The sequence below is a fragment of the Bos indicus genome, chromosome 10 (genome assembly GCF_029378745.1).
Source record: "Bos indicus isolate NIAB-ARS_2022 breed Sahiwal x Tharparkar chromosome 10, NIAB-ARS_B.indTharparkar_mat_pri_1.0, whole genome shotgun sequence".
NCBI lineage: Eukaryota > Metazoa > Chordata > Mammalia > Artiodactyla > Bovidae > Bos > Bos indicus.
The window spans coordinates 94199972-94344150 of NC_091769.1; positions in this window are offsets into that span (position 1 = coordinate 94199972).

The window sequence follows — 144179 nt, forward strand, 5'->3', positions numbered from 1 at the left end:
AATATTCCCTTCTTTTGCATGAGTATACCTTTCACTCTCCCTGAAAGGAATAGCAATGGTAGTTATAACATAGGTAAGACAACTGTACATTTTCAAGGTCAAAACAAGTAACTAATTTAAATAGAGGGAGGTGAGAAATGACGTGTGCAGTTTAGCTCAAACATAAGATTCTTGCTGACCACTCCTGTTTTTCACCATGCCTCATTACCCATGTAATAGGACTATTCTCTGGTTCATCACTCCAACTTGGATTTTCGGGACCTGTTTCACTGCCAACTCCTCTGATACTGAATCTGAAGGACTACTGAAGCCAAGTCTTTCACTTTCCACAAATACAGGAATTTCACATATTTTAAAAGTACAAGTATGTTGAGCCAGGGCCATAAATATTTTTTAATTAATATATAACTAAAGAAGCTGAGTCTGAAATATGACAAGTTTGGTGCAAGGTCATATAGCCAGCAAGAGACAGAGTTGGCACTTTCTCTTAAGATGTAGTCAGAGCCTTCTGTATCTTCCTGAATATCAACATTTAATCAAGTCAAACTACACATTTGGCCAGAGAAAATAAATGCATTCAGGGAAGTTCATTCTGTGTCCTATTTAGTCATTTCATTAAGGAATTTTTATTACCAATCAATGCAGATTATACCCCTAAGAGCTTCCTGACTTAGATCCCTACCCTTTTTCTACAATTCAAGTCTAGGAAATGTGCCATGGCTGCCTAATTCTTTCTATACATAGAAAAGTTAGCATTCTTATTCAAACTTTGTTCACTATTTTGTGTTTGTAAAGTGCAAGCTCGTTATTTTCCTGGAGAATGTTGTAATGTTCACTAGCTGAGAAACAAGGCATTAATGGTGATGATCTTTCAGTGGCTCAGTAGGGTCAATAAGAGCCCTTTATGAAGCAAAAAGATTTACAATAGTCTGTATTATTTGTTTTGTTTTAAATAGTCGTCAGTTTGTACAGAGAGAGGTTATTAAAAAGTATAGTAAATGAATTGATAGTTAGCATTCCCAAAATCCATTGCCACTTCGTCTAGCAAGAACCTCAATTTTCACTTGAGAAATCTCCCCTATTTAACTCTTAACTCATGCTGTCTAAATTGACTTCATTCCCACATGACCTCAGTCAAGTCAGGAAGTGCATTGCATTTTCCTGGCCAGTGTCTGGGGTTTAGGGATGGTGGGGAAATATCCAACTTCTATGAGAATGACTAGGAATTCTGTAGGCTTATCTTGAAAACAGAAATATATTTTACTTATGGTACTAAACATGAAAGGGTATGAGACTGAGGTTATTATAGACACATGGTCATCAGGAAGCAGTAGTCGATGGCACTGGGGAACCACCAAGTGAAGCCTGAGAATGAAGTCAGTAGTGAGAAGGCAGACTCAGGAGAACCTAAGTCCCACTGGCTTTGTTTGAGCCCTGACCGAGACCCTTTGATTTTCACTTATTTGAATTAGGATTTTTTTCTTTCCCCTAAATCATCAAGAGTTTGCAGTGTGTGTGTATTCTGGTTAGAAATAAGTAACCATAACTCATAAAATAAGGAAGCTAAAGTTGCTTACAGGTTGGATAAATGTGTGTTTATCCATCAAGGCAAATTTCATCCTACCTGATGATTCTTCCTTGTCTAAAAAAAAGTAATTGTTGAATATTTTAGATAAGTGGTTGTCATTCTGAGATACTCTAATCTTGTTATTCCATTTCTTTTAGACTGTCTGTTTGGAACCAACAAATTATAGTTTTTTTTTAATTTTATTTCTCAGTTCTATTATCACTGGAACTATTTATTAAAGATTTCACCATCACTTTGGAGAACATTCAAAGATATAATTTATTTTTTTATTGAGTTCTACATCAAAAGAGTAGCGTAACTTACATTTGCAAACAGGAACTCTCATGAGAAAACATTTCTCCCCATTCAAAGAAAGAAACGACAATAAGTAGGCGATTTTAGAATCTGCCAAACTAGATATGTAGTAGGTGTTGCTTATATTTATAAATTCACAGAATATATTTGGTTGAAGAGACTATTTCTAGGTGAATATGAGGAAAGGCAAGAGAATTTAATATGTGCATACGTGCTGCTGCTGCTAAGTCACTTCAGTCGTGTCCGACTCTGTGCGACCCCATAGACAGCAACCCACCAGGCTCTGCCATCCCTGGGATTCTCCAGACAAGAACACTGGAGTGGGTTGCCATTTCCTTCTCCAGTGCATGAAAGTGAAAAGTGAAAGTGAAGTCGCTCAGTCGTGTCAGACTCTTCGCGACCCCATGGACTGCAGCCTACCAGGCTCCTCCGTCCATGGGATTTTCCAGGCAAGAGTACTGGAGTGGGGTGCCATTGCCTTCTCCGGCATACATGCTAAGTCACTTCAATAGTGTCTGAGTCTTTGCAACTCCATGGACCATAACCCACCAGGCTCCTCTGTCCATGGGATTCTCCAGGCAAGAATACTGGAATGGGTTGCCATGCCTTCCTCCCCAGGTCTATGGAGTCACAAAGAGTCAGACACAATTGAAGTGACTTAGCATGCATGCACATATTAAATCCTCTTGTCTTTCCTTATATTCACGTAGAATTCCCAAAACTCTTAATAGTGACATCTGTGCCTAAGTGGAAAAGGATTGAATCATACACTTATTGCCGGGTTCAATCCTAGTAACCACAGTCTCATTAGAGCTCAACAGTCTCTGCAAAAGGTAGCCTTGAAATTCATTTGCCCATATCTCCTATGCTTGAAATTGAAGTGTGATGGGATTCCAAAGGAAAAAAAGTTAGTTCTATACACAAACATGCTTCAGGTGAAATGCACCCAAGGATAATCTGTATAGATCTAAAAGAAACAGGAATCTTAAGGTAATGCTCCTAAAAAGAAAAGAAAAATCTCTACTTGCCCTTTGGAAGTTATCCCATTTCTGTGACTCAGGTTAAACATTTGATGCCTTAGCAGCTTCAATAATCCCGAAAGCTCTTCTTAATACAAAGTACAAGAACCACAGGTAAGGCAGTACATTGCAAGTGCCAGCCTGTACCTGAGATGCTTCAGCTCTGTCATCATGTTAGCTGTTTGATAGAAAATTTCTGAATTTAATGGCGTGTGGGAACATCCTTTAAAAGCCTTCAAGTGTAATTGCTAAAGTGTTCATGGATCCAAGATAAATTAATGCCCTTGGAAATGAGAACAATACTTATGACTTGAAATATATTTTTGCCATTACTATAAAAACATAAGTTATTTCTTACATGCACTTTCTTAATTTCTAAAACAGTAAATAATCTCTGAAAATGCTGAAAAGCTCCAAATGAAAAAAAAAAGTTTATAATCTCATCACCTAGAGGGACCTATTTATAATATTTTCTAGTTTGGCTTTAGTCTTTTACCTGTTGTACTTCCACGTAAAGGAGTTTCACTGTCTGATGGCTTGTACGTAAAAAAAAAAAAAAAATCTAAGGTGCTTATTGTTTGTATTGTGTTTTTCTTATTTCCATGAGAAGGCCCAACTTCATGAATACCAGTTGATCACATGGTTTTTAATGAATACTTATAACACACACACACACACACACACACACAGCTTCCCAGGTAGCTCTAGTGGTAAAGAATCCACCAGTTAATGCAGGAGATGAAAGAGATTTGGGTTCAATCCCTGGGCTGGGAAGATTGCTTGGAGAAGGAAATGGCAGCCCACCCCTGTATTCTTGTCTGGGAATTCCCATGGACAGAGGAGCCTGGTGGGCAATAGTCCATGGGGTTGCAAAGAGCTGGACATGGCAGCACAAACATGCATAGAGCACACACACACATATTTAAACAATCATATGTTGTTATATGCTTAGATTTTTCCAGAGTTCTCCATAATGAGGTAACTCATGTCAAGCATCCTTTATTTCTCTGATACTGAAATTCTTTTTATAAATTTAAAATTTGAATCTTACAGCAAATCAGAAGATATCAGTGGTATTGACTTTCAGTAGGAATATCCCAAGAATATTTTCACTGTTTCTTTGTTGATCAATTTGCTTCTCCTATTAGTATATAGTAATTGGTTGATTATATGCTTATGTCCTGCACTAGACTCTAAGCTCCTTGAAAGCAAGAACTATTTTTTTTTCCAGCTCACCATTACATCAGTAGCATCCCTCATAATATAGCACATTGCAAGGATTCAATACTTATTATTGAGAAAGTGGGAAAAACACAGACTAAGTTTTCTTAGACAATAAGGACTATGATAATAAGAATGTTTCAATGGTAAAATCATGTGTTAAACCCTATTTTTTAGACACTACCATGTTTTAAGTACATTACTCTATTTAATACACGTGACTGATATATTACAGTTTATTTTACAGATGAAGAACTACAATCAAGCCCATTAACTAACAAGTTTACAGAGATACTAAGTGGAAGATTCATGATGCAGCATACGGTTATCTAGTTCAAAGTCCATGTTCTCAATGACCATTTGGTACTGGTGGCTTTTTATTGTATTAGCATCTCTATTCCCAAGCTACCTCAAGAGATTTAAATTGATATAACTTACTAAATGTTTGTATATGTAAATAAGTTTCATAACAAATAATTAAATGAAATTAGATGCATTTTCTCTTGGCAAATACTGAAAGCGTGTCCTACACTATTGTGCATAGTAAGCCATTGTCCCTGCTCTTTCTGCGCCTACCCCCTGGTCCCTCAGTTTCCTCCTTTCAAGATGTGCTACATGGGTACTGTTATATATCATACTGAATCTACATTCTTTCAGATATATGTTCCTGTTTATGTAAGGCTGGAATGTAACTGAAATGAAATGCCATTTTTTGTTGCAATTTTTTTTCTCTCTCTTTCAATCAGTTCAGTTAAGTTGCTCAGTCATGTCTGACTCTTTGTGAACCCATGAATTGCAGCATGCCAGGCCTAACCCTGTCCATCACCAGCTCCCGGAGTTCACTCAAACTCATGTCCATCGAGTCAGTGATGCCATCCAGCCATCTCATCCTCTGTCGTCCCCTTCTCCTCCTGCCCCCAATCCCTCCCAGCATCAGAGTCTTTTCCAGTGATTCAACTCTTCCATGAGGTGGCCAAAGTATTGGAGTTTCAGCTTTAGCATCAGTTCTTCCAATGAACACCTAGGACTGATCTCCTTTAGAATGGACTGGTTGGATCTCCTTGCAGTCCATGAGACTCTCAAGAGTCTTCTCCGACACCACAGTTCAAAAGCATCAACTCTTCAGCACTCAGCTTTCTTCACAGCTCAACTGTCACATCCATACATGACCACAGGAAAAACCATAGCCTTGACTAGACAGACCTTTGTTGGAAAAGTAATATGCTATCTAGGTTGGTCATAACTTTCCTTCCAAGGAGGAAGTGTCTTTTAATTTCATGGCTGCAATTACCATCTGCAGTGATTTTGGAGCCCCCCCCCCCCCAAAAAAAAAAAAAAAAAAAAGTCTGACACTCTTTCCCCATCTATTTCCCATGAAGTGATGGGACCAGATGCCGTGATCTTTGTTTTCTGAATGTTGAGCTTTAGGTCAACTATTTCTCTCTCCTCTTTCACTTTCATCAAGAGGCTTTTTAGTTCCTCTTCACTTTCTGCCATAAGGGTGGTGTCATCTGCATATCTGAGGTTATTGATATTTCTCCTGGCAATCTTGATTCCAGCTTGTGCTTCTTCCAGCCCAGCGTTTCTCATGATGTACTCTGCATAGAAGTTAAATAAGCAGGGTGGCAATACACAGCCTTGAAGTACTCCTTTTCCTATTTGGAACCAGTCTGTTGTTCCATGTGCAATTCTAACTGTTGCTTCCTGACCTGCATACAGGTTTCTCAAGAGGCAGGTCAGGTGGTCTGGTATACCCATCTCTTGAAGAATTTCCACAGTTTATTGTGATCCACACAGTCAAAGGCTTTGGCATAGTCAATAAAGCAGAAATACATGTTTTTCTGGAACTCTCTTGCTTTTTCCATGATCCAGCTGCTGTTGGCAATTTGATCTCTGGTTCCCCTGCTTTTTCTAAAACCAGCTTGAATATCTGGAAGTTCACCTTTCATGTATTGCCGAAGCCTGGCTTGGAGAATTTTGAGCATTACTTTACTAGCATGTGAGATGAGTGCAATTGTGCGGTAGTTTGAGCGTTCTTTGGCATTGGCTTTCTTTGGGATTGGAATGAAAACTGACCTTAAAACTTCTCACATTAGAGCATAAGGGTATATAATTTAAGACTAATTTCAATTCTGAGCACACATGAAGTCTGCTTTGAATCCCACTGATAGTCTCTACAATTTTTCATTTAGCATTAATGTATTAGTGTTGTCACATTTATATAACCATAAAATTTACAGTCAAATCGGTAGAATTAGCAGAAACAGCAAACACATGATTCATATCAAATCAACATATTTGGATTTGTTTATTATTTGCATGCAGAGGGAGAATATCAACATTTCTAGAAAAACTAGTCACAGAAAATAATTTCCCATTGTGCAATATACGAGAGCCATTAGCTTTTGATGTCTTGTGTTACTGTCCCCATTGCAGGATTTTAAGTTGCTTCTGTACTTTCTTAAAATTTCAAGATTTAATCTAATGAATCGTCTGGATTTTTCTCTTTTGGCCAAAGATCCAGTCAACTATATTTTTCTAGGAGGTTTCTTGGTAAAGAAAAGTCATCCACAAATACAAGGTCTTCAGTGGACCTACCAAGGCAGTTGATGGGTCATTGTGTGGCCATAGCTCAAGATTAAAGTTTTGTAGCCATTTATCCTTACTGCTATCCCCAAATAAGGTGTTTTTGAGGGGTTATTCATAGAAGGATTAATCAAGATTTATTAAATATAATAAATAGAATCTTATAAAATGTTATTTGAGCAAGTTGCCTGTGATTAGTTTCCACATATTACTTCAAAGCTAGTAGAGCGAATGTAACACAATTCACTCTTGGTTCCTAGGTCTCTATGGTTTCACTTTATTATGTCTACTGGTCTAAGAAGGCCTGGTAAAGGCAGCTCTGTGACTGAAGTAACCCCTCTCTAGAGAGCCTCATTATTTTGTAAGTGTACTGGGCATGTTTGGGAGCTATTTCCACCTCCCCTGGGAGGAAGGCTTCAGGTGGGTGACTTCCAACCAGCCCCTCTAGACAAGCAGGTAAGAGGTCTGTTACTGGGAATTATACTTGTCTCGTCCTATAGACTAGCAAGATCGAGACCGGACTTATGTTGGAAAGTTAAGAACTATGTTGGTGGTGGTTTCAGGGTTGTGTGAAACACTGTATTGTAACACTCAGAATCTCATTTTGGGACTGAAGCAGTAGTTTTTGCAGCTGCTGAGGGGGTTGGGGCCCTCAAGCTGGGGTCTAGCCCCAGAGGGTCTCCTTCTGGAGATTATCTGAGTTTGAGAGAGACATTTTGCCTAAGGTCAGGCCTCATCCAGTGACTGGTTGACATGGGGATGGAGGCCTAGTATTTCACACCAACTGAGGCCACTCTGCCATGCCATCCCAAATCCAGCATTCTATCCAATCACTTTCTCGGAGTCTGTTTCCTGGGGAACCAAACATGCCTCAAAGACACCGGAGAAAAAAGAAGATGATAGGTTGCCTTTAATTCTGCAGAACAAGCTATCTCTCAGTCAGAAAGACTTCTCTAAGTTGGTCAAACTGCATGAGAAGGGACTTCTATTAGGATTTGGGTCCAAAGTCTTCAGAGTCACAGACAGAATTCATTTACTAGTCAATATTCACTGCACAAATAGTTTCCCAGTAGATATCACGAGACAAAAAAAAGTATCTAAAAAAGGAGAATTACAAAAAAAAAAAAAAACATCTTTCAGATGTCATAGCAATGATGAGAAATTTTAATGTTACTTTTAGCACTTACAATCACCACCCCCACCTCCCACACACCTCATTACAGTAAAAGGTATTATTTGCAGATATCCATTTTTTTTTATCTTCAACTTCATACATTCTGTTTCTTCTGCATGGGACATCTTCCACCTCTCACCTCCATCTGTCTCTCCTTTAAAATCTGTCTTGTTGTGACCCCCTTTCTAAGATGGGTTTGATGCCCTGTCCCTGCATTTCCAGAGTGTCATATACTCCAAAGCCTCAATGTGAGCCTGTTGTTACATATGTCTACTGTGACTCCTCCACTAGACTTCTAGTGCCCAACAGCATAGAGTAGTAAGCATGCAATCTTTTGAGATAGATTCTTTGTCAGATTACTGTTTGCAGCTCCTTATATATTCCCTGTAGATACTATGAATTCTACAGATGATGCTTATTGAGTAGTATTAGAGAGCCCTAAATATCTAAAAATATGATACTGTTATGGTATATTCTCCAGTGAAACTTTCTGAACATCAGTTACTTACTATTAAAATATTGTTATGCTTTTCTACCCTTGTGTTCTCAACTATATCATTGAACTCTCAATTATAAAATGTTGTTGCCTTGGTGCACTTTATTCTGCAAAATAGACTGTAAGCTTTCTATGGACAAAGTCAGAAATTGACATTCCACTGTTTTCCTGCACTCGACTAGTACCCCATTAAATCCACAGCAAAATTTTCATTTTGTAATTTATTCTTTGAGCAGATGTAATGGAATATCTTTATTTTCTTTCATAAATATAAATATTATCCAAAATATCTCTACTTAGGATAAACTAAGAACTTTATTCCTGTTGTTAACAAAGGGAAAGTTGCTTTGGTATAAGCATTTTTCTTAAGTTTCTACAATCTCCATTTATTTCACTGAGACAAAATAGTCACAGATAAAAGCTATTTTTTTTCCCCCAAAATGTACCTAATGATTGCATACACAAAAATATTGCTGAATGTATTAGTTTTTTTTTGTGAAAAAGTTCATTAGTGACAATTTTATTTTGTAATTTACCTAGAAGTCTATCTATGGATACTGCAATAGGAAGGCTTTAATACTCTTCAAATTTGCTTCCCTAATTATGGTAAATATCATTAGCTGTGATTTCACATGTTCAGGGCTTCAAGATAATTATATGTGAGCTAGTCTGATCTTTATTTTGGCATTTCTTATAAGGAACCGATGTGGTAAGAAAGTGCAGTTTGTAAATGCAACTATATATACTGTATTTATGTTATGAAAGAACACGTGTTTGAAGGGTCTTAAAGCTTTCAGTTACTCTTTCCTTATATGGAAGAGATATTACCCAAATAAAGACCCTGAGGGATGGGATGGGAGGGAGGTAGGAGGGGGGTTCAGAATGGGGGACACATGTACACCCATGGCTGATTCATGTCAATGTATTGCAAAACCCACTACAATATTATAAAGTAATTAGCCTCAAATTAAAATAAATTAAAAAAAAAACAGGAATCTGAATAAAAGTAAAAACATATTCTGAGCAGTCAGATTAGAAGTCACATACTTTCACATTCAGGTCACTCCTGAAGACAGTCATTGCAAGTCCATTCATGCAATTTAAAAGGCTCCATTGCTTAGGGTCCCAGTTACACAACATAGAGAATATCACAGCAGAAGGAATAGGAGTACCAGTAGAAGAAGCTGAATAGCAGACAATAAAAAACCCACATGGCAGGCAGACACCAAGTTGGGTACTTGTAAATAAGAAAAGGATATATATACATACCTATATATATATAGGTACATGGATCCCAGAGGAGTCACTTAGTGCTATAAATGGGAAAGAAAGAAAAGGAAAGGGAAAATCATTCAGTCATGTCTGATTCTTTGTGATCCCATGGGCTATAACCTGCCAGGCTTCTCTCTCCATGATATTCTCCAGACCAGAATAATTGAGTGGGTAGCTGTTCCTTTCTCCAGGGGATCTTCACAACCCAAGGATCAAACCCAGGTCTCCTGCGTTACAGATGGGTTTTTTATGATTAAATACCATATATATGTCTAATGATCAGTACAGTTCAGTTCAGTTGCTCAGTCATGTACGACTCTTTGCAACCCCATGGGCTGCAGCACACTAGGCCTTCTTGTCCATCATCAACTCCTGGAGCTTACTCAAACTCATGTCCATTGAGTCGATGATGCCATCCAACCATCTCATCCTCTGTCATCCCCTTCTCCTCCTGCCTTCAAGCTTTCCCAGCATCAGGGTCTTTTCAAATGAGTCAGTTCTTCGTATCAGATGGCCAAAATATTGGAGTTTCAGCTTCAGCATCAGTTCTTCCAATGAATATTCAGAACTGATTTCCTTTAGGATGGACTAGTTGCATCTCCTTGCAGTCCAAGGGACTCTCAAGAGTCTTCTCTAACACCACAGTTCAAAAGCATCAATTCTTCAGCACTCAGCTTTCCTTTTAGTCCAACTCTCACAGCCATACATGACTACTGGAAAAAACCATAGCTTTGAGTAGAAGGACTTTTGTTAGCAAAGTAATGTCTCTGCTTTTTAATATGCTGTCTAGTTTGGTCATAACTTTTCTTCCAAGGAGCAAGTGTCTTTTAATTTCATGGCTGTAGTCACCATCTGCAGTGATTTTGGAGCTCCCCAAAATAAAGTCTGTCACTGTTTCCATTGTTTCCCCATCTATTTGCCTTGAAGTGATGGGACCGGATGTCATGATCTTAGTTTTCTGAATACTGAGTTTTAAGCCAACTTTTTCACTCTCTTCTTTCACTTTCATCAAGAAGCTCTTTAGTTCTTCTTCATTCACAAACAGTTAATAATAATATAATTTTCATTCAAAAAGTGATTTTAATAGATGCTCAGAGCTGATGGTCAGCGTCCATTTTGTCCTTATCAGATTTTGAAGTCTTTAGTGTTATCACTGCTTGTGTTACCTCTTTTAACCTTTAATTAAGGCTCTCCCAAGTTGCTCTCTGTTGCAATTGGAATTATATAATAATCAGGTTATCTTTGTCCCTATGCTTTTTATTTTAACTACCTTGTAGGGTGAAGGATAAGTTTACACCCAATAAAAAGTAGTATGTCTCACAAGTGTAGTGGGCGAGGTAGGTTGATGTTCTCCAAAAGCTTGTTCTCCTGGTCCGTCAACAGAATATTTGCTAGGGAATGGCTGCTCAGCCAACGACTCAGTCTCTTCTCCCTGCTTTCAATAGTTTCCTCGTCCCTGCCTGACCCCCTCATGTCTTGCTCCCTCATTTGTGTTACTTCCAGGCTGAAGTGTTGCAAGTGTGCCTGCTCCATATCGCTGTACTCTTATTTCCTAGTCTCAACCCTAGATGACATAACACACAGAGGGAGCGTCCTTAGTGGCTCAGATGGTAAAGAATCCGCCTGCAGTGCAGGAGACCCAGGCTCGACCCCTGGGTCAGGAAGATCATCTGGAGAAGGGGATGGCTACCCACTCCAGTATTCTTGCATGGAGAATCCCATGGGCAGAGGAATCTGGCGGGCCTACAATCTAATCGGTTCCAAAAAGTCAGACACAACAGAGTGGCTAACACTTTCATTTTTTTTTTCCCACTGTAGAAGCATTAGTGAATACTTGACATGCAGGTGGAGAGTCTGAATATTTGAAATTCCAGGTGGAAAACCAATTGAAACCCAGAAATAGCAGTACTGTACTGTGTGAGCAAGGAATTTGTTCTAGTGTATCAACATTGTAAGTTTGGAATTTACACCATATTGTTTGGGATTTATTGCTTAAAATAGCTGGTTTTTAACTAATACTCATTCTGTTTAATTAGATAGCAAATCTTTTTTCAGAAGCTTCTAGCAGACTTCTTGTAAGCAATTTGCAAAGACAAGGATATATGTCCAAAGCCATAGGAAGATAAATAGGTTTATAGATTTAAAACTCATTTATTTAACACCAGGAAAAAGGCTAGAGATAACACATTTCTAACATGCAGTACAGCTTCTAAACCTTCCAATATTAAGTTCAGTCTACTCTTGTCTTTGTGGATAGAACAACTAACCCAGTAGAGTTCAAACCCCATGTTAGAGCCTGTTCTCGATTTTAAGTATCCTGCAAAGCTTTTCCCCAGTTCCAATCTCCAAAAACATGAGAATTAGATACATATAAACCTTACTTTTCCCTACAGACCTTATAAAAGGTTCTCTGAGTTTTCTGACTTTTACAAGTTCAATTTTTTTTTCTTGAATCTGATAATTTGGGATATTATTCCAACTCTGGCATTCTCTAGCTATGACGTTATGGACATATTACTAGGGTTCTCAGGCTTTTGTCCCTACCTGTAAAATAACTTGATCCAACTATCTCTAAATTGTCTTTCAGCAATAGAGGATATGTTTTAAAATCTGCAGATATATGTATATAGCAAGTTTATAAAACATCATCCTTTCCATCCTAGTCATTTTCATAAATGCCATCTAGCTCTTTAGTTGGGATCCTTTCTGCACAAAGTATTGTGTAGTTGGCTCTTAGTTCCTGTTCCTTTTCTCCTTCACTGTACTCCAAATTTAACTGAAGGTAACTGTTAAACTTTCATGACATTCCCATGTATTTCCAACAATATAAAATGCTGATTGAGGTTAAGATCACACATACCTGTATGCCTCCATCCTCAATACACACACATTGGAAGTATGTGCTCTTTTCACAAATTTTTTTCAGTTTTTTAAAACTTTTAATTTTATATTGAAGTACATTCGTTTAACAATGTTGTGACAGTTTCAGGTGGGCAGCAAAGGGACTCAGCCATACATATATATGAGCACGGATATATTTGCTCTTTCTCTTCTGCTTTAGAGTAGAAAATTTTAAGGAGTTTATAAAGTCATTCAACTTTTTTTGTCATAAAAATATTAAACTTGGTTAAACCTTACACAGAAAATTAAATTAAACAAAAATACTCTGTTCCCAAAGCAACAAAATGTTTAAAAAAATTTATAGATGATTTTCAGTGTGTAATACTCAGACCTGCTTATGGAGGTCTCTCCAGGAACATGTTGCATCGTTTAAGTGGCTCATTCCTGTGAAGTTCTGCCTTTGAGGTCTTGAGAAAATAAAATGCTTAGTACTTAGACCATGGAAATGAGTGTACAATTGTTTATTAAGAATGAAAACTTTTGAGCTTCTGAGACGAGCACAGTTAAGCATTGTGTGTGTGCTCAGTCCTGTCTGACTCTTTAGGATCCCATGGACTGTTGTCTACTGGCTCTTCTGTCCATGGAATTTTCCAGGCAAGAATACTGGAGTGTTTCCAGCTCCTACTCCAGGGAATCTTCCTGATCCAAGGATCGAACCCACGCCTCCAGGGTCTCCTGCATTGGCAGACTTATTTTTTACCACTGCGTCACATGGCAAGCCCTGTATTAGCATTGTATCTAACAGATAACTCACTGGAAACTGAAGTGAAGTAACCACCCCAGGGAAACCATCGTTAAGGCATCAAGAAATAGCACAAGGTGCTTCCAGTAAGGGGCTTCCCAGATGGCACTAGTGGTAAAGACACTGCCTGCCAATCAAGAGACATAAGAGATGTGGGTTCAGTCCCTGGGTTTCGGAAGATCCCCTAGAGGAGGGCATGGTGATCCACTATAGTATTCCTGCCTGGAGAATTCCGTGAATAGAGGATCCTGGTTGGGTACAGTGCATAGGGTTGCAAAGAACTGGACATGGCTGAAGCATCTGAGCAAGCATGTAGTTTCAGTCAACAGTCTTCCAGTGAAAACTGAGTATGGAGAAAAAGAAGCATGGAACAGTGTGAATTATTGAGTATTTTCTTTTGGCTGTTAAAAATGCTGCATTATTTGATGACTTCCCTTAGGTAGTTGATTGAAATGACTTTGTAACATTCTATGAGCTGTTATGCCACAAGTGAAGTTTGAAGACATTAACTTTGAGATTCATAAAAATGGCTATCTATTTGTGAAAACTTTGTATAAATCGCTCCCATTTTATGAATGGCATTGGACTTTGCTGAATAGAATGTATTAATTATAGAAAAAGACATGTAATATGCCAGCTGTTTTAGAAAGTGAACATCATGGCTATTCCTTGATGGTTTTTAAATCCCTATCATCTCACAGCAAACAGTAACAATATCATTAGCAAGTTAAACTATTGAGGGTGAACTTTATGCAATGAAAAATAGATAGCAAAACATAACATGTTATGACTTATCATCTGGTAATTTCAATGCTTAAGCATGTACAAGTCAATCAGTTTTTGGTTATACTTGTCTTGGATCAACTGAGATTTTAAATTTTAATTAGTGGTTTTAATATTTGGAGACAGCAAGAGAAGGTGAGAGCTGCCTTGGGATCTCATGTCTACCTACTCTAAGATATTGGGTCATGATAACAAAGTCTGTTTTTACCTTAAATATTCACCATGACCCAGACACTAATCTAATCACTGTCATTGGGTTTTTTTTATGTACAACTGCTTATTAAAGGGGCTTCTCAAGTGATGCAGTGGCAAAGAGTCTGTCTGCCAATGCAGGAGTTCCAGGTTCGATCCCTGGGCCAGGAATTTCCCCTGGAGAAAGAAATGGCAACCACTCCAGTATTCTTGCCTGGGGAATCCCACAGACAGAGGAGCCTGGTGGGCTACAGTCCATGGGGGTTGCAAAAGAGTCAGACACAACTTAGCAACTAAACAACAACAATTTTATGATTACTACTATTGGACACATTTTAAAGGTTACAAAGCCTAGGGAGTTGGTTGTTAGTTTCTCTGAAATAAAAAGTTGATGAAAAGAAAAAATTGTGGAGCAGGTGAGGGCAGTAGAGAAGAGGGTATCAAGTATTTGACATCACTCTGACAAAAGGGTTTCTGCCGATATAATATGTAAATAAACCTCTCTCCTTCTACAGTTGTTTATATTCTTTTATCCTGCTTTATTTTCCTTTATTGCACACATCTTGTTAATGGCTGGCTCATCTCACTATAAAAATATAAACTAAATGAAGGCAGCTGTCTTATTTTTCTTCCTGTTGTGTTCTCTAAGCCTAGAATAGTGTTTTTATAGTAAGAGCTCGGTAAATATTTATCGAGCAAAGTAGTATATTTTCTGGTTTGCCAAGTAATCAAAAATAAAAATATTCAAACTACATAAGTCTTCACTATAAAATAGCAGTGTTGATCATAAATGTTAGTAATGACGGATTCTGAAAGGCATGAGGAGACTTTTGAGGTTTATGGAAATGTTAACCATCTCTTTTGGGGGGATGATGATGGTCAATATTAATAAAACATAGATTGTTATACTGTACACTTCAAATATGTGTCATCATATGTCAGTTATTCTTCAACAAAACCGTTAAAAATAAGGGTAGAGAGTATCATAGAACAACAACAAAAAAAGAATGAATGAATTTGATTTAGGAAAATATCAGCAAATGTTTCCTATTTTAAGCTTCTCTCATTTACTGATCAAACTTTTCTAACAAACTGACATTTAGAATCCAGTGGATAAATAACAGAGGTCCTATAATAGTGATTCCAACACAGGGACTTTTGCTTCAAGGTCAGTGAGCAAATGGCATTGCTCAATGCTTAATGGCAAAACGTCTCACCTTACATGCCTCTATTTCACTTTATATAAAATGGGTTATACTAAAGAAAATGCAGTACATTGAAATTGCCCTAAGTAGCTCTCATCCATACTCTGAATTGTTAGAAATATGAACACGCCATGACACTGTTGTTTTAATGCATATATCTTAAAACAAATAACAGCACTTTGTAATAAAGTTGTAAACAAGATCTTATATATGAATTTGCACTTGCTATTCCCTGCTGTGTCTGAACATCAAGTTTACAACTCATCATTATCATTATTATTCATTATTGTAATTATACTAGTGCCAGGGAAAGATAATCCCAAACAGAATAATGTAAGAGCCACGCATATTTGATTGTAGATTATCATGGAAGCAAGGGAAATAAGTTTCGATTAAAAATGGAAATCCACATGCAGGCAATCACAATTAGCTGTGTGTCTAAGCTACCATAGAGTTCCTAACGTAATGTTGGGCTTATTGAGTTAACTAATGAAGCTGCAATGAGGGAATCTTATAATAGTATACCAAAAGCATATTTAAGACTTTATTTAATAGGTCCAAGAATGGAAAAAATGCACAGTTTCCATATTTCTAAACACTTTAAGTATATCTTTGATATGGCTAATGAAAATTACTTCAGTAAGTCAAATCATGCAGTAGGTTTCAAATAAGGACTAAATGATAGTTTTATTTTAAATGTTTAATCATTTCACATACATGTCATGTACATAATACTTCATAACATCAGGGCCTGGGGATACAAAGTTGAGTAATCATGTGCTTCCTGCCACCGTCTCTTAGTCGAGCATTGGTCGAGCTGACATTGAAGAGAAGATAATAATTAAATACAGTTTAAATTATCTTTGTATCATGAAAGGTAAGTTTCTATATAAGTAAGGATTTCTGTCTTTATTAGCAAGACATTTAACAGCTGCATAGCTGTGAACTTCCTAGCCTCTTAGGGTAAAATTCATTACCCTTAGTATTTGCTTATAATTGTTAGGGCAGCAAATTTTAATGTTACAAGACTCCTACTAAAGGTGAAACCCATATTTAATTTCATTGGCATGGCAGAATAGGAGAATTACAAAAGTACAATTGTTAGATATGCTGATAGATTTTCCTACCCTTTAAGTTCTTTGATTAGGTAAATGCCTGTTTCAAAAAGTGGACATGAGAGAAAGGCATAGAAATGGTAGGTTTTGCAGCAATCCTCCATATACTACTCCTGACCTAACCCAACATTCATCCTCTCTCTCTCTCTTTCCCTCTCTCTTTTTCTCCCTCTATGCAGCTATTCATTACTTGGGTAACAATCCAAAGATTGCTTATGACAATATCAGCAAGTAGCAAACATGTACTTATTTTACACAAAGGAAACTTGTTGTCTTTCTTCTTTTCACCTCATAACACACCTTTAAGATCTTTTTATACCACTGTATAGAGGAATCCCTCATTCCCCTTTTAATCTGAATGTTATTCAATGGTCTATACACATATGCAGTATGTCTATATATATATTTTGTGACATTGTACAGGAGATAGGGATCCAGATCATCCCCAGCAAAAAGAAATGCAAAAAAGCAAAATGGCTATCTGAGGAGACCTTACAAATAGCTGTGAAAAGAAGAGAAGTGAAAAGCAAAGGAGAAAAGGAAAGATTTACCCATTTGAATGCAGAATTCCAAAAAATAACAAGGAGAGAAAATAAAGCCTTCCTCAGTGATCAGTGCAAGAAATAGAGGAAAACAAGAGAATGGGAAAGACTAGAGATCTCTTCAAGAAAATTAGAGATACCAAGGGAACATTTCATGCAATGATGGGCACAATTAGGGACAGAATGGTATGCACCTAACAGAAGCAGAAGATATTAAGAAGAGGTGTCAAGAATACACAGAAGAACTGTACAAAAAAGATCTTCATGACCAAGATAATCACAATGGTGTGATCCCTCACCTAGAACCAGACATCTTGGAATGTGAAGTTATGTGGGTCTTAGGAAGTGTCGCTACAAACAAAGCTTGAGGAGGTAATGGAATTCCAGGTGAGCTATTTCAAATCCTAAAAGATGATGCTGTGAAAGTGCTGCACTCAATATGCCAGCAAATTTGGAAAACTCAGCAGTGGCCACAGAACTGGAAAAGGTCAGTTTTCATTCCAGTCCCTAAGAAAGGGAATGTCAAAGAATGCTCAAACTACTGCATAATTACACTCATCTCACATGCTATTAAAGTAATATTCAATATTCTCCAAACCAGGCTTCAACAGTACATGAACCGTGAACTTCCAGATGTTCAAGCTGGATTTAGAAAAGGCAGAGGAACCAAGGTCAAATTGCCAACATCCATTGTATCATTGAAAAATCAAGAGAGTTCCAAAAAAACATCTACTTCTGCTTTACTGACTATGCCAAATCCTTTCACTGTGTGGATCACAGCAAACTGGGGAAAATTCTTCAAGAGATGGGAATATCAGACCACCTGACCTGCGTCTTGAGAAATATGTATGCAGGTTAGGAAGCAACAGTTAGGACTGGACATGGAACAACAGACTGGTTCCAAATCGGGAAAAGAGTAGGTCAAGTGTGTATATTGTCACCTTGCTTATTTAATTTCTATGCAGAGCACATCATGAGAAACACTGGGCTGGATTAAGCACAAGCTGGAATCAAGATTGCTGGGAGAAATATCAGTAACCTCAGATATGCAGATGACACCACTCTTATGGCAGAAAGTAAAGAAGAACTAAAAAGCCTCTTGGTGAAAGTGAAAGAGGAGAGTGAAAAAGTTGGCTTAAAGTTCAATAATCAGAAAACTAAGATCATGGCATCTGGTCCCATCACTTAATGGCAAATAGATGGGAAAACAGTGGAAACAGTGACAGATTTTATTTTTTGTGGCTCCAAAATCACTGCAGATGGTGACTGCAGCCAAGAAATTAAAAGATCCTTACTCCTTGGAATAAAAGTCATGACCAAACTAGACAGCATATTAAAAAGCAGAAACACTACTTTGCCAAAAAAGGTCCATCTAGTCAAAGGTATGGTTTTTTCAGTAGTCATGTATGGATGTGAGAGTTGGACTCTAAAGAAAGCTGAGCGCCGAAGAATTGATGCTTTTGAACTGTGGTGTTGGAGAAGGCTCTTGAGTGTCCCTTGGACAGCAAGGAGATCCAACCAGTCCATCCAAAAGGAAATCAGTCCTGAATATTCACTGGAAAGACTGATGCTAAAGGTGAAACTCCAGTAATTTGGCCACCTGATTCGAATAACTGACTCATTTGAATAGACCCTGATGCTGGGAAAGATTGAAGGTGGGAGGAGAAGGGGACAACAGAGGATGAGATGGTTGGATGGAATTATGGACTCAATGGACATGAGTTTGAGTAAGCTCCAGGAGTAGGTGATAGACAGGGAGGCCTGGCGTGCCTAAGTCCATGGGGTCACAAAGAGTCGGACACGACTGAGTGACTGAACTGATACACATATGCAGTATGTGGCTGAGATGGTAAAGAATCTGCCTGCAATGCTGTAGACCAGGTTTAATCCCTGGGTTGGGAAGATCCCCAGGAGAAGGAAATGGCAACCCACTCCTGTATTCTTGCCTGGAGAATTCCATAGACAGAGGAGCCTGGCAGGCTACAGTCCATTGGGGCGCAAAGAGCTGATCACAGAGTGACTAACACATACACACACATGTATAAAAAGCATAAAGCTTTCAAATAATGACTTTTGGTGAGCATGTTGGTCATTTTAAACTCTTGTATTACAAACATGCATATTTTCTAAATATAAAATAACATATAGCTTTGTATATGGGCAGTTTCTTAAACATGAAGAAACATTTGTAGGATAAACACACCAAGGTGATAACTTTTTAAGTCGCCCTTTGTCAATATTGTGTGGATTTAAACTACCATCTGAAATACATAAACGCTGGTTCTTTCTAGCATTTATTTTTGAACAGAGTGTTTTTTTTCCCCCCAAATTTGGATCTTTGCAAATATCCTAGGTTAAACAGATATTTTAATAAGCTTTAATTTTCATTTTTTTCTCACAGTGGGAGGTGGAGCATCCCTTTCATAAGCTACCACATTTATTTTCCATTCTGTGAGTTCTCTGTTTAATAGTTATCATTATTTTTCATTTGAGTTATCTTTTTATTGCATATTTTTAAGATCACTTTATATACCTCCTACTGTGAAATGTGTGGCGAATACTTTTCACAAGCCAAATTTTTCTTTTGATTTTGCTTGTGGTATTATGCCATGTTATCACATATAATTGATACAGATTTTTATGTTATCATTTATACAATTACATGTCTTATCATTTTCATTTAGTTTTCTCAATATCGAGGTATAATAACAAAGGCATTATTATTTAAAACATATAAAGGAATTATTGCTAAGGTATTTTTTGTTGTTTATTAATATTACATTTTTTACATTTAAATTTTGTGATATTTGAAGTATTATAGAATTCATCCTGCTGTACTGTATAAGCCTTAATTTTCATTGTCAGATAACAATTCAGTTTTCCAACATTATTTAATAAGAAGTTCTTCCTGTTAACTGGTTTAACATCAACATTTATCATAAAGCAAATTTCCATATATATTTGGTCCACTTTGCATATTTTTATAGTTTTAAAATTTTTTGTGAGTTATTTTTTCCATCATTTTCTAACTTTTAATACTTGTAATACATTTAAATATATGATAGCTCTGGCCCCTCTGTATTGTTTTATTCTATTTTGGCTTTCATGCTGTTTACCTTATTAATTTACATGTAAACAAACTTGTTTAATTTGCTATTGATATTTACACTACTGTTTTTACTTGTTTGTCTACATTTGTCATGATATATACATGTACATGCAGAAGGAGAAGGGGACAACAGAGGATGAGATGTTTGCATGGCATCACGGACTCAATTCACGAGTTTGCAAGCTCCGGGAGCTGGTGATGGACAGGGAGGCCTGCTGCCATTCATGGGGTCACAGAGCCATACACGACTTAGCGACTGATCAACACCATATATGTATAAGACTCAAAACCGTGAAGAGACTTTTTCACAAACTTCTTCTGAACCACAAGTTTTCCTAAATTCTGTGGGCATTAATGACGTCTTTTAATAAACATACATTACCAGAGCACTCTTTGTCATAGGTTTTTTTTACTGGTCTTACATATGTGGAAGTAGCAATCATTCTTAGCATTTAGAATCATGGAATCAGGAATCAAATTACACCAGTTAAATTCCAGGGTTGTTTTCTACTTTTGTGACTGGGAAGAAGCAACTTTATCTTCCAGAGTCTCTGTTTTCCCTTAAGTAGAATCTTTCCTCTTTACAGAGTTGTAAGAAAAAGAAAACGGGATAAAACTTAGCTCTTCTAATGAACACTAGGTATTGGAGGTTCTAGTGGGTTAGCAGAGGAGGCACCCACTCTCTTTCCTCTTTTTAGCAGTATCCAGTTTCCTTTTGGGGAATCCTTTTTGTGGTAGGCTTATCACCAAATATCTGAAGGGACTCTGGTGACTTTTTTCAGCTGATATTGTTCTGACTGACACGCCAAGGAAAAGGTATGTCACATAAGCAAGTGAAACAGAATTTTCCAGCTTGCCAAAACTGCCAGGTAGAACCAGGGACTGGGGGAGTGGGCCAGAGGGAAAAAGATAATTGGAAAAATCATCTGGACAGAAATTGTGACTCAGTGTCAAGAACGTAGATCACTTCCTCTCTTCTGACTCTTCTAAACACATTTGTCTTCCTAACTTTTTATCCTATGAATTTTCTGTATCCTTCAAATAAAGTCTCTTTAGATTAATTTAGCCAGAGTTGGTTTCTTTACTGTGCAAAGATAAAATAATATTATCCAATTCACATAGTTAAGAAGTATTCTATGCTCTACCATTAAACAACAAAATCCAAACTGATGATTTGTAAGTCACTTCTTTAGAGGCCTTTTCCAGGAAACTTCTCCAAACTCAAGGTCTTGAATTCTGCTACAGGTTTGGCTTCAATTCTGTTTTACTGAATATTCTTGAAGGACGTCACCATAACTAATTTTGTTGAGAAATATTTATGTATTCCTTGTCAAGACTCCTAATTGTTGAGAAATGCTGTACTGAAAACCTCCCGAGCAAATTTCATCTATTTCTGTTGTTGTTATATTCCAGTAAAATCTTAAACATTTGACTGAAGTTGATCTTCATTAGTGGATGCAACTTTTTTTTTTACATCTTCATCTGCCATTTCCAGCATGACTGTTCAGTATGCCCAATTACAGGCACTCTATTTACAATGAAGTCAGAGTCCTATTAATTTGCTAATGAACTGATATTGACTTTATTTTCTGCAAGCTGGCAATGCTTCAAAAGGCAGTTACCTCATTTTCAAAATGAGCCCTGGTCAATTTTTTCACTGAAGAAATTGCAAAAAAAAAAAAAAAATCAATTAGAAATGCTAATTGGTTCAATAATACCTGTTTCTAAATTACTAGCCTGGCTTGAAGCCAAGTACTCTTGATCTTCAGGAGATCTGAGTGTATACTTCCATCCAGGTAGGGCTCCTCCTGATGCAGGTGAATAAGAGACCTGTGAGGAAACAGGACACCCTGTTTAAGGAGTGACAAGCAGTGGGTCCCCCACTCTGCATTACCAAGCACTGCCTGAGGTCACTGGGTGTTTTGTTGCATAAGTGAAAGTTTATTCACTCAGTCCTGACACTCTTTGCAACCCTTTGGATTATAGCCCACCAATCTTCTCTGACCATGGGATTTTTTTAGGCAAGAATAGTGGAGTGGGTTGCCATTTCCTCCTCAAGGGGATCTTTTCCACCCAGGGATCGAACCCTCATCTCCTGCGTTGCAGGTGGCTTCTTTACCATTGAGCCATTGAGGAAGCCCTTTGATTCTATAGTACAATTCAATTATGTAAATATTTTGGAAGGCCTGCTAGATAAGTGAGAAAATATATGGATGATTTTTTCCCTAAACATTGGCTGATTTCTCTTGTGGATAGTCCAATCATCTAGATAATTATGGCCCTGTTGACTTCTCTCAGAGGTGCCTTTTCTCAGCTGCCTAACATTTAATTGGGCTTCCATGATAGCTCAGTTGGTAAAGAATCGTTTGTAAAGAATCTGCCTACCATGCAGGAGACCCTGGTTCGATTCCTGGGCTGGGAAGATCCTCTGGAGAAGGGATAGGCTAACAACTCCAGCATTCTTGGGTTTCCCTGGTGGCTCAAATGGTAAAGAATCCTCCTGCAATGTGCAAGACCTGGCTTCAATCCCTGTGTTGGGAAGATCCCTCAAGAAGGGAAAGGCTACCTACTCCAGTGTTCTGGCCTGGAAAATTCCATGGACTGTATGTATAGTCCATGAGGTCACAGAGAGCAAGACACCACTGAGTGACTTTCACATCAACATTTAATTACTGTCAGGTGTGTTAAAACTGGTGCAGTGAGAACGTTAAAAAGGTAACAGAATAGAAAGAAGGCAAACATCAACCTATAGAAATGATTTAATTTTTATTTCTGGTACATGCACATTGGTGGATTCTACCTGGCAGTTTTTGAAGTCAGCACCTTTCCTTAAGTGGCACCTGGGGCTATGGTAGGTGATGCCCATGGCAAAAATCGGAATCATAAGGGGTTAAGTTTAATTCTGAACATAAATATACTATTTATGTTAGAATTAGCCTCATCCACTTTTGAAACCTTTCTGGGTGAATTCTCTGCCTAACTCTAATTGAAGAACTACCTGTTAGCAAAGAGAACAATTTAATAATAATTTGAGGGGAGGTGAAATGAAAACTCAGACATAAAATCCCAGGGAAGCCAAGTCAGTCACAGCTCTACAAATTAATAATTATTACTTAATCCCTGATGAGTCTCCATTTTCTCTTCTGTATAGTGGGAAGTAAAATCTACCTTAGAGGACATTGCTGAGAATTAAGTGAAACATTTGTGGCTTCAGTCGTGTCCAACTCTTTGTGACCCTATGGACTGTAGCCTGCCTGGCTCCTCTGTCCCTGAAATTTTCCAGGCAAGAATACTGGAGTGTTTGCCATTTCCTGCTCTAGGGTATCTTCCTGACCTGGGGTTCAAACTCATGTCTCTTACATCCCCTGCACTGGCAGTCAGGTTCTTTGCCACTGGTGCCTCTTGGAAAGGGAACCTGTAAAGCACCTAAAATTCTATCTGGTTCTTATATGTGTGTGTAAATATATTTTTTTTCCCACACAGTCTTATACTTTGTATTTAAAAAAGGAAATAGAAAATCTACCGTAAATATTCTAGGCATACTAAAATAGGTGTTGTTGTTAATATTCCTAAAATCTTAAGTATTTTACTGAGGATGACCTTTCTAAGTTCAAATTTTAAAAGACCCTCAATCTCAGCCACTTACAGAATTATAATGAAGTTTAGTCCTCTGAAGATTCACGGATGGATGAAAGTTCAGGTTAGGAGAATGTTAATAGAACCTGACAAGTAGATTATTAACCTGTCAGTGTTCCTTAAAAAGAATAATGCTTATATATTTTGTTGATCAGATACAACTTTTTCTGAGCAAATAATTCAAAATTTGGTCTTATAGAAATGAATCTGCACACTCCTATTTTGCTTTTCTACTAAAGCGAAGTTGGATTTAGAAAATATAATGATTTGAATTATTCAGTACTACAGATGTCCTCAGATTTTCACAATTGTTAGAACCCAAAGACCCAAACAGAGTGAAAATGAGACTTCAGGCTCCAAAGAAATTACAAAGATAAGTCACAAATATGTAATGGACAGATAAAAGGAAAAGAGTAGGATGAACTTGTGATAGCTGGCATGTGGCAAGACAGAATCTGAGAAATGAGTTCCATCAAAATGAAAGATGAAAAGTGTGATACATTTTACAGTTACCTATTTGTGCTTTGAAGATTGGATGAGCAAAGCTACCGTTTCTTGCTTATATTAGGATGCAGTAAGTGGATTTTCATGTATGAATTGGTTCAACCGTTCATTTAGCAATGATAATAAGAGGTGTTGCTGACTAGTAGTTAAGAATGTAAGATCTTGAATGAGACAAAAAAAAAAAGCTGTGTTTAAAAATACTTCTTCCATTTTTAGAGGAAAGCTTCCTTCTGGATGCTTGATGTTATGTCTTCATGACTATTCCTTTGTTTCTGTTTTCTAATCTATAAATTAAGGATGCCTATCTCATAGGGAACCACTCTCCAATAATTAAAAGGAAATGATAAATAAAGCATTTAAAGTGCTTTAAGTCCACTAACACAGTACGAATTCAATAAGTAATTAAATAATTGTTACTTTTTCTTGAGTTTCTACTATGTGTTAGGTACCATATATAACATTGTATGTGACTTATATACCATTTTCATCTTTGGTTTGGTAGAAAAGAGTTTTCTTTTGAAGATAAGGAATGCTGAGACTCAGAGAACTTACGTAATTTGTCCAAATTCACCCAAAAGTGATAAATCCTTGAACCTATAAATTTCTGAGCTTCAGGTTTTAGTACTAGCTTTCCTTTTCCTTATGATCTTGCTACTTTTCTATCCTGAATTACTCACTTTAAAGACTAATCACTTTATCTGCAACTGTATTAAAATTATTTAAAATTAATTTATGCTGTTGTTCTCTAGAGTTTCTACATGTTTGTCTTCTCCTACAGGCACTTCACTGATTTCCCTAAAGAAAGAAAATGGGTTATAAAGTATTTACATTACCATTTCACTGAGGACAGAATCAACAGGAGCATTATTATAGCTGCTGGATAAATAGCAAAGTAATCAGCGTGGTCTGTATTTTGCTGTGTTTTAATTCAAGTTAAGATTTACATTTCATGCACCTTTGACCTTCAGTTTTCTAGACTACCTAAATAAGTAAAAATAAAAAGAAAAGCCAATTTAACTAATTGAGCAATTAGTTCCAATTAATTATAAAAACTATTCCAATAGGCTTCCCAGTTGGCGCTAGTGATAAAAAGCCTGCCTGCCAATGAAGGAGACATAAGAGACCCCGATTCGACCCCTGAGTTGGGTAAAAGCCTGCCTGCCAATGAAGGAGACATAAGAGACCCCGATTCGACCCCTGAGTTGGGAAGAACCCTGGGATAAGGAAATGACAACCCACTCTAGTATATTGTCTGGAGAATTTCGTGGACAGAGGAGCCTGGCAGGCCTACAGTCTATAGGGTTTCTAAGAGTTGGACATGACTGAAGCAACTTAGCACTCCTGTGCTTTATTCCAAGACATTCTAATGAAAGAATTGTTTATGTCTTCCCCCATTTAAAATTTCCTCATTTCCCAATAATTGGTATGTAACTCTTTCTAAAATGAAACTTTTGGAAATGCACAAATCATCTTTGCATCAAATAATACTTGCTTTTGTTCAGGTGTAGTAACTCTGTCTTACAGTGAGATTGATTAATTTCTTATGTTGTAGTTTTCTCCAACATAGAAGTTGACTTATATGAAGTTCTTACAATGAAAACAGAGCAAGCAGTGTCTTTGACATACCCAACTCAGTTTCAGATGTGGGTTCTACAACTTATGTGACCCTGTCCTTTTCTTATTGAGAACTGTCATGATGACTGGACTCTCTTTTGGGGAGAGATAGATGCTTGGATCATCTATACTGGCAAAGAATCACAGTAGAAACTCACACATCCCTACTATGTATGTGTTTGGGTGTAATTATTTGTGTATTTGCATGTGTGTGAAAATTTCTTAGTTTCCCATTTACTGATAAATAATCATTTATTTAGTACATACTCTATAGAAAACATTATTAAATTCTATTGGCATACACAAAAATATAACATAGATCTTGCAATGTAAACTTATTCTAAAGATACTGAAGCTTAAGTAAAAATATATAAAACCTTGAAAAGTATGATTTTATCTTAAGGCTATGGCAATCTGCCTGCAATGTGGGAGACCTGGGTTTGATACCTGGGTTAGGAAGATCCCCTGGAGAAGGGAAAGCTATCCACTCCAGTATTCTATCCTGGAGAATTCCATGGACTGTTTAGTCCATGGAGTTGCAAGAGTTGGACACCACTGAGTGAGTTTCACTTTCATGGCATTTGAGTTCAATTCAGTTCAGTCACTCAATTGTGTCTGACTCTTTGCGACCCCAGAATTGCAGCATGCCAGGCCTCCCTGTCCATCACCAACTCCTGGAGTTTACCCAAACTCAAATCCATTGAGTCAGTGATGTCATCCAACCATCTCATCCTCTGTCGTCCCCTTCTCCTCCTGCCCCCAATCCCTCCCAGCATCAGAGTCTTTTCCAATGAGTCAACTCTACGCATGAGGTGGCCAAAGTATTGGAGTTTCAGCTTCAGCATCAGTCGTTCCAATGAACACCCAGGACTGATCTCCTTTAGAATGGACTGGTTGGATGTTCTTGCAGTCCAAGGGACTCTCAAGAGTCTTCTTCAATACCACAGTTCAAAAGCATCAATTCTTTGGCGCTCAGCTTTCTTCACAGTCCAACTCTCAGATCCATACATGACCACTGGAAAAACCATAGCCTTGACTAGACAGACCTTTGACAGCAAAGCAATGTCTCTGCTTTTGAATATGCTATCTAGGTTGGTCAGAACTTTCCTTCCAAGGAGGAAGTGTCTTTTAATTTCATGGCTGCAATCACCATCTGCAGTGATGTTGGAGGCCAAAAAAATAAAGTCTGACACTGTTTCCACTCTTTCCCCATCTATTTCCCATGAAGTCATAGGACCAGATGCCATAATCTTAGTTTTCTGAATGTTGAGCTTTAAGCCAACTTTTTCACTCTCCTCTTTCACTTTCATCAAGAGGCTTTTGAGTTCCTCTTCACTTTTTGCCATAAGGGTGGTGTCATCTGCATATCTGAGGTTATTGATGTTTCTCCTGGCAATCTTGATTCCAGCTTGTGCTTCTTCCAGCCCAGCATTTCTCATGATGTACTCTGCATATAAGTTAAATAAGCAGGGTGACAATATACAGCTTGAAGTACTCCTTTTCCTATTCAGAACCAATCTGTTGTTCCATGTCCAGTTCTAACTGTTGCTTCCTGACCTGCATACAGGTTTCTCAAGAGGCAGGTCAGGTGGTCTGGTATTCCCATGTCTGTCAGAATTTTCCACAGTTTATTGTGATCCACACAGTCTAAGGCTTTGGCATAGTCAATAAAGCAGACATACATGTTTTTCTGGAACTCTCTTGCTTTTTCCATGATCCAGTGGATATTGGCAATTTGATTTCTGGTTCCCCTGCCTTTTCTAAAACCAGCTTGAACATTTGGAAGTTCATGGTTCATGTATTGCTGAATCCCAGCTTGGAGAATTTTAAGCATTACTTTACTAGCATATGAGATGAGTGCAATTGTGTGGTAGTTTGAGCATTCTTTGGCATTGGCTTTCTTTGGGATTGGAATGAAAACTGACTTTTCCAATCCTGTGGCCACTGCTGAGTTTTCCAAATTTGCTGGCATATTGAGTGCAGCCCTTTCACAGCATCATCTTTCAGGATTTGAAACAGCTCAACTGGAATTCCATCACCTCCACTAGCTTTGTTCATAGTGATGCTTTCTAAGCCCACTTGACTTCACATTCCAGGATGTCTGGCTCTAGGTGAGTGATCACACCATAGTGATTATCTGGGTTGTGAAGCTCTTTTTTGTACAGTTCTTCTGTGTATTCTTGACACCTCTTCTTAATATATTTTGCTTCTGTTCAGTTCGGTTCAGTCGCTCAGTCGTGTCCAACTCTTTGCGACCCCATGAATCGCAGCATGTCAGGCCTCCCTGTCCATCACAAACTCCTGGAGTTCACTCAGACTTCCGTCCATCAAGTCAGTGATGCCATCCAGCCATCTCATCCTCTGTCATCCCCTTCTCCTCCTGCCCCCAATCCCTCCCAGCATCAGAGTCTTTTCCAAGGAGTCAACTCTTCGCATGAGGTGGCCAAGGTCCCTACAATTTCTGCCTGTTATTGAGCCTATCTTTGCATGAAATGTTCCCTTGGTATCTCTAATTTTCTTGAAGAGATCTCTAGTCTTTCCCATTCTATTGTTTTCCTCTATTTCTTTGCACTGATCGCTGAGGAAGGCTTTCTTATCTCTCCTTGCTATTCTTTGGAACTCTGCATTCAAAGGGGTATATCTTTCCTTTTCTCCTTTTCTTTTCACTTCTCTTCTTTTCACAGCTATTTGTAAGGCCTCCTCAGACAGCCATTTTGCTTTTTTGCATTTCTTTTTCTTGGGGATGGTCTTGACCCCTGTCTCCTGTACAATGTCACATACCTCCATCCATAGTTGATCAGGCACTCTGTCTATCATATCTAGTCCCTTAAATCTGTTTCTCACTTCCACTGTATAGTCAAAAGGGATTTGATTTAGGTCATACCTGAATGGTCTAATGGTTTTCTCCACTTTCTTCAATTTCAGTCTGAATTTGAAAATGATATGGAGATTCCTTAAAAAAAAAAAAAAACAAACTAGGAATAAAACTACCATTGCTAAGTCACTTCAGTTGTGTCTGACTCTTAGCGACCCCATAGACTGCAGCCCACGAGGCTCCTCTGTCTGTGGGATTTTCCAGGCAAGAGTACTGGAGTAGGGTGCCATCACTTTCTCTGAAAACTACCAATGACCCAGCAATTTCACTCCTAGGCATATACCGTGAGGAATCCAAAATTGAAAAGGACACATGTATCCCATTGTTCATTGCAGCACTATTTACAATATTTAGAACATGCAAGCAACCTAGCTGTCCATTGACAGATGAATGGATAAAGAAGATGTGGTACATATTCATGATGGAATATTACTCAGCCATAAAAAGGAACACATTTGAGTCAGTTTTAATGAGGTCGCTGAACTTAGGGCAGAGTGAAGTAAGTCAGAAACAGGAAGAAAATATTGTCTACTAATGCATATGTATGGAATCTAGAAAAATGGTACTATTTTTTTTTTTTTTTTTTGCAGGACAGCAATGGAGAAACAGACATAGAGAATAGAATTATGGATATGGGTAGAGGGGAGGAGAGGGTGAGATGTATGGAGAGAGTAACATGGGAACTTACATTACCATTTGTAAAATAGACAGTCAATTGTGATTTGCTGTATGTCTCAGGAAACTCAAACAGGGGCTCTGTATCAACCTAGAGGGGTGGGATGGGGAGGGAGATGGGAGGGAGATTCAAAACGGAAGGGATATATGTATACCTATGGTTCATTCATGTTGAGGTTTGACAGAGAACAACAAAAATCTTAATGCAATTATCCTTCAATTAAAAAAATGTTAATAAAAATTTTAAAAACAATTAGATATTTGGGCTTCTTTTCACTGAGCATGTGATCTTTTATTTCTGTACTGTTGATATAGGATATTATTTGCATGGTTACTTTTTACCTTTGAAGGTATGAAAAGATTTAATTGTTTTATGTCTAAGACAGGTGACCACTGTTCCTTCAAAAGTTAGGTGTTTTATTGTACTGAATGATGAATTCTCATTTATTATTTCTCAAGAGTCTATGTGAGTAGTATGGTATACAGTATTTTCTAAATAATGTCTTAATTCTAAGGGATTTTAAAATGTTTTATTATGAAAAATATATTATTAATAAAACTAGAATTATTTAACTTAAAACGTAAAAGAAACAAAAAAAATTTCAGCTTTTAAAGTAAATATAGAAGGAAAAATCATGAGGTATTTTAAAATTAATACAGTAATATGAGAAGCAGAATGTGAAAAGATTTATTTTGTATTATAATTCTAGGAAAGTTTTATTCACTCAGCTGTGTCTGACTCTTTGCTACCCCATGGATTGTTGCCCACTAGGCTCCTCTGTCCATGGAATTCTTCAGACAAGAATACCGAAGTGGATTGTCATTCTCTTCTCCAAGGGATCTTCTTGACCCAATGAATGAACCCAGGTCTCCTGCATTGCAGGCAGATTCTTTACCCTTTGAGTCACCAGAGAAGCCCCAGTTCTAGAGAAACCTCAAATTCTAGGAAAGAAGGTGAAATATCAAATTTAGAATTCTTACTTTTAGGAGAAATAAAAGAAAATTACTATGCTAAATTAAAAACGCATGCAGTGTTGGTGACCTAGCACCTAAAATATGTATGAGTTTGAGTAAGATTTATATAAATTTTAGGATCCTTTAGAAATAAAATGTAAATATGATTTGAGAAAATGTATTTAAAATAATTTTTGATAACATTAAGTAACATAACACTGTGAGAAGCCCTCATAATAGTACTTATTTAGCATTTAGAAATCAAACCCAGATTTCAAAGCCTCTTGTGCTGTTGATGGGAATGTAAACTGATACAGCCACTATGGAAGACAGTATGGAGATTTCTTTAAAAATTAGGAATAAAACCAGCATATGACCCAGCAGCCCCACCACAGGATATGTACCCTGAGGAAACAAAAATTGAAAATGACACATGTGCCCCAGTGCTCATTGCAGCACGGTTTACAAGAGCTAGAGCATGGAAGCAACCTAGACAGTCACTGACAGGTGAATGGATAAAGAAGCTGTGGTACATATACACAAGGGAATATTACTCGGCCATAAAAAGGAATGCATTTGAGTCAGTTCTGATGAAGTCGATGAACTTAGAACCTGTTATACAGGGTAAAGTAAGTCAGAGGAAAATAAATATCACATTCTAATGCATATGTGCATATGTATGGAATCTAGAAAGACGGTACTTTTGAAATTATTTGCAGGGCAGCAATGGAGACACCCACATAGAGAACAGACTTATGGAATGTGGGGGAAAGGAAGGGGAGGGTGAGATGTATGCAGAGAGTAACATGGAAACTTACATTACCGTATTTAAAATAAACAGCCAGTGCGAATGTGCTGTATGACTAAGGGAACTCAAACAGGGCCTTGTACAAACCTAGATGGGTGGGATGGGGCAGGAGATGGAAGGGAGGCTCAAGAGGGTGGGGACATATGCATACCTTTGACTGATTCACGTCGATGTTTGACAGAAACCAACAAAACTCTGTAAAGCAATTATCTTTCAGTTAAAAAATAAATTGAAAAAATAAATTGAACCCAAATTTCTGGTAATCCATATCATACATGGGGTAACTCCTAGGGATTCCAAAGCAATGGCAGCAGCATAAACCCATGTCTTCCAATATTCTTCAAAAATAAAACAGAATGTGAAGAAGGCCCCATAGAACTACCAACATAAAGCCGTAAGTAAAATGTATGTGTGTTAGTTGCTCAGTCATGTCTGACTGTGCAACCCCAACCTGCCATATTCCTATGTCCATGGACTCCTCAAGGCAAGAATACTAGAGTGGGTAGCCTTTCCCTTCTCTGGGGTATCTTCCCAACCTAGGGATCAAACTCAGGTCTCCCACATTGCCTGCAAAGTCTTTACCATCTAAGCTACTAGGGAATCCCCAAAACTGAAATGTAACTGGTAAATAAAAGATGCCCAAACTTTAAATTGCTTGCACATTAAAATACAAAACAGCAAATCCCAACAGGCAATCTTTCACACTCTTATCACAGCTTTTGTTGTGAACAAGGGTAATTCAAGAAAAGCTTCATGTAAAAGACAGAAGGGAACCTACATCATATCTCAAATGGCTTTATTACTTCTCCATAAAGGGTACCTCTACCCTATGTGTGAAAATACCAAAAGAGAAAAAAAAAGTTTTAGTAGATCAAAGCACTACTTACAGGATTTTAAACATGTGCAATGTGAGGTGGTCATCTTTGAAAAGTATGATTTTTTTGAGGGGAAGTGGAGAATGCTTAAGTAAGTGCCATTGGAAATTGAATGGTTAAAAGCAAAGGAAGAAAATATGCAGATTTTAGGGCACTGAAAAGTTCTTTCAGATTAATACAAAGAAATGGAGTAAAGGCAACTCTTCTCTCTAGTACTAATTACAATATTATAAAACTAAACAAATTGGACTTTCCTACACTGTCAGAAGAGAAAGTGTCAAGGAGACAAAGAAAATACTTTTGCTTCTGAGCAAACTGAAGTAACAGGCATCTGGATTTAACTTCCTACCATAAACAATAATAATTACAAAACAATCTGTGAAATCATGGTTCGAAGATGCTGGACATGGGGAAATGAATGACGCTGACTCCTGATGGATAGAAACACACGAGGTGAGTGCTGCATTTGCCCCAGCTTACTGCCTTAAGATAGTTTCCAGGCCATAGGAGAGAGGGGAAACCTAGATAGGGCTCACAAGCCTCTTAAGAACGTGCAGCCTAAAATCTATTTACAAAGCAAAATAGTGACGTATGGATACCAAGGGAAAAGGGGGAGGTGGGATGAACTGGGAGATTGGGATTGACATATACAGTATTGATATGTGTATAAAACAGATAACTAATGAGAACCTACTGTATCGCACAGGGAACTCTACTCAGTGCTCTGTGGGGACCTACATGGGAAGGAAATCCAAAAAAGAGGGGCTATATGTATACATAGGGCTTCCCTGGTGGCTCAGCTGGTAAAGAATCTGCCTGCAATGCTGGAGACCTGGGTTCGATCCCTGGGTTGGGAAGATCCCCTGGAGAAGGGAAAGGCTACCCACTCCAGTATTCTGGCCTGGAGAATTCCATGGATAGTCCATGGGATCGCAAAGAGTCAGACACGACTGGGCAACTTTATTTATTTATTTATTTAGGTATATGTATAACAGATTTACTTTGTTGTAGAGTAGAAACTAACACAGCATTATAAAGCAACTATACTCCAATAAAACTTTTTAAATACATAATAAATAAAAGAGATTTAGGTCCTTGTAAAAATAGACAAAAACATTTATTCTTTAAATACATTAGTGGATCATCTAAGAGTATTTAAGACCTGAAGCTGTGGCTCAGATCATGAGCTCCTTATTCCAAAATTCAGGCTTAAATTGAAGAAACTAGAGAAAACCATGAGGCCATCCAGATATGACCTAAGTTAAATCTCCGATGATTGTACAAAGGAGGTGACAAATAGATTTAAGGGATTATATCTGGTAGACAGAGTGCCTGAAGAACTACGGACAGAGGGTTGTAACATTGTACATGAGGCAGTGACTATAATAAACATCTATTTAAAACCAAAACAAATGAACAAACAAAAAGATGTTGCCTAGAGATCACAAATCAGGGTATAGCTGACACAGTATGCCTGGCTCACTGAATACCTTCATCAATGTCAGACTAGTCTTCCAGCTTCCATCTTTTCCAAGTCAAGTCTGCAGCCTGAACACAGGGGCAGCACTGGCTGCCTCCATTCATTTCCCATTGGTATTGCTATAGTTTCTAATACCCAGGGCATGCTGTCTCTCAGCTCCTCTCTAGTTTCAAACAGCTCTTTCCTACAGCAAACTCCTTGGTTTTCAATACTATCTGGCCTATGTGGAGGTTGATGGGGAGAGTGTAGGGAAAGTATGGAGTAGCTACAGGCTAAAAGTATACAGAATTGAATCATTCTTAACTGCACTTCAGTCATCTGTCTGGAATAAATGGCTCTCAATTTATTATTTGCTTCCAGACCTTTTTTTAAATTTTTTTAAATAATTGCATTTAGTTTTCCATTGATTTGTGAAGGAGGATTATTGGGTGCCTTCCTGTCTCTGCCATTCTGTAATCCTTTTTATCAAAATAGCTGTTATCTATTTCCAGACTGTTTGGTTGAGATGGTCACAGAGAGTCTCCCTGGCTGCCACTTTCTGTAAGCATTGATAATAATGGGAAACTTGAGATGTCCTCAATTAGGGGAAATCCAACCATCAAATTATTTATAATAAGGCTTTACATATGCAGTTTTAATGACATCATATTCATCTGTAGGTGCTTGTTTTTTTAGTTCCAGCTCAGCTCCAAACAATGTATGTGGCACGGGCCATTCAATTTTTGTCTCCAAATCTCAATTTCCTCATGTAGGCTAGAGGTATTTGCCTAGATTTTTAAAAAAGCTTGTTTCATCTCAGAAATTATATGGTCCTGTGAGAAAATAGCTAGGGTGTCAGTTTCACGAATAACACCTGGTAAGACTAAAGTCAATGTAGTTGATGAGGGAAGAGTCTCTCCCTGTTCCCTCATCAACCGAGAGAGAAAATGAGGTTGAATACCTACTATAATATGTGAATATTATTACTGTAATCAGTGTTGAACTTGTGACGTATGTTGTTATACATAACTATCCTTAGATGTCAATCATGAAAAAGGTTGTACTTGCCAGAAATCTTTTTACTGAAAACATTTTAAAAGATGTGGGAGACTGTGTAGAAAGGTACTGGGATTATATGTTAGATGTAATGATCCTGAACTGTCAGGACATAGGCTAATGTAACTTTTGGAAGTTGAAACTCAGTGCTTCCCAGGCTGGATCCTGTAAGGCTCGAACATCATTAAGTCGAACAATTTTCCTTCAAATATTATATTCATTAAGTGAATATAATCTTCTTCATTAATTAAATGTAAAATCATATGATGGCTAAAAGGTCAAATGCTTGCACCATTTTAAGACATGTAGAACAAACCAAATTGAATGATTTATTATAAAGAAAACTAAATTCATTTTTTCATTTGAGGAAACTACAAAAGATTATCTTTGGTAGTATTGGTAGGCATTCTGAAATACTGGCACTTGACTCAGAATTTGCCCTAGCATTGGTCTCTGGGCTGTGACACTGTGTGATACACGAGCAGAACTTTTATTCTAGATGTCCAAGACTGGAAAGGAGTCACAGTTTCCTAGATCAGACTCCAGAAGTGGTTAATATGAGGAATAAATAATATTTACATATATTTATATTCTGCATTAATTCTCTAAGCAGTACTTTCCACAATAAAGAGGAATAATATTACTATTTAAAAGTTATGTAAACATAAAATGCACAAGTCAATGGATAGTGTGAATAGATCATCTTGACAATCATTTTCAGTCAACTCTCAGCAGTTATTATTTGGGTTTCTTATACATATTTATCATTGGACATATTTCTACATATCATTGATAAGAAGTAAATTTTACAAGAGTTAAGCTATTTGTACTTTAATTAAAATCAAGTTATGATTGTTCAGTTTCTGTTTTCTATCTCCTGATTTAAAAAAAAAAAAAGTCAATTATCTGAGGATTTTTCCAGATGCAATTCTAATTGGTTTGTGTGTGATAGTCACTCAGTCATGTCCATCTCTTCATGACCCCATGGACTGAAGTCTGCCAGGGTCCTCTGTCCATGGGATTCTCCAGGCAAGAATACGGAAGTGGGTTGCCATTCCTTTCTCCAGGGGATCGTCCCAATCCAGGGATCGAAGCAGGTCTCCTGCATTGAAGGTAGATTTTTTTTTTTTTTTTTTTTTACTGTCCAGGGCTAATTCTAATTTAGTACATCTGAGGTAAGGTCTGAGGTTGAGCATTTCCCACAAACTTCCAGATGACACCAATGCTGTTGGTTCAAGAATTAGACTAAGAGTCACAACAGCTAAAGACAATTTTCAATGTTTTTACATTAAATTTCTCAGGTGGTCACTTAGATTACAAAAATTAATGATCATATTTATGTGGAAATTTTACTTTATAATATTTTTAATGAAAATGTTATAGTGAGATTAGAGAGGAAAAATTAGCAATATTCTTCTGTATACATTAATTTTGTATTGTTTAATGTTTATTTTTTGGTGGTCTTTCCAAGTTTGAAAATGCATTTTACTCAGTTATTATATTACAGCACATTGTTTTTTATTTCACAAAAAATTATCTCATTGTTTTATAACTAAGCATTGTTTCAAGAGGTAGAATTCCCACCAAATGCAGAGGAGTTCTCTTTACCAAAATAAGCATGAGGAAACTGACTTAGATCTAGAAAAGTTGGAAAGGACATTAAATAAGTCAGAACCAAAAAAAATTATATTTGTGCCCAAAATAAATCCACCTAGACATTAAGAATAGATCATTAAGAAAATGTAAATAATACAGTATTTTTTCCTGATTTGAACTTTAAAGTCTTGGACATGTATCCCCTTTAATGTTTGTCCCATTATTTTCTTATATTAAGGTTGGCGATTCTGTTGAGCAATACTTTCTTTGTCATTGCTTGGACTACTTTTTTAAAAAAATTCTATTCTTTCAGCAACATTTAGAAAATCATCTGAATGTAATCAGTATTGGCTGTCACCTTTATCTCCCACCTCTTTTCTTCCCTTCTTGCTGGCTTGGGCACTTGACTGTGTTATTCCAGATCTTAAATATCACCAGTCCATTCATAAAACTATTCTCCTTTTAAACTTCATCTTGGTATGAAATATTAGGATAGCAGAGACATTGGGAAAAAAAACAGGTAAGATGAAAATCAAAACTTCATTAGAATTAGTTTTTCTCTGGAGATTGGTAATCACTTCAACATTTGTAATCATTGCAAATCACTAAAAATGTTACTCTTAAACAAGCTGATTATAAGCAACAGGAAGTCATGGGGTGACTTCCCTAATGAAGGAGCTCACTTTACCTCCCAACCAACCATAAGCCAAAGGAGCTGTGAGTATAGTATCCCTTTCCTGGCTGATTAAAGGCTGATTTTTATTCGTAAGTCCCCCTGCAAAATCTCAGTAAAAGAAGTAGGTGGAAGACTCCCAAAATGCAAATATCACAATGTGGAGTGGAGTGAGGGTTACTGAGAGAAACAAATCTTCTTTGGGAAAAAGAAGACAGTTGTTTGTAAACAAGTAAATTTTTACAGTATATATTACTCAAATTACTTATGTTAAGTTTTTGATAGTTTTTATCTCAGATGCATGCAATAAAATTTTTTTTGTGTGCTTCAGTATCCAAGATGCAAGATACTTGAGGATAATGTTAAGCTGAAGGACGGTACAGCCAGGTCAGAAGGGAAGAAAACCTTATTTGGGTGTGGAAATTTGTTCCCCCAGGCATTTTTTTTTTTTTTTTTTGCTTGTAGAGATTTAATAAGACACTGATGGTTGCAATTGTGTGAAAAATCTTCTTGGCTTCATAAAATCCTAACACATACTATTAAAGAGGCATAAAAAGAGAGAAATTATTCTGTCAATTATCAAAAAACCATGATGTCATTATAATCTTTAAATGGAAAGAGAAGATCAAGAGGTGAGATCGGAGTGAGCAATTTGTGTTACTGTTTATGCAATAAATGGCAAGGGGTTATAAGAAAATGTAACTAGTATTTTAGGTGAAACTGATATGTTTTATTCCTCTGAGCCAAAAGTACACATGGAGCTTAGGCCAATCCGACAGAATTAGGAGGTCATCAACTAGTCTGAGTTTGTCCACAGGATCATTCATGTGACATTAAGTAGTAAAGCAGGTGAAATGCGTGAAGGCTTTATTCACATATGGAAATATTTATATGAATATGAATATTATTCACCTCCATGCTGTTCATTGTTTAAATGGGAGTCAGCAGAATTCTGAAATAGTCCACAAATTTCCCACCTTTGTAGAGGCTCTGTATAATGTCCTCCACTTAAGTGTGGACAGGGCTGTGAATAGGATGGACTACATGCACATAATTAGACTATGTTTGATGTCAAAGTGAAGAGATTTTACAAGTTTATGGTCCTGATTCAATTGATTTTACATTATTCAAAACTAAGATTATCAGGTGGGCCAGATCTAATGAGTTGATCCCTTCAAAAATATTGGCTTCTTCCTGAAGTCAGAGACATTTAAAGAATGAGAGAAATTCTCTGGCTGGCTTTGAAATAATACAAAATAGCTAGGTTGTGAAAGGGTCTATAGAGGAAGTCATTTGGCAGGTTACTTTTTTTTCCCTCTATCCCTTTATAGAAGTTGTTTTAAGCTTTTATTCCATGCCATTAATTTGATTTTTCATTGTATCTATTTCATTCTTTGTTTTTTCTTTTTTCCAGTGTATTTATTAGAATATTGTACGTCCAGTACATTTCTTTAGTTTGGCTTTCTAAATGTCTTTTTTTTTTCATAAAAAACATTCTGTACAAATATTTTAATGAATTCAAATTATCACCAAATCCTAATCAAGTTCTATTATCTCAGGGAGATTATCTCTTTTGCAGAATTATTTTCTACTCCTTTGGTTTGTCTACATCAGACAAAGTTTGAAGAGTTGCCAGCTTATTTATTTTTCATCTTGTACTTAATGTGGGCTGCTGAGTTCAGATTAACTACACGTTCTGAAATAATTTGGGCAATTGTTTTTGATGCCTCGTGTAGCTGATCTGGCTGAAACAATAGATATGGTTCCAGCTTTTCCAAGTTTGTGAGATAATATCACTCTCCTCACTCTCCTTTTTCGTATTAGATTGTTGCTGATGCAATTACCACTCTTTAAGTATTTAATTTTTTTCTCTACCTAATTATAGATTGAAGAAGGAACTACTTATGAGTGATTCAACTGTTTTCTTTTTTAAATCTTTTCCCAGCATCTACAAGATCATAGAATTAAAGGACAGTTGTCAGGATAATATTTCCCAATGTAAGACCCCAAGACAATAAAGAACAAGAAGATAACGTCTTATGTGTGAAGGTAAGTTAACTAAGCTTGAAAGAAAGACATAAAGCCAAGGTCTTTTTAAAGAACTTGGTAAGAATTTATGCAATGTGTTTGGATGTATTCTTTAGACTTAAAAAAATAATATAAAATGCCAGCTAAGTGAATTTCAGTTGTGATGATGAATACAGATGGATTATATTTCTGCTCATGAACACACAAGCATGGGTAAATGTGGAAGTAAATCTACATGTGGAAGATTCAAACATACTTTACACATGGAAGTGTGTATATCTTAATAATCCTAATAAGTTATGTGAGCAGTATTTTGAGGATATGGGCTTAATTATTAAAAAAGATAACATTCATGAACTATATAGATTGAGATCCAATTAACTTGCTGAAGCTATCTTATTAGATGCCAATTAAGTGTATTAATATTTTTATAATTTCATATATTAAAATGAATTTAACTGTGCCTTTATTGCCATTATAATGTTAATTGCATAGCTACACAATTCATCTTTGGCATAATTATTAAGGCTTACTCTCTGTTCCTCAAAAAAATAAAATTTATAGCTTTATAAACTCTGCAGATAAGTCCCCAAAGCATCACTAGTTTCCTGGCATTGTACAGGTCTTTGTTTTGAAGTGAAATGAAGATTTCCCATGGTTTGTACTAGCTAGATAGTGATTCAAAGTCTTTATTGGAAGGAAAATATGCAGCAGCTACCCAGTGTGCCTGAAAGACACTCTTAGGTCTTTCAATTTGTTTTCTTTTCTGTTATAGTTTTGGTTAATGTGTGTCTAGTTATAGAAAGGTTTTCTGACAACTGAGAGCATTTTAATGAAGTGGAATAAGAAGAAAACAGATCATGAAATCCTTATTGCCAAATTCAGACTTAAACTGAAGAAAGTAAGGAAGACCACTACACCATTCAGGTATGACCTAAATCAAATCCCTTATGATTATACAGTGGAAGTGAGAAAGAGATGCCAGGGATTAGAGACAAGAGACAGAGTGTCTGAAAAACTATGGACGGAGGTTTTTGACATTGCACAGGAAGCAGGGATCAAGACCATCCCCAAGAAAAAGAAATGCAAAAAGGCAGAATGTTTGTCTGAGGAGATCTTACAAATAGCTGTGAAAAGAAGAGAAGTGAAAGGCAAAGGAGAAAAGAAAGATATATCTTTTTGATTGCAGAGTTTCAAAGAATAGCAAGGACAGATAAAGCCTTCCTCAGTGACCAATGCAAAGAAATAGAGGAAAACAATAGAATGGGAAAGATTAGAGATCTCTTAAAGAAAATTAGAAATACCATGGGAACACTTCATGCAAAAATTGGCAAAATAAAGGACAGAAATGTTATGCACCTAACAGAAGCAGAAGATATTAAGAAGAGGTGGCAAGAATACACAGAAGAACTGTACAAAAAAGATTTTCATGACCCAGATAATCACGATGGTGTGATCACTCACCTAGAGACAGACAACCTGGAATGCGAAGTCAAGTGGGCTTTAGGAAGCAGTGAGCCGTGAACTTCCAGATGTTCAAGATGGATTTAGAAAAGGCAGAGGAACCAGAGATCAAATTGCCAGCATCCATTGGATCATTGAAAAAGCAAGAGAGTTCCAGACAAACATCTATTTCTGCTTTATTGACTATGCCACAGCCTTTGACTGTGTGTCACAATAAACTGTGGAAAATTCTTCAAGAGATGGGAATTCCAGACCACCTGACCTGCCTCTTGTGAAATCTGTATGCAGGTCAGGAAGCAACAATTAGAACTGGACATGGAACAACAGACCGGTTCCAAATAGGAAAAGGAGTACGTCAAGGCTGTATACTCTCACCCTGCTTATTTAACTTATTTGCAGTGTACATCATGAGAAACGCTGAGCTGGATGAAACACAAGCTGGAATCAAGATTGCTGGGAGAAATATCAATAACCTCAGATATGCAGATGACACCCTCCTTGTTGCAGAAAGCAGAGAAGAACAGAAGAGCCTCTTGATGAAAGCGAAAGAAAAGAGTGAAAACTGGCTCAAAACTCAACATTCAGAAAACTAAGATCATGACATCTGACTCAATGGACGTGAGTTTGGGGTAACTCCAGGATTTGGAGATGGACAGGGAAGCCTGGCGTGCTGCAGTCCACGGGGTCGCTGAAGGTCGGACAAGGCTGAGCAACTGAACTGAACTGAAGAAGGAACCTATGAGAACACAAATATTTTAGATCTTTTTGGTGAGATATGTTTTATTTTGCCTCAACAATCCTCTGAATATTTAGCAAAAGGGTCTTACCAAGTTTGAGGTAGTTAAAAAGATGGGCTTTCAGTCAGATAATCTGGGGCTCAGTGTCTCTCCCAATTTCTATTTCTTTGTGGTAGAAATTCATGACATTTATGGCATTTATCGTATTTACTCATTAGTAAAATGTTAATGGTAACAACTCTTACATTTGTTTATGTGAATATGAAATATACCTAAATGTGTATGTATATGAAGACATAATGTTAAAAATGTTTTACAAGGACATCTATACTCATCAAAAACTAGCTTTTATTCTTATAATTTCTATATTTTTGAAACAACTTCTTTGATTTGTATATAACCTACTGCCAAATAACTTTATTTATATATGATTTATGAATGAGATGGATCTCAGGGCCTCTGTAAGTCTTGAAAGAGAAGTATAAAAAATGTATTCACATGAAAGACAATTTGGATATTCAAGTCTGGATAGGCACAAAGTTATTGCCTTGTTTCATTTATGTCATTAAGATAAAATTTAAATGTTTAATGGTTAACTCTATATTTACACAAGGAGAACCTCTTTCACAGATATTTACTCATGGTTCAACGATCAATACACTGATGTATCTACATATGAATTATTGAGAGCCGGGATGCCAGAAAAATCTATCCTTATTCCATGCTAACAGGCGGCCGTTGCCTGGAGGCAGGCAATGAGTTTGGCTTGGTACATTTTGCTTTTTTCCTGGAGTTCCACATCATTCTCTCAGGAAAAGTGGCCTGCTCGTCACTGCATTGTTGTATAATATTCAGATATAAGTAAGCTTCAAGAGGGAAGAAATAGCCTTTCCTGTATACTATTCCCATGAACTCCACCCATCACCCCATCCCTGGGTTTTTTCAGCCCTCACATTTCCTGTGTGTGGGAAGACGGTAAGTGGAAGCTACTCCCTGCATCTTCTCCTTCTCTTGCCTAAGCAGTGACGGTCACTTCCCTGGTTGACACCATCACTTTTGTTTTGTTAATCCGTGCCTGTTTAAGTTGTCTATTCAACCTCCAATAAAATCACCTGTAAAGCCACCGTCAGGTACAATAACACATGTCTTGGAAGCAAAGTCACCCGATTGAAATGGAAGGAAACCTAAAATCCTCGTCCATGTGCTTCCCATTAGAAATGTTTCCTCTAGTTCGCCATTATTTATAGCACCGTTAATGATGGAATTCACACGGAAATAAATGTCTTTCTTGTTGGTGATTATTCATGAGGCCCGTGTGCCTATGAGTACGTCAGACAGTGTTCTGTATGGTAGATTGAGACTGAGGGTCACTGGGAATTGATGTAGAAGTCTGAGAAAGGGTTTTAACTATAGCTTCACAACAGTTCCATGGAGCGCTGGGTCTGACTGATAAGGATGAACAATTGTGACCGCCAGAGGAAATTTATGGAAATGGGCTGAACAATTCCAGTGTGGCTCTGGAATATCAAAATTGCAATTTGTACAGGTGGTGAACCTTTAGTCAAATAAGCAATGAAAATAAAGTGGCTGCCACTTGTCAGAGAGCCAGCACCTGGATTAAAAGTTCCTGACGCAGCCTTAGCCCAAACGGCAGGCGGGTTGCAGGCTCTCGCTGGAGTTGAAAGTTGCTAGGTTTTCTTTTCTAGGATTGGATAGCCTACTATCATATTTTATTTCTCTACAGAGTTCTTCATTTGTAGAGAAATTTCAAGGATCTGTCACCATTTCATAACCACAGAAGACACCCATGAAAAGAAAAGTCCTAATGATAGCTTTCATCCGTTGACTACACTTCAGGCAAATTTTACATACTCTGGTTCACCAAAAAGCTAGGTTTGTTTTTTTTCTTTACAATGATTTGACATGTGAGAAAACTAATGCATGAGAGACTCATCACTGGGTAAGCTATTATCCAAACAATCCAAACAGACTGATTTGTCCCCCGAGTTTGTATGTTCTTATTCCTTGAGCTACACCATTCTGCTTGTAGGAAAACTGAGCAACCTATGAGTTCATCATCACAGATCTCAATCCTAATAACATACACCCACAAGTCCCCATAATTTTCTTCATTAATTACTTTAGTACTGTCCTCTGGAGGAATCTATATAGGTTTAGTTGCTCAAAATTGTGTCCTCCTGTGTTGTCATGAGTATTTTTTTTTTATTTTTATAATCAGTGCGTCCTCTATCTGGTCTTGAAGCATTCTGCCTTGTAACTTAATTCTAGTAGAATCAATGTGGAATGCTGTGGTAATTCAACCTAATCCTCTGCATCTGACAGTGCATGCATGGTACGGCATGGTGAGGTAAGCATTCCCTGCCTCAAGCACTTAGTTTCTCTATCCCTGTGTTTGAAAATCTTTCATGAGTTGAAACTCCCATACATTCTGTACACTATTTTACATATTTTCTTTTGCACTTTTTCCCCATGGAGAGCACAGTAGTAGTAGTAGTGTTTGTCACTCAGTCGTGTCCACTTTGTGACACCATGGACTTTACCTGGCCATGCTCCTCTGTTCATGTAATTTTCCAGGCAAGAATACTGGATTGGGTAGCCATTCCCTTCTCCAGGCAATCTTCCCAACCCAGGGATTGAACCCAATTCTCTTGCATTGTAAACAGATTCTTTACAATCTGAGTCACCAGGGATAGATATATATGAATAACTGACCTTCTAAACTCTTGATATATTGAGGAAAAGATATAACAATGCTGATTGTGCCAGCAAGAAGTGTGAATTTAGATAAATATTATACTTGAATCTGCTTTCTTCATTCAAATATCCCTGAAAGCATTGTCGATTTATATATATAAACACAATATATATATATATATATATATATAGTGTTCCCTTAAAGTTTCAAAAACATGCTCAAGATTCAAAAACTTCAGGATTCATTCAAATTTTCAACATGGTCTCTAGTTTTTATTATTTTTGAGATTTTTGTACAGCATTTCAATTTGTAAACCCCTTAAAGATTTTTCTTAAACATAAATTTTCATTAATTAGCATTTAGTAGCATGTTCCAGATTTCCCAGCAATGCAAGCTGAGTCTACATAATAGAGGCCAGTATCCAGGGTTTCTTGTATTGCTGTGGTCTACCTACACTCCTGAGTATCAGATTCATTTCAATATTTGGCAAAACTAATACAATATTTTAAAGTTTAAAAATAAAATAAAATTAAAAAAAAAGAAAAACAAACAACTTGACTGTCATCAAAAAAAAACAAGTCATAAAAAATAATTTTCTTTGTATCTGTCCTATCAAAACATCTACTTACTGCAAGAAACCATTGTTGATCTTGTGGAATGGCTTATCTGATTTAAGACCACAATCTTTCTTTCTAAAAGTTATTTCCTGTCCCCACTGAATGATCCAATCACTCCTGTCCTTCTTAGTTTGCATTATGGCACATCCTGGAATCCAGTCTTCTTGTATTTACAAATGCATAATATAGAGGCAACAGATTAAGTCCAGGAGATTAATTTGTCATGTGAGTGGACATAACTGGCAAAATATCCTCACCCAATTTTCCTGTAGATGAAGGATAAGTTTTACAGTTTTAATCAGAGTCTTGTGTACTAAAATTGTGTACTAAAATCGTCTTTTATGCAGATATTTAGGTATATTATAAACAGATAGTCACAACATTTAATAGTGAAAATTTTAGTCACAATATTTAATAATGAAAATTAGAAATCTCTCAGAAGAGAGTATAGGAGAATATATTTATGATATGGCATGAGGAAATATTTCTTAAAGAGAGCACTATTCAAAAAAAGAAATGTTTATTAATTTCAATGTCATTGGTATTGAGAATTTGATTTCATCATGGAAAGACACCAGGAAAATACGGGAAACGTGAAACAGGGAAAAGTGATTGCAACACATACATCAGACAAAGGACTTGTATGTACAGAATCCCAGCAAAGAAAAAAAAAAAGACAAATACTTTGGAGGAAAAAGGTAAAAACAACAAAAATGCAAAAGGCAGTTCACAGAAGAATATATCTGAATGATCAGTTGTTAGGTCGCTCAGACTTGTCCAACTCTGCAACCCCATGGACGGCAGCAACCCAGACTTCCTGTCCTTCACTGTCTCCCGGAGTTTGTTCAAACTCATGTCCACTGCCATGAGTGGTGGTGTGCCATCCAACAGTCTCGTCCTCTGTCCTCCCCTTCTTCTCCTGCTCTCAGTAATTTCCAGAATTCGGGTCTTTTCTAATGAGTCAACTCTGCATCATGGGGACAAAATATTGGAGTTTCAGCTTCAGTAAAATCCTTCCAGGGGATATTCAGGGATAATTTCCTTTAGGATTGACTGGTTTAATCTCCTTGCTGTCCATGGGACTCTCAAGAGTCTTCTCCAACACCACAGTTCAAAAGCATCGATTCTTCGGCTATCGGCCTTCTTAATGGTCCAACTCTCATATCCATACATGACTACTGAAAAAAAAAACAAAACATAGATTTGACTATACAGATGTTTATCAGCAAATTGACATCTCTGCTTTTTAATATGCTGTCTACTTTTTTTTAATATATATATTTTATTTTTGCTATCTACTTTTGTCATAGTTTTTTTTTTCCTAAGGAGCAAGTGTCTTAATTTCATGACTGCAGTCACCGTCCACAGTGATTTTGGAGCCAAAGGAAATAAAATCTGTCACTGTTTCTATTCTTTCCCATCTATTTTTCATGGGTTAATGGAACCAGTTGCCATAATCTTAGTTTTTTGAATGTTGAGTTTTAAGCTAACTTTTTCTCTTTCCTCTTTCTCTTCATCAGTTCAGTACAGTTCAGTTCAGTCTCTCAGTCATGTCTGACTCTTTGTGACCCCATGAATCACAGCACGCCAGGCCTCCCTGTCCATCACCAACTACCAGAGTTTACACAAAATCATGTCCATTGAGATGGTGAGGCCATCCAACCATCTCATCCTCTGTCGTCCACTTCTCCTGTCTTTGTCTTTCCCAGGATCAAGGTCTTTTCCAATGAGACAGTTCTTCGCATCAGGTGGTCAAAGTATTAGAGTTTCAGCTTCAGCATCAGTCCTTCCAATGAATATTCAGGACTGATTTCCTTTAGGATGGACTGGTTGGATCTCCTTGCATACCAAAGGACCCTCAAGAGTCTTCTCCAACACCAGAGTTCAAAAGCATCAATTCTTCGGTGCTCAGCTTTATCTATAGTCCAAATCTCACATCCGTACATGACCATTGGGAAAACCATAGCTTTGACTAGTCGGACCTTTGTCGGCAAAGGAATGTCTCTGCTTTTTAATATGCTGTCTAGGTTGGCCATAACTTTTCTTCCAAAGAGCAAGCGTCTTTTAATTTCATGGCTGTGGTCACCATCTATCTGCAGTGATTTTGGAGCCCCAAAAATAGAGTCTGTCACTGTTTCCACTATTTCCTTATCTATTTGCCATTAAGTGATGGGACCAGATGCCATGATCTTAGTTTTCTGAATGTTGATCTTTAAGCCAACTTTCTCACTCTCCTCTTCACTTTTATTAAGAGGCTCTTTAGTTCTTCACTTTCTGCCATAAGGGTGGTATCATCTGCATATCTGAGGTTATTGATATTTCTCCTGGCAATCTTGATTCCAGCTTGTGCTTCATACAGCCCAGGGTTTCTCATGATGTACTCTGCATAGAAGTTAAATAAGCAGGGTGACAATATACAGCCTTGACATACTCCTTTCCCGATTTGGAACCAGTCTGTTGTTCCATGTCCAGTTCTAACAGTTGCTTCCTGACCTGCATACAGGTTTTCAAGAGGCAGGTCAGGTGGTCTGGTATTCCCATCTCTTTCAGATTTTGTCGTGATCCACACAATCAAAGGCTGTTAGAACTGGACATGAAACAACAGACTGGCTCCAAATCGGGAAAGGAGTATATCAAGGCTGTATATTGTCACCCTGCTTATTTAACTATCTATCTATCTATCTATCCATCTATAGTTCATCAGGCACTCTGTCTATCAGATCTATTTCCTTAAATCTATTTCTCACTTGCGCTGTATAATTTAAGGGAATTGATTTAGGTCATACTTGAATGGTTTAATGGTTTTCCCCACTTTCTTCAATTTAACTCTGAATTTGGCAATAAGGACTTTATGATCTGAGCCAGAGTCATCTCCCAGTCTTGTTTTTGCTGATTGTATAGAGCTTCTCCACCTTTGGCTCCAAAGAATATAATCAATCTGATTTCAGTGTTGACCATCTGGTGGTGTCCATGTGTAGAGTCTTCTCTTGTGTTGTTGGAAGAGGGTGTTTGCTATGATCAGGGCATTCTTCTCACAAAACTCTATTAGCCTTTGCCCTGCTTCATTCTGTACTCCAAGGCCTAATTTGCCCGTTCAGTTCAGTTCAGTTCAGTCGCTCAGTCATGTCCAACTCTTTGTGACACCATGAACTGCAGCACGCCAGGCCTCCCTGTCCATCACCAACTCCTGGAGCTCACTCAAACTCATGTCCATTGAGTCAGAGATGCCATCCAACCGTCTCATCCTCTGTCGTCCCCTTCTCCTCCTGCCCTCAATCTTTCCATTACCAGGGTCTTTTCAAATGAGTCAGCTCTTTGTATCAGTTGGCCAAAATATCGGGGTTTCAGCTTCAACATCAGTCCTTCCAATGAACATTTTGTCCGTTATTCCAGGTGTTGCTTGTCTTCCTACTGCTTCTGTTAGACCCTTGCCATTTCTGTCCTTTATTGAGCCTTCTGCCCTTTATCTTCGCATGAAATGTTCCCTTGGTATCTCTAATTTTCTTGAAGAGATCTCTAGTCTTTCCCATTCTACTGCTTTCCTTTATTTCTTTGCATTGTTCATTTAAGAAGGCTTTCATATCTCTTCCTGATATCTTTGGAACTCTGCATTCAGATGGGTATATCTTTCCTTTTCTCCTTTGCCTTTAGCTTCTCTTCTTTCCATAGCTGTTTGTAAGGCCTCTTCAGACAACCATTTTGCCTTTTTGCATTTCTTTTCTTGGGGATGATTTTAATCACTGCCTCCTGTAGAAAGTTACAAACCTCTGTCCATAGTTCTTCAGGCACTCTATGAAATCTGCCTTGAACCAATTTTTCATTTCCGCTGTATAATCATTAAGGAATTTGATTTAGGTCACAGCTAACTGGCCTGTTTGTTTTCCCTACTTTCTTCAGTTTAAGTCTGAATTTTGCAATAAGGAGTTCAAGATATGACTCACAGTCAGCTCATGGTGTTGCTTTCGCTGATTATATAGAGCTTCTCCATCTTTGGCTGCAAAGAATATAATCAGTGTGATTTAGATGTTGACTGTCTGGTGATGTCCATCTGTAGATTTGTCTTTTGCATTGTTGGAAAAGGGTATTTTCTATGAACAGCACATTCTTTTGACAAAACTCTGTTAACCTTTGCTCTGCTTCATTTTGTGCTCAGTAAGTACCTGTAAAGTTTGAAAAAATCATGCTTAATTTGGAAAGTGCAAGTTAAAATCTCAATGAGATCAGTAATATACCAATTAGACTCATCATAATGGCTGAAATTAAAAAAAAATCTGATAATGCCAAGTGCTGACTAGCATGTTGAATGATCCAAATTACACTGCTAATCGAAATATTGGGCTACCCTATTGGCTCAGATATTAAAGAAACTGTTCGCAATGAAGGAGACCCAGGTTTGATCCCTGTGTCAGGAGTATCTCCTAGAAAAGGGAATGTCTACTCACTCCAATATTCTTGTCTGGAGAATTTCATGGACCAAGGAGTCTGGCAAGCTACAGTCCACAGGGTAGCAAAGAGCTGAACACAGCTAACCAACTAGGACTAATGCAAATATTAATTTCCTGGTGCATTCTGTTATATATTTGCTGCTAAGTCGCTTCAGTCATGTCTGACTCTGTGCGACCCCATAGACGGCAGACCACCAGTCTCCCCCGTCCCTGGGATTCTCCAGGCAAGAACACTAGAGTGGGTTGCCATTTCCTTCTCCAATGCATGAAAGTGAAAAGTGAATGTGAAGTCACTCAGTCATGTCCAACCCTCAGCGACCCCATGGACTGCAGCCTTTCAGGCACCTCCGTCCATGGGATTTTCCAGGCAAGCATATTGAAGTGGGATGCCATTGCCTTCTCCTGTTATGTATTTACTTATGGCTTATTATCAGGTTTTCTGGTCAGTAAAGTTGCCTAATACTTTATTGCATTAATAAAATAATGCAATAAAAGTTCCTGCAGTGCATGGCACACAGCATTCACATATGATAGTATTTGTGTAGTTATTATCATTATCATTATTTTTGCTTACATTATTTTATAAGCACTCTGCTCATTTTGCCCACAATATATATTAAATGTCTATTTTTAATGTTAAAAAGTCATAAACTGTGCTACATTCTTGGGCTGTCCATATCTATTATCAATTTCCATAAATGGAAAAATGGGAGAAATGATTATAAAATTATCTTGTGCTCTGTAAAACATAATGAAAATATAACAATTTTTGTAAATTAAACACATACACACATTTCATATTAGCAAAACAGGTGTATTTATGTTATTAATTCTTCTTCAAATGTATGCACCCTTGGACCAATTGTTTAAAATAATCCAACAGTTGTAGTAATTTTACCTATACAGAGCATTTTTTTTAATGTCATGAAAACTAATTCATATGTATACTCTATGAGCCTATTTTACTCAACATTTTTGGTTATGTTAGCACTCATATTTAAGAGCAAAGGGAAACAATAACTCTTGTGTAGTAAAATAATCGTCTCTCACACCTGTATGTTTTGAAAACCATTTGTGTTTTATCGAGTGGTATGGTCTTTGTACTTCAAATTTGCATCTTTTTTTCTTAGAAGATGGATTTCTAGGATTGCAAGGACAGTGGAGATTTGTACTATAAGGGGAGTCCTCATCTCTCAGAGGAATAACTTGAGGTCTAGAGATGCCAAGAACCTTGTTTGGGATTCTTCGGCAGAGACAACTATAACCCAGGTCTCCTGGCTCATGCTGCCCGTGTGTACCCTCTCTGAGATGGCAATAACAAGAGAAATGTTCAAACAGTAAAGTGGGAAGGATCCATCTTCCATAAGTGGGTTGGTTTCTCATTATCAGAAGATTTTGCTGGTGATAATTTGGACAATGTTTTTCTTTTAAGGTATAAGTCAAAAGCATTGAAAGGGCGTATTTCATATCATTGACTCAGCTCTGTGTTGTTTGTGGTAGTTCTATGCTAGAAGAGGTAGAAAGGATTTTCAAAATAAATACATTATTCAGTAGGCAACGAAGGGGTAAAACCACTTTTTTCATAATCACAGTTCTTTCTAAAGTCATACAGTCCCTATAAATGAGATAATGAAGTAACTCCACATTGGTTCTTTCAGTTCCCTGGAGTTTAAAGTGTATTAATGGCTATTGGATTCTGAATAAATAAACTGGATGGAAAAATCATTATGTGAGTTTTATTTTCCAAATATCAATTTGGTTTCTAAGCACTCCAATAACTTACCCTTAATTTTCAGCTTGAAGCTTCTGAGAAAAAAATAGTTGAAATTTGGGGCATCATTTATTTTTTCCCCTCTTATAATAATGGGGATGTGAATTCAGCAGCTGAGTTTATTGAATTTGGCATTAGAAGCTGATTCATCCCTTAAAAAAAAACACATATTTTACACACTGAATTTCATCTTTTGGGGGATAGCAAACAATAAAAAATGCATTGGAAAAATTAGTTGAAATGGCTGGATGAATAAACCCTTTCTTCTGTTCATTAAATTCAGTAGAATCATGTGATCCTCAGTTCTCTCTACTAGAATTTAACTTGAAAATCAGTGAACAAAGCTGTTAAACAGAATTATATCTTTCCTGGGATAAACATTTAAATTTCCCTGTATGCAGTTTGCATACACCGGGGCCTTTATATTTCACATGTCACAAACAGGAAAGGTCAGAAATGTCAGATCCCAGTAGCAGGATAGCCAGTGCAGTGTGTGATCTATATGCATGCAAATACGTGGACCTTCCAGTGACCTGCTGACAATATATATATATATATATATATATATATATATATATATCACTAAATCTCCTTTTCTAGCAATGGAAGCAATTAATTGGCAAGAATGACAAAAAGATAAATTGCAACACACAACAGTAACAAGCCAATAACTCATAATCTCATTCCAAGGTCTTGTAGAGTGGTCAAAGTATTCACAAAAGTATGTTTCTACATTCAACAAACCATTGAAGGCCTACCACTTGGATATCTATCTCTTGATTATTTTCTTCCCCAAATCTCCTGCTTTTTCACTTGAAAAATCATGAAATAACTAAGTCTTTTGATTTCTTCTACTTTTTTTTTTCACTTCAGTCGATTTCAGTGGAAAATTATTATAGAGATTAAATAAACACACGATTGGAGTACAATTGCTTTACAATGTTGTATTAGTTTGTTAGTTTCTGCTCTACAGCAGTGTGAATCAGCTATTCCTATATATTTACCTGCTTCCTCTTGAGCTTCCCTCCCATCACCCTCCATCCTAAACTTCTAAGTCATCACAAAGCACTGAGCTGAGCTCCTTGTGCTATACAGCAGGTTCCCACTAGTGTTCCATTATACACATTGCAGTGTGTATATATCTGGCCTTCTAACTGGCAAACCCAATGTCTGTTTCCTTCTTCCTCTCCTCTCTGTCTACCTCCATCGGCTCTTTACTCCCTTTCCTTACTTCTGCAAATTTTGTAATTGCCTCAGTATAGAAAAACTAGAAGAACTGAATGAGTTCCCTTAACTTTACCTCCAGAAGACAATAACAGACAATATTTTGATGCAATTGCTTTTCAAATTTTCTATATATTTTAAATGTTTGCTGAATATATAAATATAAAGGTATGTATGTAATAGTCAAGATCATTTAAGGACATCTCATTCATTGACTACGCTAAAGCTTTTGACTGTGTAGATCAAAACAAACTGGAAAATTCTTAAAAAGATGGGAATACCAGACACCTTACCTGCTTACTGAGAAAGATACATGAAAGTCAAGAAGAAAAGGTTAGAACCAGACATGGAAAAACGGACTGGTTTTTGAGAAAGGATTATGTCAAGGTTGTATATTGTCACCATGCTTTTTTAACTTATATGCAGAATACATCACGCGAAATGCCAGACTGGATGAAGCACAAGCTGGAATTAAGATTGCCAGGAGAAATATCAATAACCTCAGATATGCAGAAGACACCACTGTTATGGCAGAAAGTGAAGAGGAACTAAAGAGCCTCTTGATAGAGATGAAAGAGGAGCGGGAAAAAGCTGGCTTAAAACTCAACATTCTGAAAACGAAAATCATGGCATCCAATCTCATTACTTAATGATAAATAGATGGGGAAATAATGGAAACAGTGAGAGACTTTAGTTTATTGGGCTTCAAAATCACTGCAGAAATTAAAAGACGCTTGCTGCTTAGAAGAAAAGCCATGACCGACCTAGACAGCATATTAAAAAGCAGAGACATTACTTTGCCAACAAAGGTCCTTCTAGCCAAGGATATGTGTTTTTTTTTTTTTTTTTTCCCCAGTAGTCATGTATGGATGTGAGAGTTGGACCATAAAGAAGGCTGAGCACCGAAGAATTGATTATTTTGATCTGTGGCATTGGAGAAGACTCTTGAGAGTCCCTTGAACTTCAAGGAGATCAAATCAGTCCATACTAAAGGAAATCTGTCCTGAATATTCATTGAAAGAACTGATGCTGAAGTTGAAGCTCCAGTATTTTGGCTTACCTGCTACGAAGACCCAACTCATTGGAAAAGACCCTGATTCTGGGAAAGATTGAAGGCAGGATGAGAAGGGGATGACAGAGGATAAGATGGTTGGATGGCATCACTGAATCACTGGACATGAGTTTGAGTAAACTCCAGGAGTTAGTGATGGAAAGGGAAGCCTGGCATGCTGCATCCATGGGGTCACAAAGAGTTGCACATGACTGAGTGACTGAACAACAACAAATGACTTATTTTTTCATAGTAAGTATGGTTTGGGGTTGTGAACTTATAAAAGATTTCTAGAAGTTAAATTACTTTGTCAGTTCAAAAAATTGAAATATTGACGTTCCATGTGATTCCACAAGTATTTGCCTGGTTTTAAATCTAAGGTGAAGATTGTAAACACATTACTTACATATATATATATATATATATATATATATATATATATATATATACACACACACACATAAATGCTGCACTTTGTTCTGTAAATGTTAATTTATCTCACCTGTAATATTGATAGCTTTGAGTGACTAAATTTTACAATGATTAGGTGGAATATATATATTTCTCACACTGCTACTTTCTTTACTGAGGCCAGTTTCTAAATGCTTTCTCTTTTCTACGCAGTCAGCAGACTTGTTATAACCCTACTGTAGTCCCTTGAGTTCTTTTCAAATTGAAGCATGTGTACATTATATTGTTTAATAAGACTTGTTTTCACAGTTTAAACTTTCTCTAATGTCTCTTTTAGGAGAAGGCAATAGCACCCCACTCCAGTACTCTTACCTGGAAAATCCCATGGGCAGAGGAGCCTGGTGGGCTGCAGTTCATGGGGTGGCTGAGGGTCGGACATGACTGAGTGACTTCACTTTCACTTTTCCCTTTCATGCATTGGAGAAGGAAATGGCAACCCACTCCAGTGTTCTTGCCTGGAGAATCCCAGGGACGGGGGAGCCTGGTGGGCTGCCGTCTATGGGGTCGCACAGAGTCGGACACGACTGAAGCGACTTACCAGCAGCAGCAGCAGCAGTGTCTCTTTCCTGCCTCTCAGATACTTCTTAAAGAAAAAGTATAGTGGCCTTTAACTTCCAGTTGTAGGAAACTTACTCAAGATTTCCTAAGCATGCCACGTATTTTCTTCATGGTTCTGGGCAGCTGTGTTGGTTTCTCTTTAGCTTTTCCTGAACTTTTTATACTTATGGCTATTTTTCTTCTCTAACCCTAATTCTGTGCTCTCCCCTAAATTTTTACCCCCTTTCTACATACCCACACTGACATACACACTTATTTTCCAATTTAGTGGGATGTATTCGATCATTCATCAGAGCCCAAACTCTGTATGACTAGATGAGAGATGGCTATCTTGCCACAAGCCCCAGACTATAGGGGTAGCTGCTGTCTTTAGGAACATGATTTTATATCACATTAATCATCACAGGTTTTGACACCTCATGATTTTTATGCTCTGGGAGGGCAAAATCTGTGCCTTATTTACTATGTATCAGGCATTGCAGTAGGACTTAGAGCTTCTACTGACTGAATGAGTAAATTATTGTGATCAATGTTCATATTTAAGACACAGAACAAAATCCTCTTATCTCTGTGTGAGGCAGGAGGATTGCTTTGGATGGATAAAATGATGAAAAGTCTCAAGATAGAGCAAGCTGAAAGTAAGGACAATTATTTAAATAATTTGAAAGCAGCTTAGCTTATTCATTGAAATCTATCAGAGAGCAATAAACAGTGACTTTCTTGTATAAGGGGAAGAATCAGGGCAATGGTGAATGTACTGATTATTAAGAGGTTAATGAAAAATCCTGACCTACAGTTAAGTGGCCACAGTCCAGCTATTGTCAGAATGTATCTAAACACCCCAAATTCTGCAGGCTTTACTACTAATTCTTTAAGGAAGTTGCATTCTTATTAACAAATAATGTTCATCAGAGCCCAGAAATTTAATGGCGATATCTGGTGTTTTTTAAAAATAAGTATTCACTTCAAAAAGTAAGACATTATAGAATATCTGCCTCCTAAGAACTGATATTCTTCAGTTTTTTTACAATGACTGATTACTTTCTCAAGGAAAAAAAAAAAGGTACATTTAGGCAGAAATGAATAAAACTGAAGAGAAGAAAAATAGCCACAAGGTTAAAAAGTTCAGGAAAAGCTGAAGAGAAACCAACACAGCTGCCCAGAACCATGGAGAAAAGCCTTCTGGGGATCCATAATAAATGAGCATAGGTGATTAAATTTAATTCAGTAGTTGATGGTTCCCAGGGGCCAAGCCTGCCTCTCCGTATATAAAATATATAACTCGATGTTGGCTTAAACATCCGCTGCCAGGCTGTAGGAAACGCACTTAATTCTACCTCTAACCGTCTTTCACACGAGAGGTAATTTATTAAAAACCTTGCCCTTCTCTTTGCTGTGTAGTTCAGATTACCTGTTTCTCTTCTATCATCATGGTATTTTTTCTCTCCCCGTGATGGTGGTTTTGTCAGGGAAATTTCTAAGGCTAGGGGATGAGGCAGACTGCTTCATCATTCTTTCATTATTGTGGCTCCTAGATGGACTGAAAAAGGTCTTTTGCCTCTAAGTTGAAGCTGCGTAAAAATAAGAAATGCTGTTCTTTCCTTCAGCCAACACTTTCTGAGGCCCTGCCATGTGCCATAGGGGTGTGTGACTAAATAAGGCAGCGATTGTACCCTAGGCAAGCTTACATTCCAGAGAGAAGAGTGACATTGGAAAAGAGGAAAGAAAAATGCAAAAACCATAATGTTAGGAGGAGAAGCTCTTTCTTCTGGGGCAGGATTCTGGGTGACCACCGCAAGAGTGCCCAGAGTTTGACTTCTTTGTTTGGTTTCATTTTGTATCTTTTTATGTTCATGATTTGTTTTTATGCAGATAAATGGTGAGAAACAGTTAAAAAGTTAACACTGCCTGTGTAGTTTGGGAACTTAAATCCAGAAAACATAGCCAGTTACTATCGGAACCCAAACTAGTGCTCTGTGACCACGTAGAGGGGTGGGATGAGCCGGGGGGTAGGGGAAGAGGCTCAAGAGGGAGGGAGATATATGTGTAATTATGGCTGATTCACGTTGTTGTATGGTAGAAACCAATACAACATAGTAAAATTTTAAAAGCCAAAAAATAATAGTAAATAAGTAAGTTTAAAAAACAAAACAAATAAACCACTACAATATTGCAAAATAATTAGCCTCCAGTTAAAATAAGTAAATTTAAAATAATTTTAATTAAAGAAAATGACACTGTAATCATGAAACAGAAAATAACCAATTGTCCATCTATAGAGTTTTGGAACCACAGTTTTCAGAGATTTTTAAAAGTCATTGGCAAAACTCAGATTTCAAATTACTATGAAATGTTATTAAAAGTGGAGGCAGGTTGAAAAGATATCTCAAGAATATCTTCTATCTTACTTGTGGTTTTTTTTCTGGGTTTCTGGTCATGGAAAATGTTGGCTTACGGAAGTTTTTCTTTTTTTGTTTTGTTTTCCTATTCTACCCTCATTTCAACAAACTGTAAAACAATGTAAGATAGTATAATATAGGAGAGATATTAAGAATAAAAAAAAATTTTGTTTTCAAAAAAGAAATAAGGACACTTTTAACAACCCACTGATTTTCATGTTTTGAGGACAGGGCAATGCTTCACCATAATGCAGTCACTGGAATCACACCTTCTTTCTTGAGATTTAAATAGTCTACATAGACGGCAGGGGATGATTAGCTACTCCTTGCAGAATATTTGACTGATAACTGCCCAAACCCTTGCCAATGTACCTCAATACTGAATCATCCTTTTATTTTGAAGACTTAGGGCCGGAATTTCCAAACCAAGTTGTTAACCCATAATTAATGTGTTAGTCCTGTCTGACTCTTTGGGACCCCATGGACTTTAGCCCACCAGGCTCCTCTGTCCATGGAATTCTCCAGGGGATCCTCACAACCCAGGGACTGAACTCAGGTCTCCTACATTGCAAGAGGAAGCTTTACCATCTGAGCCATCAGGGAAGCCACCTGATATGTAGAGTAGACTCATTGGAAAGATGGGAAATGCTGGGAAAGATTGAGGGTGGGAGGAGAAGGTGGCAACAGATGATGAGATGGTTGGATGGCATCACTGACTCAATTGACATGAGTTTGAATAAACATCAGGAGACAGTGAAGGACAAGGAAGACTGTCACGCTACAGTTCATGGAGTCCCAGAGTCAGACACGACTCAGCAACTGAACAACAATAGCAATGTGTTAGAATCATGAAAACTTCAATATATGATCACAGTTATCTGAATATAAAATGAATTTACTTCATCTGAATGTATCAGAATGACTGTGCATGTTTGAAATTTCCCTTAGATTAACTTGCCCTTCCCCTTGCCTTGTGGCCATTTGTTGTAGGTTGAGCCTAAATTTTTCCTGAATTTTACACATTTTGGCAATATTATATGTTCATGTCAGAAAAAAAAAATTGGCTCTAAGTATCCACATCAACCCTCACCTACAGTGCCTCTGTTTATATATCAAATATGATGCATTATTTTTAAAACATACTTTAACAGTGTAAATGTACATAGATTTAGTATTTTAAAATGTGATTATGTTAAACCCTCAAAATTATCTCAGGGTGTTAATTTTAAGCATTGCTATCACATCTTATTTAGTATCTCAACCCAAGAATCTCTAAGGGTGATAAGTCACATTTTTACATTTATTCATATAATTGCCCTTTCAGTCTAATTTTTAAGTTCAGTGCTATCTCATGTTCTTGTTGCTTGGCTTAGTTCTGTGTTTCATAAATCCTCTTCTGTTCTACCTTTACAACAGAATAAAGGATAGAATGTAAATGTCCTTCAGTACTGATTCAATATTTTATCTTATAATCTTTCCTGTCAACTCTTTCTCTTCTTGACACCTCTATTAATTCCATCACCCATTTTTGGATTCATAAAAAATACTGATACATTTTCTTTTGTCATAGAGAAAAAAATGAGGCTCACTATTGAGTGATGAGTGGAAAATTTTGCTGTCATGCAGTATGCCCAGTACAGAGGAGAGTTAAAGCTCTGGGGAATGAGGTGGAGAGGAAGAAAGACTTTGAACTGTCCCTGTCTTCTATTAGGAGAGCAAAGTCTCTGTTCTGATTGGCTGGTGATATCTGGGTTTGTCTATGGGGACGACAGAGGATGAGATGGCTGGATGGCATCACTGACTCGATGGACGTGAGTCTGAGTGAACTCCGGGAGTTGGTGATGGACAGGGAGGCCTGGCGTGCTGCGATTCATGGGGTCGCGAAGAAGAGTCGGACACGACGGAGCGACTGAACTGAACTGAACTGAAGCAATGAATGAGCTGTTTGGAGGTGGTCTGCTGCGTGTGTGATGGGCATATGCTGCATACATGGATTATGCCATTCAGCTGCCTAAATCAAGATTATGATGTTCAGATTGTTACATACTGCTGACAGACTAGATGATCAAGTTAAGCGTGGTCTGTGTCTTTCATATAAGTTGAATAAAATTGAACATTTAACTGACCATAATTTCCCTTGCTGCTCCCAACACCCTTGTTTCACATATTCATTCTATGAACAAATAGATTCATTACCACAATTATATACATTTGGGAAAAAAAATGATTGATTTTTAATACATGGCTCTCAGCTCAAATGTGTAACAATCAAATGTAAGTGTTTGTAAGCTACTCTAAAGTTGTCTTTTTACATCATCTTGAGTGAGAAGAAAATGAGATTTTTTTTTTAACATTTTTTTTTCATCTTACAGTACAATTCCTTGAAAAGCACAGTAGAACAGTACAACAGCTGGCATACGGGGGCTGGCCTTGAGTGAGCAGGCAAGAAGAGTTATGACTGGAGGAGGGAGGGCAGGTGGAAGATGGTAGAGCTGAAGGATCCTCAGCAACAGGAGACGGAAGGCAAGCTGCAATTGCACCCACTCATGTGTGACGTTGATGGTACAGGTTCTGGTTCCTTGCTAGATTCAATTCTATCTACCCTCTTGCGAAAATGATCCGGTGATGTCTGGGTCGTAGCTCTTTCCTCCTCTTCATAGATGACCTGGCAGCACTGCACTGCCTTTTGAATGACTGTCGCAACCTTCGTGTACCATTCTATGTTTGGGTCCTCTGCCGCAGAAACTAACAGTACCCCTCAAATAAAGAAAGTCAGCTTGCTGTTCCTGCACTGTGGATCTCAAATAAAGAAAGTCAGCTTGCCATTCCTGCACTGTGGATCTCTCTGGTTCTTCAGGAACTTCTTTTCAGTCTTGTCTCTCTTCATCCTTTCTTGGTGCTCGGTGCTTCTTAGCAGTACCAGCTACCTCACTCTGCTTTTATGCTTGCTTTCAGGCATCCTGGTCTGGAAATAAGGATACAAGTACCGTATTCTATAAATACAGTAAAGTACACAAAAGCACAACAGCTTGTAGAGGATGCTCACACGTGACAATATTTGCCAGATACTAACTTAATTGATTGGACATGTGAAGGCACATTTGCATCTTTGAAAGTTCACAACTTGAAGGTTCCTATGCAGGGGACTTACTTTGTTTCTATTCCTTTTAGTTGCTAACTTAAATAACGCATATTTAAACCTATCTTTATTTCTAATCCTAAGAATAAGACAGAAGTTGGTTGCTTTAGGATTCTGAGAGTTCAGTTCAGGTCAGTCGCTCAGTCGTGTCATACTCTGTGTGACCCCAAGGACTGCAGCACCCCGAGCAAGATTAAGTAGATGTATAGGCAGGCTTTTGGTTTGATTTTTTTTTAATTTTTTGAATTGAAAGATAATAGATTTACAATTTTTTCTACTTCTCCCCCTCTTTTGAAATGAAGTCAACCCTAATACCCTTCGCTACTAGGATACCAGGATTTCTCAAGATCAACACTATTGAAATTTGGGGACAATAAATTTCTTTTGTAATGGTGTCTGTCTTGTGCATTATAGGATATTTCACAGCATCCTTAGTCTTTATTTACCCACTAGGTGCTAGAAGCAACACTCTTTCCTAACTGGCATTAAAACAAAAAACAAAAAACTGTCTCCAGACATTGCCAAATGTACATAGTCAGCATAATCATTTTCATTTGAGGACTAGTGAGCAAGGCTGGTAGAAATACCAGTTCTCCATCACTGTTTGATTTCCCTTCTATTTCCTGTAGGGTTATGGAAAGATCTCAAAAACTTATGAGATGCATTCATTTGAAAAGACAGCCACAGGTTTGGCTGGTTATCATTCAAACCTTGTATGAGCCCTCTTAAAGTTCAGTGACTGCTTTGGATCATGCTGGGGATGGTGAAAGCCCTGCTGAAGCTGAGAGCCCCATGCCTAGGCTCACCCTCTCTAGTCCTGCTCCACAGCCATCACCCTCTGAGTCCTGTGCCCTCCCAGGTCCCTGCCACAAAGGAGGAAAGGGGTCTAGTAGGTAAGGAAACAGTCCACTCCCTCTTCTGTGAAAATTCTCTTTTCCCTCTTCTAGCTCTTCCAGATCTGACCTTCCTTCTTTCTTTCCTAGTCATACATTTAGAAATGAAGGATGAGGATGGTTGAAAATAAGCATTTTTCTCTTGCAAAGTGCTAAAGTTCAGAAAGCAGAAGATTATAAAGGGAGCGCTTTCAATTCTTTAGAATGGGAAGGAGGGAAAAAATATATAGAGAAAAATATATGTAACTTACAGAATTTGGTGCAGTAACAGAAATCTGTGGCTCAAGAAGTTGTATGTGTTCCCCAGGCAACTGAGTTTTTTATACTTAATATTGTCTTGGTCTCTATCCTTGAATACCAGCCTCTTTTTCTCCATACAGTCAGTGGGTTTTAAGAAATGCACTTATACCAGCCCGTTAAACAGTATGAAGGTAATGGATTCCTCAGTCTAGTCAGAAGGTGTTTCTTTGCTTGTTTGTTTATTTTTATGTGAAACTGATATTGAAAACCCTGGTGTTAATGAAACAAGAAAGCAACATGGTTGGTTATGTGCTTTGGAGCTAGCCTTGCTAGCTCCTTTCATTGTCCAGTTTGTCCATTCTTGAAACACTGTTAATTTCTCTGTGATTCAGTTTCCTCCCTTTAACTTACCTTCTTTTAAACGTGGTTGGACAAATAAGTTAATACGTGGAAAGTTTAGAATGGCTCCTGATCTGTAGTTAGTATTCCATAAACCTAAGTTATTAACTGTATTATTTTCTTGGTAAAAAGGATTATGACTTCCTAACATGAACCAGGCCATCAGGAAGGACTAGAAAAAAGCAACCCAGTAAAGATCATCCACAGTGACTTGGAAGATGTCCTCAGAGACTGTTTGGAATTTATCCATGCCTCTGCCCCAAATTTTCCCTGGCTCATGTAGTCAAAGCCTGGCTTTTGTCTGCATCTAATCCACTGTTCTGTCTGAACTGATAAGTCAGAAGCAAAATGTACCTAATATGCAACATTTAGGCAATGGCACCCCACTCCAGTACTCTTGCCTGGAAAATCCCTTGGATGGAGGAGCCTGGTGGGCTGCAGTCCATGGGGTCGCTGAGAGTCGGACACGACTGAGCGACTTCACTTTCACTTTTCACTTTCATGCATTGGAGAAGGAAATGGCAACCCACTCCAGTGTTCTTGCCTGGAGAATCCCAGGGACGGGGGAGCCTGGTGGGCTGCCGTCTCTGGGGTCGCACAGAGTTGGACACGACTGAAGCAACTTAGCAGCGGCAGCAATCCACTGTTCTGTCTGGGGACTGATATGTCAGAAGCGAAATGTACCTAATATGCAACATTTAGCTTAACTTTACTCTAGGCTGACCTCAGATGATCCTACTACCTATTTTTTCCTGATTTCAGCTCAATCAGATGTCAACACCAGCTGTTCCATGGGTCTCTTCAGGCTGGCAGCCAAGAAATTAGGAACAATAAATGCTTAGAACCTAGTTAGAGATGCTCGGGAATAAAGAACCCCTTTAAACTTTATTTCACTCAGATTTTTCAAATCTTATCTCACCAATGAGGGTGTTTTTTTTTTTTTTTTTTTTTCTTTTCTTGCATTTTTCACCAAGGGACTATCAATACCTTGTGTAACTGTGGTTCTAAGGACTATAGTTAGAGACAAGATGTTCTAATGTTACCAATTAACATTGATTCATACATGCTCTGTTCTCTGCTCACTTTGGTGAATCTGTGAGCTACTCTTGTGTTAGCTTTTGGCCAAACTGTGCTTATAATGGTTTTATCTCAATTCACATTCATTTAACTGTCTCTCTTGGCTCCATATATTATAATAATGTCCAGTCTTATTCCCTGCTTTTCTGGATAAGCCTACTAATTCAGAGCAGCTGCCACCTTACCTGCCACACACACACTTTCTTTCTTTAGCTAATTGCATGCCGTGCCCTCTGTCACTGGTAGCTACTCCTGAGACAGAGGCCATTCGGAGACAACTAGTGCTTCACTGCTTAGTCACTTTGCCTTTAATCAAGGTTGACCAGAAAAGGTTCATATTAAACTACAACAAAATACTAATGTGCTTCTCTGAAGCTAATGAGCCTCTTGTATCTCAAGAGAAGAAAGTGAAAATACTGCTGGTTTTGAGAAAGAAGGTTCAGCACTTTCAGCATTCAGTTATTTATGGATTGGATAGAAATAGCTCAAATGTACTCATTCTTGAGATATTTCAGGATGCAAGATTTTTAGTAGCTCTCTTCTGGCCTAAGTTCATTTGATTTGGATGAGATCAGCCATTTGGTCATATAACCATATAACCTGAACTGCCAAATTAGAGCACCAGACTCTCCTGATCACAATAGAGAGTATGGGGATGTTACATATGGTGGATGGTGGAAGACAAACCAATGGGAAGCCAACTCTGGGATTTTGCTGGGACCTATTTCAGAATAAATGGTTTATTTTCCTGGAGTTGCTCAGTTGACAGGAATAAGTAACAGACTTACAGCTTGAATTCATTTCTTGAGAGAGCCAGCATCAATGTGAAGCCAACCTTGGGTGGGAAGCATAGCTAAACTATGTAAAGGGACTGGGTTTAAAGACATTGCTTGAACTTCTGTAAGGAAGTCATGCCTCACAAGAACTACTGCCTGAACTGGTTCAGTAAGCTTCCATTTGGCTACATCAAGTTTAAGTCAAATTTCTCTCACTTGCAAATAAAAGTGCTTGGCTGTCCAGACTCTGTGCTTTCCAAGTGGCTCAGTGGTAAAGAATCGACCTGCCAAGCAAGAGATTCAGGTTCAATCTCTAGGTTGCAGAGGAAATGGCAACCCACCCCAGTATTCTTGCCTGGGAAATCCCATGGACAGAGGAGCCTGGTGGGCTACAATCCATGGAGTCACAAAAGAGTTGGATCCAACTTAGTGACTAAACAACGACAACGACAAAAGGAAGATAAACCCAAGTGAATGTATTGATTAAACAACAACAACAATCCAGACTCCAATGTACACAATTTATGATAAAGCCATGTCTTGAAATGCAAAGCTGCAGAACAATGAGGCAAAACTTATAAGAACAAATCTAGCAACATTTACATGTAAAAGTGCCTTCTAAAAGATTTTTCTGGGTCACGTATCTCAGTCTATATCACCCATCAGCATATCCATGTCATTAGATAATGGCTAAGGTTCTCATGTGAAGAGTTAACTCATTGGAAAAGACTCTGATGCTGGGAGGGACTGGGGGCAGGAAGAGAAGGGGATGACAGAGGATGAGATGGCTAGATGGCATCACTGACTCAATGGACATGAGTCTGAGTGAACTCCGGGAGTTGCTGATGGACAGTGAGGCCTGGCGTGCTGCGATTCATGGGGTCGCAAAGAGTCGGACACGACTGAGTGACTGAACTGAACTGAACCGAAGGTTTTGATAGGTGAGTTGTTTGTCTTTGAGCTCTTTTTTTTTTTAATATGAAAATTATTGTACTGACCATATAGGAGGAAAATGAAATTTTTGAATGAATAATATAATGCTATGATTAAATCAGGGAGATTTTTTGTTAAAATTATTATTTTGACTGAGTTTTAAAGAGGATAATATTCATATCATGGACAGTTGTTTTCCAAAAGTGAAAACATTAAAACTGGATATTTCTGAGATTTTATTCAAATTTAGGTTGATATATTTAATTTGCATTTTTCCTCTTTGCATTATTTTGCCATCAACTTACACATATTGTTAAATTATTTCATTTTTATATAAAATATCATTGTCAATCTTCCTATAAAACACTTTTTATTACCAGTCACATGACTCCATAGCTCTTAAATAGATTCTATTCCTGACAACATTAATTTACTGTAATTTACATTATTGTCTTCTGATCTTCTTTATCATTTTAGGCCAAACCCTCCAATTCTTTCTTACACACCGCCAGTACTGTTTATTCTTGTTCAGTCGCTTAGTCATGTCTGACTCTTTGCGACCTCATGGACTGCAGCATGCCAGGCTTCCATGCCCTTCACTATCTCCCAGAGTTTGCTCAAATTCATGTCCATTGAGCCAGTGATACTATATAATCATCTCATCCTCTGCCACACCCTTCTCCTTTTGCCACCAATCCTTCCTAGCATCAGGCTCTTTTCTAATGAGTTAGCTCTTTGCATCATGTGGCCAAATATTGGAACTTCAGTATCAGCATCAGTCCTTCCAACAAATATTCAGGATTGATCTCCTTTAGGATTGATTGGTTTAATCTCCTTGCAGTCCAAGGGATTCTCAAAAGTCTTCTCCAGCACCACGGTTCAAAAGCATTAGTTTTTCAGCTCTCAGCCTTCTTTATGGTCCAATTAGATACATTCTATAACTTTAATACAATTTGTATTATTCAGCTACCAGCAAGTTCAATGATACACATATAATAAAAAGTAATAGGTTAATATTGATAAGCCATCAAATTGCCAGTCACTCTGAGGGGTTTTTACATTACAATCCTAACTACAAGAACTTGCCTTTCATTTTAAGGTAATTTATTTTTTTTTAATTTTATTTTATTTTTAAACTTTACATAATTGTATTAGTTTTGCCAAATATCAAAATGAATCCATCACAGGTATACATGTGCTCCCCATCCTGAACCCTCCTCCCTCCTCCCTTAAACGAGATGCCAGTCCAGGTTCATTGCCTTTCATTTTAAACTTTTGTTTTTTATTATCATAATTACATGGTGACAACCAATAAGCTCAGTTCATTGTATCTTACAACTTTTTAAAAACATAAACAAGTTGAGATACTTGGAATTTTACTGAGCTTTATACCATGCTTCTATGTAACTGTGTGGGCCTATTAGCAATAATATGAGTATTAACTGATACAGAAAGTTTAAAAATTAAGTAAAACATGTAGAGATACCATCATATTACATTAGATTTAACAGTTTTCTGGCCATTAACATTTTTCTCTTTATGTTACAGAATATTATAAAGATAGATAACTTTTCTCTTTGTTGAATTGTATCATAGACCCAAAGTTCTTATAGATCATCCTTAAAGGAGGAGAGAGGGGGATGGAGGTGGAAGAGAAAGCTATAATTTTAGTTTCTCATTTCTCTGTCAGTTTTATTACATATCCATAATAGAAACCTGCGGCACAAGCAAAATATATTTCAATTGCTGGATCTAATGAGAAAGAGCTACTGGTGAAAAAAATAGAAATCTTAAATACAAGTGAGATTTGATGTATTCCTGACATATCTGACATATGCTTATTTATAGAATCAGAATGAAGTTTGAAAAACGTTTGAATTTGAAAGAACAAATTTTTTAGTACTTTTTATTATTCTTTTTTTTTTTTTAATAACCCTCTCTCCACATCACTCCCCAAATCCCTCTCTGTTTCTCCAAGAAACACACACACACACACACACATACATGCACACTACAGGATAATGTTCCTTAATGTCCTGTACTCAGTTTTCTATTAAGAAAACATCTATTGAGTGCCTCAAATGGGCTAGGTATTGGGCTAGTTCCCAGATCCCAGTGCACATAAAGTTTATGAACTTATGCTCAGCACAGGCATAAACAAAATGTAATCTTGTTCACTCATCATAGAAGTCCTCTCAGGTAGGATTTCCTCCTATGCCATGGATGAGTAACTTGCTCAATGTCACTTCAATAATTAAGTAAGAGAGGTCTTCCAACTCAAGTATTTCTAGAGATACAACAAGTTTTGAAGTGCATATCTTTTTTTTTTTCTTACCATATCACACATATAATTAACTTAGAGAGAAAACCATTTTTAAAACCCAAAGTTTGTTCTGTTGGTTCAGTTGTTTAGTACTTTGTATAGAAAATGTTTTGATCTGTATATCACAACATGGCATTTGCTTTTTTCATCCATGTGTTCGTTGACTTATTTATTCTAGTTTTATTAAGCGCTTATCTGGGACAGATTTTATAACAAGGTAAAACAGATTATAAGTTGCTAAAGTTCAGATGCTTACTATAAATAAAGTGGAGAAGTAAATGAAATATTCATAACCCAGATATCAATCACTGCCACTCTGTTCTTAAAATCTAAGCCAAATTAGACTCTGTTTAAACCTTATAATGGATAATTTCTGTTATTTTATTTTAGTTTAATTTGTATTTTTTGTTTGTTTGTTTAATCATCACGAAACACTGATAACCATTCCTTAGAAAATGGCATCTCAGTATCTTCTCAGACTTCACCTTTTGTCGGCTGTCTCCACGTCAGATGACTCTACCTCTGGCTCCAACTATGAGTATACAGTTCAGGTTGGGCCAATCGGAGCATTTCATTTCTGTATGTATCGTCTGGTTCAGGGTTTATAAAAATGTAATTCAACTAAAACCAAAACAGTTCAGTGAAACCTCTCTACAGCCAATGTAAGAGAACGGATAAGCTTTCCCGCTCGGTTTACGCATGAGAAGTGGAACAAAGAGACGCCCCAGCCATTTCGCCATTTGTAGAATGACCAAGTTCTAAAGAAATGGAGAGAGAAACGGCGTCCTAATGCTGCTTGCGTCCCCGTCGTATTGCATTCAGGACTGCACAGAAGTTTTAAATTATCACCTTAATCCAGTCTTTGCTTTTCTTTTCCTCCCCTATAATTTCCTTTATGTTAACCCTTCACCCCATCGAACCACTTCCATAAGCTTACATAATGGATGTTCAGTGAAGTATGGTGCGCTAACTTAAAGGGATATGGCACCATATGGCAATTAATTTAAAACTGTAAAGATTTCACTTAAAAAAAATGGTGATCAACATGGCCTACTACCATGCCGCATCTCCTTTCTGTCCTGTAGCCTACATCTAATTTTCTTTTTCCACCTTTCCACCTCAGTGGGATTCCTTACCCTTTTCTCTACTCCCCTCTGGTCCTCAGCTTACCCAGCCCCCCAACAAATAGCATAAAAATGAATTCTTCCATTCAGTTTCTGGGCTAAATACAAAACTTTTCTCAGAGGGAAGACATTTTTAAGCTCTCTTCAGTCAAAACGAAACCCTTTCGTTTCCATTCTTTTATATGAAGTTTCTCCAAAAAGGTAAACAAATCTTATAAAATCAGAGCATGCGTGCTTAGCTGAGTCCAACTGTTTGAGACCTTGTGGACTGTAGCCCAGCAGGCTCCTCTGTCCATGGGAATTTCCAGGCAAGAATACTGGAGTGGGTTGCCATTTCCTTCTCCAGGGGATCTTCCCAACCCAGGGACTGAGCCCGTGTCTCCCATGTCACCTGCAATTGCAGGTGGATCTTTTACCACTGGGGCTTCCCTGGAAGCTCAGCCAGTAAAGAATCCACCTGCAATGCAGGAAACCCCAGTTCAACTTCTGGGTCAGGAAGTACCCCTGGAGAAGGGATAGGCTACCCACTCCAGTACTCTCAGGCTTCCCTGGTGGCTCCAATAGTAAAGAATCTGCCTGCAGCGTGGAAGACCTGGGTTTGATCCCTGGGTTTGGAAGAACGCCTGGAGGAGGACATGGCAACCCACTCCAGTATTCTTGCCTGGAGAATTCCCATGGATAGAGGAGCCTGGCAGGCTACAGTCCACGGGGGTCACAAAAAGTCAGATGCAACTAACCATTGAGCCACTGGGGGAAGCTCAATAAAATTAGTGACTTTCCTCCAAACCTGAAGATTGCATCTACTATGTTTAATTGGTCCATAAGTCTGAACATTTTCTTTCAGGCTAGTTTGGATTGATGGTGAAGCAATCAGCAACTTTTTTTCACCTTCACCTTTTTTAGAGGTGGAATTTGCTGGTCTCCTCTCTCTACTATCTCACACATAGAGCATTGATTTGTTTATGTATGTTTAATACTCATTTCTAAATCTAGTCCTTCTCAGTAGCTAAACAAACAAACAAACACATAAGCAGTCAAATACAAACAGAAAAAACTTCTAATCAGTCATCTCTCAATTATTTCAATACTTTGTTTGTTTGTGCTCTTACTCTGTGATTGTCTGCATGCTACATTTTTAGCTGAGATTTAGATCCAGCACATTCCACCTGCACAGTGAGGAGCACTCTGTGAGATACCAGTGAAAATTCTCAGAAAACGATGTTTGCAGTCTCTCACACAGGGTGATTCCATGGACAGTATTTCATTTAAAGAGAGCGGCATTCATGCCTCACACTTGTCCAATATCTTTCTTTTGATGTGCTTGGAGTGATTTACAGGTTTATCTCTTAACAGCTAAATATCCCTAGGAGTCAGACAGGATACAGGTACTAAAGATCAATATCAGTCTTAAGGAAAGACTTTCAAATTTTTAACAGAGACACTTATTCAGTAATCTTTGCACAATTATATGTGTCTGGAGAATTAGTGACAACTGCAGAATCTTAGCTAATTCATTTCCTATGGACATTTTTCCCATGAACTTAAAAAAAAAAATTCCCCCTAAATCTCAAATTTGTCATGCTATTTGTTTTAAGGCTTTTACACTTTGTTCCTTTCTAATGATGTAAGACTGGAAGTGGACTTGGCAGGGTAACAATAACATCGTTTGGCTTGGCCCTCCAAGAATAAATGGCCACTGACTGTACAGAATTAAATCCTCTCCTGGAGACATTGTGGATGATGGTTCTCCATGTCAGAAACAAAGGCAGTTTGTTCTGCAAATGAGGAACTACCAATTCTGAGGACTTTGGATGGTCTGCTATTACAGAGCACCAGATGATTACTGGAAAAGACCCTGATCTGGGAAAAACTGAGGACGGGAGGAAAAGAGGGTGACAGAGGATGAGATGGTTGGATGGCATCACTGACTCAATGGACATGAGTTTGAGCAAACTCTGGGAGATAGTGAAGGACAGAGAAGCCCGACATGCTGCAATTCATGGGCCACAAAGAGTCAGACATGACTTAGAGATTGAACAAGTTATCTGAATTCCTTTAGAGTGTTCTGTTCTGAGAGCTCAAAAGTGGATGTCTCTGGGACTTGTGTATGCAAAAGTTTGTGGTGTCAAGGTGACTAAAGCCCTGATTCTAGGAAGTAGCTTTGATTGACAGCATTTTCATGATTCTTGCTGCTGCTGCTAAGTCGCTTCAGTCGTGTCCAACTCTGTGCGACCCCAGAGATAGCAGCCCACCAGGCTCCCCTGTCCCTGGGATTCTCCAGGCAAGAACACTGGAGTGGGTTGCCATTTCCTTCTCCAATGCATGAAAGTGAAAAGGGAAAGTGAAGTCACTCAGCCGTGTCCGACTCCTAGCGACCCCATGGACCGCAGCCCACCAGGCTCCTCCGTCCATGGGATTTTCCAGGCGAGAGTACAGGAGTGGGGTGCTAGTGACTTCTCAAGTAAATAAATGAACAGCATTTTGTTTCAACATGGCTTCCAGTGTTACAGTTGTTTCTTTTAAAACATCTTCACCCATAGTAAAATTGATGTGTTAAAAACCAATGCTGATCATCTGAGATTTGATTTTGTACACGTGTTCAGTGTCATTCCAAAGTAGGCAAGGCTAATTACAGAGACTCTTGCACAGAGAACCTTCTTTCTTCCCCTACCCTTACCATTTCACATTTCTTTGTCAGTTTTAGAAGTCCAAAGACTTTATACTGTCGCTGTTACAAAAAACTGTTCATTGAACAGCATTTTAGGAACTTGTATTTATCATCACCATAGACATTTATTGAGTGCCTATAATATGGGAGTGTGGGGGAAAATATGTCTTATATTTGAAAGGGTAGGACTTGAAAGGATAGGACTTCCAAGGTGGAACAGTTGGTAAAGAATCCACCTGCTATTGCTGATGCACAAGATGTGGGTTCACACCCTGGGTTGGGAAGATCCCCTGGAGAAGGAAATGGCAACCCACTCCAGTATTCTTGCCTGGAAAATTCCATAGACTGAGGAGCCTAGCATGCTGCAGTCCATGGGGTCTCAAAGAGTCAGATACAACTGAGCATGCAAGACTTAAAAAGTTGTATTTTCTGTGACAATGTGCACTTAAATTGGTTCAAAAAACTAATTTAATTTATGTCAAAGAGATGATGTTCAAATTGCTGCAATTTAGGCATTGGCAAAACATGTAAAAGATTAATTCATGTAACAAGGACATTTTTGCTGATGACTCAGAAATCACACCAACGGTGGGAGCATAAGAAGGTGGAAATGTCTATAAATGTAACTAGGACAGCATTAGAATCCACTCATTTAGGGTCAGCCCAGGGAAACTCAGGGCTTCCAAGACGGCACAGTGGTAAAGAATTTGCCTGCTAACACAAGAGACACAAGAGATGCCAGTTCAATCCTTGGGTTGGGAAGATCCTCTGGAATAGGAAATGACAACCCACTCCAGTATTCTTGGTTGGAAAATTCCGTGGACAGAGGAGCCTGGTGGGCTACAATTCATGGGTTGCAACAGGTTGGACACGGGTTGCAAAAAGTTGTGCCTCTGCATGGGGAAACAACACTTGTTCCCATATATGTGTACTTGTCCAAACACAAATGAAGAGATACATGGTTTTTCCCACATTCATTTTGCCCACCTATCCTCAGAAAAAAGCCTGTATTTTGACAATATTAACCACTACCCATTCTCTCCACATGGTTTAAGCTCTAATAAACATTCATATAGTTATCACTGAAAGAAATAGAATAAAAATGATAAATTTTCTTTGAATTCTCCTTTAGAACAAAAATTTTGTAGAAATTATTTTCTCACTTTTTACTTATTCATATGTTGAGTCAATGTTTGTTAACTTTGTCCTATGTGTCAGGTGTCAGACTCCTCCATTTCTTTTGAATATAAAGACATTTATGCCCTTTGGTAAACATTTTCTACAGGAGGAGTCAGACAGTAGAGTTATATAAACATATTTAGTTTTGCAATATAATAGGTTGTTGTTGTTGTTCAGTCGCTCAGTCATGTTCAACTCTTCTTGATCCCGTGGACTGTAGCACGCCAGGCCTACCTGTCCATCACCAACTCCCGGAGCTTGCTCAAATTCATGTCCATTGAATTGATGATGCCATCCTACCATCTCATCCTCTGTCATCCCCTTCTCCTGCCTTCAGTCCTTCCCAGCATCAGGGTCTTTTCCAATGAGTTGACTCTTCATGTCAGGTGGCCAAATTATTGGAGTTTCAGCTTCAGCATCAGTCCTTCCAGTGAAAACTTAGGACTGATTTCCTTTAGGTTTGACTGGTTGGATCTCCTTTGATTGGTTGGACTCTCAAGGGAGTTTTCTCCAACACCGCATTTCAAAAGCAACAGTTCTTCAGCACTAGTCTTATTTAAGATCCAACTCTCAGACCCATACATGACTACTGGAAAAGCCACAGTTTTGACTATATGGACCTTTGTTGGCAAAGTCATGTCTCTGCTTTTTAATATGCTGTCAAGGTTTGTCACAGCTTTCCTTCCAAGGAGCAAGCACATTTTAATTTCATGGCTGCAGTAATTCTTTACTGTCTGGGCCACCAGAGAAGCCCAATACAATAAGTACAAGAAGAAAAATAAATAGTTTATTATTTTATTTATAAAGCCCATATTATTAAGGATACATTATTTAGGTTCTGTTCCATACTAAAAGACTAAGAATAGCCTTTTAAAATATTTTATGTCCAGCATATGTACTAGAACTTATAGGCATCCAACTAATATCATATGAAATAAGTCTTCGTATGAGTTCACAAGAAAGGAAAGTGTTATTTTGCTTTGTTGGCTGAGAGATTGCTTCTTTTATCTAATACTTAGCACTGTGTATTCATTAAGTCATTCATTTAGAGAAATCAATGACTCGGTATCTAGGAAATAAGAAATAGCTAACTGTTTCAAATGCTACTGAAAGAGTTGAAAATTGAAAAAAAGATATTTTACACAGCAAAATATTCTTATGTTAGATAGCAGGGCCATCATCAAAAAATCTACAAACTATAAATGCTGAAGAGGGTGTGGATAAAGGGACCCTGTTTATGGGAATGTAAATTGGTACAGCCACTATGAAGAAGAGTATGGAGGTTCCTTAAAAAAAATGAAAGAAAGTTGAAAATAGAGCTATCATATGATTTAGCAATCCCATCCCTAGAAATATATCTGAAGAAAATCATGGTTCAAAAGTATCCATGCACCCCTGTGTTCATTGCATCAGTATTTATAATAGCCAAGACATGAAAGGAATCTAAAGGCCTATCCACAGATAAATGGATAAAGAAGATGTGGTATATATATTCAATGGAATATTATTCAGGCATAAAAAAAAATCATATAATGCCATTTGCAGCAACATGGAAAGACCTGGAAATTATATTGAATGAAGTAAGACAGAAAGAGGAAGACACATTTCATATGAAAATTGCTTGTATATAGAACTGAAAAAGAAATGGTGCAGATGAACTTATTTGAAAAATAAAAATAGGCTCAAAGATTTAGAAAGTGAACTTTTGGTTATCAGGGAGGATGAGCAGGGAGAGGGATAGATTGGGAGTTTGGAATTGACACACACATATTGCTTTACTTAGGATATATAACCAACAAAAACCGACTCTATAGCACAGAGAACTCAGTTCAATATTCTGTAATAACCTAAATGGGTAAAGAACTTGAAAAATAATAGATACTTGTGTAGGTATAACTGAATCACTTTGCTATATACATCTGAAATTAACACAAGAGCATTCATTAAAAAGAAAGTGTCCATTAGAAATGATGATTTAAGGACTTAGGATGATCTTAACTGAACAAATTCAGTGGTTCCTGTTGTGCAGACAAGAACCATGTTGGGATGAAACATGTTGTAGATAACAATAAGACATCACTACACATTCAGCAGATTGATAAAAGTACAGATACTGATGAGGATGTAGAGACCCTAGAATCTCCCTAGCCTGCTATTAGGAGTATAAACTGGTACAATGATTTCAGACAACCTAATATAGCTTAAACTATGTACACATTTCAAATCTAAATATTCTACCTCAGAATATATATCTTAGATACCTTTCAAACAAGTTCATAGGAAAAATATTATAAATATTTATTGAAGAATCATTAGTATAAAATGTTAACAAAAATACATCTCAAAATATGCTGTTTAGCAAAAAAAGGTAAGTTGAAGAGCCATATGAAGTGTTTTATTTCTAAAAATGGTAGGAAGCATGGAAGGATAAAAGGACAAAGGGAGCAAGTGAGGAAGGAAGGAAGGGAATTCAGAAAGAAAAGAAAAAAAAAAACAAAAAGAAGAAAAACAAATTATATTGATAAAACATTAAAATCTATTAAAACTAGTTAGGTACATGAGTTGGAGATACACATACACACACATATACGTGTGTATACATATATATATATATATATATATATATGTCATTCTATTATATATTCACATGTCATTCTAATATATATGGTATTCTATTATTCTCTATCTTTACTGTATATTTGAAATAACTTATTACCCAAAGAGGGCTTCCCAGATGGCGCTAGTGGTAAAGAACCCACCTGCCAATGCAGGAGATGTAAGAGACAGGTTTCGATCCCTGGGTCAGGAAGATGCCCTGGAGGAGGACATGGAAGCCCACTCCAGTATTCTTGCTTGGAAAATCCTATAGACAGAGAAGCCTAGTGGATTACAGTCTGTGGGGTCGCAAAGAGTCAGACAGAACTGAAATGACTTAGTTTTCAAGCATGCATTACAGAAAGAAGGAGATGAAAAGACAAAGACAGTATGTGAAGATAGTATCTTTTCAGCTTCTTTGACCTGGGACTCAGTGAGCAATAGTACAGAAAAGATGATAAAAGAGATACAGAATTAAAGGAACCAGACTTATATATCTAAAATGATGGGATTGATTTTCTGGAGTGGGTAATCTGTTTCTGGGAAAATATCTACTCTTTCTCCTGGTCATGAGGCAAGTAAAACCTAAGAACAAAATGTGGTCTGCACCACGAGGAAATGTCATTTTCAGGAGATGGCTGTTTCGGGTAAAAAGTCATAGATGAAGCATTTAGAGAAGATAGTGAGGATATGAGATAGGTGACCTGCAAAGGATTAAAATATTTTCTGAGAATTTAGCCATTGTAACCATTCAAGATAGATTGGTTCACAAAACACAACATTTGGCAGGAAAAACTGCCTTAGAAAAAGGGTGAAAGGTACAACAAGGCAAAACAGCATACAAAGTACACACGAGGCAGAAACTGTTATTTTTTTTATTTTTCTAACATAATTTTCAATAATAGAGTTAAAAATAAAAGTAAATGTTCTTAAGCAATACACACAGTCAGAAGACAGCAGGACCAGCTATTAGCATATCTGGCACTGATATAAGACCATTAGGTGGTCTTATATAAGACCCCTGATATAAGACCCTCACTATCTTCATCCTTGTTTCTCCTATTGGAAAGGGAAAATATACCAGATTAAGTTCAGTTTAAGTAAAAGCTGAAGCAACCTCAGTTCAGTTCAGTTCAGTCGCTCAGTCGTGTCCGACTCTTTGCAACCCCATGAATCGCAGCACGCCAGGCCTCCCTGTCCATCACCAACTCCCAGAGTTCACCCAGACTCATGTCCATGGAGTCAGTGATGCCATCCAACCATCTCATCCTCTGTCGTCCCCTTCTCCTCCTGCGCCCAATCCCTCCCAGCATGAGTCTTTTCCAGTGAGTCAACTCTTCGCATGTAAATATGTAACACTTTTCCATGACTAAAGTTAAACATAAACAATGAATGTGTAGATATTAAAGAAAATAATATGGCTGATGGCCTGTGAATAATGTGATCATTAAAAGTAATCTTGATTGAATTATTTTGATAGGGTCAGAAATTGTGGTAGCCTTTTGATCATAATTCTTTGCCTGCTAAACTCAATTGGGCTTCTAGGAAACTACTCTCAAAATAGTCATAAGCAGATAATAATGGAAATCTTTGTGTTCTGGAGAGCCACAGCCTAGAAGATGCTCCACAGTATCTCAAAACCTGGTAATTATTCCACAAATTAGGTGGAGATAAAGGTAACATGTCACTGAATATAATGTCTTGAATGCTATGCTAAGTGGATTACACATATCTGTTGAATCCTTATAACCTAACCTGGTATATACAATTCTTCCAATTCACAAAGAGAGCAAAAAGTAGGTATAAGCATAGTCTCAAAACGGCATAGCGAGCAAGACTTTGAGTTGGGATTTAAACCCACGAATTTTTGTTTGTTTTGAAGAATAGTTGATTTACAATGTTGTGTTAGTTTCTGGTGTGAAACAAAGTGATTCAGAAATACACACACACACACACAGAAACACACACACATTATTTTCCACGTTATTTTCCATTATGGTTTATTACAGGATATTAAATATATTGATAGTTCCATGTGCTGTACAGTAGGGTCTTGTTATTTATCTATTTTATATATAGTAATTTGTTTCAGCTAATCTGAATTTCTAATATTTTCCTCCCCCACTCCCCTTTACTTTGGTAACTATAAAGCCTATTTTCTAAGTCTATGGGTCTGTTTCTATTTTGATAAATGAGTTCATTTGTATCATATTTTAGATGCCATGTATAAGTGATGTATTTGTCTTTCTGACTTACTTCTATTAGTATTGCAATCTCTAGGTCCGCTGATGTTGTTGCAAATGACATTATTTCATTCTTTTTTCATGGCTGAGTAGTATTCCACTGAGAGAGAATGCGAGAGAGAGGGAGAGAGCATAGCACATCTTCTTTTCTTTATTTATTCATCTGTAAATGGACATTTAGGTTACTTCCAAGTCTTAGCTTTTGTAAATAGTTCTTCTATGAATATTGGGGTGCATGCATCTTTTCAAATTGGAATTTTCTCTGAGCATATGCCCAGGAGTTGGCTTGCAGGACTATATGGTAATTAGTTTTAGTTTTTTAAGAAACCTCCATTCCCACTAACAGCATAGGAGTATCCTTTTTCTCCACAAACCCTCTCCAACATTTATCATTTGTAGGCTTTTTAATCTTGGCCACTCTCACTGGTATGAGATGATACCTCATTGCAGTTTTGATTTGCAGTTCTCTGAAGGAGGCAAGAATGTACTATGGAGAAGAGGCAGTCTCTTCAGCAAGTGGTGTTGGGAAATCTGGATGGCTGCATGTAAATCAATGAAGCTAGAACACACCCTCACACCATACGCAAAAATAAACTCTAAGTGGTTTAAGAATTAAATATAAGATATGACACTATAAAACTCCTAGAAAAGAACATAGGCAAAACATTCTCTGGCAGAAATCCTAGCAATGTTTTCTTAGGTCAGTTTCCTAAGGCAATAGAAATAAGAGCAAAAATAAAGAAATAAGACCTAATCGACTTATAAGCTTTTGCACAGCAAAAGAAACCATAAACAAAATGAAAAAACTTGGAGAAAATATCTGCAAACCATATAACCTACAAAGAATAAATTTCCAAAATATACATACAGCTCATATAACTCAATAACAGAAAAACAAACAACCCAATCCAAAATTGGGCAGAAGCCCTAAATTTACATTTTTTCAAAGAATAACACTGTTGTTGTTGTTTAATCACTAAGTTGTGTCCGAGTCTTTGTGATCCCATGGACTGCAGTACGTCAGGTTTCCCTGTCCTTCCCTATCTCCCGGAGTTTGCTCAGATTCACGTCCATTGAGTCTGTGATGCCATCCAACCATCTCGTCCTCTCTTGTGCTCATCTCTTCCATCTTTCCCAGCATCAAGATCTTTTCCAATGAGTCAGCTTTCATATCAAGTGGCCAGTGACGAAACCCATGTCTTTCTGTTGCTAAACCCAAACTTGATGCCCTACTACACTCCTTTTTAATCTCTGAAGCAAGCTGGGTAAAGGAAAACTACTTAACATTTTATGTAGATAATTAAGTAATTTCTGGGAACTCTTTTCACTGACCATTTCAACAGTCAGAGGGAAAGTTATAGACATTGTTGGACATGATGAATAGTCTGGTAGCTCTGTAACGAAAATGAAATTACATAATCTCAACTGGAAATGCTCTCCTCGGTCTACTTTCCTCTTTGCAATTGATGTTGTCACCATTTTATAAGTTTCCCTTGTTTGATAAGGGGCTTCCTAGGTAACTCAGACAGTAACAGAATCCACCTACAATGCGGGTGACCTGGGATCAATCCCTGGGTCAGGAAGATCCCCTGGAGAAGGGAATGGCTAGCCACTCTAGTATTCTTGCCTGGAGAATCCCATGGACAGAGGAGCCTGATGCACCACAGTCCATGGGGTTGCAGAGTCGACATTACTGAGTGACTAACACCCTCACTTTCATTTGTTGTTGTTCTGTAAGTACTGCAACCAAAAGTAGTAGACTGGACCTCTGATTAGAAAATGCTAATTTTCCCAGTATTAAGGGAACCTATCCAGGGGCACTAACTAGCTATGAAGACAATCTCCCAATGGACATAGTTAAGGGCCAAGTCTCTCAGACAGTTAAAAACAGTCAGCAGATTTAATGATAATTTTCTATCCCAGTGTCTCTATGAATATGAATTGGTAGATGATTAAGTGATCACTTCTTTCCAATTTTTATACTTTGACAATGCAGGCACAGTCAGGGTATTACTAAAATAAATCTGATGGCAAACATACTGAGCTCCCCTACAAAACTACAGCAGGGTTTTCTCAGGACTTAATTTTTACATAACACTGCTTAACGTGTAATGTAAACTGTGCTCTTTATTTAGCAGGTAGAGTCTCTGTTAAGAAGGCGGAAGAGTTAAAAGCAGGACAGAAGGTGTGAATAGCTATATTTAGATTCATATCTTATATACAAACTCCCCAGAATGTGCAAATAAAACACTCACCTCTCAAGAAAAAACATTACATCTATGCTCAGATATTTCACTTATGGGAACCTAGAGAAAGAATACAATTTTCTTCAAAGTAGCAATGACTGCAAAAATAAGATCAAGAGCTTGAGCTACTGATAATAAACTCTCGTAAGTGGATTCCAGATGTCAGTCACTGTAGCTCAGCCATGGCCAAAGGCTATTAATCTCTTAAAAACAGTGAGTGCTGAACAGTTCTTCACACCTGAAAACAGATACAAGATATATCCTTTATAACAGCAGCAGCAGTTAGAATGGTCACAGCGCTGGTAATAATAATGACATCCACCCATGATGCTTTTAAGTGGAAAGTGAATATGTCAGGCCCCAAAATATTATCTTTAATAACTGTAATCTTCTGGGATTAAATAGGAATGCTCAAAAATGCGTGGCACTACATCCTGGGGATTTACCATTGATTATGCTTTTTAATCTTCTGTGACCCCATTTTCTTTGGAGTAGTCCATCTGTACCTAAACTTTAGGCCCCAGAGTGCTGTAAAGGCTGTGAAGGGAGTGCTTGATTTGACTTGGGAAAAATAGAAACCATTGCTCTTATGATTTGTGAGCATTCCTTTTTATTGCTTAGTCTGGAGAGTGATTCAGTTTTTGGTTTGATTTACTTATTTTATGGGCTGCTACAATGGGGAGCATGTTTTCTCATTAGAGATATCTGTATAGTGAGTTAACCTTCTTCTAAAATGTATCTTGAGATACTGTTCTGATCTTGAACTAATATCTGAGTCCACAAATTGGCTCAAGGAGATGAGATAACACTAAAGGAGGGCAATCAAATGGCAAAATTACAGCAAAAACTCTGCCTAAATAAAAATAATGGCTTGGAATAAACTTTAAAATGTATAGAAAGTATATAGTTCTATTTTTGCCTGATGATCAGTTTCCCAAGGACACAAATGTTGTGTTAAAGACAATGTTTATGTCTGACCTAAAATCTCTGTGTTGAAGCCCTAACTCTCAATGTGATGCCATTTAGAGATGTGGCCTTTGAGAAATAATATGTGTTGCATGAGGTCATGAGGATGGGGAACTTAGTGCAGGATTAGTGCCGTTTTGTTGTATATTAGTGCCATTTGTAAGTCAGGAAGAAAGCTCTCACCAGAACCTGACCATGCTGCATCCTGTCTCAGATTTCCACCTCTAAAGTTTTGAGAAAATGACTTTGTGTTTTAAGCCACCCACCTAGACTGTCTATGGTCTTTTGTGATGATAGCCTGAGCAGACTAAAGTATGTCCTTCAGTGGATAAAGGGAGTTAACTAATGAGCTATGTATTTGAATTTGTGACTGGCAGATCTTCTCACTGAGTGCACTTGCTGGTGTATACTCACAGTACACCTGTTGCCACCAAGACCTTCTTCCCTGCCGCAACCTATATCCTCATATATAACTGAAGTGTCTGGTTTCTAAAAATCTGTTTTCCAGGTCTCAGAGGTTTTAGCATATAATGTGTTTATGAACTTAAATAACCTTTGTATGTAGGTGGGCTTCCCTGATGGCTCAGAGAGTAAAGAATCTGCCTGCAGTGCAAGAGAGACAGGAGACATGGGTTCAATCCCTGGGTCAGGAAGATCCCCTGGAGAAGGAAATTGCAGAAGAGCCTGGTGGGCTACAATCCATGGGGTCGCAAAGAGTCAGACACGACTGAGCCTGAGCATGATGAGGATGCACTTAGATAATTAAGATGTGCTTTCTTAGAGTCAATATTTAATAGTTATGTAATCAGAGGAAATAGTCACATTGTACCCACCAGAAAGCTAGATACCTCGCTTAGTAAAAACTATATAGTATCTCTGAATGTATACTTACCCTGAAAATCGGAACTCTAAATCTGTGCCTCTCCTTGTTAAATATACCTCCGAGCTTCTCTGCTAATGGATCCTGAAAAATACATCTCAATAAAATAAAAGATGACATCACGGTACAGATTTAGAAGACATCTTAGCCACTGGATGAATTCAGTGAGTTGTCCTTAAGGAAAATAAGATCCTATCGCCAAAGTGGAAAGACGGCGATTTAAGAAACAGGAAACTGAAAGTCGCTCAGTTGTGTCTGACTCTTTGCGACCCCATGGACTATACAGTCCATGGAATTCTCCAGGCTGGAATACTGGAGTGGGTAAACTTTTGTGGGCAGAAAAATCTGTAGGAATAAGTATGGGAGTTGGGAATGGTTTCCTTTACCATGTTAAGAAAGAAGTACTGTTTCTGAATGTATGTGTCTGAGGTAAATGTATCCTTATTAAGAACATTTCAAAGAGTAATCATATTGAGGTACTTTGCCATGAGCCCAGTCAATTACTGATAGTAGAATTTATAAGCATTTGAGGAATTCATGATTAAAATAATATATTTGGATTGGATTCAAAGCAAAGGGTCAGAAAGTAATTATCCATTAGCAAACATAATCTTTGTTTCTGCCAAGCACCACAAAACAATGTTAATAATATTAATGAGTATTGAAAAGCATTCTTATTATAGTGAGAGGTTCAAATAATGCATTTACTAGAATAAAATTGATTTTAAACATTAATTTTACACTAGCCTAATCAATGGTCACAGAGTAGGCAACATAATTTTATTTAAACAAGGAGGAGCTGATCTATGGTACAATCAATAATGGTGAAATTGTGAACAATAATAGAATTTGTTGAAAAGTAACACTTAGATAACTGTTACAAACCAATGACATTAATAAAATAAATTAAGCCAATGGTGTTATCAGTGCTACTATCAATAGAAATTGTGTAGCTGTTGAATTATTTTTTTAATTTCATCTTATAAAGAACAGAGAAGATATTTTATTGGAGTTTTTATTTAAATAGAAGAATTTCCTATGACATTACAGGGAGCTGATTACATTTTGAAATGATCATACTAAATGAATGAATCATTTAATGATCATTTATTGTTTATTTATAAAACATTAAACTCCCAACGGAACATTAGATGATTTCTTTACAAACAAAAGTAACATTAAAATTGATGAATGGTTGCAGTAGAAAATGTTTACCTTATTTGTGTAATCTTATAAAGGACAAGAAGAGCATGATGTGTATTTGGAATGATTACGTTAATTATGCAGTGAATGTTGATAGTATGTCAACAGACTAGTCCAGTGTATTAGCAATGTAGTATGACAGTTTCTCTTGCTGTTTCTCCTAGAAAAGAGCAAGAATAGGTGATCTATTCTTGATAGTGTAAATGGACAATAACTCTTCTTAGCTGCATGAGCATTTATACATGGGATGATCAATTCTTTAAGTTATAGCTTTGCAGTCATTTGCATAATAGACTCAAGAAGATTACAGATAGAAGAAACATGTTAGGTTGAATTTCCTTAAACTTGGTTGTTCTGGGACATCCTTTAAAATTTTTCCTAAGCATATTTATGTAACTCCTGAAATAAATGTGTCATTTCTTAAGATAGTTTGTGTGGTGTGATAGATTTCAAGGATATTAATTCATTTCTCTAGTGGTCTATTCTAAGGAGTTTTAATTAACATCATCTGAAGTTATATGTTATATTTAAAAGCAGAGACATCACTCTGCCAACAAAGGTCCGTCTAGTCAAGGCTATGGTTTTTCCAATGGTCGTGTATGGATGTGAGAGTTGGACTGTGAAGAAAGCTGAGTGCCGAAGAATTGATGCTTTTGAACTGTGGTGTTGGAGAAGACTCTTGAGAGTCCCTTGGACTGCAAGGAGATCCAACCAGTCCATTCTAAAGGAGATCAGTCCTAGGTGTTCTCTGGAAGGACTGATTCTAAAGCTGAAACTCAGGACTTTGGCCACCTCATGGGAAGAGTTGACTCATTGGAAAAGAGTCTGATGCTGGGAGGGATTGGTGATGGGGAGAAGGGGATGACAGAGGATGAGATGGCTGGATGGCATCACTGACTTGATGGATGTGAGTTTGAGTGAACTCTGGGAATTGGTGATGGACAGGGAGGCCTGGTGTGCTGCGATTCATGGGGTTGCAAAGAGTCGGACACGACTGAGCAACTGAACTGAACTGAACTGAAGTTATATGTTAGGATTAAAACAAAATTGGCCCTTTAGTTTTTATATTTTGTGATCATATCTGTTTTCTGTATATAATATATTACATAAATAAATCATTGATTTTGATTGTTCTAGTTTGACCATATGTTTCATTTACCACACATATAATTTCTTTCTCTGTGATTACTAAATAAATTTATTTAAGGATGACATAAATGGCAGAATGAAATAACTAGAAATTATTATCAAGGGGAAATTTATGATATGCTAACTTTTATTTTGTAGTTTGTTTTAATCTAGTTAAAATTATAATTTGTCGATATTATATATAAATATATAATATTTTAATGTAAAAGTTGTTTAATGTGAAGAAGAAAGTGTATACTTTTGAGCATAAAAGTTAAAATTTTACTTGCCAAAATAATTTGTGTTGCAAGCCACTTGTGAACTTTGAACTATCTGGAAAGTATACATTCATTAGTTAGAAAAACCACTTTTTGTAATGTAAAAAGCATTAGAAGTTTAGTCTGCACTAAAAATTACACAAAACATTTAAGCCTGAGAAGCTAAGATGCTACCCCCAAAAGGGGGATATTTAAGTTTTACAGAAAGACATTCATGTTGACCCTACAGGAAATAATTTTTAATTCACATTGTCATCACAAGTATTTATTTAATCAAACAGAAAGAAAAATTCACAGACACAGAGTAAAACATAAATGCTATACATATAGAAGCTGTAACAGCATAATAATAACTTAGTGGCCAGCATTGACAGAGAACACTAGGGGAACAATCTCTTTTATATACAATATAATTTTTAAAAATCTATTTAGAAATTGGAAGTTTGGGCATCAGGTTCAAGATGGTAGACAGAGCACAGACAATTAACTTCCCTTGCCCCTGAGTTAAATCACAGCAAATATTTATTTTAAGAGAATGAATTCAGGGTAATGAGTGACTGATGGAAAATATTAGCAGAATGGGGATAGAATTTCAATAAATGATGATCTGAATAGACAAAATCACATCCCAGAAAAATTTTAGAGATGTTTCTCACTGTCCAAAAAGTCCTTCTAGGCTCCAAACTTTTGTTCCTGTGTTCAAATATATATATATAAAATTGGGCTAATCATATATACATGATTTTACATTATTACAAATTACATACAATGTGTTATAACAAATATACTCTTAGCTGTTGAACTGATTATGGTGTCCAAGAAAGAGCTAGGTTAGTTGGCTCCGCCCACATCATCTCCTTCTATACTTATAAACCTGCCCACTGATTACAGTCTTATTTGTGCCTAAGCTAAAGGAAATTAGTCCTGAATATTCATTGGAGGGACTGATGCTGAAGCTGCAATACTTTAGCCACCTGATAGGAAGAACTGACTCATTGAAAAAGACCCTGATGCTGGGAAAGATTGAAGGCAGGGGGAGAAGGGGATGACCGAGGATGACATGGTTGGATGGCATCACCAACTCAATGGACATGAGTTTGAGTAAGCACTGGGTGTTGGTGATGGACACGGGGGCCTGGAGTACTGCAGGCCATGGGGTCTCAAAGAGTCAGACATGACTGAGTGACTGAACTGACTGAAGCTAAATGTGTAGTCATATTCTAAAGATATTGAACTTGTTAGGGCTGAAAACTCCCTTTATTTTTTTCTCTGAGAAGGTACAGAAACTTTCAGGCCTACATTTCTTTCCACAATCTGAAAGTGAGGACTGATGGCAATAAAACAAAATATTCACCATAATCAACCAAATTCTTCAAAATTATAATGGACAAATATTTGAGAACACCAATAGAACAAGGGTAAAACACCATGAAAAACATATATAATAACCAGCCACAGAGACCAAACGTTATCAAACAACTAGAAGACATTTTTATAAAAAGTCCTAATGAATATCCTCAGAAAGATTCAAAGTGATGCTTTATTCTACCAAATCAGTAGTGCTCTGCTATGAAAGAGGGTAAAATAAAACAAGAATATGTTTGGGGGAATTAAAATTTACATCTGTAAATTTAAAAACATAATTTAAAGCATAAAGAAGATATGGTTTAAAAATAGCCCAAATTATACTTTTCAAATTAAAGGAATTTCCTCTTCCAATCGTGCTGGAATTACAGGAAACATTAGATGTTGAGATAAATTGTTGGAAGCTGAATGATTCTCTGTTCATAAAAGGTAATGAAGCATTAGAATCTAATCAGTCAGTTCAGTCACTCGGTCGTGTCCAACTCTGCAACCCCATGACTCACAGCACACCAGGCCTTCCTGTCCATCACCAAATCCCAGAGTTCACTCAAACTCATGTCCATCGAGTCAGTGATGCCATCCAGCCATCTCATCCTCTGTCATCCCTTTCTTCTCCTGCCCCCAATCCCTCCCAGCATCAGGGTCTTTTCCAATGAGTCATCTCTTTGCATGAGGTGGCCAAAATATTGGAGTTTCAGCTTCAGTATCAGTCCTTCCAGTGGATCTCCTTTAGGATCTCCTTTAGGATGGACTGGTTGGATATCCTTGCAGACCAAGGGACTCTCAAGAGTCTTCTCCAACGCTACAGTTCAAAAGCTTCAATTCTTCAGTGCTCAGCTCTCTTCACAGTCCAACTGACATCCATACATGACCACTGGAAAAAACATAGCCTTGACTAGATGGACCTTTGTTGGCAAAGTAATGTCTCTGCTTTTCAATATGCTATCTAGGTTGGTCATAACTTGCCTTCCAAGGAGAAAGCATCTTTTAATTTCATGGCTGCAATCACCATCTGCAATGATTTTGGAGCCCCCCAAAATAAAGTCTGACACTGTTTCCACTGTTTCTCCATCTATTTCCCCTGAAGTGATGAGACTAGATGCCATGATCTTAGTTTTCTGAATGTTGAGCTTTAAGCCAACTTTTTCACTCTCCTCTTTCACTTTCATCAAGAGGCTTTTGAGTTCTTCTTCACTTTCTGCCATAAGGGTGGTGTCATCTGCATATCTGAGGTTATTTATATTTTCCCGGTAATCTTGATTCCAGTTTGTGCTTCTTCCAGCCCAGTGCTTCTCATGATGTACTCTGCATATAAGTTAAATAAGCAGGGTGACAGTATACAGCCTTGATGTACTCCTTTTCCTATTTGGAACCAGTCTGTTGTTCCATGTCCAGTTCTAACTGTAGCTTCCTGACCTGCATGTAAGTTTCTCAAGAGGCAAGTCAGGTGGTCTGGTATTCACATTTCTTTCAGAATTTTCCAGAGTTTATTGTGATTCACGCAGTGAAAGGCTTTGAAATAGTCAATAAAGCAGAAATTGATGTTTTTCTGGAAATTTCTTGCTTTTTCCATGATCTGGTGGATGTTGGCAATTTTACCTCTGGTTCCTCTGTCTTTTCTAAAATCAGCTTGAATATCTGGAAGTTCACAGTTCATGTATTGCTGAAGCCTGGCTTGGAGAATTTTGAGCATTACTTTACTAGCGTGTGAGATGAGTGCAATTGTGTGGTAGTTTGAGCATTCTTTGGCATTGCCTGTCTTTGAGTTTGGAATGAAAACTGACCTTTTCTAGTCCTGTGGCCAGTGCTGAGTTTTCCAAATTTGCTGGCATATTGAGTGCAGCACTTTCACAGCATCATCTTTCTGGATTTGAAATAGCTCAACTGAAATTCCATCACCTCCACTAGCTTTGTTTATAGTGATACTTTCTAAGGCCCACTTAACTTCACATTCCAGGATGTCTGGCTCTAGGTGACTGATCACACCATCGTGATTATCTGGGTTGTGAAGTTTTCTTTTTTGTACAGTTCTTCTGTGTGTTCTTGCCTCCTCTTCTTAGTATCTTCTGCTTCTGTTAAGTCCATACAATTTCTATTCTTTATCGAGCCCATCTTTGCATGAAATGTTCCCTTGGTATCTCTAATTTTCTTGAAGAGATCTCTAGTCTTTCCCATTCTGTAGTTTTCCTCTATTTCTTTGCATTGATTGCTGAGGAAGGCTTTCTTATCTCTCCTTGCTATTCTTTGGAACTCTGCATTCAGATGGTTTTATCTGTTCTTTTCTCCTTTGGTTTTCACTTCTCTTCATTTCAAAGCTATTTGTAAGGCCTCCTCAGACAGCCATTTTGCTTTTTTGCATTTCTTTCCATGGGAATGGTCTTGATCCCTGTCTCCTGTAAAATGTCATGAACCTCATTCCATAGTTCATCAGGCACTCTATCTATCAGATCTAGGCCCTTAAATCTATTTCTCACTTCCATTGTAAAATCATAAGGGATTTGATTTAGGTCATATCTGAATTGTCTAGTGGTTTTCCCCCTTCTTCAATTTAAATTTGAATTTGACAATAAGGAGTTCATGATCTGAGCCACAGTCAGCTCCGGTTCTTGTTTTTGCTGACTGTATAGCACTTCTCCGTCTTTGGCTGCAAAGAACATAATCAACCTGATTTCGGTGTTGACCATTTGGTGATGTCCATGTGTAGAGACTTCTCTTGTTTTGTTGGAAGAGGGTGTTTGCTATGACCAGTGCATTTTCTTGGCAAAACTCTATTAGTCTTTGCCCTGCTTCGTTCTGTATTCCAAGGCCAAATTTGCCTATTACTCCAGGTGTTTCTTGCCTTCCTACTTTTGCATTCCAGTCCCCTATAATGAAAAGGACATCTTTTTTGGGTGTTAGTTCTCAAAGGTCTTGTAGGTCTTCATAGAACCATTCAACTTCAAATTCTTCAGTGTTACTGTTTGGGGCATAGGCTTGGATTACCATGATATTGAATGGTTTGCCTTGGAAACAAACAGAGATCATTCTGTCGTTTTTGAGATTGCATTCAAGTACTGCATTTCGGACTCTTTTGTTGACCATGATGGCTACTCCATTTCTTCTAAGGGATTCCTGCCCACAGTAGTAGATATAATGGTCATCTGAGTTAAATTCACCCATTCCAGTCAATTTTAGTTCACTGATTCCTAGAATGTCGACCTTCACCTTTGCCATCTCCTTTTTGACCACTTCTAATTTGCCTTGATTCATGGAGATAACATTCCACATTCCTATGCAATATTGCTCTTTACAACATTGGGCCTTGCTTCTATCACTAGTTACATCCACAACTGGGTATTGTTTTAGCTTTGGGTCCATCCCTTCATTCTTTCTGGAGTTATTTCTCTACTCATTTCCAGTAGCATATTGGGCACCTATCAACCCAGGGAGTTCCCCTTTCAGTATCCTATCATTTTGCCTTTTTATACAGTTCTAATCAGTCTTTGTTAAAAGTCCTCACTGATAACTAGAGCATTTAGTAGAGATCCTAGAAGGGCCACAGCTTAGCAGCAGGGCTCAACTATGCCATGCTAGATACATACTACAAGGTATGCTGGATCTTTACTTTGGCCACCTGGATTGAAGAGGTGACTTTTGGGAAAACACTCTAATGCTGGAAAGATTGAGGGCAGAAGGAGAAAGGGATGACAGAGGATGAGATTGTTGGATGGCATCATCGACTCAATGGACATGAGTCTGAGTAAGCTCTGGGAGATGAAGCACTAGCATGCTGCAGTCTGTGGAGCTGCAGTCGGACACGACTGAGTGATTGAACAACAATGCTCTATCTCTCTAACAAAGTTTAAAAATAAACCTTGAAAGGAAAAATTGAACAAGTGTTATGGACTGAATGTGTTTTCCCTGAAAACTCACATGTTGAAATTTAATCCCCGTGTGATGGTATGTAATTATAGAGCCTTTGGAATGCAGTTAGATCGTGAGGGTGGAACCCTCATGAATTACATTAAGTCCCCTTGTTTGAAAAGGTAAGAGAGCTAGCTACACTGTGTGAAGACATAGCAGAAAGACAGCCATCTGCAAAGAGGAAAAGTGTTCTCCTCAGACACCAAATCAACTGGTACCTTGATCTTGAATTTCCCAGCTTTCAGGATTGTGAGAAATGAATTTCTGTTGTTGATAAGCCACCTTACACTATGTTTCATTCCAAACTAAGACAAAAAGTAACTTAATCTACTACTACAAAAAAAGTTCAATTATTTTTAAAAAGTTAGAAGGAAATTTAGCATCTGACAACATCAAGCTCACAATCTCCAAAATCCAGTAAAACCAGGGGAAATGTCAGTTGATACAACTAGCTCCAAAAATGATTGGATGATAGAATAGACAAGCTATTGAAACAGCTATTATTACCATGTTCATATTATATAAAGAAAAAGATAAACAAATAATGAAATAAAAGATTAAAAAGGAAAAAGGACTTCTACACATAAAAAATGAAATATCATTTAAAATTAATTGGATGGCATGAAGCCCTAAGAAGCCAAGTAGACAAAAACACACAAGCAAACAAAACCCCATAAGAGTTTCTAATTAAATTGCTAATAACCCAATTAGGAAGAGATCATAAAGATAAAATCCAAAAAACACTCAATCCAAAAGAAGGCAGGAAAAAAGAACACAAAGTAATAAAGTGAATGGAAAGTTATTGATTGGTGTGAACAAAATTTCTGGCATTTTTCTTTTAATTTGTACTTTTCCCAGGAGTTTGCTAGGGCTTCGGTAGCAGAGCTTCTGTTCTTGTGAGACCTGAAATACACTAATGATTGATTTGAAGCTTTGGGATTCAAAATAGAGTGTGCGAATCTTCGTGCTAGGGAGCTTCTCAGCATGAGCAAAATTTAGTAATAATAACCTAGAATGGGTGAACCGCAAAGGGTTCCAAAGCTTAGTGTAAATAAGCACACATGATCTTCGATACTTATTCTAACTTCTTTATTTTGGAAATTTCCCAAGAACACCCTCTTCTGGGAGATTATTAGCATTTACTAACTCAGTAGTGGTGAGGAAAATCATGAGAATCTGATTGCCATGTGACCTTCTTAACTGTTAGCCCAAATTATCATCACCACAAAATTTTCCAAAGTGTTCACACCGATTCAGGTTTCAAGTTTGTCTATGATTCTGAAAATACTTCAAGAGTCTTCTTTGTAAATTTATTTTCCATTAATATGATGTGTCTTAAACTTCATATATATATATAACTTTGCTGTTTTCTCAGTAGGAGCTGTTCTGTCAGACATCCAACAAAATCATTTTTTAATCACATTTGTAATGTGTTTCTGTAGTTGGGGAATATCAGACATTTAACAGACTGACTTTCAAGGTGAAGGGGAAACCAAAGCTCTAAAATTTCCTTATAGCAGCCATGGGGTGCATTCCTTCCATAATGATATTTTCAGATTTTCTCCACTTATAAATATTCATAATACTGGTTCACACCAGGCATATTTACTAGGTAGCCTTCTTCCAACCATCGAAGCCCATTTGTCTCCACATGGTGTTCGGTAATCCAGCATCTTAATTATTGATTTCTATTGGTATACTATAACTCAGACTTAACAATGTTTTTGAGTTAAGAAAAAGACTAAACCTTCAGTGAGTCTGTCTGCAAAGGATCCCTTTGGCAGTGTAAATAAGGTGTAAGATATTTAATCTATTTGTGATAGGTGAATGATACAAGCAACAGTTTAAGGAGGGACCTCATTTTGTCATTCTGTGTGTTCGCTTAAGTTAAAAAATATGAACATGAAGTAGAGATGGATGGATGGAGAGATACATAGGTAAGTAGATAGATAGGTAAAGAGTCTAAGAAACTAAAATTTAACTGGCAGACCTTGACTCTGAAATTTAAGATACAGTGAAAGACTTGAACCAAGTAAAAGCAAACTCAAAACTTTTAACTCTTTTGTTAAAAAAAAAAAACTATTATCCTTTACACTGAAACTTGACTGACATTAAAACATTTGATATTCTCTGAAAGAAGACGAATAATTTTGAAAAGATGACTCTTTTCTGATCATGATGAGAGAGGCAGGGTTTGAGAAGACAGACCGTAGGAGGAGGATGACAGATTCAGGAAACACTGAGCCTTAGGAGATTTGGAACCCTAGAGAGGAGACTAACTCCATAGCATAGGGAGCAATTTATTTTCATGTATTTTTTTTAAAATTATTTTTCACAACTCCTTGATACTGAAAATTCTGATCAATATTGAGGTTCGTAAGTGAGCAATTACTGGAAGTTGGCAACGAAAGAGAAGGAGTGTGCTATGTAACTCATACCTCCACTGCTGCGGACCAGATGAGTTTTGTCTAATTTCTGGAAAAAAAAAAAAAAAGGATTAAATATTAAGATTAAAGATCAAACTTCAGTTTTAAAAAGGCTATTTGTTTACATTTTTGATGGACTGTTCTTATCATAATTTATGTCTCCTTTTAAAAGTCAATAATGTACCTTACAATTATTATCTTCGTGGCTTTTAATGCTTATCAATCCTATAGTTTCATCAATGACCTTTTCATAGATACAGAAATTTAGCAGAAAATAATATAAAATTGTATTATTGACCCATGCAGAGATTAGGGTTTATAAATTAAATACTCATTTGTGAAGATTTTTATAGTAGCTAGTAATTTCTTCTGTACCTTTACCGGTACTGCAAGCTGATTGGGAGTAGTAGTCACGCTTTACGAGTGTTCATTGTTTCCATGACATGCTACGTAGTGCTAGGTGGAAAGCGCTGTTGCTGTTTAGTCGCTAATTCATGTCCAGATCCTTGTGACCACATCGACTGTAGCCCCCCAGGCTCCTCTGTCCATGGGATTGAAAGGTTGCCGCGATAAGCTGCAAACGACGCCAGGATTCTTGACCTCCAGAGGAGAGGAATTCGATCTGGGGCCAGTGATGAGGTTTGATCGCTCAGAGCTTTTCATAATCAAGTTTTATTAAAGTATGAAAGAGGTAGAGAAAGCTTCTGACATAGACATCAGAAGAGGGCAGAAAGAGTGCCCCCTTGCTAGTAAAAAGCAAGGAGTTACATACCTATTAGCAAGCTGCTAATTAGAGAAAAGAAATACCTCAAGACAGTGGCACCAGGCCCCTCACCCAGAACATGCATTTTGAGATAGCATTGGCACAAGGTGAGCCATCCTGGGCCATAAAACAATTGACACAAATCTTGAAGAAAGGCAGATTTCCAAGTAAATACATAGTTTCAAGAGCATAGTTTAAGGAAAACAAAACACATTGGTAAACTCAGGGTTTGAGAAAAAAAGTTAAGTTCAGGTGGAACCAGGTGTCATGGCAACACAGAATTTTAAAAGAAACCTCTTTTAATTTTGTATAGAGAAGGGGAAAAAATGTCTGACCCTTGCAGTTTGTTTCCTCCTTCCGATTAAGAGAGAGAGAGGAGAGAGAGAAAATAAAGGCTGACCCTTGCAATCTACTTCTTCTGCTTGGGAACCTCTAGCCTTCCTGCCTGTTACCCTCAGTATTTTCCAAGGAAGAATACTGGAGTGGGTTGGCATTTCCTTCTAAAGGGATCTTCCCAACATAGGGATTGAACCTGAGTCTCCTGCATTGGCAGGTGGATTTTTTTATCACTGTGCCACCTAGGAAAATTACATACATATGTCAATACTTATCAAAGTTTATGTTTTAAATATGGACAGTTTATTGTATGCCAATGATATGTCAATAAAGCTGTAAAAAATACAGTTCTATTAATCTAAATTTATGAATGAGGAAATTCCAGAGAGTTAATAATTCTGGGTATACATTGAAGTAATAAGAATTTTTCTAACTAATAAATTTTAACAGAACTAATGAAAAGGAATATGAACAGTACACAGGAAGGACTAATATTTCTGGTATTAATACTTTAAAAAATGGATTCTGGAATAAATGGCATAATTGCTCTATCTCATTTTGCAGTTAAAGTCAGTTATTCATGAGAGAAAGCTAAATTCTTTACCTTTTCTCCTTCAATGTTTTATGAACTCCTTATGATCGGAGATCATCTAATATTAACTTAATTATTTTCACTGTGGGCCAGACAGGTACTATCCTCTGTCCTGTGGGATGTAGGTTATTGTATAGGCATATAAGAAATGATAAACCAAATGATATAGTTCCTAACCTCTTCACGAGACTTACACAGTAGTGGCAAAAAAAACATCAACTAACCACACTACAGGACGGAATGAAAAAGCTACTGATAGATGTACCTTTTCATCTTTAAAATATGCTAAGGCAGTGCAGCTATGGGACCTGTGAATTCTGAAGTGAAGCCAGGAATGTAGGCTGGGAAGGTTCTACAGAGGTATGTGAGAGAACTTACATACATGTAAGGATAGATTCTGATGTATTCTCATGGTAAGGACTCAGGTACATTCTTGCCCTCTTGTGATAACTCTTGAAGCTGCCTCCTCTCCTAGGCTGCTGTCACTCTGCTCTTTTTTCTTGCCTTAAGCATCCTAGGGCTTCCCAGATGACACTGGTGGTAAAGAATCTGCCTGCCAATGCAGGAGAGGCAGAAGACACAAGTTTGATCCCTGGGTCAGGAAGATCCCCTGGAGTAGGAAACGGCAACCCACTCCAGTGTTCTTGCCTAGACGATCTCATGGACAGAGGAGTCCGGTGGGCTATAGTGCATGGGGTTGCAAAGAGTCGCACGTGACTGAACATCTGAGCAAACACGAACACTGACATTTCTAAGTACTCCCTGAGTGAAAAGCCTACTGCTTAAGTTCAAGCTGGGTGTTCTTTATTTGCTGAACTTTGGGGCAAGAGACAGCAAAGGAGCTGAAGTCATGCACTTCAAGCCAACTCCTTAAATCATGTGGGCACAAAATATTCCAGAGACCATAGCAGTTCAAGCCACCCCATAGCAGTAACTCACCGAGTCGGGTTTTTAATTACCTCAAAAACTTGAGTCAACATTGAATGCTATCAGAAGCAAAATGAATGTACGTTAATCACAGAATATTTTAGTCACATGACATCTTTCTTCTCAGGAAAGTTCACAACCCCTAGGTCTGTTTCTCATCACACTTAATGTGAGGAAACAGGATAGCAAGCAGTTTTGAAGAGATTGAATGGGGGAAGGTTGAGTGTTTAATTTAGACAGAGCTATGTAAAACTTGCAGAAAGCAAGTACTTTCTTGGTAAGATATCCTCTCCCTCTTCCTTCCCCATAGAAAAATGGGCCAAAGGAACAACTGAAGTCATAACATAAAAGTGGTAATTTCTCAAAGCATTGATTTCCTAATAATAACTAATACAAAATAAACTTCTTTCATGAAAAGAGCAAATTTCAAACTGTGCTCCCTGGACTCTTGTATCCTTGAAGATTTATTCCAAGTCTTCTGCAAATAATGAAGTATTTTCCTTCAAAGAATCAGATCCTCTTAGGAGTTTCTGAAATACTTTTATCACTTTTTTATGATGGGAGTTATTGTTAAATTTTCATTGTAAAAAAATAATCTACTAAGTTTCAAGATTATTCTATTAGAAGAAACATGTATGTGATTTTGGAAAATCAAAAAGGATAAGTTTATTTGATATTTATAGATAACATGAGATTTGAAATAAATTGTGTGCTTACTAAATTATCTCTAAGATAATTATCCTACTCTTCTTTATCTCTGATTATTCTGTGTGAGTCTTGGTTTTAACAAATTGTGTCTTGTCTAAAAGCAGAGTTGAAACTCTGATTCTATAATAAATTTGGGAATAAAGCAAGATCTAATCATTCATTCTGAAATACTTAATGGATTTTAACTCTGATCTAGGCCCAATATTATACTAAGATTGGCTGTGTATCTGTTTTTTAGTGGATCTCAGACTATGGAGAGAAAGATACACCTGTAAATGGATGCAGCTGTGGCATTCTCTGGCCAATCACTCAGACACAATGAAATGTGTCTTTCTGATTCCGCCGTGTTGTTCAGCCGTATCAGACTCTTTTGCAACTCATGGACTGTGGCCCCCCAGGCTCCTCTATCCTTGGAATTCTCCAGGTGAGAATACCAGAGTGGGTTGCCATTTCCTCCCCAAGGGCATCTTTTGGACTGAGGGACCATGTCTTCTGCATTGGCAGGCAGATCATTTACCACTGAGCCACCAGGGGAGCCAACTTATCTTTGTGATTTTAATCCAACTTAATTTTTATTTCAGATCCTTGCTGCCGTGCAGAAGTGGTAGCTTCATAGTGCTTGCTTGTCTTACCTCACCAAAGGCAGCTTTACCTGAACTTGTGTCTTGTGGTAACTGGGGAGGTTGTAGTGCTTCCCTGGTGGCTCAGATGATAAGGAATCTCCCTGTAATGCAGGAGATCTGGGTTTGATCCCTGGATCAGGAAGATGTCTTGTAGAAGGGGATGGCAACCCATTCCGGTATCCTTGCCTGGAAAATTTCATGGACAGAGGATCCTGGCAGGTTGTAGTCCATGGGATCAAAAAGAGTTGGATACGGCTGACTAACACTTTCACTTTGTAGGTCCACTAGTTACCCCATATTTTATCCATCCCCACAAGCAGTTAAGGGAACATCTATTCCTTCTAGTATGAAAATGTTTTCACATTCAGTTCAGTTCAGTTGCTCAGTCATGTCCGACTCTTTGCAACTCCATGAATTGCAGCAAGCCAGGCCTCCCTGTCCATCACCAAATTCCGGAGTTCACTCAAACTCACATCCATCGAGTGGTGGTGCCATCCAGCCATCTCATCCTTGTCGTCCCCTTCTCCTCCTGCCCCCAATCCCTCCCAGCATCAGAGTCTTTTCCAATGAGTCAACTCTTCGCATGAGGTGGCCAAAGTACTGGAGTTTCAGCTTTAGCATCATTCCTTCTTGTTAAATTGTCCCTTTTTGCTGTTTTTAAGGGCTCGTTTTGACACACCAAATTTCTCTACTCACTATATGTCCCTCTTAGGTGCATTCAGGGTTCAATTTATGATACTCAAAAATCAGAAAGAGACTTGCTTTTAATTGGGGATAAATGTTAAAGGTCAGGACCATGAAAGAAAAGTAAGCAACACGCAAAATAAGTAGCAATTGGCTAATTATTTGAATCGTATTATCCCAATACAAGAAATTTCCATTGTGTGAGGTAAGAGCTAAAAACCAAAAATGGTCAGCACAAGAGTGGCATACATACACAAACACGCATACACACATCGGCATTCACAGGGTCAGAGGAGGAGGGCAGTGCTTAGACAAGGCTTCCTAGAGTCAAAAGAAAATGCCCGTTGATGTCTATTCTGTGCTGTCTATTCTAGCTTTCATTCCTCTCAGTTTGATGTCCCTGCATCATACATGTTGCCTAAACTTTACAAAAGAGGTGGTCATTCTTAAGAGAAAGTTTTAGTAGGCTTATTAGCCTGTCCAATATAGAAAGTCTGAAATACTAACGTATCTTCCTGAAAAATGTTCTCATGGATTATTCTATTATGATTTGGCAATGCATAGCTAGGAGAACATGAGCTTTGAAGTCAGGTATGTACTGTGGGTTGAAATCTTAACTTATTTAGTAACCAGAGAATCTTTATACAAGCTATTTAATTTCTCCCAGATCCAACTTTCTAATCTATAAAATGTGAATAAGAATTAAAAAAAAAATGGTAGGATGGTTTTTAGGACTCTATATAAAAGCTTAATATGTGGCCTAATATAATACTAAAAATGGTAGTTTAGTATTATGAATAGTAATAATGAAATGAAAAATAATCCCCTCCAATCAGAAGATACTCCATGAATGTGAACCACTTTGGGAATTATGAATTTTTAAAGAAGCTACAATCAATCAAATGATTTTATAGTCTCATAAAATCATAGAACTGGAGAGGATCCAAATATCTCACCTTTAGTAGTAATTCTAATAATTAATCAGCTTTTTCCCCCATATCTCAGAGTAATCCAAAACTTTAAGTGCAGAATGAATTAGCTATTTTTCACTTTTGAAAAGTTGACATTTAGCCTTTTAGCTGAATGATCAGTAAAAATGTAATTATGTTGAATTTAGAGGAAAAAAAATAACAGATTTCCCTTTTAAGGATGATACATAGTTCAGCAGTTCTACTCAGAATTTTTCAATCATACATAAAATGGGTATTTAATGACAAAGTACAAAATTTGTCAATATTCCACCTCAAATTTCTGTTCCTTCTACTAAGTAGGCTAATTTATGAAACAGGCAACAGGCCAATATTTTTTACTTAACGTATATCAAACTCAATAATTCTCTTGATCAGTTCCTATTATGAAACTTAAACAGCATGACCTTACCACAGATGGCTGTAATCAGTCTCAAATTAAATGCTTTATAATGGATGGGGCCATGGAACAACACCTTGGAAGAAGACGAAAATAATCTAAAGGGCTCTAAATTATTCACATTCTAGCCTTAGACTCATAGGTAGAAAAAGACTTAGAAGTCTTCTAGTTTGACTCTATATTTTTCAAAAAAAATTATGAAAATGTATAGGTTTTTCAACCCACAGTCCCTCATGAAAATTATAGTAGGGAAGACACTCCAGGAAGAAGGTCTAACTTGAACAAAAGGTAGATAAATTTTAGGAACATTTTAAAACTTCTGTTGGATTTGGCCTTGAGAGAAACCAGTTACAATTCTAAGTAATCTTATTACTAATAAAACTTTTTAGTGGTCTGTAGTTGATTTGCAATGTTCTGCTAGTTTCAGGTATATATTCATCTGTTATACATATACATGCATCTATTATTTTATTTTGCCACATAGGCCGTTAGAGTATTGACTAATTTTAAATGCAAAAGTTATCTTCATGTTCTAGCCATAACATCCTATTGCACTCCTACAGACTGCACTTTTAAAAATAGTAAAGATGTCCTTGAACTCAGAAAGTTACTGTTTTTACAATTCACCTTCTAAATATTCCAGTTATTCATTATGTATCATTGTTTTCCAAAACCTTCTTAAATTATGCTTTCATTTTTGTTTTCTTTTTCCATGACTGATAAATTGAATTTGACATTCCTCAAATCAATTACAATTTTGTATGAGTTTACTGTTCTTGGTCAAATGACCTTGTAATCTATTTACTATGATGATGAATTTTCTGGTTGAATGATGAAAATTTGAAAAATATGAACTATTTTTTCCAGTATTTTCAATGAGACTATGCTATTTGTGATTGCTTTTCAGTTATATTTTGGATAGTCTACTAATGTTTCACCCTTTAGTTTTTTTTTTTTTTTTTTTTAATGTCAGCTACAGTTGAATTTTTTTGCCAATCAAACTATTCTAGGTCACCTTTATTAATATTCGTGTGTCTATACTTTGCCAGTCCAGTATCTAGTGGCCAAATCTCAGTCATGATACTTGAGTTTCATGCTGTGTGTGTGCATGCTAAGTTGCTTCAGTTCTGTCTGACTCTTTGTGACCCTACGGACCATAGACTGCCAGGCTCCTCTGTCCATGAGATTCTCCAGGAAAGAATCCTGGAGCAGGTTGTCCTGTCCTCCTCCAGGGGATCTTTCCAACCCAGGGCTCGAACCCATATCTCTTATATCTCCGTCATTGGTAGATGTGTTTTTTTACCACTAGTGCAACCTGGGAAGCCCATTGATCAAGCTGCTACTGCTGCTGCTAAGTCATTTCAGTCGTGTCCGACTCTGTGCGACCTCATAGACGGCAGCCCAACAGGCTCCCCCATCCCTGGGATTCTCCAGGCAAGAACACTGGAGTGGGTTTCCATTTCCTTCTCCAATGCATGAAAGTGAAAAGTCAAAGTGAAGTCGCTCAGTCATATCCGACTCTTTGCGACCCCATGGACTGCCTACCAGGAGCCTACCAGGCTCCTCCGTCCATGGGATTTTCCAGGCAAGAGTACTGGAGTGGGGTGCCATTGCCTTCTCCAAGCTATAAGTCTTTAAATATATATTTTTAAAATTTAAGTTCACTTACCAGTCTCTGTGTAAGTCTTGTTTTTGCAAGCTTTAAATGTTGTAGAGCTTCAGGGCTTAAAAGTAGAACATCTTTTTGTCCCTTTATATTCATTTTCCCTGGGATGTATAGCTTTTTATTTTTTTTATTTATTCTTTTTTATTTTTTGTTTCTTTTTTAAAATTTATTTTCTTTTTTTTTAACTTTACAATATTGTATTGCTTTTGCCATATATCAACATGAATCTGCCACAGGTATACACATGTTCCCCATCCTGAACCCTCCTCCCTCCTCCCTCCCCGTACCATCCCTCTGGGTCGTCCCAGTGCACCAGCCCCAAGCATCCAGTATCGTGCATCGAACCTGGACTGGCGACTCAGTTCATATATGATATTATACATGTTTCAATGCCATTCTCCCAAATCATCCCACCCTCTCCCTCTCCCACAGAGTCCAAAAGACTGTTCTATACATCAGTGTCTCTTTTGCTGTCTCATATACAGGGTTATTGTTACCATCTTTCTAAATTCCATATATATGTGTTAGTATAGTGTATTGGTGTTTTTCTTTCTGGCTTACTTCACTCTGTATAATAGTCTCCAGTTTCATCCACCTTATTAGAACTGATTCAAATGTATTCTTTTTAATGGCTGAATAATACTCCATTGTGTATATGTACCACAGCTTTCTTATCCATTCATCTGCTGATGGACATCTAGGTTGCTTCCATGTCCTGGCTGTTATAAACAGTGCTGCGATGAACAGTGGGTACACGTGTCTCTTTCAATTCTGGTTTCCTCAGTGTGTATGCCCTGGGATGTATAGCTTTAAAAACATCAAAGCCTTCTGAATGTTAATCTCCTCCATCATCACCTCTCTAAATCTCTGCTTGATGTGACTACTTAGATTTAGGAGGTATCTTAATCCTAATATGGTTTTAGCCTAACATTTGATATTTTCACTTATACCTACTCTTTACCAGGTATTTTCAATTTTAGAAAATGATACAACACTGAAATATATCCCAAATCCATCTTTATGACTTTCACTGCTATTTCCCCAACCAAACCACCATCTCTGGCCTTGATTTTGGGGGTTTCCTAATTTGTCTCACTTCTGTCACTTTTGTTTCTACCCATTATATATATTCTTTCTTGCAATAGTCAGTGTGACTATTTTAATATAAAATTTTATTTCTAAACTTCTACAATAATTCCAATCCTTTCAATAAACTACTCCCCACTATACGGTCTGGTTCCTGATTCACTGAAATGCTATCTCTTGTGTTTTTTGTTTGTTTAAGTTTGCCTATTATAGTTTAACCACCTGGCCTTTTGGTTTGCTTGTTTCTGTTTCTCAAACATACTAAGAGTGTTTCCAATGCTTTTGGAAATCTCTTTCACTAGGAAAAAAAAAAAAAGAAGAAACTTCAACCTCTTCCTTCTTGCTTGCCTCTACTCAAATAGTAACTTCTTCCCTGATCCACCTGATCCAAAATAGTCACTCCTATTTCTTCTCTGTTCATATGAGCATACTACTCTCTCAGTACTTGACACTGTCTTATTTATGTGCTAGTTTTCCCACTCTTTATTTTATCATCTATCTTCCTCACTAAAATATTAGGTCAAAGAAGGAAAAATACCACATGACATATTCTTAGAAGAATGAATTAGTGACAGACTGCTTAGATAAATGAATGAGTTATGACCAACCTAGACTGCATATTAAAAAAAGCAGAAACATTACCTTGAGAATAAAGGTCCATCTAGTTAAAGTTATGGTTTTTTCAGTAGTCATGTATGGATGTGAGAGTTGGACTATAAAAGAAGATGAGCCCTGAAGAATTGATGCCTTTGAACGGTGGTGTGGAGAAAACTCTTGCAGTCCAAAACTCCTTGGACTGCAAGGAGATCCAACCAGTCCATCCTAAAGGAAATCAGTCCTGAATATTCGTTGGAAGGACTGATGCTGAAGCTGAAACACCAATATTTTGGCCACCTGATGCAAAGAACTGACTCATTTGAAAAACCCTGATGCTGGGAAAGATTGAAGGCAGGAGGAGAAGGGGATGACAGAGGATGAGATGGTTGGTTGGCGTCACCGACTCAATAGACTTGAGTTTGAATAAACTCCAGGAGTTGGTGATGGACAGGGAGGCCTGGTGTGCTGCAGTCCATGGGGTCGCAAAGAGTCAGATACGACTGAGAGACTGAACTGAACTGTGTAATATTTGTCTTTCTTGAATCTTTTCTCCATTTGAATAGTTTAGGTAACTACATTGTTTGAAGCCTTGTCTTAATTAGTCCATGGAATTCTCCATAGTCCATGGAATTCTCCAGGTCAGAATACTGGAGTGGGTAGCAGCCATTCCCTTCTCCAGGGGATCTTCCCAACCCAGGGACCAAACCCAGGTCTCCATACTGCAGGTGGATTCTTTACCATCAGAACCACCAGGAACCTCTTCATCTGAATAAGTCTAATCTTATACCTTGAGAATCAGGCAATTTAAAAGAAAGATGGGCAAGACCATTTATATTACCTTTAGTTTATAAGGGACTTGTAATAAATAGTACTGCTGCTGCTACAAAAAAAAAAAAAAAAAAAAAAACAATCTGGTTACCCTGCTTTTATAATGACTAACTATTGTCCACTTTAGCAGGAGAGATGACCAGAAAATTAATTTCCCCAAGATAGGATGGTCACTTATTATAGAAAAACTTAATAAGGTTTGAAATAATAGAACTTTTCATATTTTTAGGATTTTAAAAATTAGTTCCTCTTTTCTCAGAACACGGAGGAGAAATTTTATGTGCTGACTTTTGTTTTGAATACAGTACCTAAAGAAAACAATTTCCATATTCAGGTTGCTTTCAAGAACTGTTATGCCCTTGAATATGTTTATAATGTTACTAGTACAGAAGTCTTCAATATTATGTGGGAAAATTTACTCAAAATTAGATATCTAATGGATGTTATTGTTGTTAAGTCACTCAGTCATGTCAGACTCTTTGCAACTCCATGGATTGCATCATGCCAGGCTTTACCGTACTTCACCCTCTCCCACTTTGCTCAAACTCATGTCCATTGAGTCAGTGATACCATCCAACCACCTCATCCTCTGACATTCTCTTCTCCTGCATTCAGTCTTTACCAGCATCAGGGTCTTTTCTAATGGATCAGCTCTTTGCATCAGGTGGCCAAAGTATCAGAGTTTCAGCTTCAGCATCAGGCCTTCCAATGAATACTAAATGGTTTGATCTCATTGCAGTCCAAGGGACTCTGAAGAGTCTTCTCAAACATCACAGTTCAAAAGCATCAATTCTTCAGCATTCAGTCTTCTTTATGGTACAACTCTTACATGCATGCATGACTAATGGAAAGACTCTAGCTTTGACTATGTGGACCTTTGTTGACAAAGTGATGTCTGTACTTTTTAATAAGCTGTCTAGGTTTGTCATAGCTTTTCTTCCAAGGAGCAAGTGTCTTTTAATTTTATGGCTGCAATCACCATCTGCAGTGATTTTGGAGCCAAACAAAATAAAGTCTATCACTGTTTCCATTGTTTCCCCATCTATTTGACATGAAGTGATGGGACTTGGTGCCATGGTCTTTGTTTTTTGAATACTGAATTTTTTTTTTACCATTTTTTTTTATTTTTTAACTTTACAATATTGTATTGGTTTTGCCATATATCAACATGAATCCGCCACAGGTATACACATGTTCCCCATCCTGAACCCTCCTCCCTCCTCCCTCCCCGTACCATCCCTCTGGGTCGTCCCAGTGCACCATCCCCAAGCATCCAGTATCGTGCATCGAACCTGGACTGGCAACTTGTTTCATATATGATATTATACATGTTTCAATTTTTTTGAAGGATAATTGCTTTACAAAATTTTGCTGTTTTCTGTCAAACATCAGCATGAGTCAGTCATAGGTATACATATATCCCCTCCGTTTTGAAATTCCCTCCCCATCCCGCCTCTCTTGGTTGATGCAGTGCTCCTGTTTGAGTTTCCTGAGTTTTAAGTCACCTTTTCCACTCTCCTCTCTCACTTTCATCAAGAGACTCTTAAGTCTCATGTAAATAGAATTCACCTGGAGAAATATGATAATTTCTAGTTAGCACTGTCTGTGAAATTAATATTAGAAAGATTAACAAGGTAACATGATTTCACATACTAAAATTAAAAAATATTAGTGTACTCCAAAGTTGACATGTGCACTTGAGGCCTTTTTTGTCACCACTCATCGTTTTCTCTGCCTGATAGAAAGCTTGTTATATTCAGAAAGACACACAGTTTTAAGTAACCTAGCTCATTAAGGTGGTTTTGACATTCCAGAAACCATATTGTAGCCACAGTGACTTACCTGAATAAATCTTCTAAAAAATCTTCCCTCTCTTTAACACGTATTTCATCTTTCCTAGATGTTTCAGAACTAAATAAAGTCTTCCCTTTATTATAATAAATCTAAGTAAATACAATGTAGAGTAAACCAGGCCTAATTCTCAGATGCCCAGTTAAGAAAGAGATTCTATTTCTAAAATGTACAACCACAAGATTAATAATGGAGTCCTCTAACCCAGCATCTAGATGTAGCGAGGACCTTATGGCTACTCTAGGCTGAAACTAGAGTGCCATACAGGAATCTATGTCTTTGTATTAAAAACAGCGGCCTTTCATTGGTAGTGACTAATAAACTACATTATAATATTATAATAATGCATGCTTAGTAATGTACAGCTCTTGGCAACCCTTTGGACTTTTGCCCACTAGACTCCTCTATCTGTAGGATTTTTCAGGCAAAAATACTGAAATGGGTTGCCATTTCCTCCTACAGGGGATCTTCCCACCCAGGAATCGAACCTGCATCTCCTGGGTCTCGTGTATTGCAGGCAGATTCTTTACCTGCTGAGCCATTGGCAAGCCTACATTTAATTTTAGATTTTTTGGTTTAAAAAAATAAGATATTTATTCTAAATTTAATATGCAATTATAAATGTATTCTGATATGACACTTTCATTTTTTTCATTTAATGAAGAATTCATTTCTCAGAGTTGATGTGCCTTTTATTTGTGGAAGGTCATCAAGAGGCCGTTCCTTTCCTCTTATAATGCAGTTTACTTTGCACAACAGTCAGCCTTCACTAGCTGTTTGCATTAATTTCTTTTTCCAAGCAATCCTTGGAAGCCTTTGATATGGTAGAACCACACTTACTGGTGCCATGAGGGAAATTGTGACTCTCTGATATAAAATGTTCTGCTTTGAATGAAAAGGATTCCCTAGAAGTGGATTTTAAATCCCTTTAGACATTTTCTGCTGGCTGATAACTCCACATTCATCATTTTGTGCATGATTATTACATGTGATATGCTTCAATAAAAGTTTTACAGGTGATTTTTAAGACCTGCATTTCCACAGATTAACACACTTTCCTGATTATTAGGATCTTCATTTTAATGATTTGCTTGCTAGCATTTTGTATTAGATTGTACAAATTCACTTCAATGGTTGCCCCGGTTTACTCTTCCTCAACAATTATGTATTGCAACCTGCTATTCAAAGAAAACCATTTTTGTTGTTGGGCACCTGACAGGGGAAAAAGTATACATAACCATACACCTTCTATTTCTACTGTAGATGAGACCAAGCACTTAAATAATAATAGTAATAATTTAACTGATTATTTAAATACAATTTTTTATAAAAATGATAAACGGGCAATTCTATTTCATAACTTCTTTTGCAAATAATGCAATGCATTACTTATCACAGTCAAAGAAGACTACTAGAGTTCACTAAGCAGAGTAAAATGAATATTACTGATCTCTTTAAAAGCTGGTCAGTTTAGAGTAGGGCTTTGCTTACAGTAAGTTAGATGACCCTAGGCAAAGAAAAATAACATCTGTATTTTGCTAAATAAGAAATGGAGAATGCATTTTGTGCAGTGATTTTTCAGTTTAGTGGGGTTTTTTTTTGATCAATTAAGAGTACAATGACAGATTTTATTTTCTTGGGCTCCAAAATCACTGCTGATGGTGACTGCAGCTATGAAATTAAAAGATGTTTGCTCCTTGGAAGGAAAGCTATGACAAACCTAGTGTGTTAAAAAGCAGAGACATCACTTTCCCAATAAAGGTCCGTCTAGTCAGAGCTATGGTTTTTCCAGTAGTCGTGTATGGATGTGAGAGTTGGGCCATAAAGAAGGCTGTGTGCCGAGGAATGGATGCTTTCAAACTGTGGTGCTGGAAAAGACTCTTGAGAGACCCTTGGACCGCAAGGAGATCAAACCAGTCAATCCTAAAAGAAGTCAACCCTGAATATTCTTTAGAAGAATTGATGCTGAAGCTGAAACTCCAGTACTTTGGCCACCTGATGCAAAGAACCAACTCATCAGAAAAGACCCTGATGCTGGAAAAGACTGAGGGCAGGAGGACATAGTAGTGACAGAGGATGAGATGGTTGGATGGCATCACCGACTCAATGGACGTGAGTTTGAACAAACTCTGGGAGATAGTGAATGACAGGGAAGCCTGAAGTGCTGCAGTTCATGGAGTCAGAGAGTCAGACACAACAGTGACTAAATAATAACAAAGGTACATAAACTGTGTGAAACAACACCTTCAGAATGAAACCATGGCGAAATAGTTGGCGTAGATTCTAACATTGTTGGTTACTGGTCTTGAGTTGAAGTTGGTGGAACTTTAATGCACATTAAACGAATTTCGCTTTGCCACTTTTTTTGCTTTTCATTGTTTCAGATGCTTTTTTTTCCCTCCAATGCTGCTGTAACCTCTGTCAAAATTCAAGTGAATATTGGATGCTCCTTATTTTAATTTATTCTGTAAATGTCCAAAGATCTCATTCTCTGCTACTATTAGAAAATCAATAAAAGTGTTTATTAATTTTTAAGAACTGTGGGCATATTCAGTCCTTGATCCTGAAAGATGTACCTAGTTGCTTAGATAGAAAATAAATTTTACAATGTACAAAAAGACTGTAAAAAGCCTATAGTCTTAATAACATACACCACTTAAAAAAACAACGTTCTAATTTGAGCCTGGTAAACACAATGTAAAATGTGCATCTTTTAACAGAATTTTTAAGAATTTAAAATGGGTCAGTTATTCAGCACAAATGAATAAGTAGACAAAAATCAGTAGATACCAGGGAAGCCCCTGTCTATTTTCCAACTTTCAGTTTCTTTATGAACATACATGGTGGCTAACTGGCTTCAGTGGTTGTTAATTGTGGTGCCTTCCATGGCTGAATGTTCTTCATTCAAGCTTGCTGGGCTACAGTAGACAAAGAATAATTTGTCATCCCTTTTTTGGAATGCATCTTTAAACCTTGAACTAGAACAATAATTGTAATATCTCAACTGATATATTAAGATGCATTTTATTAAAAATGAGAACTGATCCATTGAACAACAAAAATGGTTAAGGTAACCAACAAGTGAATTTCCTTTGTAAATGAATTTAGCCAGCTAAATTGAAATATGTTTAAATGATCTTTTACTTGTGGTTATTGTGCTACCAATAAATTGGACTTGTAGACTTTAATAAAATATGAGGTTTTACAAGAAATATTGCTGCATAAGTATAAGCATTGTATTGTTATTTATATATCAATAAGTATAACCATGCAACAGCCTCATCACTACTTCTTAAATTGTAGAGAACAAAATTCAGAAGAATCTTATAAATATAAACACACAAATTTGAGTATTCTTATTCAGCCAATTATTTAGGATGGCCAATTTTAGAAGAGGATATGAGATATCTACTATCTGTGATCTTTGGCAAATGACTAAATTTCAATAAGCCTCAACTTCATGTCTATCAATAGAAATAGTAACATTATCCCTGCAGTTTCCTTAAGGATTAAGTGAAATAGCATACAGATAACAGTGAGTAAGGTGTCTAACCTTCAGTGAGTGTTCAATAAGTAGATGTTAGTTTTCAAAGTAGCAAGAAAAAAATTGCTTAGATAAGGAATGGCTTTATTAGATGGAGGATAAATATAACAAGTGGTCTGCTGCTAAGTCGCTTCAGTCGTGTCTGACTCTGTGAGGCCCCAGAGACGACAGATTCTGGGATTCTCCAGGCAAGAACACTGGAATGGGTTGCCATTTCCTTCTCCAATGCATGAAAGTGAAAAGTGAAAGAAGTCGCTTAGTCGTGTCTGACTCCTAGCGACCCCATGGACTGCAGCCCACCAGGCTTCTCTGTCCATGGGATTTGCCAGGCAAGAGTACTGGAGTGGGTTGCCATTGCCTTCTCTGAACAAGTGGTCAATGAGTTCATAATTCTTTAAGCCTTTTATTTATAAAGCTTGAATATTCTCTTATCTAGCAGAATTGAAGAAAGGGGAAGTCAAAGATATATGTGTAGGTAAAGCATACATATATCTATTTACAAAGTAATTAGAAAAAAAATGAAACAGAATGTAAAGTGAACTTTACTGTTTTTCCTGCTAATATAATAGACTAGCTATTCAGGGGAATACTTTTTCTTTTTTAAAATTTATTTATTTTAGTTGAAGACTAATTACTTTACAATATTGTAGTGTTTTTTGCTATACATTGATATGAATCAGCCATGGGTTTACATGTGTTCCCCATCCTGACCCCCCTCCCACCTCCCTTCCCATTCCATCCTTTTGTGTCATCCCAGTGCAGGGGAATACTGCTGATATTGAAAGCTAAATCGCAGATGAAATTTAAGACGAAAGAAAGCTTTACAGATGTGCATTGGGCCCACTGACAAAGCCAGAGAAATAAAGGTCATAACGATGTAAGAAATAAAGAAAGAAAAACTGTCCATGGGACACAGATAAGCTTTTCTCAGATGATCTGCCAATCTCCAGTAGAGGGGATCTTGTTTTTAATGAGTTTTTGGTTGTTTAGTTGCTCAGTCACGTGTGACTCTGCAACCTCATGGACTGCAGCATGCCAGGCTTCTCTTTAACAATAGGAATAAGACATAAAGGTTAGGACCTGAGCATGATGAAGATTGAGATTATAAACTTTTTTTCATAAAGCTGGAAACTCTAAAAACCTCTTACCAGAGTGAGTATGATAGGAAAAATATGCCTTGAAAATTAAATCACCTGAGAATTACTATCTGCAGACCTACTATCAAGGGGATTTTGAAGGTATATTCATATTACTTTTAGGGGCTCAAAAGTATCCAAGCAGAATGTCTTAAGGTGCTTCTATTAATATACGTTAGTGCCAGTGGACACTTAGCAGAAAAATCAGAGATACTCTTTGTAGGTCATGATCTAAACACAGATGTTAGAAAATCCTCATGCATAGAGCTGTAAAAAATATGAGTTCACAAAGAGAAATCAGAAAACATACAAAGTAACAAGCTACAAGCAGCCAAAGTAAGCAGAGACAAGCAATAGAATCAGGTCTTCATAGACTACAGATATTGAATGAGCAAATACAGAATATTAAATGTTTGTTTAATATGCTTAATTCTTAAAAAAAAAATCATGTTAGATGTACAATGAGTACACTACTGCTATGAGCTAAATTAAGCCTCTTAAAGTTCCTGTTTTGAAGCCCTAACCCCTAGTACCTCAGAATGTGATTCTATTTGGAAACAGGACCTTTACAGAGGTAATTAAGTTACAATGTGACCATTAGGGTGAGTTCTGATCCAATCTTAATATGTCCTTATAAGAAGGACATACATCCCAGATGCACACACACAGAGAAAACTATGTGAGAACACCGTGAGCTGACCGCCATCGGCAAGCCAGGAACAGAGGCCCAGAAGACAGTATTGGCCAACACCTTGATCTTGAACTTCCAGTCTTCAGAACTAAAATTTTTGTTTAAACCCTCCAGTCTGTAGTATTTTGTTATGGCAGCTCTAGCAAAATAATACACTATATAAATGAACAGACACATTAGAAAATAGACTTTTAGTATAAAAACAAATTAGATAATTCATGGAGATTAGCCTTAGAATTATCTAAAAGGCTCTTAAAGTTGAAGAATGAGGAGGACAAATTTGCCGTATGTTAAGATTTATCCATCAGCCTTACTAATTCAGACAGAGCAGAATGACTGCTTTGCTGGTGGCTCAGATGGTAAAGAGTCTGCCTGCAATGCGGGAGACCTGAGATCGATCCCTGGATTGGGAAGACACCTTGGAGAAGGAAATGGCAACCCATTCCAGTTTTCTTGCCTGGAAAATCCCGTGGACAGAGGATCCTGGCGGGCTGCAGTCTATGGGGTCACAAAAAGTCGGACACAACTGAGTGAGTTTCGTGTGTATATATATATATGGCTGCAAGCATAGACAGTGGATGAAATAGTTATATGTGTAGTTTGTGACCCAGAAGTGGGTAGCGATTTATCCCATTTTCTTAGGACATGTTAGTTTACATTAGGTTTCTTGATGTCTCTCTTAGTTCAGTAATTAATACTTTCTTAAATTATCAGTTTGAATCAAAATTATATCACCTGGTCTCCATATCATGAAGCTTTGAGGAAAGGGCTAACTAGTTAAAAGTGTTACTTGCAAAAATAACTCACCTATAGGAAAAAAAAAATGAAATTAGATGTTTAAACATTGTTATAAACATTGTGAAAGCAATTTAACAGTACATACAGAGGGTAGAAATGAAGCAAATGATTATGTACCCAAGCCTGTGTCCTGACTCTTTTTCTAGTTGGTCTGCTGGAAGGGGAATTCTATTCTAATTGGTCTGTCAAGCAGGAAACATCTGCAATTCGACCTTCCTAGAGAAACACTTTAAAAATAAAAAATTCTCACAAAAAAGTCCTATGTGCCAATGGCGGCTCTGATTAGACTTTAGTTCTGGGTTGTTACCATCTGAGAGAACTGCAATTTTTGGTTATACAATTCTCATTATTGACTTAAATTTAATTCACTATTATCTAAAGACTTTAGTCATTTCCATGTGTGGTATTACCTAGCCATTTTCTCCATCTTATTTGAATATTCCAACTAGTCACTTAGGTCAATGGGTATGCTCTTAGGAGCGAACTATTGTACAAAAATTAGATGGGGAATTCTGAATACATAACTGCATTCCAAGCCTGGTTTTGTGACTTTCAAAGAGAGGTGCTTGATCCTTTGGAAATTTGACCTAAATCTATAAAATATGGGTGATAATAATACTCCATAGGATTGTGGTGAGAATTAATTAACTCATGTGGAAGTATTTAGTATAGTATGTCACACATAATATTACTTAATGCATGCTGATTCTTGGATTTCTCTTGCTTATTTTTATTAAATTTAACTATTACTATCATTTCTTAACTTCTACCAGTAAATAATAATGTTTTTTGGTTTTGCCATCAATGATACTCATAATTATATTATCTGTGTATTCAAAAATTTAAAGGCGTTTCAATGCATCATAATCATTGCATCAAATTGTGAAACAGTAAGAGGTCAAAAACCAGAGCTGTGGCATTCCACAGCACACCTCATCCAGAGTAAATATCTACATATTCACATTGGAGATGGTTATTCAACAAGTAATTAAGATAATATGTATTTTCATTATATCCAATGATTGTTTATCACTGTTACCCAAAGTTCTGATTTGCTGAAAAACAGTATAAAAAATTTTATGTTGAGTTTTTTGCATGTAAATCAGAGATTAAGAAAAAAAAATATAAGCACTGTAGTAGGAAAACAGTATAAAATATGATATAAAATATCGTGACATTTACAGTAACTGTTTATATCAACAATAACAATTGTGAATATAGTATTGTCACCATTTTATCTAATTACCTAGAACATGGAGACATTGATATCTCTAATTTTCTTGAAGAGATGTCTTGTCTTTCCCATTCTATTATTTTCCTCTATTTCTTTGCATTGATCACTAAGGAAGGCTTTCTTATCTCTCCTTGCTATTCTTTGGAAATCTGCCTTCAAATGGGTATATTTTTTCTTTTCTCCTTTACCTTTGGCTTTTCTTCTTTTCACAGCTACTTGTAAACCTCCTCAGACAATTATTTTGCCTTTTTGCATTTCTTTTTCTTGGGGATGGTCTGATCCCTGCCTCCTGTACAATGTCATGAATCTCTGTCCATAGATTTTCAGGTCCTCTGTCTATCAGATCTAACCCCTTGAATCTATTTCTCACCTCCACAATATAATCGCAAGGGACTTGATTTAGGTCATACCTGAATGGTCTAGTGGTTTTCCATACTTTTTTTAAGTCTGGAGTTTGCAATAAGGAGTTCATGATTTGAGCCACAGTCAGCTCCAAGTCTTGTTTTTGCTGACTGTATAGTGCTTCTCCATCTTTGGCTGCAAAGGATATAATCATTCTGATTTCAGTGTTGACCATCTGGTTATGTCCATGTGTAGAGTCTTCTCTTGTGTTGTTGAAAGAGGGTGTTTTCTATGACCAGTGTGTTCTCTTGGCAAGACTCTATTAGCCTTTGCCCTGCTTCATTCTGTACTCCAAGGCCAAATTTGCCTGCTACTCCAGGTATTTCTTGACTTCCTGCTTTTGCATTTCAGTCCCCCATAACAAGAGATACATCTTTTTTTGGCTGTTATTTGGCTTGTAGGTCTTCATAGAACCATCCAAATTCAGCTTCTTCAGCATTACTGGTCAGGATATAGACTTGGATTACTGTGATATCAAATGGTTTGCCTTGGAAAGGAACAGAGATCATTCTGTTGTTTTTGAGATTGCATCCAAGTACAGCATTTCAGACTCATTCATTGACTATGAGGGCTACTCCTTTTCTTCTAAGGAATTCTTGCCTACAGTAGTAGATATAAAGGTCATCTGAGCTAAATTCACCCATTCTAGTCCATTTTAGTTTGCTGATTCCTAAAATGTAGACATTCACTCTTGCCATCTCTTGTTTGACCACTTCCAATTTGCCTTGATTCATGGACCTAACATTCCATGTTCCTGTACAGTATTGTTCTTTAGAGCATCAGATTCTACTTCCATCACCAGTCACATCCACAGCTGGGTGCTGTTTTTGCATTGGCTCCATCTCTTCATTCGTTCTTGAGTTATTTCTCCACTGATCTACAGTAGCATATTGGGTACCTACCGACCCGGGGAGTTCATCTTTCAGTGTCCTATATTTTTGCCTTTTCAGAAATGGTAAGGGCTTAACAGAAGCTATTAAGAATAGGTTACAAGAACACACAGAAGAACTATACAAAAAAAGATCTTCATGACCCAGATAATCATGATGGTGTGATCTCTTACCCAGAGCCAGACATCCTGGAATAGGAAGTCTAGTAGGCCTTAGGAAGCATCACTACGAACAAAGCTAGTGAAGGTGATCGAATTCCAGTTGAGCTATTTCAAATCCTAAAATATGATGTTGTTAAAGTGCTGCACTCAATATGTCAGCAAATTTGGAAAACTCAGCAGTGGCCACAAGACTAGAAAAGATCAGTTTTCATTCCAATCCCAAAGAAAGGCAATGCCAAGAAAAATTCAAACTACCACACAATTGAACTCATTTCACATGCTAGTAAAGTAATGCTCAAAGTTCTCCAAGCCAGATTTCAACAGTACATGAACTGTGAACTTAACAAATGTTCAAACTGGATTTAGAAAAGGCAGAGGGACCAGTGATCAAATTGTCAACATCTGTTAGATTATTGAAAAAACAAGAAAGTTCCAGAAAACCATCTACTTCTGCTTTATTGACTATGCCAAAACCTTTAACTGTGTGGATGACAACAAACAGTGGAAATTTCTTAGAAATGGGAATACCAGACCACATGACCTGCCTTTTGAGAAACCTGTATGCAGGCCAGGAAGCAACAGTTAGAACTGGACATGGAACAACAGACAGGTTCTAAATCAGGAAAGGAGTACATGAAGGGTATATAATGTCACCCTGCTTATTTAGCTTCTATGCAGAGTACATCATGAGAAACGCTGGGCTGGAAGAAGCACAAGGTGGAATCAAGATTGCCAGGAAAAATATCAATAACCTCAGATATGCAGATGACATCACCCTTAAGGTAGAAAGCAAAGAAGAACAAAGAGCCTCTTGATGAAAGTGAAAGTGGAGAGTGAAAAAAGTTGTCTTAAAACTCAACATTCAGAAAACTATTATCATGGCATCTGTTCCTATCACTTCATGGTAAATAGATGGGAAAATAATGGAAACAGTGAGACACCTTATTTTGGGGGGCTCCAAAATCACTGTAGATTTTGATTGCAGCCATTAAATTAAAAGATGCTTACTCCTTGGAAGAAAAGTTATGACCAACCTAGACAGCATATGAAAAAGCAGAGACATTACTTTGCCAAAAAAGGTCCATCTAGTCAAAGCTGTCGTTTTTCCAGTAGTCATGTATGGATATGAGAGTTGGACTATAAAGAAAGCTGAGCACCGAAGAATTGATGCTTTTCAACTGTGGTGTTGGAGAAGACCCGAGGGTCCCTTGGATTGCAAGGAGATCCAACCAGTCCATCCTAAAAGAGATCATCTTGAACATTCTTTGGAAGGACTGATGCTGAAGATGAAACTCCAATACTTTGGCCACTTGATGCGAAGAACTGACTCAGTTGAAAAGACCCTGATGCTAGGAAGGACTGAGAGAGGAGGAAAAGAGGACAACAAGATAAGATGGTTGGATGGCATCACCAACTCAATAGACATGAGTTTGAGTAGTCCCGGGAATTGCTGATGCACAGGGAGGCCTGGTGTGCTGCAGTTCATAGGGTCACAAAGAGTCGGATATGACTGAATGACTGAACTGAACTGAACTGAAGACATTATTTCTCATAGTACTGCATTTCCTCTTTAGATTAATTTTAAGCTCTGAGAAAACCTGAATTTTCTCTTCTTCACCTTGGCAATTAGAAAATATAAAAGGTTTTATGTTAATAAAACACTCTTTAGTTTTAAAGTATTCAATTATAAATCTGAGTACATGTATATGAACGATATTTCTGAAGGGATATGCAGCTGGGACTAATTTACTTCTTCAAAGATCTGTTGAGATATGAGCAACGGACCAAAGCCTTGTGAACTGCCTCTGCACGCTATAATTATATTGAACTACGTCTGAAAGTAACAAATATATAGGGAACAAAAAACCAGATATATCAGAGAACACAGAATGAGTGAATTTGTTAACTCTACAGACTGGATTTTAATTCTGTCAATCCTTCTAAAATTAGAGAAATACTGAAACTGATGTTAAACCAATAATCTAAAGGAACATATTAAAATTCTCTAAGCCAAATGAAGTACTTCAAAATAAAACTCTAAAGTGGCCAATGCAGATTGACCTACAAGCTCCCTAAGTGAGTAATTTAGCATAATATCCTTTTTTAAGTGATCAAGGTTAAGGGGAAACCAAACAATTTTCCAGTTTCAAAACTGATACTTTCAGTTGAAGCTTGTTTTTGTTCAGTCCTAAGTCACATCTGATTCTTTGCGATCCCCTGGACTGCAGCACGCCAGGCTTTTCTGTTCTTCACTATTTCCTGGTGTTTAATCAAACTCATGTCCATTGAGTCAGTGATGCCATCCAACCATCTCATCCTCAGTCACCATATTCTCCTTCTGTCCTCAATCTTTCCCAGCATCAGGGTCTTTTCCAATGAGTCAGTTCTTCGCATCAGGTGGCCAAAGTATTGGAGCTTCAGCTTCAGCATCAGTCCTTCCAGTGAATATACAGGATTGATTTCCTGTATTAATCTCCTTGATTTGATCTCCTTGCTGTCAAAGGAACTCTCAAGTGTCTTCTCCAGCATCACAATTCGAAGCCATCAATTCTTCTACACTCAGTCTTCTTTATGGTCTAGCTCTCACATCTATATGTGACTACTAGAAAAACTGAACCTTAGTGTGGCAAAAATCTAAACCATGGAGGCAAAGGCATGGGCCCAAGCCAAAAAACACTTGTTATGGAAAGCTGGCTTGTTTTTTGATATGCTAAATGTAACCATCTCATCACAGTTTCACCACTCCCATTATTTCTTTCTTATAAATTAGACATCTTTCTAGAAAAACATTATACCAACTATATTAAAATAATTTTAGAAACAGAAAATAAAATCCGCTGTTATAGTATCAACCAGTAAAATTATTTTCATTTATTTCTATTTTTCTTATATTCTATCAATGTGAAAATATACTTTATATAGTCAGAGTATTACTGAAAATATGATTTTATATGCTAAAAATTATAATCTAATAGACTTTCATGTGGTTCATGATAATGATATTGCTACATCTTATTTTATCACATATTATAATATTATGCCATTTTGATATGTGTGTATATATATGTATTTATATACAATAATCTATAGCAATGGAAAAGACATTCCTTAATTTTTATATGTTTAAAATAGAAGTGCTTGTTTTTCTAGTTTAGGCACTGGCATAGTAAACATATTTTTGGAAAAAATATTTTTTCTTTATTTTTCCCTTTAGGATTATTAATATAAATATCCCTTTTGGGGTTCTTCACATTTTTTTTCTGAAATGAATATGCCAGAATTGAAAACTGCTGTAAAAATCAGCACCATCTGTCATTAATTGAGCACATGTTACTGTGCCAACTGTACAAGGGGCTGGGGATATAGCACTCACCTAGTCAGATAAGGTTCTTACTTTTATGGTATTTACGTTGCAGGCTTGGAGGCAGACCACAATCTATACATTTGAAAAATGCTTAACATTGTCCCAGATAATAAAAAAACCTATGAAGGCACTTAGACTAATGGGATAAGGTATGTTTGAAAGGGAATAAGAATGGCAAATTTAATTGGGGAACGCTATGGAGGGTCTTTCTGAGTGAGAGGGTATGAAATTTGAGACATGGGAAATGTGTGGAACATGGAAGGCATTGTTAGCCATGTAAAAGTCACTCACGGGATTCAGAACAGAAGGGGCATGATCCAAATTTATATTCTGAAAAGCTCATTCTGGCTATCGTGTGGGCAATGGGATTTTTCAGGTAAGAAAAAAAAAATTAAAAAGCAGAAAGCCCGAATTGGAGGTATCGTAGTATCCATGTGAGAGAGAATGGGGGCTTGAACCATGATATGGAACACTGTGGTAGAAGAGAATGGACTGGAGTTGTATTTTGCAGATCAAGTTAGTTGTGCTCAGTGATAAATTAGAATGGGTATGTGAAAGCATGAAAAGTTGCTGAAGTAATAAACATCAGTGTGCTCACTCTCAAGAACTCAAGGGTATTTCACCAAGAAATTTTCCTTGCTAATTAATAGTGAAAGAAAAAATTTAAAAAAAGCATCAAAGCAAAACAATCACAAACTTCAACACTTTCCGAGTCTATTTCTCCTCAGTTCAATTCCATTCAGTCACTCAGTTGTGTCCAACTCTTTGTGACCCCATGGACTGCAGCACGCCAGGCCTCTCTGTCCATCACCAACTCCAGGAGTCTACCCAAACTCATGTCCATTGAGTCGGTGATGCCATCCAACTATCTCATCCTCTGTTGTCCCCTTTCTCTTCCTGCCCTCAATCTTTCCAAGCATCAGGGTCTTTTCAAATGAGTCAGCTCTTAGCATCAGGTGGCCTAATAATCTCCATATTTCACACTTATTTTCAAAATTAAAATAAAAACAAGAGACAAAATGTGTATTTTATGAATCATCTATTGCCTTGAGGCAGCACTAAGGAACATCTGTAATTATTCTACTGTATGTGGTAAAGCAACTTTGAAACCTGTCTAAATCTACTGAAGACCTACTTATTACAATGCAAACTCACCCAAGTTGATGAAGCAGTGACCCTTGATCCCTCTTTTATCCTCTGCCAATAATTTGAACTGTCATTTAGAAAGGTAAGAAATGAGAACTTGATTAGACTCTCTCAGGAAAAAGATATACTTAACATTGTGTGTGTGCATAGCATATATAAATTCATGTATCTATCTAATATGAACCTTTTCAACTGTAATTCCTATTTGACAGTTAACTGCATCACTTGGAGATGAAGTTATGGAGAATGGAGCAATGACAATAAGAGATCAGAATTTACTGTTAAATCTTTCCAGAGGAAGTTTATTAAAATGGGTTTGTTGAGTAGCACTGAGTTTATTACCAAGAGGCCTTAGTGTTCAGTAACTACCATCCGTCATTCCAGGTCAGGTCCCAGGGAAGAAATGCAGGAGATGAGGTCAGGAAAATAGAAATATTCTTTATTAGCTTAGTGGACTTTGTCTACAAAATCCAGCTTAATCTTTTACTGGACTAAATTAGATTACTTGATAATATAAAGGCTCTTCGTCTTTGATTATGGGTAGATGGATATACAACATACAAATCACTTCTGGTATTTTTCCCTAAAACCTATACCCGAGTCCTGGACCATTAACCCCTGCTGGCCTGTCTGAAGTGAAGTGGAAGTCGCTCAGTCATGTCCAACATTTTGCAACCCTACGGACTATACAGTCCATGGAATTCTCCAAGCCAGGATAGTGGAGTGGGTAGCATTTCTCTTCTCCGGTGGATCTTCCAACCCAGGAATCGCCAACCCAGGAATGGAACCCAGATTTCCCACATTGCAGGTGGATTGTTTACCAGCTGAGCCACAAGGGAAACCCAAGAATATTGGAGTGGGTGGTCTGTCTACATTGAAGAAATTACTCATATTTCTCCTATACTGATGTAAATGATATTGTTAAAGCATGAACCATCAGACACATTCAGTGTCTCTTTCTGTCTTTTAGAAGAGAAGAAATAATAAGAATTGTAGTTACATTATTCTATTAATATAAGTGTCAGAGCAGAAAGCAAGCTAATGGGAACTTAGATTTAATTTTTTTTTATAATGAAGAGAAGAGGCCAGATCTTTATAATTTGTCAGAAATCAATCATTGAAATTACCCATTTTCAAATATTGCTCTTTTGGTTAGAAAGGTCATCTCCTTTTTCAAAAAAGGTGATGTTGCTTTTTCTTCCTACCCTTCCTGCAGAAAGAACAATAATTTGATGCTCATGTTACTGTTTAAATCACTTATTCAGGTTTTATGGAATGCTTTGATGTTCCAAATAAAGCTCATTATACTGCAGATCAAAGAGAATGATGCTTTCATCAAAGAAATATAATACACCAATTAGCATTTCATTTATGGGTATATATATATATTTTTCTCCTTCAGTTCAGTTCAGTCACTCAGTCGTTTCTGACTCCTTGCAACCCTATTGACTGCAGCATGCCAGGCTTCCCTGTCCATCACCAATTCCTGGAGCCTACTCAAACTTATGTCCATCACATTGGTGATGTCATCCAACCACCTCATCCTCTGTCATCCCCTTCTCCTCCTACCTCCAACCTTTCCCAGTATCAGGATCTTCTCCAATGAGTCAGCTCTTCTCATCAGGTGGCCAAAGTATTGGAGTTTCAGGTTCAACATCAGTCCTTCCAATGAACACCCAGGACTGATCTCCTTTAGGATGGACTGGTTGGATCTCCTTGCAGTCCAAGGGACTCTAAGGGACTCTGAAGAGTTTTCCACAACACCACAGTTCAAAGCATCAGTTCTTCAGCACTCAGCTTTTTTTATGGTCCAGCTCTCACATCCATACATGATCACTGGAAAAACCACAGCCTTGACTAGATGGACCTAAGTCCCATTAGTGCCTACGGTATGCCCAGAATATGTGATAGGATTAAGTACATATGTTTCTAGTGATAGATGAATAGAACTGAGAAAGGTAAAACGTGCTGAGGACAGAAGGTACTAAAATTTTATCCTTATCTTAAAATGCTTCATATCATTACTAATACTAATATTAATAGATAATATTAAGCAGCTATCTTATTCCACAGTTTCTTCCTCTTGAAAATATCTCATAGACTAAGTTAAGATGGTTAAGCAAATTATAGAGGGAACTATTCTTTTTCTTCCATAGCTGAGATTGGAAATCTAAGTCTAAAAGATTAGATTCCAGCTGAGGAAAGGAACACAACTGTCACACATGACTCGGGGTCATCTAAAGAGAATGCCATCTGGATGCACTCTGAAGGGCAGCAGCAGCATTCCCTCCACAGGAAGGTTCTGTGTTTGCTTGTAGGAACTATATGCACAATCTATTGATACAAAGCTGAATTTCACTCCACAGGCACTTGGAGTTGGCGTAAGCCTGAGTTCTGATTGAAGTTTCTACTCGTGAATTTATGATCTGCCTCATTGTTCAAGTCAAGACTATGAGTCTTGCTTCAGTTCTCTTGTCCTCTGGGGAACTGATTCATTTGGAATCCGAAAAGAATGTTTAAAATTCACTATTGCTCATGTTCTCCCACCTCATTTCTAAAAAGCACTGCACTGCTTTCCCCCAGACTACCATCTAATCCCCAAATGATTATCACATGACATCCCCCGCCCAGTTCCTGGCTTAGATAAATTATATCCCTTAATACTACTTGAAAACTTCTACTGGATTCATGAAAACTGATTTCTTATGGGATACAGATTTCAAAAGTATTTTAATATGGTTCCTTCTTACACTTTAAAAAGAGGCAGAAGACTTAGGTGACATATTTCTGTGGGAGACCTGGGTTCGATCCCTGGGTTGGGAAGATCCCCTGGAGAAGGGAAAGCCTACCCACTTCAGTATTCTGGCCTGGAGAATTCCACAGACTGTATAGTCCATGGGGTCACAAAGAGTCAGACGCGACTGAGTGACTTTCACTTTTCACTTTTTCTGTGAGCATCTTTTAGAGTTTCAGTGTATTAGTTATCTATTGCTACAAAACAGATTGCCATAGCACTCCATTGCCTAAAATGATAAACATTTATTGTGTCACTTTTTCTGTGGGTCAGAAACTCCAAAGCAAATTTGTTGGATGATTCTGGCTCAGGTTCTCTCATCATGATGTAGTCAACTTGTTGGCCTGGGTTCCCATCATCTGAAAGCTTGACTGAAACCGATTGGTACCAAAATAGTCCTCTGACAGGGATGTAGGCAGGAAGCCTCAGTTCCTTGTTGTCTGTTGGGCAGTTCTTTGCCACACAGAACCTCTCCTTATGGCTGCTTGACTCCGCAGCTGACTGTCCCCAGGGAGAGTGATCTACGAAAGGGGTCAGAAGAGGCAGTGGCTTTTGTGATCTAGTCTCTGAAGTCTCACACACTGTGTCTCCACCATGTTCTACTCATTAGAAGCAAATCATTCAGTGTAGTTCTTGTTCAAGGTAAAGGGGATCAGATTCCACCTTTAGAGGAGAGGAGAATAGAGTAATTTATGGACCTATTTCAAAAGCATTGCATGATAGAAAGGGCTGGATCTCCTTTGAATCTGGCTTTTGTAGTGTTCTTACAACCTGGAGGAGCTCCTTCACTCTATTTTAGTATTCAAAGTAGAACATTTACATGCCCATGACGGAAAATTTAAATGCATGAGATTTATACATGTTTGAATGTAATAGTCAGTGCACAAGATGCTATACAGAAATAGTCAAGTACATAAGAGTTTATTGTGTACTATTTTCAGCACCAATAATATGTAGTTCAAAAGGCACTTATCTTAATGTCAAAGACAGAAATTAAATCTATGTAGCATCTTTCCTGGCAAGGAGACCTCAGGCAAGTTACATTATCACTTTGCATGTCAGTTGCTTCATTTACTTAAATGAATTTTCACAATAACTCTGTGAGGTGTGTATTATTAGCCCCATTTTATAGAAGACAAAATTGAAGCTCAACAGTATTGCAACTAGAAAGTGATAGAGTCAATATTCCAACGCAAGTTTTGTTGATTTATGCCAATGCTGCTTTGCTCTCTCCTGTACCTTCGAGGGAAGAGAGAAAATGTATAAATTACTCAGTGATGCAGCATATATGAGGCATTTAGTATTTTATTTCTAATAAGATTAGCATGCATATAAAAAGATTCTCCTGAATATGTTATTCCTATTGAGAAACAATAACTTTATGTTTATATTAATCAACAGAATTTTAAATACCAGCAATTTCTAAAGATGTTTTTTAACTTAAAATTTTGAGTTAGGATAATCAGTCAAACGATAGACTACATGATAGTGGTAGTCTGTTCATTGCCTTGGTCTGTGATTTCTTATCACAGGCTGAAGTAGTATTGAGGGAAGTGATTCATAGCTTAGTTCTATCAATGCTCTCCATGCAAATGCCAGATCAGTGGTGCTTTTGGATAGTTTATATCTGCCTCCTTGATTCAAAACCCAGATTCATCAAGTATCTTGATTATGCTATAGATAGAAAAATGGATGTAGGTAAGGTGACCTTTATACACGGATGCCCTGTGTTCATTCACTGTATTCTGCTTTGGACCAAGTATTGAATACTGTAGTTGAATAGCCTGAAATGAAGCTATTCAAATTAAGACGTATTCTAAAAGCTTAGATGGATGCTTGATAACTGAAAATTATTAATTATGCTTTGAACCATCGAGGTTTACCAGAAAAAGTTGAATTTATTGAATATTTAAGCTACTCAGTTTTCTTACATTCTTATGCATTCAGCTAGAAGTATCAGGTAGAGAATCAAATGCTGTCAAAGGAAGGGGCATTGACCAAACAAAGTCTAGAGAGGGACACCATGACCCTGAATGCTGGTCTGTTTCCTTCAGGCCGTAGCTAGCTTGTATTAGAGTGTGACAAGCTACAGAACTATTGAGTATTTAATCTTACTGTAATTCATCACACAACAACATATGGAGGTGGAAAAAGTGATCAATTTTAGAGTTTGTTTTTAATATGTAAGAAGGAGGTTGTATACCGGGCAAGTATAAATCAAAAGGTAATAAATGTCCCAGAAGATTTTAACAAATGTAAATTGCTATATAAATATTAAATAAATTACACAATATTTTTAGGCTCTGAAACATTGAATCACTTTGCAAAGGACTAAATGTCAAATAAATAATGCATGTTTATACATATTTCTTCTATGGACGATTATTACAACTTTAGCAACACTGTTTGCTTTAAAATTTTTATATCCAATGCATATTCATTTTTGGCACTTACCACATACAGCATGATTTTCTTTCAATCACCAATCTTCAATTCTCCAGGGAGCAATGTGAAACTTGAAGCTTCTGTAGCAAGTGGTCTCTCTCCCTTTTGAAGATTGCTAAAGGAAGCTGAAGAATGGGATGATGGTCCTCGGAAAATAGTGGCCCTCAGTATTTGTATGTAGAAGGAATTTGGTTGAACCCAAGTTCAAAGGGAGACTTGGAGAATAAAAATTCATATATTGACAATCTATGTCCTTGGGGGATTATGTGAAAGGAAGTGTGGAAGGAAGAAAACCGTCTTGGTAAGAAAGATATTCCAGTCTGATAATAATACCCAAGATATATCCATAGCTGTTTCATTATTATTATCATTATCACTGATGTTTTGTGTACTTAAATTGTGGCAGGTTTTCATAAATTATTTCACCTTCAAACCTCACCCCCAGTGCCACAGATTTCTACCCTCATGTTTATAGATGAGGGATTTGTCACTCAGAGCAGTGACACTCTGAGACAACTGACTGCCGTCACACAGCAGGGGAACAGCAGTGGTTTTATGTAATCCCAGATTGTCCAACACTAAGACAACGCTGCAGATGTACCCTCCTGACTACCTCTGTGCCGTGCTTTTTAAGACAGCCTGAATCCTTTTCAGTGCCATAAGTCTTGAATGTCTTCTTTTAGGGTGCCCCCTGGAGTATAATCCCCCTGGAGGTTACCTCTCTTGCAGAGTTGCTGAAGGAGCCCAGCATGGCTATCAGTCAGATACACTGGGATATATATTTTCCTTTGCATCCCTCTGACTGAGCAACCCATATGCTGCTACAATACAGGCTGGGATGTAGTGAAGCATTTACTTGTTTCAGCTATGTCAGAGACACGGGTTTGATTTCTGGGTTGGGAAGATGCCCTAGAGTAGGAAACGGCAACCCAGTCCAGTATTCTTGCTTGAAAATTCCACGGACAGAGGAGACTGGTAGGCAACAGTCCTTGGAATCAGATCACAAAGAGTCGGACATGACTGAGCACGTTCACACATAAACACACGCACACACACACATCTGAGGAAACAACCAGGATAGGACTAGGTCTCTCCTGATGCAGACAATGGGATCTGCAGGGATCCCAAAGTCCTCAGGGATCAGGGACTTCAGAATGAGAAAAGTCTTGAGAGAATGCCATGCTGTCAGGAATATGATTTTCAGTAGGCAAAAGGAAAGAATTCTGATTGGAATGTAAAATGAACATTGTGGGGAGGGGAATGTCTGCACATTTTCAAAATTTGGCAAAGGACAGTGAGATTTATGGGGATGCACTGAAGGACTGGCTGGGATTGGTGCTAGAATTTCAGAACATTATCTCAGCACCTTAAACAGGCTTGTAAAACACTGGAGCAGGAAACTGCGTAGACTGCTTCATTATCAAAGCTTCAATCCACAGAAGAAATGTCTTATGCAGAAATTACATGAAGAGGTCAGTAAGGAATCACTGAAGAGGTCAGTTTCTAGAATCAGAGCACCGAGTGAGAGAAGTTGACTTGATGTCCACCTGTCCATTTACTGCATTTGGCTGACTTATCACAGAGCTGACCAAGGGGAAGGTCTTCATCCACAGCTGGGGACTAGAAAGGACTAAGTGGTTTAGCTTTTGTGTAACAGGCATCAGAAAAAGGCAGTTATGCCATTAAATATCATGATGATAAATGAACTCAATTTCTTATGTTGACATTCAATAATCTGCAGATGTAAGCACTTTGTCAATAATAGAGCTGAAATTTATGAACATTGTTTATATTTTTTATTCCTAAACAGTGAATGTTTGGATGTTTGAAAACCTGTTTGTAAATTTTACATGTAAAATCTAAATTAAAATGATTATTTCTATTTTTTATTGTCAGGTTTTTGTCTTTGATACTAAACCATAATGTTTTTGTTCTAGTTACATCTTTACCTAATGCATCTCTATCACTAAATAATATAAATTAGTCAAAATTGATATATGATAATGTTAATAAAATGACAATACCTATCATTTGAGGATTTGATGAAACTGAGTGTGATTAAAAAGTGCCTCATATGAATTACTATGCTTAAGTCCCATGATGGCCTATCTGAACAGGTGGCTTTATTAGTTTCTAGAGAGATTCAGTAAACTCATCTGTGATTATAGGTAAGAAAGAAACATACCAAGGTGCAAACCAAGGCTGTCTAACTCAAAAGGCTTATTCTCAACTGCTGGCAGTATTATAAAATGTAGATACATACCCTACCACTATAAGATTCCTCAAACCCTCTGTCTCATTATGTTTTCAAAAGTCAACTTTTCCCTGAAATGAGAGGGAGGACAGTTATTTTTTTTCCGATTGCCCACCTATCTTGTCTTTCTGCCAATTCACTAAGACAGTCTAAGAGTTAGTTAAAATACTCCCATTTGTTTCAAGCAAAAAATCCATAAGTTTCTAATTCACTGTTTTTATTTTGGCCTTTTGAATAAAAATATATCTTAAAAATTTCAATATATGTGTTCCTTTTAACTGTTTTTGGGGTGTATGGTTGTTTATGATAGTTTCTGCTGTATAGCAAAGTGAATCAGCTATATGGACACATATCCCTCCCCTGACCTCCTCCCACTCTCTCCGTCCAACCCATCTAGGTCATCACATAGCACTGAGCTGAGCAACCTGTGCTTTAGAGCAGGTTCCCACTAGCTATCTATTTTACACATGGTAGTGAATCTATGGGGCTTCCCAGGTAGCTCGGCTGGTAAAGAATCCGCCTGCAGTGCTGGAGACCCCAGTTTGATTCCTGGGTTGGGAAATTCCCCTGGAGAAGGGATAGGCTATCCACTCCAGTATTCTTGGGTTTCCCTGGTGGCTCAGAGGGTAAAGAATCCACCTGCAATGTGGTAGACCTGGCTTCAATCCCTGAAGGTGGGCATGGCAACTCACTCCAGTATTTTCTTACATGGAGAATCCCCATGGACAGAGGAACCTCGTAGACTAAAGTCCATGGGGTCGCAAAGAGTCAGACATGACTGAGCAACTCAGGACAGCACAGCACAGCACAGTATATTTATGTCAATCCCAGTGTCCCAATTCATCTGGTCTCCTCATCCCCCCAGTGTCCACATATCTGTTCTCTGTGTCTGCATCTCTATTTCTGCCCTACAGATGGTTCATCTGTACCATTTTTCTAGATCGCAAATATATGTGTTAATATACAATGTGTTTCTCTTTCTGACTTAATTCACTCTGTATGACAGTCTCTAGGTCCACCAATATCTCTACAAATAATCCAGTTTTGTTCCTTTTAATGGCTGAATAATATTTCGTTGTGTATATGTACTACATCTTCTTTATCCATTCATCTGTTAATGAATATTTAGGTTGCTACTGTGTCCTGGCTCTTGTAAATAATGCTGCGATTAACTCTTTTTTTTTTTTTCTTTTTATTGGAGGATAATTTCTTTACAATATTGTGTTGGTTTTCTGCCATACATCAACATGAATCACCACAGACATACATATGTCCCCTCCCTCCCGAACCTCCATCCCATCTCCCTCCCCATCTGAACGCTATATTAATGCATGCCTATGGAATCTGGAATGATGGTGCTGATAAACCTATATGCAGAGCAGCAGTGGAAATGCAGACATAGAGAACAGACTTGTGAACACAGTGGGGGAAGGAGACGGTGTGATAAACTGAAAGAATGGCATGGAAACATATATATTACCAAGTGTAAAATAGATGACAGGTGGGAATTGCTGTGTGATACAGGGAGCTCAACCCAGTGCTCTGAGATAAACTTTTTAAAAAACATACCAGAAATATCTGAAGCTTGAAAATTTACTACAAGGTATCTACCAGGAACAAGATAGATGAAAAATCTACTCTGTCTAGAAAGGAAAATCTTAGAACTTCAGCCTCAAAATACTAAAGTAAACAGGAAGATAAGCCAGCCTAAGTTATATTTCACTTAATTGATTTTGTTGTTTTGAAAATATTTGTAAATGTCATACTGGTGAGCTGGGCTTGATCGACACTTGCTCAGTTAAATGCTTAATTTAATAACAGCAAAGATTATCCTATGCCTCCTCCCACTATTCACCACCCCAACACTTGTAACTTTATGTGCTACCTGTGCTTATTCACGGGAGAAGGCAATGGCATCCCACTCCAGTACTCTTGCCTGGAAAATCCCATGGACGGAGGAGCCTGGTAGGCTGCAGTCCATGGGGTCGCTAAGAGTCAGACACGACTAAGCGACTTCACTTTCACTTTTCACTTTCATGCATTGGAGGAGGAAATGGCAACCCACTCCAGTGTTCTTGCCTGGAGAATCCCAGGGACGGGGGAGCCTGGTGGGCTGCCTTCTCTGGGGTCGCACAGAGTCGGACACGACTGAAGTGACTTAGCAGCAGCAGTGCTTATTCACTGAGTCATGCCTGACTCTTTGAGACCCCATGGACTGCAGCCCGCCAGGCTTCTCTGTCCATGGGGATTCTCTAGGCAAGAATACTGGAGTGGGTTGCCATGCCCTCCTCCAGGGAATCTTCCCAACTCAGGGATCGAACCCAGATCTCCTGCATTGCAGGGGGACTCTTTACCTACTGAGCCACCAGGGAAGCACAGGACAACTCTGCAAGGGGCCCTAGTGAAGGACCATCCTGAAGTTAAGTTCTTTAATGCAGATATTTCCAGAATTCTCAGAAAGCTTGTTTGTTTTGTCCTTTGAGGCCCATTTTAGACCTGTTCCTGGAATTAAAAGCAGAAATGCTCATTGTCACTTCATGCTACACAATACACTTTTTAGATGACAGATGTCTTAGTCACAATTTACTTAGTCTCAGCATTTTACTTAAAAATTAGGGTACTGGGAAATAATAAGTACCCACACACTAACTGTAACTGGAACCCACATTGCCTGACTTTCAGGTAACAATAAAACTCTGTTACCTACGTTTTTCTTCCTGAACTTGAGAATCTAAGCTCAACTTTATCTTAGGAATTTTCACATTTGTATCATACATATTAAATGGAATTGGTTTTATAATGACTTACTATATCAAACTGGAGAAGGAAATGGCATCCCACTCCAGTACTCTTGCCTGGAAAATCCCATGGACAGAGGAGCCTGGTGGGCTGCAGTCCATGGGGTCGCTAAGAGTCGGACACGACTGAGCGACTTCACTTTCTCTTTTCACTTTCATGCATTGGAGAAGGAAATGGCAACCCACTCCAGTGTTCTTGCCTGGAGAATCCCAGGGATGGGGGAGCTGGTGGGCTGCCTTCTCTGGGGTCGCACAGAGTCGGACACAACTGAAGTGACTTAGCAGCAGCAGCAGCAGCATACCAAACAGAAGATACAATTACGACAACATTTTCAGGATTTCTGACCTTTAAATGGATAAGGCTGATCTTTTAGAATTAAATAGAAATGGGGAGGAGATATTGGAAGAATATATTTTTTTTATCAGTAGTTTTATTTTTTATTTTTTTTAATTAATTTTATTCTATTCTCAAACTTTACATAATTGTATTAGTTCTGCCAAACATCAAAATGAATCCACCACGGGTATACACGTGTTCCCCATCCTGAACCCCCCTCCCTCCTCCCTCCCCACACCATCCCTCTGGGTCGTCCCAGTGCACCAGCCCCAAGCATCCAGTATCGTGCATTGAACCTGGACTGGCATCTTGTTTCATACATGATATTTTACATGTTTCAATGCCATTCTCCCAAATCTTCCCACCCTCTCCCTCTCCCTCTCCCACAGAGTCCATAAGACTGTTCTATATGTCAGTGTCTCTTTTGCTGTCTCGTATACAGGGTTATCACTACCATCTTTCTAAATTCCACATATATGCGTTAGTATACTGCATTGGTGTTTTTCTTTCTGGCTTACTTCACTCTGTATAATAGGCTCCAGTTTCATCCACCTCATTAGAACTGATTCAAATGTATTCTTTTTAATGGCTGAGTAATACTCCATTGTGTATATGTACCATAGCTTTCTTATCCATTCATCTGCTTATGGACATCTAGGTTGCTTCCATGTCCTGGCTATTATAAACAGTACTGAGATGAACATTGGGGCACACGTGTCTCTTTCCCTTCTGGTTTCCTCAGTGTGTATGCCCAGCAGTGGGATTGCTGGATCATAAGGCAGTTCTATTAAGTAACATTAAAAAATACATTTTTCCCAGCACAGTGTGAATGTCAGACAGTGGAAATATGTAATATACTAAATCTCATATTTTTTTCAAAATTTCCTATCAAAAAAGAGAAAGAGAACATACTAAAAGAATCTGAGGTTCTTTGGGGACTCTCTCTCCCACATCCCCAAAATATTTATATCTATGTATTAGTTAGCAATACTATTGCCCTTATAATAACTTACCACAAATAACATGACATTAAACAAGTAGGAAAAGGAGTACGTTAAGGGTGCATATTGTCACCCTACTTATTTAACTTCTATGCAGAGTGCATCATGAGAAACGCTGGGCTGGAGGACAAGCTGGAATCAAGACTGCCGGGAGAAATATCAATAACCTCAGATATGCAGATGACACCACCCTTATGGCAGAAAGTGAAGAACTAAAGAGCCTCCTGATGAAAGTGAAAGAGGAGAGTGAAAAATTTGGCGTAAAGCTCAACATTCAGAAAACGAAGATCATGGCATCCGGTCCCATCACTTGATGGCAAATAGATGGGGAAACAGTGGGTAACTTTATTTTTCTGGGCTCCAAAATCACTGTGGATGGTGATTGCAGCCATGAAATTAAAAGACGCTTACTCCTTGGAAGGAAGGTTATGACCAACTTTGACAGCATATTAAAAAGCAGAGACATTACTTTGCCAACAAAGGTCTGTCTGGTCAAGGCTATGGTTTTTCTAATAGTCTTGTATGGATGTGAGAGTTGGACTATAAAGAAAGCTGAGCAGAGAAGATTTGATGCTTTTGAACTGTGATGTTGGAGAAGACTCTTGAGAGTCCCTTGGACAGCAAGGAGATCCAACCAGTCCATCCTAAAGGAGATCAGTCCTGGGCATTCATTGGAAGGACTGATGTTGAAGCTGAAAGTCCAATACTTTGGGTACCTGACTCGAAGAGCTGACTCATTTGAAAAAACCCTAATGCTGGGAAAGATTGAGGGTAGGAGGAGAAGGGGACAACAGAGAACAAGATGGTTGGATGGCATCACTGACTCAATGGACATGGGTCTGGGTGGACTCCAGGAGCTGGTGATGGACAGGGAGGCCTTGCGTGCTGTGGTTCATGGGGTTGCAAAGAGTCGGACACGACTGAACTGAATTGAAACATGTAATGGGTTGGCTAAAGTTCATTTGGGTTTTTTTCTAGAGTCTTACAGAAAAACCCAAATGAACATTTTTGCCAACTCAATATTTATTCTCTCATAATTCTGGAGGCCAGAAGTCCCTCACTTTCCAGGGTTTTGGCAGTTCCACTTCCATCTGGAGACCCTTGGGGAGGGTCTCCCTTCTTGTTTCTAGCTGCCTATAGTTATTAGCATGTTTCCTTCCCCACATGGCTCCAGCCTTTTTTTCTTTTCCTTTTATCACACTTCCTACTACTATTCTTATCTCCCTGCATCTCTTTTACAAGAAATTTTACAATTAACATTGAGTCTACCCATAGGGTCCACTGAGATAATATCCCATCTCAAGATCCTTAAGCTAATTTCTGCAAAATTTCCTTTCAATAACATACTCATAGGTTCTGGAAATTAGAATGTGTTCATCTTGCAGTGGGGTAGGGCGGTGAGCATAATTCAGCCTACTCTGATCTACTGTGAACTTGATAATCTTATTTTGGCTATGTCTCACAGATTTCAGGAGGATTGGTGTTTAAAGTTTGTTCTTTTGCCTGCTGTGACTTCTGTTGGCCCTCCCAGTTACAACACTCCTGTGAGGGAGTGATAGGATTTGTTGTGACAGGAATCCTTTGGTAAAAGGTCAACACTAATCCTATAAACCAATGTGTTATCTCAACTCATTGTTAATAATAAAAATACGCCCAGGAAATGAGACATGAGTCTGCAAGCATTCTATCATTAGAAGTCAATCATTTCAATAGCTTTCTTATTCCTTTACATTTTCCAAATTCATACAAAAATTTATGCCAGCTTAACCCAGGCAGCAAATAAGTAGATGAGAGTGAGAATTAACCTTAATTAAAACCTTAGGATAAGCATAAATTCCATAACCAAATATCTTTGAATGCCCATATTTCATGTACTGATTTTATTTCTAGAGAGTCATTAGTAAGTACCGTTTGTTTTTCACTGTTTTCTATGTTCTTCATTTACTGTATTCATATATATATATATATAATATGTGTGTGTGCATATACATATATGTATATATATATACAAGTCTAGCATATGAGAACTATAAATGTTTGTACCATCTTTTGTGTTTGGTTATTCAAAACAGAGAACAGTGTTATTTTAACACAGAGAACATTTGTTGATTACATTTAGAGCTATGTTTTCTTAAAACAATATGAAATAATATATTTATGAATATGTTCTGTGAGAATTTGTTATGGAAATTTATGCTTATATGCATAAATCTGTATGATGAATGCATGCTAAGTCACTTCAGTTGCGTCCAACTCTTTGTGACACTATAGTCTGTAGCCTGCCAGGCTCCTCGGTCCATGGGATTCTCCAGGCAAGAATACTGGAGTCAGTTGCCATGCCCTCCTCCAAGGAATGTTCCTGGTCTGGGGATCAAACCCATATCTCCTGGCTTTCCCGCCTTGGCAAGTGGCTTCTTTACCTCTGGCACCGCCTGGGAAGCTCCAAGCTGTATGATGCACGTTCGGAAAGAGGATCTTCAACAGCAAGTGGAAGCTTGTCAAGTAGATCCTTCTCCCCCTAAAGAAGGTGCCTCAACGGAATAGGTGTATAAAAACTATACCATGTCATGAAACATGAGTGTGCAGATTGTAGATGGGGTGTGAATATGGAGCAAAACAGAGGTTCAGTTCAGTTGCTCAGTCATGTCTAACTCTTTGCGACCCCGTGAATCACAGCACGCCAGGCCTCCCTGTCCATCACCAACTCCCAGAGTTCACCCAAACAGGCAAATTTGGCCTTGGAATATGGAATGAAGCAGGGCAAAGGCTAATAGAGTTTTGCCAAGAGAACGCACTGGTCATAGCAAACACCTTCTTCCAACAACACAAGAGAAGACTCTATGCACGGACATCACCAGATGGTCAACACCGAAATCAGATTGATTATATTCTTTGCAGCCAAAGATGGAGAAGCTCTATACAGTCAGCAAAAACAAGACTGGGAGCTGACTGTGGCTCAGATCATGAACTCCTTATTGCCAAATTCAGACTGAAATTGAAGAAAGTAGGGAAAACCACTAGACCATTCAGGTATGACCTAAATCAAATCCCTTATGATTAGACAGTGGAAGTGAGAAATAGATTTAAGGGACTAGATCTGATAGACCGAGTACCTGATGAACTAAGTAAGGATGGAGGTTTGTGACATTGTACAGGAGACAGGGATCAAGACCATCCCCATGGAAAAGAAATGCAAAAAACTGGGGTTAGATAGACTCTATTCTAAACAGGATCATTGTGATAACATTAAAAGCTTTTAAATTCACTTCTAAGCATATGTCAACAATGACTCCTTTCCTGCGGTCACCATTGTAGGACAGCAGGAAAGCCAAATGTCTTAAACCCCAACAGTACAGCATGTCTGATGGTTGATCATCCTTTGCCTGAAAATGAGTCACTGAGCATGAATTATTTTCAAGGTACTAAAAGCCAAAAGATGAACAAAATGCAGAGTTGTAAAACTTGTTTTTACCAAAATGAGTCATAGTTTTAAGTTCAGAACCAGGAATATCAAAGTACAGATCATTAAAGCCTTTGCTGAAGCTATATTTAGGGACAGTTTTTCCATGTTAAAGAGATTCACACAATTTTCAAGCTTGCCACTGATCTATGCAGTCAGAAGAGCAGAGAGAGGTTTGAGGGTGCTGGGTAGTCCTGTAACCCTCATAGACTAGTGAAACTACATTCTGTGACCTCCATCCTCTGTTCTAAAATAATATGGATTGTCGTTACTATGTAAACTGAGCAATACCAGCTTGCACATGTACAGCCTTTTAACTGCTGGATTCTTGACTACTTCCAGGGAATGTAGCAGAAAATTCAGTTTGACCATTATAGCCATTTTCATGTCTGGGGCATAAAGAGACTGCCAATCTCAGCAACCCCTGCAACCTCGTGTGTGCATGGCCCAGTTAAGCTGTGCTTTTGTGTACTATCTTGCTGCATTTACACATGAGCCTTTTGACATGGGTAACTGCAATTCTTCACACCACTGGGAAGAAGAGCTCCTCTCAAGAAAACCTTTGGCAGCAAAGAAGGGATTATTTTATGACTGAGTTGGCTGCCGAAATGTAAACTGACTAAACAATTTGGATTCTCCAGGACATTTCAAGTTTCCTGAAACATTTTATCCAACAATTCAGAAGAATAATAGTGTGGATCTACATGCTAGGTTCTCTGATCTGGTGATACCAAGTTGAATGCAAGATTGCCCTTACCTGATAAGCCTATCTTTTGTTTGGGAGAATACATATTTTTAATAAGGGAGATTTGTTCACTGTGCAATTAACAATGACTTAATTTTTTAAGATTTCAAAGCTCTTCTTATGAATATTTCAAATGGAATAAATTGTTTGTCCTACCATATGCCCTAATTTTTGTTTAAAAATAACTATGTTGACCTTAAAATGAGTATTTCCTTTTTAGAAAATAAAATCAGTGTACTTAAGTGTTGGTTTCTTCATTTCTCAACATAACTTTCTGTCCCCCACTCCCAAACCAATGTAATTGACTTTTGAATATTCCCATGGTCCCTCTAGTATCATTAACACTTTTGTTAGTTTCAGATGCTAATTATATGAAGGGAATTTAAAAAAAATTAAGCCAAAATTATACACTAGACTTTGGAAAAGGATATGTGATAATCCAAATTACAGATAATTTCCCCCCAAAAAAACTACGTTTCATTCTGTCTGTGTTGATTGAGCTTCAAAGCCTGGAAAGGAACCAAATTTTGGTCCAGTCCAAATAAAATTTTGCCAAACTCTTACCAGTTTGGAAAGCCAAGCTTCCACATTTGTTTTTCTTGGGTCAGGTATAAATGTTTTCAAATTATGTTATTACTCATTGCTAATGAGCTAAATTTTCATCGGTACAGCTCCCTTTCTTAATCTAACACTGATTCAGATATTATCCTGCACAATTTTATTTTTCAATGGCAGTTACTAATACCATGTAATTAAATAGATCCTAGTTTATTATTTTAATAGGTCTTTATATATAGTCTTTTAACTGCTAGGTTCTTGATTATGTCCCGGAAATTTAGCAGAAAGTTAAGAGTTTGACCATTATAGCCATTTTCATGTCTAGGGTACAAAGAAACTATTTTGGAAATGGCTTGAGATTTTGGCAGAAGGTGATTAATGGAATTATATATGACTTCAATAGTTCCTTCTCAAATATTAAAAGAATTTCTCCTCCCATCAAGATCTCTTACCTTAAATTCAACCTGATAACCAATTTTTCATGTTATTTGTTTTGTACTTTTCTTTCTTTATCCCCCCGCCTCTCTTTCTCAGGAGCACAATAAATACATTTAGGTAAGTGTTTTTCACATTTTTGGACTTCGTTACATGGTTGTAACCAATTACTTTTAAAACGGTTTTTTACTAAAGAATATTGAAAACATGTATTTCTTGATGTGAGATTTTTCACTTACATCCAACTTTCACTTGATTTGTTATGATACCTGAATGTTACAGAACTAATTCAGCTCACCAACCAACATTATGAAAGTGATGTAAGCTCCTAAAGAAGTCATAACATTCTGAGGTTAAACATAATTTAAGCTTAAAATATCTAAAATTAGTTCCCTATCTGATAATACTTGTTGTATGAATAAGTATGAATGGAAGAACCACTGAAAATAAAAGCTAAATATGTCAACTGCCATTCACACTCAGAGTGCAAATGCAGAAAGCAACTTCTTTTCTTTTGCCTGCATATTCCTATTTTTCTGCCTAAAATGAAACTGTACTCATTAGACAATAATTTGTCTCTATGCCTGAAACATTGAGAGGACCTGAGGCTTTCAAGAGAGATTACTAGTATTACTTGCTCTGCCAAATGGAAATATAGTTTTCTGTGATTCAGTCATCATCACTCCATCAGATTCCTAGCTTTGACTCCCTTAAACACTTGATGGAGTCAGGGTATAGGAGAACCACACCTGGGAAAGGGTAAAACAGGTAGTTACTCACAGCAGATAAGAGACAGGGCCTCTCTCTCATTGCTCCAGGATACCTGTCCATTGGTAAAAAGTTTCTAGGCACAGGAGACAGGGATAACTGGGAAAAAAAGAAAAGATGCTATTCAAGGAAGCGATTGAAAAGACTTGAGCAGGAAAAGAGGCTTCTAGGAGATTGGCCATGACTCAAAACTGTTATCTGTCTAAAAAGGACATTGGAAGTTAAATAAACAGTATTACTGGGAAAACAAGGGAAGGATAAGCAATTTATGGTGCTGAAAATGCTATTCCATGAAGGCAAAACAGGGCCCCAGGATTCATTTCTGCCATGTGGGATACTATGTTTTATTGTCAAAAGGTTTCTTCCCTTTTTAATTTATCAACATCATCATCATACTAGGAGCTATAATTTATTAAACTCCTAAATGACAGACACTGCACCTGATTAATTTAGCATATACTTAAGTGTCATCCTCAAAATAACTCTCTACAATATGCTATTATCTGAATATTACACACACTCACACATGTATAAAGATACTACAGATACATGTGTGTGTCTTTTTAAAATTACTCAGTTATATAACAAAGCACAGTCATAGCAGCCCAAATTTGACCCTAGGTCTATCCAGATCTACCTAAGGCTTGCCTCTACTAACATAAAAATTGGGAGTGCACTTAATCTTCCATCAGAAGCTTTTATTGGATCCATTAATTCCAAATTATATTTCCTTGAAACAATTGTTGAAAAATACTACCTGGAGTGAAAACAATAAAAAACACAAAATAGATTATTCAATCAAATAAGCTTAGAGAAACGTGCATAAATATATTTTTTTGAGCTTTGTAATGTGTATTTATATATCAATCGTCATGAGAAATTTTGCAATAAACAAACCAGTTTCAGATTTTTCAATCTCTTTGTCATGGTTATGTGGCTTGCTAACTTCTTGTGCCAAGTTTTACAGAAAACAAACTTTATTAATCTCCATTTTCTTTGCTAAGGTTATATAATGTGTAAATCTCTTGTGCCAAGTAACATCATAAAGAAATTTCTTTGGAAATCCTTTAGGAATTTTATACTATTAACAAGCAATTTCTAGACATAGTAGTTTTCAAAACTTATTTACTAACTCATTGAATGAATGACTGAATGAATGAGTGAGTTAATTTTAGGAAATTGTGGGAAAAAATTGCTTTCCACAAGACAGTAAAAAAATAAGTCTGTCTCTCTCTTTCTCTATTGCTTATAATTTCCTGCCATATTTTTCAGAGCTCTCTGCAGAATTTGTCTTATACAAATCTGTGTTGACTGACTGACTGTCCAAGCCTCACTTTATTGATCCTCATTTGTATTTCTATAAAAATATACTTCTCATAGGGATTTTAATTTGACATTCAGTCGAATAGGAAGAAGAGGTAGAGCCTAATAATAAACGAGATTGTTCCAGCAAAACAAATGAGGAGTGTAGCCTCCTTTCCTTGATGTGCCATATGGACAGAAGAACCTCACCATCACTTCAGTGCATTGTAAGAGCACAGGAGCCTGGCTTGGGGCCATCCTACCATAAAGTACTTACCAACGTAGTAACTGAAATTCAGGAATGCAATATTGCATTGCCTCTATATCCTGAAGCAATCAAAACTAAAATTTGCTTTTTTATCACTAGTAAAAAAGTAGTGATAAAATTTATTTACTAGCTAGTAAAGCTGATTCTAAGGAAACATGTCATTGAGAATTATAAACAGCAACTATTGAAAAGACTATTAACTTGAGTACTCAAGTTAATTTGTGTTAGATTCACTTTTCTTCCGATAAGTTTGTTTTTTTTTTTTTTTAATGAAATGTTTATCTTGAAAACATGGTAAATGTCTTCTACAGGAATTTATAAATTAAGAAGGTCATGTCTTTTTACATGCTCAGCCCAAAGGCGGTTTGTTCTTTCTGATGCATCAAGAGGACAGCAAAAGAAAGCTTTTCACCTCTCCTCTTTCAGCTAGGTGCTATTCAGAAACAAACACAGCAAACTGAGGAAAATTCTTCAAGATCTGGGAATACCACACCGCCTTACCTGCCTCCCCAGGAATCTGTATGCAGGTCAAGAAGCAGCAGTTAGAACATGGAACAACAGACTGGTTCCAAATTGGGAAAGGAGTACATCAGTGCTGTATATTGTCACCCTGCTTATTTAGCTTATATGCAGAGTACATCATGCGAAATGCCACGCTGGATGAAGCACAAGCTGGAATCAAAATTGCCGGGAGAAATATCAATAACCTCAGATACGCAGATGACACCATCCTTATGGCAGAAAGGCAAAGAAGAACTAAAAAGCCTCTTGATGAAAGTGAAAGAGGAGACTGAAAAACCTGGCTTAAAACTCAGCATTCAAAAAACTAAGATTATAGCATCCAGTCCCATCACTTCAAAACAAATAGATAGGGAAATAATGGAAACAGTGATAAACTTTTTTAGGCTCCAAAATCACTGCAGATGGTGACTGCAGCCATGAAATCCAAAGACACTTGCTCCTTGGAAGAAAGGCTATGACCAACCTAGACTGAATATTAAAAAGTAGAGGCATTCCTTTGCCAACAAAGGAATTGTCTAGTCAAAGCTATCGTTTTTCCAGTAGTCATGTATGGATGTGACAGTTGGACTATAAAGAAAGCTGAGTGCAGAAGAACTGATGCTTTTGAACTGCAGTGTTGGAGAAAACTCTTGAGGGTTCCTTGTACTGCAAGTAGATCCAGCCAGTCCATCCTAAAGGAATCAGTTCTGAATATTCATTGGAAGGACTGATGCTGAAGCTGAAACTCTAATACTTTGGCCACCTGATGTGAAGAACTGATTCAATGGAAAAGAACCTGATGCTGGGAAAGATTGAAGGCAGGAGGAGAAGGGGACGACACAGGATGAGATGGTTGGATGGTATCACCGACTCAATGGACATGGGTTTGAGCAAGCTCTAGGAGTTGATGATGGACAGGGAAGCCTGGCATGCTGCAGTCCATGGTTTTGCAAAGAGGCAAACATGATTGAGCCAACTGAACTGAACTGAATGGAAACAAAAGAAAACAAAATAAAATTCTGTGATGTAGTTGTTTAGTTGCTAAGTCATATTGAACTCTTTGGTGACTCATGGACTATAACACACCAGGCTCCTCTGTCCATAGGATTTCCCAGGCATGAATACCTGAAGTGAGTTGCCATTTCCTCCTCATGGGGATCTTCCTGACCCAGGGAATGAACCCATGTCTCCTGCATTACCAGATGGGTTCTTTACCAGTGAGCCTCCAGGGAAACCTGTTCTGTGATGTTGAACAGATAAAGGATAGTTCTGCGGTCTATGTTAAAGAATGAAAGCGTTCTTGCTCAGTTAATAGTGAAGTGAACATCGCTCAGTCGTGTCTGACTCCATGGACTGTATCTTGCCAGGCTCCTCTATCCATGGAATTCTCTAGGCCAGAATACTGGAGTAGGTAGCTGTTCCATTCTCCAGGGGATCTTCCTGACCCCGGGATTGAACTCAAGTCTCCCACATTGCAGGCAGTTTCTTTACTGTCTGAGCCACCAGGGAGAATTTTGCATTCAAAATTATTCCTTTCCAGTAAGCATCAAGTAATTTTAATGGAATTCTTATATTTAGATAAAATTGCATATGCACTTAATATTTAATAGTATAATTTTACTGATTACAAAGACAAAGGAAGTAAATAGGTTACTTGGAGTTCTTGAGTCCCAAAAAATAATTTCTAAAAATATTGCCTTACCTCCTCACCATCCCACTGAAAAATTTATACCAAATTTTTTTTCTTTTAATTTTTTCATATAATTATACATGAATTAGATTAAACAATCCATTACTCTTTGAAAATAATAAAATAATAAATTAAACATCCACATATCTATTCAAGATTTTATGGTCTTTAATGACAAGCTTCTTTCACTCAGGATAATATATTCAAGGTTGAATCATGTTTTAGCATTACTTCATTCATTTTATTACTGGTAATAATTATTTGCATATATTGTCTTGTATTTATTCATTCATCAATTGGTCAACAGTTGGGTTGTTTCACTTTTTGGCTGTACTGAAAGATGTTGCAATGAACATTCATTTGTAAGTCTTTGCTTTGGCATTTATCTTGAATATATAACTAGAAATTGAATTCCTAACTCATATGATAATTCTGTGTTTAACTGGGCTAGTGGTCTTAAAGCTCAACATTCAGAAAACTAAGATTATGGCATCTGGTCCCATCACTTAATGGCAAATAGATGGGGAAACAGTGGAAACAGTGTCAGACTTTATTTTTCTGGGCTCCCAAATCACTGCAGATGGTGATTGCAGCCATGAAATTAAAAGACGCTTACTCCTCGGAAGGAAAGTTATGACCAACTTAGATAGCATATTCAAAAGCAGAGACATTACTTTGCCACCAAAGTCTATCTAGTCAAGGCTATGGTTTTTCCAATGGTCATGTATGGATGTGAGAGTTGGACTGTGAAGAAGACTGAACACTGAAGAATTGATGCTTTTGAACTGTGGTGTTGGAGAAGACTCTTGAGTCCCTTGGACTGCAAGGAGATCCAACCAGTCCATTCTGAAGGAGATCAGCCCTGGGATTTCTTTGGAAGGAATGATGCTAAAGCTGAAACTCCAGTACTTTGGCCACCTCATGCGAAGAGTTGACTCATTGGAAAAGACTCTGATGCTGGGAGGGATTGGGGGCAGGAGGAGAAGGGGACAACAGAGGATGAAATGGCTGGATGGCATCACCAACTAGATGGACATGAGTTTGAGTGAACTCCGGGAGTTGGTGATGGACAGGGAGGCCTGGTGTGCTGCAGTTCATGGGGTTGCAAAGAATCAGACACGATTGAGCGACTGAACTGAACTGAGTGGTCTTATCCCCACAATCTCTGCCTCCCTCTCCCTAACACTTTCTCTGCTGAGTTTGGTCTCTTTCCTATAATGATATCTGTGATGGCTTTTAAAGTTCACCCAGTATTCCAAGGTAAGCTCTTCAATCTCAGTATTCTTAAGTTAATTACATCTGCAAAATCCCTTGTTCTAAATAAGGTAATATTTACAAATTCCTGGGATTAGGACTCGATATCTTTGGCTACTATGCAATATGCTACAACTTTTAAGCACCAGAACCTATACCCTAAGAATGTTTAAAGGCCAGAGTTTTGGAAGGCCAGACTATTGTCTGTTGCTGGGACTAACTACAGTTTTGGATTTAACTTTGTCAGACATTTGTTTTATTTATTTATTTTTATTTTTCCTAAACTTATTATCCCCTAGAAACAGTGTATGTAATTTGTTTTTATTTTTCCCCTAAGTAAGTAAAGTAATAGAAATATCATACTATTTTGGTTTTTACCACATGCATTTAATTCAGACAACTGGGAGATGCCCTGGATGGGAAAACAGAGACTTGGATTCTAGAGTAACTATATGTTAACTGGGCTTCCCTAGGAACTCAGTGGTAAAGAATTCGCCTGCAATGCAGGAGACACACTTTCAATTGCAGTCAGGAAAATAACCTGGAGAAGGAAATGGCAGCCCACTCTAGTATTCTTGCCTGGGAAATCCCATGGACAGAGGAGCCTGGTGGGCTTCAGTCCATGGGGCTGCAAAGAGTTGGACATTACTTAGCAACTAAACAACAATAAAATACACTAACTAGTCATGGGACCTTAGGTAAGTCACTTTCCTGGCCTCACTGTCCTCATCTTGGTTTAGTTTTGTAGTCTTGGCAGTACTTTGTCATTCCAAAACTTATGAACTTGTGTTTATAAACCTCTCTCTTTTATGATATCTCTTGATGGCAAAATAGCTGATCCAGCTGTTTCTTATTATCCATCTCAACTACAACCCAGGTTGTCTGGGTGAATTACTGGAATATTCTAAAAATGACTCAAAATTTGACATTTTAAAGGGGGGCAAATCATTTTGAAATACAGCCAACATATGTTAAATAATGTTAACCCATTTAACACAACAGTTTGTGTCAAAATGAAACAGAATACACCTTAAATCAGGATTAAAGTATCAAATCACAGATGATAAATTCTTCACACTGGACGTATTATAAATTGCAATAAAACAATCAGATTGCATTTTAACAATATGGAAAATTTTTTTCTTATCAGCCCATGTACATAAGAGTAATTTTTCAAAATATATACATAAATATTATGAATCTTTTCAAAATTTCTACAAATAACCACATCTGTTGTCTAATTTGCATGATTAAAATTTCAAACTAATACAATTATGTAAAGTTTAAAAATAAAATAAAATTAAAAAAAATTTAAAAGTCAAGCACCAAAAAAAAAAGCCAGTCATTAAATGATATTGGTGATAATAAGTATAATGACTGCAATGCTGAAAAACTAGGAAGTTAGCTTTATTTTGTAGTGATGTCAAAATTATGAGGATTTCAATGGTCTTAATTTGATGTGTCTGAAATTGCAGTGGTTCTTTGTAAGTGGTGCTTAGAGCTATTTAAACTATTTTTTAATTATTTGTATTTGAGGCCACCCAATATTAATTCAGAAAACTCAACTAGATGTTTGTAGGTTTAATGAGCAGCAGTATTTCAAGAAGAGATTCCGAAGCCATTTAAATTAGTTACAGAATATACCTTCATCTCATCCAAGTATCCCCTGAATGTTTCTTTAGTGTATACTGTTACTTTCATATGGGTGGTGGTCTGGTTATGAAGAATTGAATTTAAGAATCAGTTATGAAAACTAGCTTTTATTATTAGGAAAATATTTCAAATGTATCTTGTAGTCTTTTCCCACATCTTCACTTTTAATTATTTAGTCTTGAGTATTGATGACCTGCAAGTGTATTTGCTATACCTGCTTAAGGCATGGTAATCTCTACCAAAATACATGGAATTAAGTTGCTTAATGGGGTTTCTCTTTGTAGATGTTTTAAAGGGGCACACTGTCAGTGTAACCAAACTAGCTTACTAAGATCTAGAACATGCAAATGACAAGAATGTTATAAGAGGGAAGAAGATCAAACTCTCAAGAAAGTCTACAAAGTAAGAGAATTCTATTTTTTCCTTGACTCCTCTTAGACAGTCAGTAAAGTGTGGTATTTGTGAATGGAAATGGATTGTCTGGGCTTGACCACCAGCTCCATCACTGATTAGCTGTGTAACACTGGGCGGGTTACTACACTTCACTATGCTTCCATTTCTCCAACTACAGAATGGAGATAACAACTGTATCATGACAAGTTTGGGATGAAGATTGAGTACTAATGTTGAATAAATGATTCATAAATATAAACTATTGATATTATCAATACTTAAAAAGAATTATTATTTTCCATAATTACTTATTTTATTTGTACAGACATGGGAGATAGTGAAAGGCAAGGAAGCCTGGCATGCTGCAGTTCATGGGGTGGCAAAAAGTTGGACATGATTTAGTGGCTTAACAATAACAATAAATACAAAGAATCCATATTCCATTTTCTAAAGCATTTTCTGACTGTGCTATGGTTGGTGGGGCAAATTGTATTTTTCAAAAATATCTACATCAGTATTTTCTGATCCCATGTGCTTTTCGGAACACTGAAACTTTAAAATCAAAAGGAGTTAAATTTACCACATAAGGTCTCATTCTAGTGAATAGAATGTAGAATGTGCTAGAAGAGATGCTGTATGACTTCTGAGGGTAGGCATATAAGGAAATCTAAGGTAGAGTCTCCCTCTCTCCTCTCTGTTCTCTGTGTCTCCAGATGTTTAGTCTTGGAACCTAGCCCATGTGCTGTGAGGAAGCTTAGGCCACCCAAAGAAACCATATGCAATCGTTCCTGCTCATTGTCCCAACAAGAAACTCACCGCCAGCCAGACATGTGAGTGAGAAGGGATTTAAACAGTCTCAGCATTACAGCTGACACCAAAGTGGAGTTGAGAGGGGCTCTCCTTGCCAGCATCTGCCCAAATTGCAGATTAATGAATAAAATATGTTGCTATTGTTTTAAGCCACGTATCTTGTGATAATTTCTTACATAGCCTTAACAACTGCAATAATAAGCAGTGCAGATACATCATAATTTTAAAAGTGCCTATGAAAGTATAAGGGAAGGTGATGGTTAATTTTATGTGTCAACAGGACTGGATTCTAGGATGACCAGATAGTAGGCAAAACATTGTCTTTGGGCTTTTCTGTAAGAGAGGGAGAGGGTGGGATGATTTGGGAGAATAGCATTGAAACATGTATAATATCGTTTATGAAATAAGTTGCCAGTTCAGGTTTGATGCACGATAATGGATGCTTGGGGCTGGTGCACTGGGACGACCCAGAGGGATGGTACGGGGAGGGAGGAGGGCGGAGGGTTCAGGATGGGGAACACGTGTATACCTGTGGCAGATTCATGTTGATATATAGCAAAACCAATACAATATTGTAAAGTTAAAAAATAAAAACAAAAAGTGGTTCTGGAAGAGATTAGCCTTTGAATTAGTAGACTGAGTGAAGAAGATCTATTTAATACTACCCCTATGCAGGAAAAAATAAAGAAGAATTGTGCTTGACTTCTATTAACAGATTAGACAATCGACATGGCTATCTGTAGAAATTTTGAAAAGATTCATAATATTTAAGTATATCTTTTTGAGAACCTACTGTTGTGTACATAGACTGATAAGAAAAACAAGAATAAACTTCTGCCATTTTGTTAATACGCATTTTTTTTAATTTACAATTTATAATACATCCAACCTATTGAGGGCCTTTATAGGACAGAAAGATAGAGGAAGGGAAAATCTTCTCTCTTTGCTTGAGCCAGGGCATTCATCTTCTCCTGCCCTTGGACAACAGTGTTTGGGTTCTTGGGCCTTCAGACTCAGATTGGACTTGCATCATTGACTCCTTTGCTTTTCAGGCTTTTGACTTTGGACTGGGAGTTGCACCATCAGTTCCCCTGCTTCTCTGGGCCTCAAACGGACTAGGACTGAACCACCAGCTTCCTCAGGTCTCCAGCTTGCAGATGGCAGATCATGGGCCTTCTTGGCTCCATAATTGTGTCAGCCAATTCCTATAGGAGTTCTCCTCTTAAAAATCTCTCTGTATAGCCCATTGGCTCTATTTCTCTGGAGAACACTGACTAATACAGTGAGGAATACAAAAGTCTCCACAGGCCTAGGTAATGACGAGGCTTAAAGAAAGATATGAAACTGGTGGGTGTCTGTACTTAGATCAGCAGGATAGAGGTCAAGTTTGGGAATCTGGCATCCGTAGTTTTAAATCTTAACTCTATCCATACCATACTGAGAAATTTTGTGCCTACCATCTTTCTTTCCTTTGGTTGAGTGTCCTTGGTCCTGGGTAGAAATAGTACATACCTTTTGGAATTGATGAAAATAAAAATAGATAACAGACCAGAGTAAAACCTTGACAAATGCCAGCTCTTGTTTAAATTCACTTCCTTGACAATGTTTAGCAAGTGTACTCTATGGTTCAGGCACTTCAATATCCTCTGGAAATACACAAATAGATGATGTCCCGCCCCATGGAGCTTAGACTGTTTGCACCCAAGACCCACTGTTTTGCTTGTTTATATCGATTCTGGTCTGTTACTAACTTATGTTATTTGTTTTTATTCTGATTCCCTATTTTTTAACCACCCTCCCTATCATCTCCTTCCTATTTTATGTAACACCCTTAACAATAATGATCTGTTCAGGAAGCAGATCTGAGTATATACTTAATAAATCATTAGCCACTTCTCCCTATATCCTCATTATCTATGTATAAGTCTTTCTGATCTTGCTTCCACAAAGTCTATTCATTCTGGTTTTCATTATGCATTTTAGAAATATTACTAAGCTTCATCAAACCGTACAGTGCTGTGGACATTCCTGGAACTCATTGGTCATCAAGATGGCACAGCCCCTACGCTCATGGCCCTTCAGTCTATCTGGGACAACTGAAGAAGCTATAATAATTCTCTTATGATTAAAGATGATCTGGGAGGACAATGAATGGGGAACTTACGTGAAAAGATCAGTGTTTCTGGGGACAAGGTGTTCGTTTTGAGACTTGAGGGATCCATAGAAGTTAGAAGGTGTCATCATCTGCTGATACTAACCCATATTAGTAACAAAATGGCTCAGACTTTTGTGTTCCTGAGGGAGGATTTTTTATTTTATATTTCTTTGTGTTCTCAGCGCTGTCTCTGGAACACAGTAAATTCTCATTAGAAGTGTTTTAAATGAATAAATGCTTAATTCTCAAAAATTAAATTTAATGCTGAATAGCAAATTGAGTTTGTCTTTCTCATAAATGATTCGCTTACTCAAGTTCCCTATAGAATGGAACAATTATAAAAGAAACACTTGACGACACCCTTTATAACACAGAACTATATTAACTCATATACTCAGAGGTAGTAATTTATAATCTGTTTTCTTTTCATAGCAAGAGTGCTTAGAAAATGAAAGACGGTGAAAGTAAACTTCTAAAACAAAATAATGTCAAACATTTGGTTTTGAAATGAAACATGTAAAAGGGAAATTGACTAGCTGGAAAAACCGGTATTTCGTTAATTGTGCTATCAAAATAAGTGGCTTTTTTGAGGGGACTAAGCAGGGAAGGGAAATCACTTAATGTGGTCTTGTCAGGATTTTCTGTAAGTGTTATGCATGTTTTAACCAGTTTAAGGAGGCAGGAGAGTGAGGCAGGAAAGGTCAAGATCACAAAATCTGTACAGTTTGATTTGC